Below are 133,637 nucleotides of genomic sequence, written 5' to 3'. Positions count from 1 at the left end.
GGAAATAATATATGATAGTTCGTTTTAATTATTAACGTTAGCTTAAAATGTTATAGTGTACATTTCATCAAATTAGATGTGTATCCATATGACTTAATTTAAGAAATTGTAGCTAATAAATTAATTAAATGTGATAAAGTATGTCTTTTTATTAAGTTACTAATTAAAGTTTAATACAATAAAACACTTACCAATCTTAGTTTCGTAGCTCCATGTTCTCGATTTTATGTAAATGTTTTTAAGCTATGTCATATTTATTTATTACTCACAAAACATGTTGAGTACGCAAATTACATATTCGGCAACAAAAGAAAGCTGATGTTTTTATAGGTAAATATTTGTAATACAAACGCTAAATAAAAAAAATAATCTCTCTATACAAATTTTACTCGTTTTGTACCTTATAACGCGTTTGTTCTTTTTGTCGTAGATGTACGAAAAATACGATATCACGACGAAACGTGACTTTTTTGACCCGATTATTATTCGACTTATTTGTGTTAGTTAATTGTAAAATTATCATTCTAATTTAATTGTAATTATAATCAAATTATTTTACCTATAGCTAATTTTTTAAGTAATTTTCACACACTATTTAAAAAAAAATAAGTTATTTATATTATTGTTTGTAACTCGGACATAAGCTATTCTGCTTGTGACACATACTGCTTAATGTATTGTTTTACGCCCGTGTTGCCTCATTAATTCATGTAAAAGAAATAATTCGTCGTACAATATCTAAATGAAATTCGTCACTTTTCGTTATTATTTGTCACAGAATTACGCTAACTGATTTATTGGCACCACCACCGCCAGCGGGTATAAATCGTACTACTAAGATATGATGGGATAAGCCAACTTACTGTTATTAATAGTATTTCTTTATTTTATTTTTTTTTTTTTTTTTTTTGTATTATAAAACCATTCGCCAATAAATCATTTTGACACTTTGTGATTTCGGTTAGTGACTATAACTTAAGGTTCATTTATTTTTTAAGGTGACTTCACTTTGGTTAGGTGAATACAAAATATATTTTAAGTTTTTAAAATATAATGAAAAATGTATGTATTGAATGTTATTGTATTTAGTGTACAACTTTCGCTCTTGGCAAAACAGTCTGTACAAAATTTAAGCATCCAATGCTGAATTTAGTGATGAAATGCCAATTGAATGGCGTAATTTTGAAATAATTATATGTATTATGAAGTAGACAATATTTGTGTAAGTAACTAAAAAATAATATTGATTTAACTAAACCTATTGATAATTAAAACATTCGTAAAACTTTCAATTCCGCTAATGTAATTCGAAATGTGGATATAACAATGTAATTAATTAATATACGATAAAATATACATAGATTTATTTAAATGTAGAGATTAAGCCAAAATACACTACCCAAAGATGGTTGTTAGTACATTATTTAAGTAATTATTGTCTATTTGAAATTCATTTATTTAATTTTATATTAGCTGTTTGTATAGATTTTTTTGTTATTAAGAGAAAAATTTTATACGAAATGTTTCTTGATCTATGTTTTGCTCAAAAATAATGCTTGTTTTGGAAATTTAAATAAATTATTGGAAGACTATACAGCTGTTTTATTGCTTTCCCTTCCTTACTCATTTTTTTTAAACAGAACTTAGTCTTGTTTTACTATTGTCTTTTATTATGTACCTAATTGATTACAAATAATTTATTTCCTGGCGAACTTCGTATCACCTTATTTTTTTCTGAAATATAATAATAACATAATATATCAAAATAAAATATAGCCTATCTTTTAAGTTGGATCAAACTGCACACGGTGTGCAAATTTGACTAGAATCAGTTAAGTAGTTTAGGAGTCCATTGAGGACAAACATTGTGACACGAGATTTATATATATTAAGATAAATTCTAAATTTTAAAATGATAAAAACTTAATACTCCCTAAATTGACTTTATCGTTATTAATTTTAATAATTAAAAGTATACACTTGACTAAAAAAACACATATAACGCCTACTCTACGTAATATAATGCTGTGTCAAAATCTTTCCTAATACCTCTCTACATTTTATATTTAAAAAATAATTATAATAATAATTAATATAATTAATCTTTATTTCGGGATTACCCCACATAGTGTTAGTAAGAATGTTTCTTTATAATCTTGTTATTTTGATAAAATTGATTTCACTTATTATCAAATGAACACCTCCAAAGTCAAGCTAGTAGTATAGTCAAGTTTATGTTATAGCTTGTGATAATTTTAATCGTAAAATCATAGTTTTCACTTGTTCGTTTTTTTGTTTTTCAAGATATCATCATATTTCTCCATTTTTTATATACAATTACGTCGGCAAACAAGCGTACGGTTCACCTGATGGTAAGCGATTACCGAAGCCTTTGCCTGCAAAACTATAAGCATCGCAAGCGCGTTGCCGACCCTATCTGCACAACACAATACTGCTTGAAAGCAGAAATATTTAACTGAGATCTTCTGTAAGTAGATGTATGTACTTCCCCAGACGGGCTGCTCCAGATTTTGGATAGTATATATCCTGCTATGCTCCACCTCAGTTAAAATTATCATCCTTAAAATTTATATTATAAAAATTATTAATGCTGTAAAAATCACACATACCTACATAAAGATAAATAACACGACATAAAATTACATAGAAGCTACTACACTACAAAGAAGCAGAGTGGTAATCGCAACGCAGTTGAGGCCACGCAAGTTATCTAAATAAATAACATTTCGTAAAGTAAAATAGAGGCCCAGGGATAATTTCGCCGCTCTAGAGTAAAGCATCTCAGATAGAAATGTGGGCGACCACACAGCTTCGAAATAACTGGAATTATAGGTAAATTATAGGTATTAAGTGTATACAAGTGCGGATATCCGACCGGCGGTTAAAGTCGAAAATAAATTCACAAAGGAAACTGTAAGCAAATGTAGAGATCATCTTGCGCGTATCGTCATCAACTTAGATATACAAATGTGTAATATAGGGGAGTGGCGTTAACTAGTTTTTTTTTTTATAAATATATAAATGAAGCTTAAACCTCTATTACTATATTTAATTGTCGTTCGATCCTAAGATAGGCTACTTTAACTATAAGATAACAACTTACTTGGTTGTTATAGGTAATTAACTTTATGTAGATATATGTTACAAAGGAGCGGAAAGCAGGGTAAATGTAAACTGCGACAACGGGCAAATCTAATCTAGGCGTAACTTACATAAGAATAAACTAAGTACAATAGTAAGTATTAATATTCATGAGTAAAAATAAAAACGAATAAATAGTATACTTTTATTCATTGCATTAAAAAAAATCTACAACCAATTATTTCTATGTCATTTATGTGTGAGAAATTTACTTACATAGTTTTTTCTTTCCTAAATAAAATATAAATTTTATTTCTTCTAAATTTCGAAAAGAAAATAAATCTCTCTTTAACGAAGTCACCAAAATCAGTTTAATATAAATGAACTAATTGGAAACAACAAAATCGGCTCAAGTTTACGTTCATTCAAGCAAAAATGTTATAAAGTCTTTCGTTCTGTCTACAAATAAACTTTAACAAAGATACGGTGTCAGTAACTTGGAGTTTTGCGCCTGTCTCCATACTTGTAGCAAACTTTTGCATCGTTGACAAAATCAAAGCAAAATACTGTATTGAGACTATTTTTCAACTAAGTTTAAAAGTATTATCTGTTGACTTTATGATAAAAGACATTTCGCTTAAAACAATTATAAAATTCAGTTAACCCTCAAACCGGAAAACCAAGAAACATTATTTTATTTGAAAAAAAAATGTTATCTAGTTTGTCATTTAAATAGGAAGGTGGATAATTATGTAATTATTTTATATATATATTTAGTTCATTGGTTACTAAATAGCATTGTCATAAACCTGCGTGGTTTTTAATGCTATTTATATTAAATATGTACAATATTGTTTATTTGATAAATAAATTTAAAAAAAAATTAGAAATACTATAAGGAAAATAAAAACATAAAATAGTGGGGATGAAAAATTCTATCAAAACAAATATCCACTCCGAGCGGCAATCGAAAACGCAACCGTCGTTATTTGGGCGCCGCCGACAGGCACAAGCACCATTACCTACACCAGAGAGGCCATCACACCAGAGCGGTTGTCATACGATTACGGACAGGGACACCTATAAATATTATTACGAAATAATAATAATAATAATAATAATAATAATCGTTTATTCACACTCACATACATCGATATACAGGTCATTGTTATAACTGGCTATGCTCAGAGTGACACAATGTTTCTGCCAAAAATCCCATTAATTCCCAATGATCTCCCCTTTGAATGTAAACATGTTCAGAGTTCCCTATTAAGGTGTGTTTTGACATGACAAAAACAAATCCCAAAGCTCCCAAAACTCTTAATTACCCTGGGGTAGATTTGAGAGTGGATTATTTTCCATCCACTTACTTTACCGCCCGATAAGCTCGATAAAAATATTGTTTACAAGTAAATATTATTTATAGGAAGAGACTCTGCCAAAGACTGCATATCCAAATATTTTACTTCCGACCACAACTTATTTTGCGTGAACGATATTTAACCAGGTGGAAAACATAATCCACACTAATATTACGAATTTTCTTCTGTCTGTCTGCCTGTTCTCTTTTCAAGTTGAAACCGCTCTACAAAAATTTGGCTCGGAGGGACTTTAATCTATAAGGATGGACGTAGCCTACTCTTGGTCGCGATAACCGACATCAACATAGGCGAAGCTACAGGCGGAAGCTAGTATGAAATAAAACATAATTGGATTTAAACGTTATATGTATATTATTGTTGCATCAAATATTATATTTACCGGTTGATGACGTTATGACGTTCTATTAATGTTCTACAAACAGCTGTTAGTTGCAATCTATTTCAAATATTTGTATTATAAGAACGATACGACACACATTGCACACAATAAATTTCAAAACATATTTGTCTCAATGTTATTCTGACTCCCAATTAACAATCACGCATAAAATGTCATCAAAAGAAGAGGAGCCTTTAAAAGCGGTAAAAAATATAAAAAAGAAAACTTTAAAAGAAAAGATAGTCTATATAAAAGAAAATATAACATTAGAACCTGTTTTAATCACTTATGTTATACCAGGAGTTTTGGCTAGACTGGCTACCCAAAACCTAAATTTAGACAAGGCCTGCCGCGTGAATTTAAAGTATGGAGACGCTGTGTGCAACGCACTCATAGCTAAAGAAGGCACAAAATACCAAAGAGAAGAACTAATGGTACAGCAACTTATAGCTTCTATGGAAGCATGGAAGAACATTATTTTAACCGCAATACCGAGTTTCTTGATTCTATTCATAGGAGCATGGAGTGATAGAACTCGAAAAAGAAAAATTTGTATCATACTACCTGTATTCGGAGATTTATTGATGTGCTTGAGTAATATTCTTAACGCTTATTATTTTTATGAAATACCAGTTCAAATAACAATGTTTCTTGAGGCATTCTTGCCAGCGATTACTGGTGGTTGGATAACGACATACATGGGTGCATTTAGTTATATAAGTGAGATGTCTTGTGAAGAAACAAGGACTTTCAGGGTTGGCATTGCTAACCTTTGCTTAACTGCTGGAGTCCCAATTGGAACGGCACTGAGTGGAATACTACTGAAACACATAGGGTATTATGGTGTCTTCTCCTTGAGTTCTCTACTATTCTGCTTTAGTATATGCCATGGGTATTTCTATATAAAAGATCCTGAGAAGCCGAAATTAGACGAAGAAAAGGTAAGTGGTAACCATTTAAATTAATAATTTATTTTTAAAGTTCTAATTTGTAAAATATGTTATAATTAAGAGTTTTCAATAAAACGTGCTTTTACTTGTGCTGACCAAAACGGAAGAGATATATTTAAATTAATATTACACAGAGTACAACAATGGTACAGACTAAAACAAAGACCACAGACTAATTATATCAATCAGCACAGATAACTTATAAATAGTAATTTGAGTACTCACAAATTAACAAAATGACGCTCGGAAGTGCTCTTGTGGCCTATTTAAATAAAGCTGTTTTTGATTTTAATTTTGATTTTGAATATTTAGATTACTATGCTCTATTTTTCCATAATGAAAATTACTCGAATGATTAATATTTTGAAATATTTACGTTAAAAGTTATTTCAGGAAAAACTAGGTTTATTTGCATCAGTAAAGTCATTTTTTAACATCCGACATGTTAAAGATACAGTCACTGTAGCATTTAAGAAAGGACCCAACAATCGGAGAGTGAAATCCATTTTGATATTGTCTTCCATTGCATTTATATACGGACCAAGTTATGGTATGTATAATCATCTTATTAGTATACTCACACGTAAAAGTCACCAAAAATTTACTCTAGGTACTATCAGCGGTCCACACGCACACACATATAAAACACAAGCATAAACCACGATCACTAAAAACAATGACGTATACATATATAGGTTATGACGAAGGTCGAACCCCCGACCGTCAACGCTACAGCCAGTGCGTGAACGAGTCGTCATAAAAATACGATAATTTTATTGTAAAAAGTATTACTAGAATAATCATATTTTGCGAACAGCACATTATGGTAAAACAGAGATTTTTTTTTAAATATTTTGAAGTATTAATAAACATATGAACACTAATTCGAAACAGTAGTAAAAAACGAATTTTCAAATATTACATCTCTCTTTTAAAGCATTTTGTTATTCAAAACATTTTTAACCATATTTTATTCCTACCCACACTCTAAATTTAATTTCAAACAAGACACGTCAATAAAAATTAAAAAAAAAATATTTTCAACCAGATACTCGTTTAGATCATAAAAATAAACGATGCAAATAAAAACTTCTTTGTGATTTTATTTTATTTTTTTAAATATTATAAATGTAAATGATATTAAAGAATTTATCCAGGTGAGTACACCGTACGCTATCTCTTCACTCGCAATCGTTTCAACTGGGATGCGCTTAAATACAGCTTCTATAATACATTCTACATATTAGTACATTTTCTCGGTAAGTACATTTAAACTTATTTTGATTATTATTTTTTATAAACATTAGTATAAATAATATTTTAATATTGAGCTACATTTAAGTTGTATTCTGAAAAAAGGTTATTATTTTTATAATACACTGAAACTCAAAATCGAATATCGTTTTTCGAAGTAGTATTATTCTTAGGGTCTTATATAAAGTTAATTCATCAAAAATATTTTTTCATATTTATTTGAAAAAATATCCCACTACAAACATATTGACTTTCGAATGTTGTAGAAAGTACAACTGTAAAAAAGTATACTTAATTAGTTTCAAAAATGACCTCCTAAATAAAATATATTTTTAGCAAAGACTTATGACAAAGAATCTTAAAAGGACTTGTTTAACAATATAATTATTTTAATCAAGTCTGTTTCAGCTGACTTTAAAAAGGCGCTCAAATGTATTTCTTGTTCATCAGAGCTTAATCCACCACGCTGCTCCAATTCGGGTTGGCGAATATATTCCCTACTATTAGTAACGATCGCTATCAGGTGTACATGATAAAAACCGGGATCGACGGCTTAACCTGCTCTCCAAAGCACGCTGGGGAAGTCAAGCCACAAGGACTGCACAAACACCTAAAACATGGCAAACATCTAAACCATGGCAAACATCTGTATGGCCAATAGATACTAATGTTTGTCGTGTGCGGGGATCGAACCCGCAAACGCCGGCGTAACAGCCACAAACCAGTGTTAAGAACTTTGCGCCAACTCGCGTTTAAAAAAATACACAGTTTTAAAATATATAATATTTATAAATATATTTAATCGTGTTAAATTTTTTGTCTACGTTTTCGAAAAATTCATTTAAAAATCGAAAATTAAAAAAAGTATGTGTGTACTTATCTATCTTCATTGGCTAGCTAACTTCACGTTGCTAACTTCTTCTTCGTTGACTACTGTCAGGGTGTCGTTTTTTTTTTGTGACGGTGTGCGCGCGCATCGTAAAAATTTACACTCATCATTTTTCCCTAACGCGCCAAATAAATATAACTTCAAATAAGATACTAAAATTTCAATTAAAAAAAAAGATGTGACTATTTGAAAATACAAAAGCAATTTTTTTTTGTGAACGTCACAATTTTTTTGTGTTGGATATAAAAAAAAATTCAAAGGGTAGAAAAACTTTAAACTGAACTTAAAACTTTTAGGCAAATCGAAAGGATTCGTTCTCCAAATTGGCCGATTTGGCATTGAATACCTCATATATATGTATAATTGTATATGTATCTAGTTACTATTCACATTCATTCACATAATTTCACATTCACATAATTCAGGTAATTTCACAAAGTTTACTTTGAAAACATTCCAGGTGCTTTAATATCGATAAGTTTGTTTAGTCGAAGATTAAAATGGCAAGACGCTACGCTGGGTCTCATATCGACTGTCAGCAAAATAATCGGCGGCTTAGCTACGGGATTAGCGAGGAACTCCTTGGAGATGTATCTAGGTAAGTAAATTGAGAATTTAATTAAAAACTAAATGTAGTATTTAGCACTTATACAAATTATAATATGTAAAGGTGATACAACTATAGTTGTAGAAGTTATACTTTTAAAGGTTTCAAGTGGACGGTTACTAGAAACAACAACCGTGTTTCATTAAGAATTTTAGTCTGCAGGTCATAATATAAAGGTGATTTTTATAGGAAATATCGCCCCTTGTAATACTATACGTATTGTATGTGTGTTGTAATACTATGTGTATGCATTATTTTACTAACATTTCTAATATTTTTTTTTTTAACTTGCTACTGTCCAGTTATCAGTGACGAAATTCTTTCAATCAAGCGATTAAAATGAATGATGTAAAAAGTATAAATTGTGATTATTGTATTTTTTTATGTAAATTTGAACGCTAATTTTATTGAATCTGTGTATGATTTTTTTATTTTTGCTTCAGCTGTAGCCATAGAAATATTCAACGCGACGTCATTCACAGCACTTAGAGCTATTTCATCAAAATTAGTTACAAGTGACGAATTAGGTAAGAAAATTATCTATAAAAATATATTTAATGCGATTTAGTGAGTCTTTAGCACTATTTAATTTTACTGGTCCGATCGTGGGTTCAATTCTTTTGCCAACTCAGGGTATATAATTATCTATAAATAATTAAAACTAGTGCCGCGGAGAGCACGTTAAGCCGTCGATCCCGGTTCTTATCTTGTACACGTGATAGCGATCGTTACTCATAGTAGGGAATATATCTGCCAACCCGCATTGGAGCAGCGCGGTGGATTAAGCTCTGATCCTTCTCCTACATGGGAAAAGAGGTCCATGCCCAGTAGTGGGATATTAGAAGCTGAAGCGAATTAAAACTACGCGTTGGCGCAACGGTTACAGCACTAGTTTGTGGCTGTTATTGCGCTGGCAGTTGCGGTTTCGATTTCCGCACATGAGAAACATTTGTATCTACCGTGGACTGTGTGTTTGTGCAGTCCTTGTGGGTCTCCCCATCGTGCCTCGGAGAACACGTTAAGTGTCGGTCCCGGTTGTTATCATATACACATGGTAGCGATCGTTACTCATAGTAGGGAATATATCCGCCAACTCGCATTAGAGCAGCGTAGTGGATTAAGCTCTGATCTTTCTCCTACATGGGAAAAGATGCCTATGTCCAGCACTGGGATATTACAGGCTGAAGCGAATCAAAACTAAATGCGGCTTAGCGAGCTATATTAGGGCCCATCAGAGTAATAACATACTTCCTTGGACGCTGTCATCGAAATCGATGAGGAGGACTATATTTAATTATCTATGCATGTATTTATAAACTAATATAATAAATGTATACATTAGTGGTCTATCCAAGGCACCCTTCCGGCATTCATGGATCTATTGTTACGAATTTTGGTATAAAATTTAAAAATAGGTAAGCAAAAGATACCCTATCATCGAACTGTAGTATTCGACATGTCGTAAAAATTCCAGAGAAGCGTTTAACAGTAGAACGATCAATATTATAACCGACTGGGGTAGTACCTCGACCTTAAAGAAGATCACAGCTAAATAATACTGTTTTCAAGCAGTATTGTGTTCCTGTTGGTGAGTAAAGTGACCAGAGCTCCTGGGGGGGGGGGGATTGAGGATTGGGTCGGCAACGCGCTTGCGATGCTTCTAGTGTTGCAGGCGTCTATAAGCTACGGTAATCTCTTACCATCAGGTGAGCCGTACGCTGGTTTGTCGACCTAGTTGTATAAAAAAAAATATTTTCGCTGTCTCCTATTAAACTCTAAAAACGAAGTGCTATGCATGCGTACTTGACTTGTCCAATAATTTTTTTTTATTATTTATTTTTTTATTTAACAGCTATATTAATAGTATTTTATTATATCCGTTAAACAGATGGGCTGCTAAATAGGCTTACCCATTTCATTTTCATGAAAACCTAAAAATAGCTTTAGTTGTAAACGTGACTTCATAATGTTTTTTATGTTCAAATTATATGGTGCAATAATTACCTGAAATTAAAGGCTATAAATAATAATGATAACATCATAATACAAAACTACTGTATATTTTTCTAAGGATTTTGTTAATTTCATATCATAATCAAATATTTAATTAGAAACTTGATAAATATTGATAACGCAGCAGACTCCGCTGGTGTTATTTATTACTTACGAGTATTTGTGTCTATTTTATAACATTACATTTACAAAGTATGACTGAAGTATGATTCAAGACATGTAACTAAATATTTTGTAAAATCAACTATTTTTTTTTTTATTTTTTTATAAATAATTTTTGTTATAACGAATATTAATCTATATATTAAATATTAATACGTGAAGCAAAAACTTTGTACCCCTTTTTACGAAAATCGCGTGGATGTAATAATATGAAATTTCGTACACTTATAGTTCATATTGAGAAGGAGCGCAGAATGCTTTTATATATTTTTAAAATTATGCATTAAATTAAAATAAAATCAATTAAAAAACCACTCATATTATTACGCTCTTTTATTGATTGTCAAAGTATGTAGTCAAATTATTTTTTTAAAAAATGTTCTTTATTTTTCGATTTTTTTTTTTATTTTAGTAATAAAATCATAAAAATTAAAAATAGCACGGTGTCGTCTCATGTGAAAGATTTTCATTGTAATATAAAACTTTGAATAGTTACGGGTTTCTGTAAAGAACTCACTATAGACGGCGCCACGGTTCGCTTAAACCGAATATAAAATGATCATATCAAAAATTTCAATCTAGCGGGTACATCGTTCCATAGCTTAATTGGCTAGAGCACCGACACGGTCAGTCGAAGATGCAGGTTCGATCCCCGCTGGAACGGTCGATTTTTGATATGATATTTATTAAAAAATGTTAAGAATTTCCTAATGTGTGGGTAACACAAAAATAAAATCATAAAAATATCTGTAAATATTCAATTATTATGGTAAAAGGACGAATCAGTATTTGGTACCTAAAATATTTAATAACATACTTTGGTTTAGAAAACTAAACTTTGATTAAAAAAAGTAAGTTGACTATAAAAATAAATTGAAAAATGAATTACTTACCGAGTTTGCAAATAGAATTGATTTTTAAGTTTTTAAGTTTGCAAATTTAATTAAGTTTCCTTTTAATATTGTTTAATATATGTTGACAAGCACTCGCCGATAAACTGTCACGCAGTTAAGTGGAAATGAAATTTTACAGTATTTAGTCAAATAAATAATAAATAAATAAATAAACACAAGGTGCGACAAAGCCAGCCCTGCAGTCACCAACTCGCCTGCCCAGCGTGGTGACTATGGGCAAAACACATGAGTTCACGTTGTTTTTGGCGTGAACTTGTGGAGGCCTATGTCCATCAGTGGGCTGTAGGGGCTGTAATGATGATGATGATGAAATAAACAAACGCTTCACACTCAACAGACCCAAGTAGGATTCTCTCCTGTGTCGGGAGTCCGGAAACACACAATGCACAAACGCCCAGGCCACGACAAACATCTATAGCCAATACAAATATCTGTGGTGAGCGGGGATCGAACCAGCAACCGCCAGCACGAATAAAAAATTTATTACTTATTATTTATTTTATTTTTTACACTACACCAGAGCAGTTGTTACTAGCCAGTGTGCTAGTTAACTATCCTAGCTAAATTACGTGTTCAGTATTCGCTTACGATGAATATTCGTACAGATCATACAGATGTTTTTCTTGTTCTGACCGTTTATATTTTTCTTATATGTTCCTGAAGCCCCGTACTCATAATTGGTCCTGCAAGGATCAGTCACCTATATTTTAAACTATATTTCTACACTTATTTATTTAGGAAAGATGATATCGATATTCAATTTAACGGAAGTCCTGACATCGATGGTTTTCGGACCTATTTACTCCTGGATCTACATGATGACACTGAAAATTGATGCGGGTGTCATTTATTACTGCAGTACAGTACTTACAATACCACCAGTTATTATTTTTACGTAAGTACATACTTTTTATAAGAAATTTGTTAATATGCCACTCGAATTTATTGTCCAGTATTTTATTACCCTCAGCGTCAAAACTACGTCATATTTTTAACTAAATAGCTCGAGCTGTGTGTTAGAGCTTGCTGGTCATCGTCATTAGCCAAGGTATCAGGGTATACGACAAGACCCGGTCTCCAACTTTAGCCATCCAGTCACTGCTTGATATCGATACCCTAAATTTACATTATTGCCATTGTTTTTGTCCCTAAATTACAATACAAATAAGACAAGTGTTTGAAACTCAAGTTAGTTTGATAAATCAAACAACAAAAGTAAGTATTCTACGTAAATATATCTACATTTCAATCCACCTTTGAGACAAATGGATGACAAAATTGACGAAAAAAATAATAAAGAGAAATAAACGCTGTTATTATTACCCTTTGTATTCGAAGCCCATGTGAGGTTTTAATTTAAAACAAAATTGCCAAGAGAAAATTAAAAAAAAAGTTTACTGAAAGCCATGTACCAACATCGACGCCGCTGATTTTCCATGTGTTCAATTTTTTTATTACTATTATGTATATTATTACAATTTTTTTTGTGTCTTTGGTACCCTTATTGTCATGAGTCGAAATGGTCAAATTCAAATATTTAATTTTTTTTAATGACTAAGTCTATTGATTGACACCAGAAGCAACGCAAGCGCTTTGCCAACCCTACCTTTGACCCTCCCAAGGAGCTCTGAAGCTCTGACAACCTTACTCACCACAGGAACGCACCGCTTCTCGAGAGCAATATAAAGTATAAGTAAAAGCTGAGGTACCAGAGGGGCTATAGTGTATAATCTAAGACGCCTTTGCCCGGTGGTTACACTTCGACAAGCTTACCTCTTTTGGATAGAAAGCTATACTATGACTAAATGAATACATGAGTTGCGGAAATAATTATGTATCTTCTCTCGAAACAAGGTAAATATTTAAAAAAAGATAAAAGTCAAAAGATACATAGATTTGAGAGATGAAAGTTTGCTTTACTTGCTGTCAGTTTGATTTTCTTCTTATTTTATGATCTTTAAGTTATTAAAATTGAAACATTCAGCATGATTCAGCCCATTAAAGCATTTTATTGTAAGTGGTGGTTACGGCATTAAGAATATAGTCACCCCCTCTCTTGCTTTGGGTGTCGTAAAAGGCAACTAAGGGATAACACACTTTCACTACCACCTTGGAACTTAGAAAGCCGACCGATGGCGGGATAACTATCCAATTACTGGCTTTGAAATACATAGGACGGAGACGGGCAGCAGCGTCTTTGGCGCGACAAAACTAGCCATGCGATCACCAACACGCCTTCCCAGCCTGGTGACTGTGGGCAAAACACATGAGTTCACTCCATTTTTGGTGCGAACTTGTGGAGGCCTATGTGCAGCAGTGGACTGTAATAGGCTAAAATAATGATGATGATGATGAGTTTCAAATATAAGGGTTAGAAAAGTCATTTTCTAACCCTTATATTTGAAACTCATAATATTTTTTTTATATGAATATCATTGCAATATGTAGAACATTTTTTTTATTATTTTATTATTCTTTCTTAAGAGTATATTTAAGAACGATCTTATGATTGTATTGGACCAATAGAAACATGAATAATCCTGTTGGAATCACTTTTATCCACATTATTTCAAGAACCTCTAAGTACTCTATATTTTAAAATTAACCGAAAATATATGAATATAGTAAAAATGATTTTCCTTTGTAGTTGGTTTTACATACAAGACAAAAAGGAAACCATCCGGGAGGGAGATGATGTCCACTATGAAAAAGGATCGACGGAACCAAAAAATAAAAGAAATCCAGACACTTTAGTTAATAGTGTTGATTTAAATGAAGGCTTGTGTTTTATTGAATAAAATATGTTTACATTATTGTTGTTTTATTACAAGTATTTTGTGTTTTTTTTAAACGTAGTGTAAAGTACAATTACTAAGTTAGGCACAGACGACCGTGTATATTATATATATTTAATTTAAGTAATCTATATTTATGTATTATTAGCTTACAAAGACAAATAGTTGTTTCTTTGAATTGGGAAAAAATAAAACTGAATACAAAAACATTCGTTTTTATATAACTTACAACAACAAAATTGAGGAAAACTTCGCGCATATTACCCACCTCAGTCATTTCTTAAACATGTAGATAAATAACTCATTACGAATCTTAATTATTATTTGTTACGAAAACTCAATTAAAAATCAGCTATTGTTAGAAAGTTATAAACGGTTAAAGCGAATTGAATTTAAAAACGTACAATTCCAACTTAAAATAGAGTCGTGAACACATTTAAAACAACGGAACTAAATAATCTTTCTCCATACAAATGGCATCGATTGTAACCACTTTGTTTCAAGTTTAATTGAAAGTTTACAACTGCAACATTAGTCGCGTAATTTTTTCCGAAAGTTTTGAATGAGTAAAAACAGTAAAAATTGATATATAGATTTAATTGACTTTTAATTTGATATTTAATTTTAATAATTTGAAACTGTATATAGAACTATATATAGAAATTTTTAATACTCTGGTTATCTTAACATAAATTTAAATGTGGAAAAGTTTCTTATAATATTTTATCAAAACTTAATACTATGAGATATAATTTTATATTTTTTTTAAATAATGTAAGTATAACAATGCATTAGCGCAGAAGTCACAGCAACATTACGTGACAAAGATTTATAAAGGACCATAGAAATATTTTAGTGTTTTGGGCATTTGTGATTGTGCGTTTTTGGACCCCTGGTACACGACGCACAATCTAGTAGTTGCGTATAGCATTAAAAGATATTAAACATTTTTCTGATTAATCCTCATTCCCACATAACAAATAAGTTTTAGAGTAATAATAATAATAGCCATGTGGTTCCCGGCAAACTAAAATAGGACCAACTTTTTCTTCCTGTCGTAAAAGGCGACTGAAGGCAATCAAAGCTGCATAACGCCTGCACACCCTTTTCGGAGAGCGTGAGTGCCTCTCCGAGTATCATAGCACTCAAATAATCACAAGGATTGAGGACGTAAAAAATGGAAAGCGCATAGGGCTGCTGCTTGGGGGACAGCAGGGCACGTCTGGGGCTGGCGCTGGATATGGCAGCATACGAACCGCCAGCTATCCCTGCCGACCGGTACTACCTCTTGACCGGTCGGCTAATCCGCCATCCTTCCGCTGAAATCATCCCTATCATAATATCAGTCAACGGTTTGACCCCGGTTAGCCTCACTTACCATCTGAAGCAACTGGGCATCCGGGATGATTTGCTCGCAGCCAGGATGCAAAAGGCGATGTTACAAAGTTCGTTTGTTCGCCGGTTTTTCAGCCTACAGCCCTAGCCTAACCGGCCGTTTGATCCCCCCCTTTTTTTACGTGGGGAAAATCCATTATGGATACCCTCCAGCGCAGGGGCGCCAGAGGGTTATGTCAGACGCCTACTGACTAAAAAACCACCACGTGTGAGCAGTCGTCCACCTGGGTGGGGCGAGATAGGGTCGCGCTAGCATTCGCCACCTCCGTTTGATCCCCCTACCGGGGCTTAATTCTCCACCCGCTTATATTTATGTATGTAAGTATATGTAAATTTATTATATGATGTTTATAAGTATGAATTATATTATGTGTATCTATTATATATTAAGCGGATGGATTGACATCCAGCATAATAATAAAAATTCTTTATTGTACACAAAGAACTAGCAAAATTTTTTTTTTTTTTATCACGACTTACTTTGTTTAGTACAATAAATAACCTTAATAACGCTACATATTATCTCAAAGCATTAAAAGAAACAGAGCAGTAGAGACAGTCTAGATACAGAAAAACTTAAGACGAACAAACGTTCTTATAAATGACAATTAACCTAAAGTTACTCGCCATTTATTATAAAACTAGCTTTCAGCTGCGGTTTCACTTACACAGATTTTTTTTTTATAAACAGTATCCTATTTTACTTCTAATACCTCCAAAAATATGTCTACAAAGTTTCATGATAATTAGTTAAGCTGTTTTCGCGTGAAAGCATAACAAACAAACTTACATTACTACACATTAATAATATTATAAGGGATAATGTATTATAATAATAATAATTTTAGATATACCTGCAATTGCATCAAAATAAAAATATATCCATATATAAAAATACAAAGATAAACAACGTAACAATAACATCATACGAAAAATTAAATATTCGTGTATTTTTTTAAAAAAATAACCGTGTGATATGAGCAATTTATTCTTTTCACTTATTTATTTTTGGACAAAGAATGATAGGAAATTGCACAATATTTACCAGAGGACAATATTTAAAGAGAATGTAAACAGTAGAAATTGTGTGTATGTGAAATAGAGGTCACGCGTTCTGTAATTTGCTATAAATAAAATATTATCGAGTAAAAAATTGATCCTGGGTTGCCTTACACCAGCACAGGACACCAGCGAGTATGTAAAAGTATCAGAGTTGCCCATGTTTTTAGTACAAATGTGTGGTACATCCCACTCTCGGAGATTAAAAGAGAACTATTTAAAAGCACTAAGATAAAGACAACGCCTATGTATTACTGAAATCAATTACGCTCGCTTAACTTTGGGAGTAAGCTATTGAATGCGTGAGGAGATAGTTACGAATACGTGTGATCGGGCGAGGCGGATGGAAGTTAAGAGGGACTAAAGTAAATATAAGTTAGTGATGAGACTTACGTTGGGAAACTAGACTACTGGGAGAGAGTTACGTTTGGTATGTTACTGTATGGGCAACTAAAGAAATTTTACTTCAGTCGTGTGGTCTAAAATACACACGTTTATATATATATATATATATATATCCACACCATCATCATATATATATATATTTGGGGTGATGTGAGGAACATGGTGTTGAGTTTCTCATCCCCCATCGAAAAGGGAGGATCCTCCGACCAGACGGTTATTGTGTCTGTCCAACGGTTTTTGTCGGGTTCTTGTATATATACTCAATCACTCTGATAACTTTGATAGCGCGATGTAGGATACGTCAGTTTTCTCTAGTTTTATGTATTGCAAGATAGATGTCGCATATATATATATATATATATATATATATATATATATATATATATATATATATATATATATAGGCTGTATTAGAGTAGGTGACAAACAATTTGAACAGTTATTATAAAACTATCCATTCAAAATTGTTGTTTAAATTATCAATAACACCCCACCCACCCCAAAATACACTTTCACTGATTTTCGAAATAAAGTTCTTATTTTATTATGTATTTTGGTTAGAAGAAAAATAGGGCTAGAGAAACACAGGTAGCAATAACTCGGTAATTTGATAATAAAAAATTTAGAATAATACCATTTAAGAAACTTCATGTAGTAGGCATGTTTTTTAAGCTATGGGTCACCTAGGTCTCCCTTCCTTTTTTTATACCACAGATGCTCAAACTTTATCACAAAAAATTCGAATAAACAATTTTTTATCTTTAAGTATTTGAAAAAAAGAAACAGTTGTGGCTAGAAATATTCTGCAATGCGCGATAGCAAGGCCAATTATTCAAGATTACTTCCAGAGAAAATCAATCTGTTATTATTGAATTTGCAGCCAGTGTCCAAAAGTTTGAACAAAGGTATAAAATACACGCTGTATATATACAGTCGAATTGAGTAACCTCCTCCTTTTTTGAATTCGGTTAAAAATAACAACACTTAAACTACTTTCACAGTTATTTATGTAATTAAAGAAATGATGTAATTATTTACATAGAATGTACGTGGTTATTGAAGCCCGTTGACCCCTTTACAATACAAGAACTATTTGTTAGTAACTGCATTATTTTATCAATAGACAAACATACAATAAAGTATTCAGAGTGCTATAATTCATAATTACACTTATGCCTTTATTTATTTAATATTTTATATCGCGGGTAAATAATCATTTAGTGTAAATAGTAATTAGTTGAGTGTTAAAATAATGATAAATTGTATTCATGTTGTGTTTCATTGTCACATTTCCCAGTCGTTCGACATTAATTTGGTAAGTACGTATATAAAAAATTAATTTTGAAATCAAAAACTGACTTATTTTTTATACTACGTTAAATTTAAGCTTCAATTAAAAGGGGATTATAATAATTGAAACAAGTATTATTATATTTTTTTTTCTGTTAGGGGTTCAGTAGTTTCGTAAGGACGGTGAATGCTCTATCTAGAAGTATATACAAATATTAAAAAGTGAATGTTTATTTACCTACATACATAACGATCCAATGCACATTACATTGGCTAAATAAATAATGTAATCTTAGTAATGTAACTCAGTAATTAACATATTTTAACTTATGTTTGTCTAAAAAATCTATTATCGTTTTTTTTTTCAGAAGGCCATATAATGCAAAGATTCTTTTTTATATCTCAGATTGATAATGAAAATATAATTTAGTTTATCAGAGTCAATCGAGCAATTGACTGGCAGTTATGTCTTCGGACACGAAAAATTCAATTCCAGAAGAACAGCCATTAGAAGAGAAGACTAAAAAGGAGTCGTTTGAAAAAAGAAATTTTTTAGAAAAACTATGGCTAATAAAATCCAATATTTCTGTGGAACCGATTCTGGCCGGTCTCATCATACCCTCAATGTTAGCAAAGCTTGCAATACAGAATCTCAATTTAGACAAAGCATGTCGTGTCAGACTAAATTATACGGATGAAATCTGTGACTCCTTAATTGTAAGAAAAGGAAACCTCACATTTTATGAGGGTGAAGTCCAAAAAGTCATATCTAACATTGAAACATGGAAGAGTATTGTTCAGACTGCATTACCGACAATATTGGTGATATTTATGGGTGCGTGGAGTGACAGAACTGGTAATCGAAAATTATGCATCCTTTTGCCGATATTTGGAGAGTTCCTGGTGTGTATCAGTAACATCCTCAGCACATACTTTTTCTATGAAATTTCGATCGAAGTTACCATGGTATTGGAAGCGCTCTGTCCTGCACTCACTGGAGGTTGGGTGATGGTTTACTTGGGGGTATTTAGTTATATAAGCGACATTACCGATGAAGAGTCCAGAACTTTCCGTGTCGGTCTAGTCAATTTGTGTATGACTGCCGGTATACCAATTGGTACAGCGCTAAGCGGAATTTTGCTTAATATATGGGGTTATTATGGCATATTTTTGCTATCAGGAACAATTTATTTGATTACTTTTACATATGGATGTATTTTCTTGAAGTCAAAAACGAAGCCAGGTATAGAACAATCTGGGAAGGTAAGTAAATACATTTGATTAATACTGTTATACAAGTAGAAATTTAGTTTAACCATACATCAAATAATTAAAAAAGGCCAAACTAGACACGCATTTTTAAACTGTACCAATTTAGTGCAAATACATCATATGTTGGGCATCTCAATTAAAAAAATATTAAAAATAATTATATATAAATAAGACCATTGCACTAATATTCAACATTATTCAATTTTGCGGGTTTCAAATTTTCTAAATCTTTATGTCATCGGTATATCTAAATATCTAAATACCTACTAAACATAATGACGCATCTCTTCGATGTTCTCGTCATACTGACTCAAAATCTGACAGCCATTTGGAGAAAATTCATTAACCTGGCAGTTTGAAATAAGAATTCTAACCTTTCGAACGGTCGTACTCATACATAGATAACCTTTTTTCTTTGTAGCATCTAATCTTCTCAATCAAATAGATCCCCATGATACTCGAGTAATTCCGTATTTAGTTTTCCTGCCTCCGCGACCATAAATATTATGCAACTATTATATTTCTAACTAGCTGTGCCCGCGACTAAACCCGCGTGGAATTAAAAAAAAAAATCAATTAGCAGTTAGAAAATAAAAGTAGCCTGTGTTAAGACCCGTCAAAATCTATCCAGCCGTTTCAGAGATTAACCGGAACAAACAGACAGACAGATAGACAGACCGACAGACAAAAATTGTAGAAAAAATATTTTGGTATGTGTACCGTGTATATATCCATATGCATTAAGTAAAAAGCGATTATTTTAATATTACAAAACAGACACTCCAATTTTATTTATTTTATATTATATGGATATATAGCTCTGGTGTGTTTTTGCACGAAAGTCTCTAATTTATAAAATTTTTGAAACCAAAAGAAACAAATCTGATAGACTAAATCATTATTCATGAATTTTTATCTGTATATTTTCCAAAGTGTACTCCTGTTAGATTTGTGGCTCAATTGTATATACTCTGTTTTCTTAGCGGAATTTCTTTTTCACTACCTTATAATATTATTATGGAAATGCAGACCAAAAGCCAATTTCTTTAGGTAGAGTTTGAATGAAATATATTGTTTAAAATTTCGAGCAGCTCAATCTCTGGTCTGGCTCCAGTTGTTATCATTAATGGCTATATCACTCGTGGTAGAAAAATTGTCCCCCAACCCATAGTAGAGCAGCATGACGAAACAAGCTACCAAGAAATTGTAAAAGTTTTTTGTCCAAAATAAAGAATTTATTTATTTCCCACTCCCCTTCAGTGTGAAAAACCTTGACTAACTATGGCGCCTTTGTAGGCTTATCAGTAACACAATATGAAGCATATTTGAAAGTCTAAAGAAACTAGTTTTTTTATTTTTGAATATCATATCAAAAATTGACCGCTCCAGCGGGATTCGAACCCGCGTCTCCGACTGACCGTGTCGGCGCTCTAGCCAATTAAGCTATGGAACGATGTACCCGCTAGAGCGAAATTTTTGATATGATGATTTTTATTTTCGGTTTAAGCGAACCGTGGCGCAATTTTTGATATGATATTCAAAAATGTTTAGAATTCCTAATGTGGGGGTAACACAAAAATAAAATCGTAGGTATTAGTTTTTTTATAATTATATTTTTAGGGATTTTTTAAAATTCTAGCTATATGGTTTGAAAGAGTGGTATGAGTATTATTATTATTATTTTGATAAAGATATTTATTGTAAATAGATATTGATTGCGTAGTTTTTATTTGTCTTTTGCAAGCATACTTGAGTTTTCATATCGCTTCTAGAAAAATAATATATTATTATAAAAAAAAAACAATGTATATGTGTAATATAAGAATTATAATAACATCTACTCTTACTCATCTACTACTACGCGCCTAAACGCGGACGGTCGCGGGTTCGATTCCCACTCAGAGTAGATATTTGTGTCTATACAAATATATATATTTCTGGTCTGGTTGTTAGTCCATGTGGATCTCCGCACCATGCCTTGGAAAACACGTTAAGCTGTCGGTCCCGATTGTTATTATGTACACCTGATAGCCATCGTTACTCATAGTAGGGAATATTTCCTACACTGGAGCAACGTGGTGGATTAATCACTGAACCTTTATGGGGAAAGGGGCCTATGCCCAGCAGTGGGATATTACAGATTGGAGCGTAGCGTATCTTAATAAAACCTTGGATATTATTTTTTAAATATTAACTTATTTTATTCTTCTTCTGTTAAAATAATAGGTTTAGATTCCACCGTAAAAACAATTTCAACAAGAAAGCCCAACATTGTATAAATGATAAAAGCTTTATCGATAGCTTTTGAAATTCGAACGAGAATATATTGAAATAAATAAATGTCGATCTACTTTAGCGTCAACTAAAATTGTATCTTAAGCTTTCAAACCACCAATCTGGAAAAAAAAAATAAGTACAGGCAACCTGCATTACATGGTAAACAGAACAAAAAAAAAATGTAATAACAAGATAACATTTATGAATTTCCTATTTCAGGGCAAGGTATTAACTTTTTCTGACCTCTTTACTTTAGTTAAAGAGACTGTAGCTGTTGCATTCAAGAAACGAGACGGAAATATGAGGAAGAAAATTATTTTATCGCTCTCTGTGGTTGCCATTATTTATGGACCAAATCATGGTAGGCTATATAAAATGTAGTTAAGTGAAATGAAAATATTTATTTTTCGCCATAAAGTGATTATATATACTTTCTCAAAAAAAAGCCGTGAAAACATTTTAAGATAAATTCAAGGTAGCAAACAGCAATCAAAATAAAAACTGCTACATCTTAACATTAAGTAAATTACAAACTTAGGTAAAGTACCAGTGCTATCTAGCAACTTTAACTTCGTCACAATATTTAGTGCACACTAAATTCTAGTGACATCACACATCAAGCTTTTGAATATTTTAGTTTTTCCTGATATTTATAATGTTAGTGTGTATAAGAATCATATGAATTCTAAGATATTTTATTAATTTTGCAATCTTCGTTCTTTCGTTTTTGAGTTATTCTTAAATAAATTCCTAGTATCCGATTAAAATATAAGTTGGTATATTTAGATAAATTTGGTGACAATACAGTATTAGGTTATCACCTGAGCAGATGATGGAGGTGGTGGAGTTGGACACCTCTATGACACATCTACTCTAGCAGCAAACATCTACTCTTATTATATCATCGGCTTTTATTAAGTATTACAATGAATTAACAGATGTCCTTACGAGTAGTGTAGACCGAGAGGAAATATGCCGGAGAAAAAGTTTTTTATAAGTATATCTCGTTTTCTTTGAGATTTTTTAAGAATGCAACTCCTTCTTTAAACTCTATACACGATTGTATAACAAAAAAGCTAATATTAACCTATAAGTCGTTTGCGACCATTCATTTTTAAACATCCTCTTCAAATATTGACAGATATATTACTTACCTACATAAACACAATTGTTACGATTAGTTTTTACATTCGCAAAATTTTTCACGACCTGATTAAAATATTATTCCTCTTTATTTCAACTTTAAAAAAAAAATAGCAACAACACATTTTGTTACATATATACCGAAGTAAAAGTTAAAGTGCGTAGTATATTTTTTTTGACGCTGACAAAAACTTACTTTTAAATTAATTGGTATTAATTATTTTGAATTATTATCATTTTAATTCGTAATTAAATTATAATTGATTTCTATTTTCCTATCGTTAGTAAGCTATACTATCAGTTTAGAAGACATTTTAATTTACATAAATACTTAACAATTACTTTAAGGTTCAATCAGTGTATCTATTTTATTTTCATTAATTAGCAAAAGCATTGCGTTGTTGTGTGAAGAAATTAATAGAAATTAATAGATGAATATTCACAATGAAACACAACACATACAAAGGGCCGCCGCAGCCTATCTTTACCTTAATTTGTACTTCTATAAAGCCAGGAACGCTAGTATTACTTTCGATTACATTCTAATTATTTATCTACAAAAAATTGCAAAACCTCATTACTAGTTTAAAAAAATTACCTTATAATATAAGCTTTCAATTACCAAAAGTGTGAATAGGCCGTTAAAAGTAAAGAAAAACTATTTGCGAAACCAAAACGTTGAAATCAAAAAATTCACTTTTAACTTCATAAAGAACTTAAAGTAAGAGAATATGTATCTTACTTTATATAACGTGGTTTAAACCCACGCGGGCGTTTTATTAAATATGCAGTGTTTACTAGAAAACTAAATCCAGTATATTTTACTTGCACGTGCTAGAGAAAAATGCACCTTAATACATTTTGTACAGATATATTTTTATGTGACAGGCGAGAGGATAATCACATACATGTTTGTGAGATATCGACTTAAATGGGACGCTTTGAAATACAGCATCTACTCCACTTACAGCATTATCACACATTCTATAGGTGAGTAAATGAATACACCACTGTTTGTTAAACAAAATTTTGAAGTATAAGCGAAATCTTATTTTTAGAAAGGATGCTAAAGAAAACCGGACATTTTTTTTTATCTCATCTAAAGAAGGCGCAAATAAATTTGTTAAAATAAAGACATAAATAATTGAAAATTATTTGTATACGAATACATTTTTAACTTAACCGTTATCATTTACAACCATCTGATAAACGATTATCTTTACTTTTAAATATAAAACTTGCCAATATCCAACTATCATTAAGACTGACTTAATACTACTAATGTGTATTCCAGGCGCGTTATTTTCTATTAGTGTGTTCAGCAAACATTGGGGCTTCCACGATTCTATGCTTTGCCTCATCTCCATAACGAGTAAGCTCATTGGTTCCGTGTACATCGCCTTCGTCAAATCAGACTTGGAAATGTTTATGGGTAAATATTTGTCTTTAATTAATACTTATTACTAGTTTCAATAAATGAGAGAACCTTACTAACTTTTTTTTTATAATGTTATCTTTCACAGGCCATTAGTAAAAGTATCTGACTATTTTGATTTTAGTCTTAAATTCATTTCATTAATAGAAATTCAAAATTCTGCAATATTCAATAAGTAGATCTTATTAAAAAAATTGGCAGTTCTTTGTTCTCTTTACATTATGAATATACTTTTTTATACGACTTGATGAGCAATCAAGCGTACTGCTTATTTGATGGTTGGTGGTTAACCGTAGCCAATAGACAGATGTAATACCAGAAGCATCGCAAGAGCGTTGCCAACCTAACCTCCGAAACCCTGAACCCCCCGAAGACGTGTCCCTTTTACTCGCCACAGGAACATAATACTACTTTAAAGCAGTATTATTAAGCTGTGATCTTCTTTAAAGTTGATGTACTTCCGCTGTCAGGCTGCTCCAGATTATGAGCAGGATACTCTACCGTGCCGTATACTCTACCGTGCCGTACCTCAAAAAAAAAATTACATCATACTAAAATATGTTTAATTTTCCAAAATATAAATTACTACATTTGATTCCTTTTATTTTAGATAGCAGTTGCAAATCATCTTGACGTAAACGACTGATTTGTCATAAGCTCGTCATTTAAAATTAATCTTTTTAATACAGTCTAAGATCCGAACTCGATATTACGATCTTCGCCTATCTGCTTAATGGATAAAAATTATTAAATATCTACTTTAGTATGTTAAAAATATTTACCAAAGGGTTGGCTAAAAAAACCTGGCCAGGCTGTAGACAACCCTATGTCATCGTATTATATTATATATTGTTTTATTTATTAAATATGTGGATGGAAGTGACTACTATATGTATCAATGTAAAGTGTGTAGTGTAATATACCTGTTTATTCTTGCCAATTCAGTAATTATGCCAGGAAAGTAAATAACAACGCAACGTTTGTATATTATACAGGTTTCATACTGTCGATTGGTATTAAATTTATTCTTTTAACTCATCGGTGCATATTAATTATAGCCTGGCCAGGAAACCTTTCAGTCAACCCTTTCGCAATTTATTATTTAAAAAAACTAAAATAAATATACAATTATTTTCATAAAATCATTTTTCATTCATTAGGTAAGCTAATAGGCGAAATTCGTCTCTTATTCGGATCTTCTACTAATATTTATTTTTTTTATTTTCAGTACCAATAATTGAAATCCTTAACGCAACGACTTTCACCTCCCTGAGGTCAATGGTCTCGAAGTTGGTCCTCCCCGAGGAAATGGGTAAATGCACTTAAATTTAACAAGTTTTAGAATCTATTTCGCTCTTAGGAACTTATACTTGAGATGAATTCATTATTAGAGCTTAGATACTCACCGTGACAACAGCTCTGGTGTAATATTCTAAGCAACTAATTAAGCTCGTAGCATTGATTCCCGCTCGGACCTATGTATGGCCATATAAGCCCCCCCCCATCGTCCCCCCAAGAGGACGTTAAGTCCTCCTCGGTTAGTTTTGGTCTCGGTTGTTAACGTATACTCAAATAGATAGATATCGTTACCTGTAGTAGGGAATGTTTGCCAACCTGCAGTAAAGTAATGTGGTGGAGTAACTCAGACTCTTCTCCTATAAAATAATGAGGCATATGCCCAGCAGTAGGATGCTACGGACTGAATCTATCAAAACTAAGATTATCTAATTCAGTATATTTGTTCTGCGTTCTGTACACACAAGGGGAATTATTTTTCAGGGGTGCGCTAAAATTCTTAAAATGGGTCTCAAGGCGATTCTTTGTTAAATTTCTCGCCTGCCAAGCCACTAAAGACAAATAAATAATTTAATCAAGGCAAAATCTGAAACCAAAATTTTCTATTTCGATGCTTTATAAAAATAGTCTTGACGACAGCAGTTGGAACTCATGACTTTGAAGACTACGCCTCAACTTTGATTATTGAAGAATACGCTTCAAAGGCCTCTTTCCCCATGTAGGAGAAGGATCAGAGCTTAATCCACCACGTTGCTCCAATGCGAGTTGGCGGATATATTCCCTACTATGAGTAACGATAGCTATCAGGTGTACATGATAACAACCGGGACCGACGGCTTAACGTGCTCTCCGAGCCACGGTGGGGAGACCCACAATGACTGCACAAACACCCAGACCACGGCTAACACCTGTATTGGCCAATACAAATGTTTGTCATGTGCGGGGATCGAACCCGCAACCGCCAGTGCAACAGGTACAATCCATGGCTGTAACCATTGCGCCAACGCGGCGTCAATATCTTTGAACTACTAAGTTTAACGCTCTTGAAATATTTATTCCAAATACCCACTTACCTAAAGTTTTTCGATCTATATAATTTTAAATTTTACTTAAATAAAATATTTTATATTTGTCAAATAAAAAGCAGTTTTAGTTATATTTCGTTTTCTTACATTAAATATTTTTATAGCTTGATATACTTACCGTATTAACTAACTGAAAAAATTATTACATTCAGGTCATAAAGAATAATTTAATTTTTATACATAATATAAATAAAATTGAAGTGACTGCCTGTGATTTCAAAATAACTGTGTTTTTTCAAGTGCATATAGAGTTTTACGCCTACGAAGATTCATACAAGTCAATCAAAAAGGCGTTGAATCTTAAACTCACATCGACCATTCATCACGAAAAATCGACACCACAGATCGACTTGCCTACGTTTACAGGCAAATATACGCAATGGCCTACGTTTTATGACTTATACGTAGAAAGCATTCACAATAACAATTTGATTACAAAAACTCAGAAGATGCAACACCTAAAGAGCAAATTACGAGGAGATGCTGAACGAATCATCCAACATCTAACTATCTCAGCGGACAACTACGACACAGCGTGGGAATTGTTGACACACAGATATAACAATCCACAATTGTTATTTACTAAACAAATCGAAATCTTTATTAATCAGCCAGCCGCTCAAAAACAATCAGCGTACGAGATTAGACGTATTTACGACACGTCAATGGAATGTATCTACGCTATTAAAAACCTGGGTATCGATACAAGTACCTGGGACCCATTACTAGTTCATATTATTACAAAAAAGCTGGATACAGTCACCTATAACGACTACAAGGAAGCCCGGAAAATGCCACGAGAATTACCTTCACTCTCGGAGCTAATGGACTTCTTAGAGAGCAAATTCATCGCTTTAGAACCAAGCGGCATAAGAGATAGAGAAATGTTGTCATCATTCAAAAAATATAATCAACAAAAATCAGTTAATAACAAGACTTACAAGCCTCAATTTCAAAAAGAACATCGGTATGGAAAATTAATAAATAAAGAATATCAAAGCGTTGCGACATACATGTCAAATTGCCCGATTTGTAACAAGAAACATCCCTTATACAAATGCGAGAAGTTTATCAAATTAACACCGGGCAAACGTTATCGAATTATCGAAGATTTTAACCTTTGTCATAATTGCTTGTACGCACATAACAAGAATTTATGTACGTCAATGAAAAAATGCAAACTATGTAAAAAGAGTCATAACACAATGTTACATGACGCCTATACTATAAACATTAATAAGCAGTCTACAAACTCGCTGACTGACATGTCTAGTGGGTCATCAACCCAACTGAATACTCCAACTCCGCAAAAATATCAAGTTTCCTCCTGTGTGCTGAATAAGAGGGGTGTTAATAAGAAACATGAGAAAAGTAATAAGAAACATGAAAAGAACAAAACCAAATTTTCTGTAAACGAGGACCTTCTACGAGCCTTATTAAAAAATCAAACAAGTGTCATAGAAGCGCAATATAACATTCTTCAGAGGAATGAAGAAATATTAAACAAGCAATTCGGAATACTACAGAAATGTCTAACGAATCTTTCTTTTGCTAGTAATCGAACTGAGAAGATAGCTAACAATGAATTACACATTTTGTCATCCTCAGTCTCAGCTATGATTATATCAAACCTACGACACTTGCAAGAAAGCGTTATAAACACTTTAACAAGCCTCGCAAACGGTCATTTAGACGATCATTTTGCTGCCTGAACCATTGGAAGAACAATTAAATATCATATACCGACATATACCGAATGACCTGACTTTGCCTGCCGATAAAAACGATTTTAAAGAACTTTATAAGTTAATGAAGGTTAACGGCGACATTGGTTCTTCTTATTTGATAATCGAAATCAAGATTCCTTTGGTAATTAAGGAAAATTTTGAACTGGATAGAGTAATAACCCTTCCTCAGCAGCATTATAACGTAGAATTTATCGCACCATACATTGCATTCAATCTACAAAAGGACTTACTACTCATCTTGACAGAATCAGATGTAGAAAATTGTGTCCACATACAGACAAACAAATTATTATGCGCTCTCGATAAGCCGATATACGAATTACAAATAACCAGCGGAATGTGTAACTTGAGTATACACAATACAACAATATGTAAAACAAAGGAGGCACCATGTCGCGTGCGCTGGGTCAAGTTACATAACAATAACATGTGGCTTTATTCCTGCTGTGGGAAATGCACAGTGCGCATATTTTGCATTGACACTGGAGTTGTATTGACAACACTGACCGGGAATGGCCTTTTACAAATCGGTCAAGGTTGTACAATAAAAGGTGACACCTTCTCTATATTCACTCAAAATAGTTACATGAGCCAAGTTAAGGTCCAAGAAAACATACCGATCCCAGCCGATTATTCAATATTAAATTCCATAATAAATACTTCGGATTTCCAACTGTTTACACCCGAGGATCATGAAGACTTGTGGCGCGGGATGAAGTCTCAGATCATTAACCTCAAGGAGCAGGAAAACGCATCACTCAGTATACACGATATACATCAGTACTCTGTCTTGTATATAATCTTAGGGTCTATCATTGTTGCGGGATGTCTGTACGGGACCATGCGATATCGCAGAAACAAAATTATACAGAGCAGTGCTGTGACAGACGTCTCCACGACCGCAGTTCCAGTTGCAGCAGATACGAACGAAGACCAGGAGGCCCCTGCTCCCCCGAGCGCGCGACCGCGATTCGTTCGACTGGACATACCAATTAAAGTGTAGTGCAGTGATGATTATTATATAAGTTATTTAAATCTATGTACTTAAATTTTAATTGTATTGTTATTGTAGATTTTAATATCAAAATTATCTTTCTTCTTTGAGTCGGCAGGATGTACGGGTCAACGCACATTGAGCAATATGATTGTTTTGCTAATTAGTAACCTCTTTAATTTAGCTGATTTATTACGAAATTGTTATTTTTCTTATGCTGATTTCTAATGAAATTGATATTTGTTTGCTACGAATGACGTCAAATGACGTCTGTACTTCTGCCTATATATACTCAAAATAATCTTAATAAATTTAGTGTTAGATCGACTTTCATTGGGTTTGGTTTCCCTCATAACCTTCCCTCACATGTCATCTCTCACTCAACCATAGACTGTACCATACAAAGTCCTTTCGATTGTTTTAAATTATTTATTTATTTGTTAAAGGATAACCAACAAGGGTTTTGATTGCATATTAAATAAATTAGTATTCCAGCTTTTGCGTAAATGCTAGATGGTAAAATAGGGGATTAGTTTGTATCACTGGAATCACTGAATTATCGTTATGTAATAATTAGGTAGTACTTTAACATATATTAGTAAATGAAATCAATTTCTACGTGAGTGAAGCCATGAGTATCAGCCAGTTCTCGAATAAAACTTAGATTTAAATGAAACATCTTTCGATTTTCAAAAATAATTAAACCAAAAAAAAATAAAAGAAAATGCAATAATGCAAGCACAGCTAAAACCCTCTCTGTGTAATTAAAAAATAATTTTTCATATTTTTAATATTGTTGTGCTTTGACCTCGCGATAAATGAACATTAGGTGCACGAAATGAGTTATTCTTTAATTTCCAGGGAAAATAAACTCGCTTTTCAGCCTGGTAGAGACGCTCGCTGCGCTCTTGTTTGACCCAACTTATTCTGCTATGTACGCCAGAACGATTCCAATTTTTACCGGTGCTGTTTATATCTTCAGCGCCATTATGACGCTCCCGCCTATAGCAGTTTTAGTGTAAGTTAAACATTACTTTAATATCTTTAATTCTGATGTTAATTATAACTCAAAAACTACCCAATTACATACCAGTCAAAATATAATAAGGCAGTATTATTTTTGAATTATATAAATGTAAAAAAAAAACAAAAAAAAACTTTATTGCTTAACAATTTTTAATAGTCTTAGTTTATACTCATTTTCTATTTATAATTAATCGTAATGAATAACAAAGAACTCCATAATATTTTATGTTTCTCAATAGACACACAATGGTATGGAAAGCCGTAGTTATAATAACATTTACTCCATTGTCACAAGATTTATAAATAAACAGAGCTAAAATTTTGCATTCCCAGGTGGTTCTTTGTACAGCACCGCCGTGAGACAAAACTTAGAAAACGAGAAGCGATGGACGAACAAATTGTATGTTTTGAAGGTGCAGAAATTTCAAAATGATATTTCAATTTAATAAACTTTTTGCTAAAACACAGACACAGTTTTTATTACTTTTCCATAGATGATAAAGATCATTTAGTTATACAATAAAGTGCTGCTAACGGCTGATAAACTCGCTACCTCACTGTCATCGTTTTTTCATATACAGGTGAGTTTTCCGTGACCATGGCATCTGTAACGTCACTAAAATAGTAGGAATTGTAAAACGGCGATTACCAACGTGACACTTATTAGCGAAACAAAATTTTTTTATACACACGCAGGCGACCAACAAGCGTACAGCTAGTAGAACCATTAGGCGGAGCTTACCATTAAATTTACCACTAAGTATTACATTGTTGATACCGGAATCGATGGACGTAATCTACAATATCAGTAGCATTGCAAACACCCGATCATCACAGGAACACTACACTACCTGAAAGCGATATAATTTAGCTGTGATCTTCTTTAAAATTGAGGTTTTTTCCTTAGTCAAACACTTCAAAATTTTACACACTTCCAAAATTAGCTATACACTATGGGCCCGGCCCCATGTCCACGGCACGGAGCCGTCGCCGTAAAACGGCACGGCGCTGGCACCGTAACACGGCACGACGTCGTCGCCATAATACGGCACGGCCGTGGCGTTTTACGGCGACGGCGTCGTGGCGTAACATTTCACGGCGTCGTGTCGTAGCACGGTGCCGTAGGAAGGTGCGCCGCGCGCAACTTGATAGTTGATATTTCGCAGTTTGTGTACAATTGATTCTCAACGCCAACGTCTTGATTCAAAACGCCATGTTAATAAACAGAGACCTAAACCCTCCTATACTTACACATACAACTTTGCGGGTCAGCTTTACTGCCGCAGTTGCTCTAGGACATTTAAAACTAAATGTGGATTAGCGAGCCATATTAGGGCCCATCAGAGAAATTAGTCATGACTCCCTGGGTCGCCGTCATCGAAATCGATGAGGAGGACTACTACTACTACAATTGATTCATGATAAGTACGTTTTATTTCTCACTTGATAGTTAAACCAAGCATCTCCATAGGATCAACAGGTTTTCTGAACGCATATTGTTTTTGTAAACGAGGTACTATCTTGGTGAGAAGTTCTCCAAAACTTAATATCGTCATTCTAAAATATTCAAAAAATTTCTCATGCCCACATTTTTAACGCTACATATTTTCTTTTGAAATAACCTCCGTCTTGGTTCACTGTATAAATATATGGATTTACCTAAAATTTCCTCTGTTTCTGTTTCTTTTTCATTCGACGTCTTAGCAACAACAGTAGAATTTTTTTTCGATCCATATCCAGACAAGCACGCCCGAGCACACAAACTGCAAAATATCAACTGTCAAGTTGCGCGTAGCGCACCGTTCTACGGCACCGTGCTACGGCACGACGCCGTCGCCGTAACACGACACGGCGCCGTACCGTGTTACGGCACCGGCACCGCGGACATGGGGCCAGGGCCTATCTGATGACATATATCTATTACAATGTATTAATATTACTTCTACCTTAAACTATTTGTGCTATTATTGGAAGAGCGGGTTTTCCTGACACAAGTAAACATCATATCTTTGAAGAAATTCGCTAGCTAATTATAATATTTAGTTAAAATTTACTGAAATAAAATTTTTTAACGAAGTTCTCTGTTTATTTTCGATATCGAAGAGGTAATACGTATTTTAGAGTTGAAGCAAAATAGCAAAAAGTATATTTTCCTATTCACGTTTACTAGGGGAGAGGAGACAGTTTTTTTAACTCCCTCTGAAAATTGTTGTTTAGTTTGGTCGACTATCACGAACATGTTTGCAATAATACGTCTCCTAAATAAAAAATGTTCCAGTATAAACAATGTTTAAAACGCAGCTAGGAATTGCTTCGAGCGTTTGCCATTAGATTTTGCGTTCATAGTTTCTAGAATTATGGATCCGTTAAAGATATTTGCGTTTCTATTACGAAATTAGTAATGTTAATATTATACACCCAAGTACATACATATATCATATCGATATCATCTAGATTGAGTGATATAATATATTCAAACTTTATTATCATATTTTTTCTTTATTTTTTATGTAAGAGTTATAATCTAAAGTTCGACCCCGACTTCGGCTTCAAAATCTTTTTGAGTTTACTTCTTAATAAATGATATCAGGTCCGTGGTGACGCTGAGACCTGAAAGTGACATTTTACCGCGAAACGTCTCATGCGAGGAAGAGTTTAGTTGTATTTTTAAATATCACAATAGTTAACTCCAATTGCGTCTCGGTCTTGATACACACACTTTTATCAAGTGTTATGTGTAAACAGTTTATTTGCAAAGTAATTACGACTAACAGCAACAACATCTCAGAGCTCATCATGAAAACATTACAATACAGGTGGTACATATTTACGTTTACGAACGTTTATATATCAACGCATAACGGTCCAGAATTAGTGAACACATATGCGTTATATAACATAACAATTTCATCAACATTTTTTAACCACAGGTAGGCTGTTGGTTTAGGGAATCAAATTTTTATTTTTCTTTTTTTCTTTTGTGTTAACTATAGTCCTCTAGTCTTGTGTTAGCGCATTAGTGCACGTGTCTGTCCTATATTTAAGTTTACTCGTATACCTATATGTGAAAACTTTTAATTGAACTTTATGTTATCCATGTTATTTAGCTTTAAGTTTCCTGTAAAATAAATAAATACTTATTCTAAAACTGTGTATCATTAAAAAACCGTCTTAGTTTGAATGGCTGAAAAAAGAAACTATAAATAGAGAAAAATGCTTTATAAAGAATTTTAATTGATACTTGTAAATTATTTATTAAATATTAACTATTGTTTCAAAGCAATAAACATTTGAGCGAGTTGAATTTAAAAACGTTCCATTCCAACTTGTAACAGAATCGTGAACCCATTTAAAACAACGGAAAACTAAATATCCATTCTCCATACAAATGCCATCGATATCAACCGCTTTGTTTGAAGTTTAATTGAAAACTTATAACTACAACATAACTTGTATTTTTTCATCGAAAAGTTTGAACAAATACAAGTACAAAACATGCGAATACTCCAAAAAGTAAAATGTTAATATCTTCATATTATTACATTCCTACAAAATTATTTTTATTTTCGCCTGCGTTTTCGTGTAAACATCGAATGAGATTACGTCTTTTTATGATCAATATTCGTAACTTCAAGAATGAATTATAATGAAACAACTTCTTCGGATTTTATCGCGGTTTATTAAGTTTTTTTGAATGCCCGACATTTCGGAGAGTTTACACCAACCATTGTCATCGGAGGACTCTAAAACCTGTTTCATTATAATGTACGAAACTCGCGTAAACATAAGAATTCAATAATGCTTGTTAAAAGTCCTTATTTTTATTGAAATGTAAATAACAAAATAATTTTTACGCTTTCTTTGGTTGCGACTATTTATGAACCAAATGATAGTTAGCTAAATGTAGCCAAGAACAGTGGCTCTTTCTCGCAAAATTTATAGAAATACAATATTTTTTTGTTAAAAAAGTTATTCGATATTAAAGTGAATAGATGACCCCTGGAGATAATGACACAGACACAGCACTCAAGCGAAATACCCGTGATTAATTTCAAAGAATGACAATTGAATGTGAATATTAATTAAAATTTAAATTAGCTGATCTAGCTTAATCTTTTATTTACATGGAGTGTATAACTATTGGAATTTCCATGAGCAAGAAAATAGTAAGTAATTTCGTCACCGTCTGCGGGCCAACTGCCTATTTTAACGACGAATTAAACGATTCTTCTATCGCACATTAAGTCGATAATTTGTAGACAATTGACGTGCCCCACGGTTTTATTTTAGTCTAGTCTATGCATATGTTTATAATTCCCACGACTGTATCTATTTTATTATTTTTTGGTTTTTAGTACATTTATCTTAAACATTGCAATGTATGTTTAACATAAAACCGTTTAACTTAAAAAGTTTTTTTACCTATTTTTATTTTTTATTGATTTAGTATATTTTTATGCATAATTTTTAAAAAATATTATCATTCTGCACTCCTCCTCTATATAAACTATAACTGTACGAAATTTCATAATCCTCGATATCGACTTAAATACAATTGATACAATATAATAAAAATTATATGTTTAATTTGAAAGTTTATTTTTTTTTTTTTAATTTTTATAACACCGGTTATAACGGCCTGGGTAGTCCTTTAACCATAAAATTCCCATAAACACCAAATTCTTATCAAGGTTGATGAACTCGCATTTATTTTATTTTCTCTGGCTTTGTCTATCTGTATTTATCTATACATATAATAAAATGGTAGGAAAGTCAAAACTGTACATTGAATATTTTTTTAAAAGAATACTTGGGGTGTGATGAAGATCAAAATATATATATATATACTATATTTTTGGCTTCGGTATCGATTGAAGAATCGATACCGAAGCCAAAAATATAGTTTTCAGAATTTTTATCTGTTTGTCTGTTTGTCTGTGTGTATGTCCGGGATAAACTCAAAAAGTACTGCATGGATTTACTTCAAATTCGGCACAAATATTATTAAAAAGTTGAGTCAGCATATAGGCTACATATTATCACGCTATCATCTACGGGGACCGAGCAGTGAACCTTTATTTCTTCAACGCATTCTGTAACAACGCGTAATCTAACGACGCATATTTGAATGTTGTTATTATGTTAATAATGACCATGCTATAAGCTAGCTTCACACTATAAATAAAGACATTCTGTAGTCTATTTAGTATCAGCAATGCATCCGTGCGAAGCCGGGGCGGGTCGCTAGTACTTACAATAAAACTTAAGATGACTCTAAGTATGATCTAAGTTCATACTCGTACTATGAGCTAGAACACGCAGTATTTACATAACAGATCTGAATTTATGCGTATTTGTTTTTAATAGTAGTTTCACTAGGTTTAATGCGTTAAAAATGTCACATTTCAAAACATTTTTGTGTTCCGATAACAGTATTTTATACTCACATATTGTTTTGTTTGACTTTTTTTATTATGTATTGAATAATACAACAACGAACTTATTTAAATCTTTATACGGTAAATCGACTTTCTACCTCTTATATCTTTAAACGTTTTTAATCTAGCCAAACTTAATAATTTTAATATCTTGATTAAGGCTGCCGTAGCCCGCCTACTAAAGTAGCTCAACTCAGCAGTGTTGTGTTTCTATGGTAAATAAGTTAGTTCCAAAAAAGGTAAAGCTGGCAATACCCTCATGATACTCCTTGTACTTCAAGGACAGGTTATAAGACACTAATAATGACTTACGATGACTTGTATATAAAACTTAAAAATAAACATAGTAAGCTACAACTATTGTAAGTAATTAATTTCTTGTGAATTCAGTGGAGAGGAGTGGAGCAGCGCAGTGGATTAAGTTCGAATATTTCTTCTAAATGGAGAATGGTCTATACCCAGCAGTGGGATGTAGTGGGATGTTACAGACTGAATCGAAACACGTTCAAGTAGAACCTCATTAGTATTCTTTGTGAATTTTCTATTATGTTAGAGAAATAATATAATATGTATCATCTATAATATAAAAATGAGTCGCTGAATGTGTTGCTAAGCGCAAAACTCGAGAACGGTTGGACCGATTTCGCTAATTCTTTTTTTAAAATATTCCTTGAAGTACGAGGATGGTTCTTACGGAGAGAAAAATTCTAAAAAAAAAATTTAATTTAAAAAGTCTAAAAACAACACTTTTCTATACTCCCATACAAAAGATTTGTGATAATACTTAAAAGTCAATTTGAACATTAATACCATACGATAAAGTTTGTGTTAGGCGATACGAAGTTCGCCGGGTCAGCTAGTATGTCATAAAAATATAAGCGCTCGAATGTTAATTCTCATTTAAGTTAAATTTAATTAAAAGAGAAACCAGAATGCGTAATCACGGAGTCGTCAGGACAAAATAAATAGTTGTTTTTTCTAGCAAACGAAAAAAACTGACTTACATTACATGACAAGTGATTCAACGTAAGTAGAAGAAAAAAATTAACAAACGCACTAGTCTGCACTGCGATTTCCGAGGATCCCTCACGATTTCTCTGAGATTCTATCATCAGATCCTGGTTTCCTTATCACGATACCACCCATAGTATTTCTCCTTTCCAACAATAAAATAATTATTAAAATCGGTTCATAAACGACGAAGTTATCCCCGAACATATATAAATCGAATCGGTCGAATTGAGTAACCTCCTCCTTTTTTGATGTCGGCTATTATTGCGTAACTACTTAAGTTATACCGGGCTGTGAATAGACTAGCCTAAAAAAAGTTTTCTTTTATTTCCAAATAAAATTTATAAATGGTAATTCTTTTATGTCGTTAGTATTGTCTATCGATGAAATTCTAAACACGATTACTTTCAAGTGACTAAGGTTTTGGTTCTTTCACTTAAATTTTACAATTTCTTTCATTTTCATTTCTTTTTCAACATAATCTATACAAAATAAAATAAAATTGGGGTGTCTGTTTGTAATATTAAAATAATCACTTTTTACTAAATGCAAATGAATGTATAATCTACACGATATATATACCAAAATTACATTGTTTATAATTTTTGTCAGTCTGCTGTGTGTCTGTCTGTCTGTCTGTTTGTTCTGGCTAATCTCTGAAAGGGCTGGACCGATTATGATGGGTCTTTCACTGGGAGATAGCTGATATACTAAGGAGTAACTTAGGCTACTTTTATTTTAGAAATGTATTTATTTTATAACTCAGCGAACTGAACAATAACTTTTTTGACAAATTCCACGCGAACAAAGTCGTGGGCACAGCTAGTAATATATATAACATAATAATATGTATTTATAAACATAAAAGTATATCGTTTTTAACTATAATGTTAAAATATTACATTTAATGAACATCAGTATTTTTTAAATGAATTTCTTTCTCTCAAAGCTGTGTAAGGAGATTGAATAATTTGTCTGAATTTATACTCGATCTAAAGTAAACATCACAACGTTTGAGAGTCCATTATTCGCAATTTACATGAAATTAATTACTTTTGAGGATTCTACTAGACATCTAATAAAATTCAATGAATAATAAGAGATGCTATGTCAATACTATAACCGCTTTATTGTCTAAAAGGAGACATTTCACTGAAAAATATCAAACAAACCGTATTCAGGACACACAATGACTAAGTGTTTTCTGTTAATTCTAAAGCCTGAAAGTAATTAGAAGGTTTACAAACTGAATAATTCAAACAACGGTTTAATGTCTATTTTGCGAACATCAAAGGAATCATTTTCTAAAGCAGGGCTAGAAAATTATGAAATGAAGTTACAATACAATTACAGCTAAAAATTCTCATCTCCAATGTTTCTATAAAACTATTTTAGGCTAGTAGTAATACTAACTAGTGGTAGTAATTTTGAATAATATGACTTATCTAATATATAAAATTCTCGTGTCGCGGTGTTCGTAGTTAAACTCCTCCGAAACGGCTTGACCGATTCTCGTGACATTTTGTGTGCATATTGGGTAGGTCTGAGAATCGAACAGCATCTAGTTTTCATACCCCTAAATTATAAGGGGGGGGTAGGGGGGATTAAAGTGCTTTATAACATATATGGCAAAACAACGTTTACGGGGTCAGCTAGTTTTTTCATATATATAACTAAGTCGGCAAACAAGCATATGGCTCACATGATGACTTCTGCAAAACCAGAAGCATCGCAAACGCGTTGCCGACCCTATCCCCAACACCCCTCAGGAGCTCTGGTCACCTTAGTCTAAAGTCTAAGTCTAATTACTACTGTGAAAAGAACGAGTAAACATCGATTCTTAATGAATATCTTTGAACTATAAAATGTATTTACTTTTACTAGTTCCTTTCTCTGATAAAATAAACCTCTTTCTAGACATGAACAATTTACAAATGCAAATGATATGTCTCCAGAAATTAAGCATTATAAAAACTAACCAGCGGAGCCAGTTCAGTTAGTTTCGGTTTTTAACCTGAAAATTCGGTTTTTGTTGACAAATAAACGGACAAAAAATATATTCATTTAAAAATGACAACAAATATGAAAAAAAATTAATATAATTTTATGATTAGACAAACTGATCAATCTTTCTTATAATACAAACACATTATTCGCTATTTTCTTTTAAAATTCTGCAACAATTTATACAATAAGAAATACAAAGAACTTCATAACTATGATTCACAATAAAACATCAACAATGTTATGAAACATAGTTACGATAGCATTTTTTACTCCATTGTCCCAAGGTTTATAAATATAGTTAAAACTTCCCGTTCCCAGGTGGCTCTTTACACAGCGTCGTGGAACAAAACTTAGGAAACGAGAAGCGATGGACGAACAAATAGTATGTTGTGAAACAGCGGAAAATTCACAATGATATGTCGTTTTAATAAACTTCATCACATAATAGAGACATTTTTTTTCCTCAACGTTACAAGCGAGCCAAAATTGTTAAAATTACAAAAGTAGTTAGGTGATCATGACGGACAAAAGTTTCAAAATGTAGACTAAAATAACATTATTGTCAGACAATTAGACTGTTAAATATGTAGTGTGTTTATGTTCAAGGTTATATAAAAAATCAAATCTAAGCCTTATGAAAAAAATATTCAAAGCTTAGTCTGTAGTTTCCCTTTTTCTGGTTACCTTCATAGCTGCAATTAGTTAACTTTAAAATATGAACTTGCTTAAGGACAATTAAATATTTATAGAAAAAAAGTTTTTATAGGTTACATTTTAAAATAAAACTTGGAGTTGATGTTGATGAAAAACACAAATTAAATAACTCAAAAAACTTGTACGACAAGTATTAATAGAAAAAAATATGTATAGAACTTTTAAGCCTTACCATAGATTATATTTCATTTACAACTTCAAAATACTTAAGATAAAAAATAAGGCTAAATAAAAAGACCTGTTACCATTTTTTAAACGAACCTAAGAAACTGAAGTTTCAGGTGATAGATACCACATGGATTATCTAGTGGTATACATTTCTGTTCAAAACGCGTAAGTAACGTTCTTTTTCATTATCTCCTATAAATTTATGTGCTGCGTTCTTTACCGTCACGCATTTTTTATTTCATCGACTTTCAAATCACAATTATTCTAAAGAAGTTTCGATTCAAAAGAATTAGCAAAATAGGTACCCAGTAAAAAGTTATGAGGACACACGAAAAATACACTCGAATTTCCCTCCTTCTTTTTCTTGAGGTCGGCTGAAAACTCGTAGTGAACTGCAACAATGAATTTAATAAAAAAATAACGTAAATTAACTTATATAATTACACATAGAAATAACCATTAAAGGTTACTGAGTGCTTGATATTTTCGTCTGCCATTGCGTTATCGCAATGTAACTCACGTTCAACAACTTTCCTCCAATTCTTTGGAACCAGATTATTGTCATTTCACAGATTTGATTCTTAATAGTTTTTATGTAGTAATACTGCCTTCAATTCTTAGACACATTTCTATATTTAGGATAACCGCAAAGGACTAGGCAGACGAAGGAAATTGGTTAAGTAAGTAATTGGACCCGATTATGCTACATAATCCACATAAACGACAAGACATTTTAGTCCTTAATTTCCATAGTATAAGATTGAAGTTTCTCTGATGACAAATGTCCATGTACCCTCAACCACATGGATTGGTAACATTCTTATGCCATTGACATAAAGGTTATTTTTACGTTTATTATTGCGTATTGCATTACTGTACTTTAAACATTGATGTCAGAATGTTTACATTTTTGATCACTCATGTATTAGCGATTGGTGTATCAACTAGAATCAAGAATGTGAATTCGGATTTATTTTTGAAGTGAATTAAGCGTTGTAAAGAGATAAACATTTTAAGTTATTTATTATTTATCAAGTGTGTTCAATTTCGTGAATATTTGGTATAAAAATAAAATTTTCCTCCAAAGTTCAAACTAAGCATAACATCGACTATAATATTAGCAAAATTATTGGATGGATCAAGCGTGTAATGAAAAATAAATGTGCTTTCACAAACAAAATCAAAAATTACAAACCTATCAAAACAGTTACAATTCGAAATTGTCTAAGAAAATTGAATAACTTAAAAAGGTAAACTTGAAATTAGAATTATTTTGAAAATCATTCGGTGAATTGTTTTGCTTCACAGAATTATAATAAATAATAATACATAGGTCCTTCTTAACGAAACGCGTTCCGACTCGCCTTATTTGAACTGGCTTCTTACCTGATTATAACTGGATTTAGACCTCAATACCTAATGTATGTATACAATAATATCTAAATATATATATATTTTATGTACTGAAAAGAAATTTTCTTTTGCCATTATTTAAGTTTGACATAAATCGTAATAGTTTAGAGAGTTACATTGATCTTTAATATTATAATACAGTCTGGTCAGAACCGACCATAATAGCCAACAAGTATATTGTAGTAATGTCTTATTTTGTAACTAGTAGCGAAATTTCAGTAGTTTTAAAAAATATGGCGTTGAATTTTTGTAATAACTTATTTAAATATATTAATAATTTTTTTCTCATTTTCACATCAGAAATGTTTTTGAGTGTTTCAATATTGGCAAATTGATTTTTTTTTATATAACTAGGTCGGTAAACAAACGTACGGCGCACCTGATGTTAAGCGATTGCCGTAGCCTATAGACGCCTGCAACACCAGAAGCATCGCAAGCGCGTCGCCGATCCTATCCCCTCAGAAGTTCTGATCACCTTACTCGCCAAAAGGTATACAATACTGCTTCACTTCAGCCTTGCTTGAAAACAGTATTATCTAGCTGTGGTCTGCTGTAAGGTCGAGGTACTAACCCAGTCAGGCTGCTCCACATTTCGAGCAGGAAGTTTCCTGCTGTGCCCTACCTCAGTTGATATGTATATAAATGTTAGGTATGTTTTTAAGTTTTTTAACCAACTTCCAAAAGAAAAAGAAAGAATTCGATTGTATTTTTTTTTTACTTCAGAACTTTTGACTGAGAGGACCGATTTCGATAATAAAAAAATTTAATCGAAAGGTAGTGCATGTCATTTGGTCCCATTTAAATTTATATTTCAGATCTAACAACTGCTTTTCGAGTTATATCTAATAATGCGTTTTTGCTTAACCATTTTTTCGTCGACCTACGTTGTATTATACCGCATAACTTTTTACTGGGTGGTACCGATTTTGATGATTTTTAATTTAACCGAAAGCTGATGTTTATCATTGATCACATTTAAATTTCATCGAGATTCGATTACCACTTTTTGAGTAACCTTTGATAACGCGTATTTATTTGACTATTTTTTCGTCTACTTGCGTTGTATTACTTGCCGATGTATTTGAAGTCGGTTTTTTTTGTTTGCGAGCAAACACAAATTTTGTATGTAAAATAAACGTGCAACATTAGGTGTTTTTATCTCAGATAAAAGGTAAATGATATTCTTATTAAAATGTTCCAAAATAGTTCAAATTAAGGTTTTAATAAGAAGTATCGACTTTTTGCTTATTTATTAATATTCACTTGAATAAGAACATGCTTTGAGTATAATTTTAAAATCAATCAAGACTACAAAAAAGAAAACAAAGTCCATGGTCATCAAATTTTTTGTTAGTCATGTTATTTTAATCAACTGTAATTAAGTTTTAAAAATAGTCACAAGTGATGTATTTTTTATATGTTATACGGTGTGTTCTTTCAAACGTGAATTGCAAAATGTTTGAACTATTGTGGTTTTTTTTTAAAACTCAAATAAGCAAATATTTTAAGTCATTTGATAACTGTGCGTGTTCCATACATACATATATAGAATATACATAATATCTACGAGAATACTAGAATTTTATCCATCATCAATTAGAAAATAATCTGAGGTGTGTTTTCTAGAGAAAAATTCCTTTCAGAAACTTAGAATACGGTTTTTAATATTTCATTCTGCACAGTTGTATGCTCGAGCAAGTCGAATGAGTCGTCAAGAGTCGAATATTTTGTAAGATGAAGTAGAATACAACTATCCCATATACGGCTTTTTTAATTATATTGTTAATATTTATATTAAATTATTTCCTTAATGGTAATTTTGGACTTCAAAAGTACAGGATACATTGTATGCTCATGTCCCTTTTAAATATAATATTAATAAGACTTATCTAATGCTACAATAGTAATTTTTCAAGTTAGCCAAAGTAAATTCTCTAGAGCTGCGTTAAAACGACACGCAATTGTGATAATTTATCGCATGCATTGCAATAAGCTAATTGCAACGGATACAAAGTTGCTAATAACCCCATATTACTGATGCTATCGAGCGCATAATACTCTTTTGTAATATTCGTAAAACCGTAGTGAAGCCAGTACTACAAGAGTTCGACGTTTGACAGAGGTTTTATTAATCCCAGAGGCCGTCGGTTCGATTCCCATTCGAAGCGGATATTAAATTCTGTTTATAAAAGTAACTGCTAACAATCGGTCTGCTTACAACTGAGCTACGATACAGCCGATATTTTTATAGCGTTGGTTGTAAATCTTCGTTAAAATAACGATATCATAGTGCCTCATCCTGGATATTAACTCAGGACTTAACTCAGCCGTGAGACGTTTATTTCTTGATTAAATTTTGGATAAATTCAGTTTAGTCACAGTCTGTAAGATGTGCATAGTCCGTTTAGAAACCGATGTGTAGAGACCGTTCTTTTACACATACATACATACGATAAAATAAATGATTTGTCCTTTTTTGAATTTTTTACAAATACTTTCTTCAGTTTTAAATGGCTTCTTTTAATATTTTTGCCCAAAGAATCGGCATAGCGATTCAACGGGGAAATGCTGCCAGCATTCTTGGCACAGTTCCGCGTGAACATGATTTATATTATAACTATCTGTAAATGTTTAGTTCTTACGTTGTGAATCGTAAATATGTGTAATATTGTAAAATTAAAAAATTAAAGCAAATTTAAAAAAAAGTAGCTTCTTTATATTCTAATAGAGAAGTTTTACTGAAGTCCAAGTATATGCAATTCCAGTTCACCTACATGATTATAATTTTAAATAATAACCAATTATATTCAGTCCAACGAAAATACTGAATATAATTATTTTAAGTGCTTTAACAGACCGTGTTGAATCTTCGTGCTCAATTTGGCGATAATAATAATACAGTTTAATAGAGTCATTTTTATAATGACTTAATTTACACATTTTTAACTTTATGTTGTCGTATTCTTATAATAGGCAAATCTTTTTATTTAGCCAAATGATTTTATATCAAATGCTAGTGTGCGTTATTATACAACACCAAAAACAGTTATATAACTAAAACCAAAAACATATCTACTCTTTTCAGATTGGACTCAAAACTTTTTTTATTTTATTTTTTTTTTTTTGTTTTTATAAAGTACTAGAATATATTCTGACTGATTAGTAAACTATCAAAATAGAATGGAAATGGTTATTAATATATTAAGTTTCAAGCAAAACCACTTATCACGCGAATAATTGATATTTACTGTTAAATATTTGGTATGTTACGGGATTCGGCACGGTATTGGGAAGGCCTATGTCCAGCAATGGACTGCGATAGGCTTTATTTTATAGATTAATTGAGGTAGGTCACAGCAGGAAATATCGTGTCCAAAATCTGGAGCAGCCCGACTGGGGAAGTACCTCGATCTTACAAAGAAGAACAACGCCCGCTAAATAACACTGTATTCAAGCAATGTCCTGTTCCATTGGTTAGTAACTTGACTAGAGCTCTCTTCCTTTCTTTCTTGCGATGCTTCTCTTTTGTTTTGGAGGCGTGTATAAGCTACGGTAACCGCTTACCATCAAGTGATCCGTACGCTTGTTTGCTGATCTAGTTGCTAGTTACGTCAATTTTTTATTCACTCTAACCAAAATACTGAATATAATTATTATAAGTGCTTTAACAGACCGTGTTGAATCTTCGTGCTCAATTTGGCGACAATAATAATACAGTTTAATAGAGTCATTTTTATAATGACCTGATTTACACATTTTTAACTTTACGTTGTCATATTCTTATAATAGACAAGTCTTTTTATTTAGACAAATGATTTTATATCAAATGCTAGTGTGCGTTATTATACAACACCAAAAACAGTTATATAACTAAAACCAAAAACACATCACTTTTTTCTCATTTGACTCAAAACGTGTGTATATATATATGCGTGTGTGTGTATAATGTATGTGTGTATATATATATATATATATATATATATAAAGTAATAGAATACATTCTGACTGATTATTAAAATATAATGGAAATGGTTATTAATATATTAAGTTTCAAGAAGAGCTAGTTATCGCGCGAAAAATTTATATTTACTGTTAAATATTTAAACACATGCTGACAGGCTTTATCCTGTAGGTTAATTGAGGTAGGGCGTTAAAAATGTCAAATGACAATAAACAAATTAATGGACCGAATCTTCAAAAGTGAACCTAGGACAACATAGATGTAAACGCAACAATGTCGTATCATATTATATCGATGAAATTGAAATGTTTCTTGTTATGCATTTATGAGTATAGAAGTTTCTATGTCGCATCTTCGTCGCGTTGCTTCTTATAGTTTTTTTTTTAATATATAGCTAGGTCGGAAATTGTTTGCGTACGGCTCACCTGGTGGTAAGCGATTACCGTAGCTTATAGACGTCTGCAACACCAAAAGCATCACAAACGCGTTGCCGATTCCATTCTTAATTCCCTCCAGGAGCTCTGGTCGCCTTATTCACCAACAGGAACACACAATTGCTTGAAAATAGTATTATTTAGCTGTGGTCTTCTGTAAAGTCGAGGTACTACCCCAGTCGGGCTGTTTCATATTTTGGGCAGGAAATTTCCTGCTGTGCCCTGCCACAGTTATTGTTGGTGACGTAAAAGCTAAGTGTTATATATGGAAATTTTTTGGTTCATTTGCTATAGTTAATACGTGGTGAGACGATAGTGGAGTAGATAGTGAAAGCAAATTCGGAAAAAATTACACTTTCATCTTTTTCAGAATATTCTTATAAACAACAACACAAGGATGTAAAACAAATAAGCACAAAGATAAATTTAAGAAATTATAATATAAATCTTATATCTATATAAAATTCTCGTGTCGCGGTGTTTGTAGTTAAACTCCTCCGAAACGGCTTGACCGATTCTCATGAAACTTTGTGTGCATATTGGGTAGGTCTGAGAATCGAACAACATCTATTTTTCATACCTCTAAGTTATAAGGGGGGAGGGGGGGGGGGAGAATAAGAGGGTTAATAACATATATGGCAAAACAATGTTTGCGGGGTTAGCTAGTAATATATATGGATATTATTGTGACGTAGTTTACTTCAAATTTAATTAATGAACACTAATTTAAGAAAACTAAATCAAAAGTTAAAAATTGCCTTCGCCGAAGTACTAATTAAATAAACGACAACAAAACGACCTGCAAAGAAATCAATGATCTGATTTCATTCATTATCTGCTAAGTGCTAGTTTCTTCAATAGAACAAGTCGATACCTCTGGGCTCAAAGGGCGTAAGCACCAAAACTCGATTTTACAGGAGAGCCAAAAAACTAAAAAAAAAAAATATTTTCGACATAACTTTCTCGATTATTGTCCTAAATAAACCATTCTAGGACCAAAAGTTTTTTTTTTTTTTTTTTGATGCAGAACTTTGTATAATTATATTTCAAATAAATTTAAAAGTAACAAAACTAGCTTGTCTATATGCCTCGGAAAATCGAATGATTGGGGCGTTTACGCCCGAAAAATCAATGGATATGTGATTAGTGATGGTTGTAACCGTATATAAGTGTATAATCTATGGTTGTAACGGTCAATTTTCTCACTATTTCTATCAGTTTGCAGACAGCTGCTTTGTTTTCTTCATTTAGGTAATCGATTTAAGTGCAATTTTTATGAACTTTATTAACTTTTGTATATAAGTATGTACTTTATTAACCTTTTTATAGATTTTATTACCTATTTATCGACTCAGATAACTAATTAATTATACAAATACCTAATTATTGATTTTATCTATACTTAATAGCCTAACCTATCTAAAACCTATTCCAAAACTCATTTATTATAAAAAAAATGATAAATAAAATTCACATGTTATTGAAAATATTGTTTAATAAACAAAGTCTGTGAGGCTAATAAAACAACTGCTACTATTAAAAATCTATCTTACAATGAGAAAAATAAGTGCATAACAAAATAAATTTCTGAATAGGATTCAGGGACAATGATAAATTCAATAATTTTTGCGTCACCTGCGTTACATATTATTTAAACAATTTTAGTCAATAATAGACTGTGGAACCAATAACATTACACATACATTTAATAAAATGACCAAAACTTAGGTACCTGCACTTACAAAACTAGAAATATTAAATTTTGTTAAAAATATTATCACACTATAACGTTTAACTTAAACATTAATGACCCTTAATCAAGAAATCACAATCACAAGCAAAGCTCTCGCAATCACATAATATATTGGTAGGTATGGTTGACCAATTAAGGGATAATTGTTAGACGTATGTGTCATTGTATTTTAGAGTACATAAATGTTTAAGGGTGTATCTGGTAAGTTGATTCTTTAGAAATGGTTATGTCCGGGCTTAAGCACCACGTAAGAATATTCGTATCATCTACGGTGTCGTTTACTCCCATCACGTTTATGATTATTAACAATGATTGCTGTTACGACACAAAAACTGAAAAAATATGTTTTATTTTCTACAAAAAATAGGGTCGTAAACGTCACTTTTTGGCAAATAGGAAGACTTTAAATATACAGATCGATAGAGGAGAAAAAAATAAGTAGGGCTGCATTAAAAAGTCAATTTCGCCAAAATGGCGGTTACGCCCTTTGAGCCCCGAGGTATCGAAGTATCCCTAATATAAATGAATGTTTGTCTCTATGTCCTTTATAGAGTCGTAAACTATACATTTTGTCATGATCTTCAGCAAAGTGCTGAAGATCATGACAAAATGGTTTCTGAGTTGGTACGACAAAAAAAAGCGCAGCGGTACAGCTAGTTATATTATAAATGTTAATGTAAGTTTGATCGTAACACTTTCACGCGAAAACTACTTAACCGATCATTATGAAACTTTGTACAAATATTCTTGGAGGTATTACAAATAGTATAGGATACTCTTTATTTAAAAAAGATTCAGTACGAGCAGAGTCGCGGGTAAAAGCTAGTACTATATAATTATATGAAAAATTACAAACACAATCAAATTATCACAACTATGGGCCTTATCAAATATAAATTATGTTTGATCTGAAATTCATTACGCGTATGATATAAATCTGTAGACGTATGATCGACGGTAAATTAAAATTTCAATAAAAAACTTATTTCACAATTAACAATTAATAAAACGCAGGTTGATCCATCCAATACAAAACAAAGACCAATTATCTGCGACTACGTTTTATCATTATCTTCGCTTAATTGATATCAAACAAATATATCGGACAAGTAAATAATAAAGGCAATTATTGTGTCTATCACATTGAAGTTTATTATGTTAAATTGAACACTGCAACCGTGAGTGGTATCCGCGTTTACGTCAATTCGAAATAAAATGGAATAAAGCAACACTTTATGAAGTAAATTAAATAATAATTAAAATGGCAGACAAGACAGTGACAAACAAAAAAAATGAAGAGAAACCTCTTAATAAAGAAATTGAACATAAAAAATATAAAGACAAAGGATTTACAGAAAAACTATGGCATATAAAGGACAACATAACAGTGGAACCATTGCTAGCTGGACTTATAATACCCAGCGTTATATCACGGTTTGCCATGGCAAATTTCAATTTAGACAAAGCCTGCAAAGTAAATCTAAGATTTAGTGACGAAATTTGCGAAGCATTAGCCAAAAGGACATCGAATAATAATTACTCATCATACGAGAAAGAAGTTCAGACTTTAATATCGTCAATAGATATTTGGAAGAGTATAATCCACACTGGTTTACCCTGTATTCTGATCATGTTTCTTGGTGCTTGGAGTGATAGAACAGGAAAAAGAAAACTCTGCATTATGTTACCAATATTTGGTGAAATAGCCACATCCGTTAATAATTTGGTTAACGTATATTTCTTCTACGAAATTCCTGTACAAGTGACTGTATTCTTAGAGACGTTTTTCACTGCTATTACGGGTGGTTGGGTGACTATGTTTCTTGGTGTATTTAGTTATATAAGTGATATCACTTCGGAAAGATCAAGAACCTTTAGAGTAGGCCTGGTCAACTTCTGTATGACTGCAGGACTGCCTATCGGAATAGCAGTGGGTGGTATCTTGGTACAGAGGATGGGATACTATGGTATATTTTCTATGACTACCGGCCTCTTTACGATTGTATTCCTCTATGGTTGCTTCGGCTTGAAGGAACCAGATGACTGGCTGAGAGATAGAGGACTACAGCCTGTGAGTATCATTATTTTTATATACTTCTTAAAAAAAATATTCCTTAAAAAAATGAAGTCATTAAAATTTTTGCTCACTCCAAAAATGCTATTAAAGTTCGATATCAAAAATACTTTAACTTACAAACAATGGTAATAACAACAATGCCTCTGTATTTTTTATGATCATCAATTTTTAGTAATAAGTATAAGTTAGATAAAAAGAGCTCTTGCCACCATCGAGGTTCCTGCTCTTATCGAGCCTACTGGAATTAGTCGCAATGATGGCAAGAGACTTGATGGATTGACGTTGGTTCCCTGGGAAAGGGGACGGGCGCTTTTGTGGGACGCAACCTGCCTTGACACACTTGCTCCATCCCATGTCAGGGAAACAGCCTTAAAAGTGGGAGCCGCAGCGGAAAAAGCTGAAACGACTAAACGGCACAAATATTCGTCACTAATTCCAAATTACATCTTTGTGCCGTTTGCAGTCGAAACACTTGGACCTTGGAGTAGTAGTGCTAAAAATTTTTGAAATGAGATAACTCCTCGCCTTATTGCCTCCTCTGGTGACAAGAGGGCTGGTGCATTTTTTGCTCAGAGAATCGGCATAGCGATTCAACGGGGAAATGCTGCCAGCATTCTTGGCACAATTCCACGCGGACATGATTTATACCAAAACTATCTGTAAATATTTAGTTCTTAAGTTGTGAATTGTAAATATGTAGGTATAATGTTTAATAAACTATTGTTCCCATTTATAGCAAAAAAAAATTTTTAGTTTCTCTGAGAAAAGTTAAATAGTGCTCTTGTATAATGCCGATCCAAACTAAATTTAATTAGCCTGTCAACTTCCATTGGTCTAGCTTTCATAGGTAAAGACTTTTTTTTTTATATGTAAAACAAGAACCGGAGCCACAACGCTTCTCCACTATGGGTTCGGTGTTGGCGGATTATTTAATTCTTACAATGAGTAGCGATCATTATGTAGTGTATATGGCAATTCAAATGTATCTATCTACCATATGGTATATAATGACAATAACTTCTATAAAATAATATATATTATTAAGAATTTTATTAAAAACTTTATTATAGAATAATATATATTATATAGAAGATCTAAGAATACATCAGACAGAACGACTTCGACTTATCAATCGTATGTTGGTTCAACGTCACAGTGCTAATTACCTTTAGGTTCTAGACAATGGATCTAAAAGCTAAACAAATATAATAAATTAATCTTTCACTTTGAAATCGTAAATCGTTTATTTGTAGTATGTTGTATACTACGTATAACTTATTAAATAATTACTTTATATTACTATTATATTCTTATCAAAGTAATAATATTATTAATGTAAAAACATATTTTTATATTTACGTTTGACCAATGACACAATTCTACCGAATTTAAAATCAATTGATGAAATTTGCCACCACTGTTCCAGCTTGGTTTTTATTTGGTTTTAATTAAAATAAATCAATACATATTTCTGTAGATAATACAATACGTATGGTATTTTGTAGGAAGCTATCTATTTGTCGAAACTATGAATCCGTTCATAAAAACTGTAGTATCTCTGTGCTAGGTGTTTTTTTTTTTTTTTTTACAGTAGTGGTGGCAAACAAGCATATGGCTCACCTGATACTAGCCATGCCTTTTAAGTTCTGTCGTTTTCATATTTCCCGACAATTTTGAATTTGGAAGTGTTCTATATTCGAATGTGTTTAAATTTTGAATCTCAAAACAATAAAAAGTACCATAAATTTCTAGTTGTGTTTTTCCGTCAAACGACAAAACTTAAAAAGCATACCTCGTACGTAGCTTCTAGACGCCTACATCAACAGAAGCTGCTTATCAACGTTATGGATGTACGGATGACCGCAAAATAACGAAAACTACTTGACGAAATAAGCTGTTTTTTATTATTATGTCAGAAAACTATTAATTAATAGTCCTATTGAATATGAAACCTGAAAATATCTTAAATTTTTACATTAAATATTTTTAGACGCTACCCTAAAATAATAGTACAATGAATCAGAGCCATCTGTGGTTATCCGCAAGAACCAAATCAAATAATCGAACTTATAATCGCTGTGCGGTAGATCATTAGTTCCTAAACGAGCCACTAGAGGACCTGGAGGTGTACACTCTTGAATTTTCCAAATCTCTTAATGTTTATAGCGTATAATACCGCATTTATATTAATTTGTACGTTGCCTCTACGAGGGTTCGTGAATTACGATATCAATGAGCAAAATAATTACCACCACGCCCTTACCTTTTACACCGTTGATTGCGAACGAGTGCTCAGCAAAGCGATTAATGATGTAGCTATGATTCAAAAGCGTTTGCGTTGATTGGATATGACCTCACAATATAGAAACCTTATAGAATATATAATTAACATACGCCTACGATAATGCTTATGACCTCAAAATACAATAAAATGAACGAATACCTCTTATACTCTTAATAATTTAAAATAAATAAATAAAGTAAAAATTAAGTTTTGATTATTGAATATATAATTAAAACAGAAGTTTTTAGCACCGTATTCTAGAATTGTTGTTTTCGATTCAGTTATGTATCTTATAAAATACTAGCCCGTTGATTTTAGTAGTTACTGCCCAACTTCTGCACGATGTTCAATTAGGGATAAGAACAATTGAAATCGTGAATATCGTCTTTATGTTAATAAAAATGCATGTTGCTAGGCGCATAACTCGAGAATGGCTCGACCAATTTGGCTATTTTTTTTGTATGTTCCTTAAGGTCCACGGAAGGTTTTAATACTAAAAAAATAAAAATAATTTAAAAAATCTATATAAATAAAAATCTAATAACTTTTGACAGAACGAAGTCTGTTCGGGCAGCTAGTTGATAATAAATACAAAGGCAAAACAATAAACAGTCAGAGACACTCCTCTTCCGATTTTCTCCGATTATTTATGGAGTAAGAACGGTGATTAGAAACGATGTAAGATACCTGCAGATACCTCATAAAGCCTAATTAAAATTTTATGGTTGTAACAATCATTTTTAAGTTAGTATACATACATGTCATGTAAACGTGTAACGACGGTAAAAATGTTGACACCGTTTCCTTATTTCGCTAACCCGATTGTTTCGGTATTTTTATGCACTGATATTTTAAATTCTAAGGACCAAAATAATTTGGAATTGGAGAAAATATTTTTTGTTTAGTGACAAATATTTGTTCATTTAGCCATTTCAACTTTTTCCTCCTGATAACTAAAGTATTAATTGTTGTTTATTATTCTTGTTATCAGCAATATGATTCTACAACTATTATCAATAACAATTTATACATCTAACTAGCTGTACCCTGGGCGCGTTGCTACACTTTTTTCTCTTTTCATTTTTGGTCGTACCAACTTAGAAACTTTTGTGGTCTCATGCACAGCGCTTTGCTGAAGATCATGACATGATCAAATGCTTTGTTTACGATTATATAAGGAACATTTATATAGATAAATGATTTTAGATTAACATGGTTATTTCTATTACTAAAACTATTCAAAAATGGGATGTTTACAATGTTTTTTATTTTCATTTTGGTCACCTACCATTGTTTACGCAGCAAACGTATGAGAAAGGAGGAAGTCCGGTATGGATATGGCTATAACCGTCAAAATCTACCCGCAAAATTTCAGTCTCGTGTACAACATTCGCAGATAATGTCGAAATATCGAGCTCCGCAAAGTGAAAATAAAAAACATTATAAATATTCCGTTTTTAAATAGTTTTAGTATATAGAAAAATCTCATGATTTATGATGAGAGTATCCTAGCCTCAATTGCAATCATAATCATAACGATTCCTTTGACCTTAACAAACTTTAATAATATTTCTTTCATCCTAATCCCGTCTGTGGTTCTAAATTTCTCTCTTTAATTCCACTTGATTCCCACTAATTTTTTTAACGACATTCCACTCTAATCCTCAGCTTTCCTTCCTTTTGCTTCTCACCTATTAAAAATATCTGCTCTGTCTAAAAGTCGTCATAAATACTCGTACTTCATTGTCATCACGTCATAACTTTTACTCTACGTATCCACTATTGATCCTGATTTGAGAATTTCTTTTGTCTCTTAATTCATCAGTAATCGTGTGTACCCTGTCTTTGATTCTTATCATCATGATTATTTAAGTTTTTCCTCTATACTACGAATATATTTTCCTCTATAATACGAAAACCATTAATATATAATTTCAAGCTCGTCACAATAACCTCACAGCTATATATTTTAATTTGTCGTGAATAAATAATTAAATTAATTTTGCAATTGTATTTATTTATTTATTTATTTATTTATTTATAAATAAATACAATTGCAAAATTATTAATTGCAATATTTATTAATAAGTTTTACGCTCTTATCAAGGTTAATGAATACAATAATAATTTTTATTTTTCCATAGTTATTTAATGTGATTTTGTAAAGCATCTCAAAATGTAAAATTCAATTTTGTGAAAGGATCAATCAACGAACAGAAAATAATTCAATTGTGAGTATTATAAAAAATTTGTGATGATAAAGGCCGGATAAAAATTACGTCAAGTCTCAACGACATCTTGTTACAAATTTCTGTTAGAAGATTAAAAATATGTTTACCTTTAACGATCTAGTGAAGTCAGAATTTTTCAACAAAATAAAATAAAGTGCGAAATGTAGTATACAATTTATGAGCAGAGTATCTTTCGATTTGGCGTAGGCTTTTAGTCATATACACTTTTGATGTTACATATAAGCAACTATTGTGATAAACAACATATTATCTACCTGACACTAACATCAGATATTATAGTCTACGGACACTTACAACTCTACCAATAAACGCTACAAGCGCGATGCTAACACTAATCTCTCCCTTTCTGTTATGATTAGGTAACGTAAGCTTCCTTTTATTAAGAATACGGCAGGCGAGACAGATGTTCTACGTCAATTATTTAAAAAATCTATTTATTGGCAGTGGACTGCCAATCATGAAACAACCTTCATTCGTCTGAAGCAATTAATATGTCGGATGCCCCAAAGGGAGCCAACGACTGGATGTCACAATTGTGGAAATGGACTCGGCCCAGCCACCCTTGAGGTGTGCCCGAGATGGGCGGCGCTGCGTTGCGATCTGACGACAGTCCTCGGAAGGGACTTGTCACTGCCGAGCGTCATCACCGCGATGCTCGACGACGACGAGTCCTGGAAGGCGATGGTCTCCTTCTGCGAGACAGTAATGTCCCAGAAGGAGAATGACGAGCGGATGAGAGAGGAAGCCGCCGACGAGGCCTCCGTCCGCAGGTGACGAACGGGTGTGCGTAGGAGGCGCTTCTTAATGCGCCTCCAGTAACGCCCTTGTGCCCGTGTCGGGCCGGGATGGGAACCCGGTCCTGCTAGACACGGCGTCATCGGGATTATTCAAAGGTGAGCCGGGCAGTACCCACAGAAGAGAAGTCTGGCCTTTTCGCCGAAACCAGCCTGTCGCTGGAGAGATCCCGTTGCCTGCAGATCCGGGACCCTACAATTAAAGCAGCTGAAGGCTCCCGCAGGGGTTTAGGTCGGTATTGCACCCCCAAGTGCTAAAGCCGACATACGGTCTAGGACTGCTTACCCGGGCAACCGTGATATCACCCATAAATGGGTTGCCCTGCGATACAAAAAAAATCCCTACTATGACTAACGATCGCTATCAGGTGTACATGATAACAACCGGGACCGACGGCTTAACATACTCTCCGAGGCACGGTGGGGAGACCCACAAGGACTGCACAAACACCTAGACCACGGCAAACACCTGTATGCCCAATACAAATGTTTGTCATGTGCGGGGATCGAACCCGCAACCGCCAGCGCAACAGGCACAATCCATAGTCCACGTCGCTCATCTATACATATAATAATAATCATGATATACCTTTTTAAAATTCTTGTATTGTGTCCTTCAATTTGTTATCCATATTGTAGTATTCGAGAAAAAAATTTTTTTTTTCATTAACTACAATGGCTTCGCGCAGCCGCCATGTTTGATTTTTTTTAATGTCACCTATCTAAGAACACTTGGGCATCTAAGAAGAACCTAACGATACCTCAATTATATAAATCCGTTCAGTGGTTCTGGAAATATGAGGTAGTAAAGAATATTACATACATACATACAAGATACGCGCGAAAAACATAACCCTTCCTTGGCAGTCGGGTAATAAAATGGTAGGAAAGACAAAACTGTACATTGAATATTTTTTTAAAAGAATACTTGGGGTATGATCTACAATCGATACCGAAGCCAAAAATATAGTTTTTAGAATGTTTGTCTGTTTGTCTGTTTGTCTGTATGTATGTCCGGGATAAACTCAAAAAGTACCGCATGGATTTACTTCAAATTTGGCACGAATATTATTAAGAAGTCGGGTCAACGTATAGGCCACATATTATCATGCTATCACCTACCGGTAACGAGCAGTGAACCTTTATTTCCTCAACGCATTCTGTAACTACGTGTAATCTAACGACGCATATTTGAATGTTGTTGTTATTATGTTAATAACCATGCTATATAAGCTAGCTTCACACTATAAACATCACACAATATAAGTTACTAAGCTAATTTTAAAGCAGCGCCATCTATGAGATTTTTCTGTAAATATGAAATGTAAAGAAGAAACGGGTAAATTAATGTTATTTTAAAAGGTATAATCGTAGGTATTTTTGGTGCTGTATAGCGTTCACGCAGACGGCAGTGAATCTGAAATAGAAGCACGTGAATAAATTTAACAATTTAAATTTGGGCAGAAAGTAGCCAATAATATAAATTTACTGATATCTAATCTTGTTAGGACAGATGTTACTTTAGTTATACTAAGCATAAATACTTGTCAAAACGAAAAGTCAACGACACCAAATAAAAGTCCTTTCACTAGCCCTCAAACAAACAGCTTAACTTAGAAACATATAAGCAGTATTATCATAATGAAGTGCATTGATATAATTGTATGAACTCCTATATGAAGTATTAGATAGCACTTCTAGTGTCTGAACTGCTAATGTATCTTTATCACTGATATTAGTGAGTTTTATTTATCCCTTTTTTCATCATTGGTGATATTTAGCCTTAATATATTAGCCTATAGATTGCGTCTAAATTTTTTTCTGTTAATCTTAGTATTTTTTTTTTCGTTCAAAATATTTTTTGTAGCCCGAACTACCAGTTCCATGTATAATTGAACCCAATATGTCAATGTTGATAAGAAAAGCGTATTTTTTATTTCATCAACAGTTGTTGCCATATATAATTGCAAAATATCACTATGAAATTAAAAATAAAGGAGACAATGAGTTCGTAATTGTAGCAGAAATTAAATATAGTAACGGCATGTCTAGTGTTTATCTTAGAAACTATTGAACACTCAAATAAAAATTAACAGAAATGTGTAAAAACAAAATACATTAAAATAACAGACATTGTAAACAGATAAGTAAGTAGCCTTATAGTATTTAACTCATCACATACGTAGATAGGTTCAGGGTCGGCAACGCGCTTGCGATGCTTCTGGTGTTGCAGGCGTCTATAAGCTACGATAATCGCTTACCATCAGGTGAGCCGTACGCTTGTTATATAAAAAAAAAAAAACAAAAGACGAAAATTGTTAAAACAACAAAAACTTCCAGTTAAAATATAATGTTTGTCATATAATAATAAACCAGCTAAAACTGTACTACAAAAAGTACGTGCACATAATTACATGTCATTAAAAACTGTCAAATTTAAAATTTAACACACGTGGAAAAAAAATTACAAACTACTATAAAATTAAAATTCCACTCTTTGTTTATGAATCGTTATCATAAATAGTTTTATCAATATAACAATCCGTCGATAATAACGCGACAACGTGCGATACACGTTAAAAAACAAAATAGGTCAAAATAAAACGATGTCAAGAAATCAATAATGCAAATTTTGGACATCGCATTATGCAGAGCTATTGGCGAATATAATAACAATTGGTAAAATGCAATCAGTGGTCGTGTTGGCAGTTATGCGGTTTTATTTAACACAATAATGCGCTTTGCAACGTACATAACGTTTTAAACGTAGTGGTGAAATTTCGAAGCAATCAACTAATTCTGTTGACATTAATTTACTAAATAGTATAACCTTCCTAATCTCTGTCATCCCCTACCAACGTGATTAGCGGACTTTATTGTGCTATATCTTAAATTCTTTCCTAATCTTGTTATTAAACTACCGATCAAGTGAGTCAGTCTGAAATTTCTGCAAAATCGATAATCAATTGTCGTTAAATGATATATTATATTAATAATTTTGAACAGAAAATTAAATGGAATTCATGAAAATAATTAACGATTCGATGATAACCGTTTTATATTTCCTGACCAGCAATATTATTTGTTCAAATTTAAATAATGTAACCAATTTAATTAAAAAAATAAATAAATCCATTTTCGCATTCGTTTACTCCCGTAAAAAATATTTAAAAATGCAAAAATAACTATGAATATAATAACAATTGGTAAAATCATAATAATTTTTGTCCGATCTGGTAATCTACGAGCTTGTGCTAATCTACGAATGAAACTGAAAATCAAAACCATCTATTAAATTCATGTTATACTTAATATTCGTATTTTTTGTAAATTCATTTAACATCTTTGACATCCCACTAATGCTGTGTAGCATTACATAATCTACTACTTATCTCAATATTTTATAAGATTACGAATTATCCAAGCAAAGCTAGGAGCAGAACTAGAAATTTATTATTGTAGACTGTTTATTATTTGTTCGTTGACCCCTTATAAGTATCCTCGACGTCGCGAGAATCGTTGAAATATATATCGACGTCTCTATCAAAGAGTTTATACTGACTAGCTTATCCGTCGAATCTATATTCTATCGTAAAGTTTGATAACTTAATTCTTCTAATATAACCTGTCAATTTTAAATTATATTAAATTTTAATACTTTACAAAAAACGTTATGGTGCTAAAAACATATGCAAAGGTTGTAGGTGTCATCATCATCATCATCATCATCATTCCAGCCTATTGTAGTCCACTGCTGGACATAAGCCTCCACAAGTTCGCGCCAAAAATGCGTGAACTCATGTGTTTTGCCTATAGTCACCACGCTGGGCAGGCGGGTTGGTGACCGCAGGGCTGGCTTTCTCGCACCGAAGACGCTGCTGCCCGTCTTCGGCCTGTGTGTTTCAAAGCCAGCAGTTGGATGGTTATCCCGCCATCGGTCGGCTTCTTAAATTCCAAGGTGGGAGTGGAACCTAATTATCCCTTAGTCGCCTCTTACGACACCCACGGGAAGAGAGGGGGTGGCTATATTCTTTGGTGCCGTAGCCACACAGCACAGTTGTAGGTATGGAAAGGTAAAATTGAATAAAAAAAAATTGAAAGGCAAAAATAAGAATATAACAAAATAATTAACGGGTGTTAAAATAAATATACATACCATGTACATATATTTATCATCCAAAATTTATAAACTCTAAGTATATAAAAGACTCCTATGGAAGGCTAGACATACACAATACAGCCTATTCTAGCGCATGCTATTTATGTGTCTCCCTGTATATCTCTCTGCCTATATTTTTAAGCAACTTGAAAAGGGTAGGGATTCTCAATTCGATTTAATCTTTTATGTCTTGCATCATAATTTTTTACTTAGTGTATATTTTAATATTGTTTTTTATAGAAAGGTGATGCTTGTCATATAGTGCAATTTAAATTTGATCAAGAATTGAATAAACTAACAATGTGTTTAATTGACTGTTTTACCGATTACCTACGTCATATTACTTGTTGATTAAAATTTAAGTCGGTCTTTTTTTTGTTTGTGTGCACACACATCTATATAACAAACGTTTCTATTAGTTCAAGAATTATATTCAAATCAATTTATTGTATTACGAATTCCATACATTATATGAATTATCAAAGAGTTAGACAAATATAAGACTTGACATTAGATACTGTAGGGTCCTTCTGTGCTGGTAGTCCTCATTGTTATTATAGACACCTAATAGCTATCGTTATTTATAGTAAGGAATATATCGTCCAACAAACAGTGAACAGCGTAGTGGCTCAACGTTCAACCCTACTCCTGGGGCTCCTCCCTCCACATGGGGCAAAAGACCTATTCCCAAAGGCTAGTGGGAGGTTACAGGCTTGATTAAGATTAAAATTACATAGATTGGGTTAAGATACCAGGCTTTTTAAGGCTACTGCTGTTTATAAATTTCCGATATTGTGTAATCTTACCAGTTGGATAAGAATATTAATATTGATAATAATTTATTAACATATTAGGTATAGGAAGAATTGTTGGTAATGATGATGCAGCTTTTTTTATTCTACAAATCCGAATTGACAGGATAAGAAATGACTTCACTTTATTTTGACCTCATTAAAAAACTGAACTTTATAACTTCTTACGTGCGTACATAAGTGTACACACACACTTTTTAATATATATTTTCTTTTTATTGAAATCATAATAAATAGAAAGAAAATTAAAAAAGAATGTAATAAAACGTACTACGAATATCGAATAAAAATTAACACGATAAGACGCCTTCACAATATGCAAATTTAATATAATGTTTGCAAAGCAAAACTCATTACGAATAAAACAAAGCTGTACACAGATTCTAAGAAAAGTGTGAGTGAAGTGAATCATTAATACCACAAAAACCTTTTTACAAATCCCACTTAGCGGGGTACAACCTCACGAAAAAAAATAAACCAACAACATCCCGTCTCATTCGATTTACATATTTCAGATTGAACGAAGCGACAACAAGGGAGTATCGTTTTTCGATGTGACGCACGTTCTTGATACTGTCAACGTCGCGTTCCGTAAACGACCCTCAAACAGACGGTCAAAAGTGATCCTGACTCTTCTGACCGTGTTCATACTGTTCGGCCCTTCCATGTGTGAGTAATACGTGATAGGATTGATAAATATTCCGTAAAGACCAAGATTTAAATAAAGAACATTACTGTTATCATGGATTCAATAAATTTCTTAATGCTAATACATCACGTTCGTGTATTGTTTATTGTTCTTTATCTGAATGTGACGAAGGTACACGAAATACATGGTGACTTGATCACGTGTATCATACTTGTATCACATTGAAATTTTTTCTTTTCAAAGTTCGGGTAATTATTTTTAAAATAATAGCCAATGAGGTTTACTTTCATATTATGCGAAATGGATATTGGGAATAATGCGAATGTTCAATCTTATCAGACATTAACAGTTGATTTTGAATAAATATTGAAAAAGATTGACTTAAAACTGACTGCGTACTTTTTGTTACTAGCTATAGCCATAAAGATGTTTAAAATAATATACACAAAAAAGAACTAACCTTCTGTTTGTTTGTTCGGTAGTTATTCACTAGTATATAATGTATATTTCGGCAAGTCATATTCATCTATATATAGTTGAGTCTTGAATTGTTGGTGATACAAGTAACAATTAGTAAGAGATTTTTCCAAGTTAACTAACGAACAAAACAATCGAAGCCAATTTTTTTTCATATAAACAAAGACAGCCCTGCATGGCTCGTAGTATATCACATACATATGTATGAGTGGCACATATATACATTTATATATGTCATATTTTTAAAAACTTAAAACTGAAGGTTATTATTTCTTTGACTGTTCTGTCTTGATTTTTTGTTCTTTTTGTGATATTTTCGTCAGTTTGTACTCAAAATTTTCAATATTTTTTTGAATATAAATCATAAATTTTATAGTCTTGTGTTATTTGTAAAACAGGTTCTATAATACTCTACAGCGTACACCTTTATATGTGAAAGTAAGGGATTATTATGAGGTATTGACACGACTTGTAATTGTTTCTATTGTTTTCAGCGGAGCACTCCATATTCTACTTGTTCACGAGAAACCGCCTGAATTGGGACATGGTCAAGTACAGTCTCTTTACGAGCTATTCTATCATACTGCATTCATTTGGTAAATACAATATTAATTTATCATACACTTATCTATAGCTGTCTTAAAAGATTAAAATAAAAGTTTGCAGTGACCCTGTTTTCTACTTCAGGAGTTTATGAGATTATATATATACATATATATGAAGGAGCGCCGAGCGAATTCTCAGGATAGTTCGGACTCTCTTCATCATGGTTATTCTTAGCGGGTGCTCTCTCAGAATCATCCATCATGGATGTTGTTTACAAAGGTTTTAAAACAAATAATTATACCACCACGAAATATTATCGAACTAATTTTAATTGGCCAAATAATTTAAGAAATTGAATTTGAAAAGATTACAAAGAAACAAACTAATTTGGAGCTGATGGGTTTGCGAGTACATGTCACACGTCCGCTGTCAATCCAAAAAGTGACCAGCGATCGAACTGACATCTGACTGACAACTCCATCCGTTGTTTACCTGCTTAAAAATACAATGATCGTAATAAAGCACATAATTCGTTATTAACGTAAATAATTTCACATGGCAACAGTATAATTCAAATCAAAATTTAATTATTTCCTTTAAAATATATCACGCGCCGTTATATATATATATAGACTTTTTCACACGATCATTTTATGAAACTTGATTGATGCAATCTCTCTGCGAGCTGTCGGGTAGTTCTAAAGTGCGAAAGTTGAATCATAAATGTGGTATACACATTTATGATTCAACGTTTGCGTTGAATAGCTAAATAGCCATAGGTCCGCCCATTGTGGTTCACAACCTGCAACTGTCTTTAAATATGTTTAATGTTTACAATGTAGTTGTGGTATACAGTAAAGTATAAATAAATAAATAAATAAATAAATAAATAAATAAATAAATAAATAAATAAATAAATAAATAAATGAATGACTAAATAAATATACAAAGAGATTCGAAATTATTGCAATATAATTAGCAATAATAATAGGTACAACTTTAGCACCTCATTGTAAATATAACAAACTTCAACGTGAGTGAAGTCACGCCCAAATCGCTAGTGTATTATAAATTTACTAACCTGCATTTTTGTTTAATTTATCACAGACTACATAACAAACGCATAATATAAACTTTCAATTCATGCAGTCAATTTTTTCAAAAGCAAATTTTTGAAATCATTTGATTTTAACACTTTGTTATTGTTCATTATAATTCCCGAATATGTCGGTAAAATTGCAAGCCTCATGGTCAAGGGTCCACTAAAATTTCAATGTAACTATTCCGTTTTAAACATTAATCATGGCGTACAATTAATAATAAATAATATTGCGAAGAAAAGAAGGCGTAATAAACAAACTTAAGAGAGTTTCTTCAAAATTCTTTATTGAATTTAACGGAAAAAATACGATTAGAAATAAGGGACAGCTAAGAATTCTTAGCTGTCCAAACTTTGTATAAAAGTTATTTGTAACTTTTTTAAGTTGATTCTGGATACGTTTCTTAAAACAATACAAATATTAACTTTTTTTTACAAAAGTTCCTGTCTGGAATTTAAATTAATTGTACGACAGTAAAACTGATTTTTATTAATTTATTATATTTACTTACTCATGTTTATATTGGGAACAAAATAATGAGATTATATTTTTAAAGATGTATTTAATTTTATACTCACACCTAATATTTTCGTAAAAAAATGTTTAACGTAAATTAATGCCAATTAGCTTCAAATTTGTTTATTAATCAACAGATTAGTAGTCTCGCAAGATTTAATTTCTTTTTTTAGAAATTATAATATAATAATAATAAAAAAAGGTTATAGTAGTAAGTAACAATATTTACTTATAATCTATGTTAGTTATTGTTAGTAAGATGATAATAAAATAAACAGTCTGTAAATCTCCACGACTGGAGGAAGAGTACTAATTAAGAAGGATTACTGGACAGGAATAGTGTGGTTATAGATAACTCAAAATGATCTTCTTTCCTTACGATAATAGCCGAACGCCAAGAAACTTTTCAAAAACAAATTTGGCACCTGAAAATGTAGCAGTGCCAGCTAATTTTATTTCGTTTGAAACTTACCTAATTTACACACTAAGCCCTCATATCATAGTTTACATCAACAGAGTTCAATTAAGTAATTCAAACGAATGATAAAGTGAAATAAAGTTAAACACGTAAAATATATATTGTCCGATTAAATTTTTGATCAAAGCTGGAATAATCGCGATTTCACGCCTCGCCTAACGTAAACAATGTTATGTGAAGTCAGAAGTGACGTTCAGTAAAGTACGCTGCACACTACTTTATTTTGTAGGTTTTATAAACTCTAATAATACATTGGAAGTTCGTCGTTGCTTTCCTTGTGATATGTTATACTTACATTTGCAGCACCTTGAGAACCTGCGTGACATTTAATAGCCTATGTGACTTCTAGATGACGTGGTATTCTTATTTTTAGTTTTTAAGTTCCAGTTGGAACTGCCCGGAAGCACATAGTATTTGGGGCGGTGTAGATTGGAGAGCAGATTTCATCAACAAGGCTCGCTCTTTCGGAGACATATATTCAAAGTGCCCTGCAGTAGCTGGTGGTCGTTGCCGGTGTTAAGCCTATTAACCATCGAGACGCCTTTGAATATATGCTTTTTTCCGCTATGATGAAGTATATCTCGTTCATCGTCACAGTATCAGGGCTTTGCCATTTCCACCGCCTTTAGAGCTTCTTCTCGAAAAATGAATTCATCAAGACGAGCCCCTTCACTCGAACTCATGACTTTTGCCCTTGGTCACCACACACACACGCACCAAAGACGCTGATGCCTATCTTCGGCCTGGAAATACTTAAAATAAATAAAAAATTACGCAACTTTACACATTGCAAAATATATAATGCTGTGTGGCTACGGCACTAAAGAATTTAGCCACCCCCTCTCTTCCCGTGGGTGTCGTAAGAGGCGACTAAGGGATAACAAGGTTCCACAACCATCTTGGAACTTAAGAAGCCGACCGATGGCGGGATAACCATCCAACTGCTGGCTTTGAAATACACTGGCCGAAGACGGGCAGCAGCGTCTTTGGTGCGACAAAGCCAGTACTGCGGTCACCAACCCGTCTGCCCAGCGTGGTGACTATGGGCAAAACACATGAGTTCACGTTATTTTTGACGTAAACTTGTGGAGGCCTATGTCCAGCAGTGGACTGTATAGGCTGTAATGATGATGATGATGATGATGAAAATATATAATTTTTATTATTATTACAGGTGCAATGTTCTCCATTACTATCTTGAGTCGAAGACTCCAGATCGACGACTCCCTATTGTGTCTCATCTCAGTGGCCAGCAAATTGATTGGCTCTCTTTGGACTGCTTTCGTCAAAACAGATATTGAAATGTATTTAAGTAAGAAGTCAATATATTATTATAAGCATCACAGCTAATGCTGTGTGGCTACGGCATTAAAGAATATAGCCACCCCCCCTTTCTTTCCGTGGCTGTCGTAAGGGATAACACAGTTCCACTACCACCTTAGAAGTTATAAAGCTGACCGATGGCGAGATAACTATCCAACTGCTGTCTTTGAAATACACAGGCGCGACAAAGCCAGCCCTGCAGTCACCGTCCCGCCTGCCCAGCGTGGTGACTATGGGCAACACACATGAGTTCACGCCATTTTTGGCGCAAACTTGTGGAAGCCTATGTCCAGTAGTGGGCTGCAATAGGCTGAAATGATGATGAAAGATCACAGCTAAATAATAATGCTCTCAAGTAGCGTTGTGTTCTTGTTGTGAGTAAGATGGTTAGAGCTCTGCGGGGGCAGGTCAAATATAAGGTCGTTAAAGCTCTAGAAATGCTCCTCGTATTACTTATATGGACTGAATACTGGTTTGTCACCTTTGTCATAAAAAAAATTAACATTGTTGCTAAAAAGTAAATTAAATTTGACCTTGAAATGAGAATTTTCATTTTTGCTTATAAAATCATTTACATTTTTTTTCCAGTTCCAGTGGCTGAGCTGCTAAATGGTACTACGTTTACATCTTTACGGTCAATTATTTCTAAATTGGTCGACAAACAGGAAAATGGTATGTGGCACGCGATGTTATGTCAGTCATATCCTATGCTATAAATATTTTTAACACTAACACAAAATCGTCTGTTCCTAAGGCCTCCAGATATATACTATAACTAGCTTTTACCCCCACCTTCGTCCGCATTGATTTTTTTAAATAAAAAGTATCCTATGTTACTTCTTATTCCTCCAAAAATATGTGTACAAAGTTTCATGATGATCGGTTAAGTAGTTTTCGCGTGAAAGCTTAACAAACAAACTCACACTCACATTTATGATATTATTAATTAATTAAATTAATGCACATGTATAATCCACATATACATCACACCGATAGTCAAAAGCATATGGCAGATTATTGTCAAATGCGATAACATATCCAGTCAGTTAGAAAGTCGAAAATAATAAAAATGTATTTATGATAAGAACGATGCATGATTTTACAGATTATCGTGTGTAAGTTTGCGCGGATATATTAAAAAAAGCTTGTATTTATACTTAGACGTATCCATCTTGGACCATCATAAATCATATTTAGACGTACTTATCTTTTAGTGTGCATATAAAAAGCGCCCCTGTGAAAAATATTGCAGAATCACCGTCAATACCTACATAAGAATTTACTATTTGTATATCTATACTAATATTATGAAGAGGAAAGATTTGATTGTTTGTTTGTGTGCATTGAATAGGCTCCGAAAATACTGAACCGATTTGAAAAATTCTTTCACCGTTGGGAAGCTACACTATCCGCGGGTGACATAGGCTATATTATATTTGGTAAATACCCGTGCGAAGCCGGGGCGGGATAGTAGTTTATAAATAATAAAATCTAATTACAACTATTTTCCATTCCAATATTATTTAAATTTAAAAAAAATATTGAATTAACATAAAATAAAAATTGAAATTTAGATATAAGTGTTACTAAATATCGCAATAAAAAGTTATCGTTCGAGAATCCCTTAACTACCTTGAACTTTTTTTAAAAACCTGGGGACTAGGTCGTCCTTATATTATATCTATAATCCTTGAATATCCGGTAATTCTCAATATAACAGTGCTCTTTCAAATGTTTGTTTAAATAAATATTTAAAGCGTATATTTGAATTTGCTAAAACAGATTTCAGGCCACTAACGTAGTTAATATAGCCTATAATTGAATTGTTTCAACCCATTAATGGAATTATTAATGAATTTCGTGGAAGAATTTGATATGCTGCTTTAAAACAAATTATTGCATTGATTTATGTCTGCTGATGTATAAGAATATACCCAAAGGCAAGCTACAAGTTACTTGAAAGTGTAACAAATAGGTTTTTTAAAAAAAATTAATTTGTTCCTTTTACGCTATTACTCACCGGAATAGAGCAAAAAGCAAAATAGTAAATCAAATCAAACACACACACACATCCACACACAAATTAACATGCAAACACATTAATAAAAAAATTCACAACATATTAAAATCTTGTATATAAAATTCTCGTGTCACAACATTAGTTACCAAAATCCTCCGAAACTGGTGGACCGGTTTTTATAAAATTTATTTTTGTGCATATTGGGTAGATCTGAGAATCGGCTAACATCTATTTTTCATACCCCTAAATTATAGGGGGGGGGTAATAGGGGGTTTATAACATATATAGCAAAACAACGTTTGCGAGGTCAGCGAATACTATATAAATATTTAAACGTAATCGGTATTGATATTTTACTGAGATGACACATATGTATTTTAAATCAATTTAATTTCAGCAAAGGTAAACTCTCTTTTTTCACTAACTGAGACTTTGGCATCGCTGCTCTTCCATCCCCTCTACTCCTGGATCTACATGAACACGCTATACGTGCTGCCCGGTGCTGTATTCATTACCAGTGCAATATTAATTATACCAGCTTCGCTTATTCTAGGGTAAGCTAATTAACGACGACAATATCTACTTCTAGTTACATCTACTCTTAGTTACATTTTTGGAATTTTTTTTTTTTGAAAACTATACCTATATAACTATACTAATAGTACATTTAAACTATTAAAGTATATTTATCGTACTGTCAATAATTATATAAAATACTAACTGTGCTCGCGACTTTGTCCACGTGGAACAGAGGCGCGCGCAATACTTGATCGTTATTTTGCTGCGATATATAAAAATAACAATAAAAAATTATATTGGAATATTGAATTGACATGTTCAACGTTCTTTAAATTAACGTAACTTTTTTTATTTATGAACCGATTGACATGAAATAAACACTAAATGTTAAGCTAAGCATGCCAAAATATATTAGTAAAAACCACATCTAAATCAGATAAAACGTTTCTGAGATTAGCATGCACAAACGCACAGACAAAACTTCTAACAATTATTTTTTTTAGATGCTATTTGCATATATCTTAAATGTACAAACAGCGTTACATTACAACCCGTTACATTTTTATTATATGTATTGATTAAAGAATTTTCCAATATATTTTCATGATAATGAAACGTGTTTCCCAATATTTATACATATATACTTAAGCATATACTTAAGCACATTAATCTATTTCCAGGACATTTTACATTCAATACAGAATAGGTTTACGAAAATTGAGGAAAAAAGCGCTAGAAGCAGAAGACAAAAAGGAGACGGAAGCAAAACCTCCAATACCTGAAAACTCAACGGAAAATGATTCAACGCACTTATAGCTTTAAGTTATGTGAAATGAGTATGACTGAAAAGTATTAAATGAATGGCACTTGTTTTTAACCGAATTCAAAAAAGGAGATTCTCTTTTTTTGTGCTTTCAAATTCGTATTTCATTGTATATTTTTTCGACTAACTACATCATATTATTACGGCCGGGTGTACGGAAAAATTCTTTTGAGTCTATGTTTAAACCCTCAAACATAAAACTGATATGTAAAATATTGTTGTGTGATTAATAAATAAATAAATAATTACTTGTCGATATGAATTGAAGTAAGTGACGACCTGTTGGTGCAACAGTCACAGCACTGGTATGTGGCTGTTGCACTGGCGATTGCGGGTTCGATCCCCGCGTATGACAAAACATTTGTTTTGGCCATACAAATGTTAACCGTGGTCTGGGTGTTTATGCAGTCCTTATGGGTCTCCCCACCGTGCCTCGGAGAGCACCTTAAGCCGTCGGTCCCAGTTGTTATCATATACACCAGATAGCGATCATTACTCATAGTAGGGAATATATCCGCTAACCCGATGGAAATGCATGGGGAAAAAGGCCTATGCGCAGATGTGGGGCATAACAGGCTGAAGCGATAAATTGAAGTCAGTTTGTTTTCGTTTGCGAGCAAACACAAATTCTAATAAAATATTTATTTATTTATTTTATTTACGCTTCAGCCTGTAATATCCCACTACTTTTATTTATTTACCCCTTATTGTACACCACAATATGCAAATACAAAATAATAATAATACAGACAACTAAAGAATGTGTAGTACAAGAGGCGGTCTTATGGCTAGTTAGCCATTTCCTCCAGACAATCCGAAATAGGATTGAGTACTATTTTTTTGAAGATCGGGTGGGTGGGGGAGTTATATTATAAATATAATTAAAAGTATACATATTTATATCAAATAAAAATAATTGTGACCTCGTTCTCAATTTGTTTCTTCGATATAATATTATTCTATCATAAAATAATCAATCATATCGTGTTGATAGTAAATTAAAATTTAGGACAGTATAATTTAGTCGGACTACTTAATGAAATATGTTATTCTTCATCCTTTTATTCTAAATATTTTACTATGTAAGCTTGTCATCGTTGGAACTCATTATCACTGTCTATTAAGAGTGCGCCTAAGAGAAGTATCTAATTAGAGACATTTGAAAAACTCACTAAAAAATGTATTTATCGCCTTAATGTATGTCAAGCAATTTTAGTATCAGTACTTTATGCTATGATGTTTTGTCTTTCATTTAAAATCTATCAAGTAATTTATGGATATATATGTATTGTGTATATTTGTATATATGTATATATGTATGTATATGAGTATGATATGTACATGTGTATGTTTATTTGTATCTATTCCTGTTACATAACATTTTTGTTTGATGTATTATCAAATCAAGACGACATATTGGATAGAACAAATTATCAAAAATTAATTATGTATACAACATTTCTTCCCGTTTCTTGTTTAATGAATAAACGCATAGAAAATTATTATTAATATTTAAGAAGCAGTGTTTTTATTACAAACGAGTTACGTTATAAAATCTGAATATTTCTCTTAATATTATCTATTAGACATTTTAACCGTTCTGAATTAGTTATAAACTTAACTAAACCATTTTATAAAATAAGTCTATTTTCAAACTTTATAAATGAGTAAATGAAATTTGTAAATAAAGTTATATAGAAATTTATATTGTTTTAATTTGTATTATTCTCAAAATAATTGTAAAAATAATTTTAAAAATAAAATAAAATACTTCCATGTGTTTTTTTTATAGTTTCTTTATTTAAGACTGGTTCTTTTTTACTTATTTAGTTTCAGCGAACATATTTGAAACGGATAAGAGTATTACTTTGGATGCCCCATTACTCCTGACCAACGTTAGGTTTTGTGTTTTATAAGACAAACTTTGTTCCTTACGATAAAAGTTTGGCTTTAGAAACAAAAGTAACGCAAGCCGGTCGCTAATATGTTTTAAAAGTAGCCATTTGTCCAGAAATAGTTTTTTACTTATGAAATGATGTATGAAATTATAATTCGGGCTAGATTTTTGGACGAATATTTGTGATAAAAAAATCATTCTTAATCACAAATTTTAAAATTTTATTGTCTGGTGGTACTTAAGATTTACAAATTATATGATAACACAAAAAATACACAGGCTATCTACATCTTCAAAACTCTCACTAATCTTACTCATTAGTATTTTTTTTGAATGACCTGAGTTGCTATAACTAAATAACCTTAATTGTAAAAAACTATCAAATCATTATTGATGGCTTAAAAGTTTATTTTCGGTAAGATATAAGAAGTTGGTAATTAACTAGTTGGAAAGTCCACAATAATTAAATTATTCATATCAGTGTAATCCTATTTTGGCCATAATCATACCTCAATAATGTTGTTTAATGCTATTGTACCATAACGCTGCTAGATTGCCTAACAAAATAAGAAAAAAAATAAAAAAAATAAAAAAAATAAAAAAAAAATATCCGTATTTATTATTAGGAATTAAAAATATTATAATTTTATATCGAACAAAGTTTTTTTTTTATAACTAGGTCGACAAAGAAGCGTACAGCTCATCTGATGATAAGCGATTACCGTAGCTTATAGATATTTGTACCATATACATTGTAAGGGCGTTGCCAACCCTATCACCGATTCCATCCCTGGTCACCTTATCCATCAACAGTAACACAATACTGCTTGAAAACAGTAATACTTAGCTGTGATCTTCTGTAAGGTTGAGGTACTAGCCCAGTCGGGCTTTTGCTTTTGAGCAGGACATTTCTTGCTGTGCCCTACATTAGTTGAAGGAGTGGTAATGAACATCAATAATTAATGACGTGAATGAAATAAAAGTAGATGGAGTAGTTAAAAGTCAAAATAATTCTAGAAAGTAATAAGTAAATGAACCTGGAAATAATATTTACATACTACCTGTTTTTTAAACTGCTGCAATACTGGGTATTCAACATTTCATACTAAATTACGTATTATACAATCAAAAAATATATATTAATTTAAATTCATAGTTTATATAGTTTCACAGGAAAGCTGTACGAAGATGAGAAAAATCCCTCACCATTACTAACCTACATACATATTAGCACTTCTATTTTGCATACAATTATTTTTTGGTAAATAAACGGCAAACTATCAATTCAGTTTTCCTACTTATAAAGCCTACCTATAATGTACTAAAATATACCTACATATAAAGATTAACGAATCTTATCAGACAATTTTATTATTTCATTATTCTTAATCGTAACGTGCACCAGTGGTGATATTAATCTAAATGTATTATTGTTTTATTTTATAGAAATGATTTGTCAACAAAATTAACTAATACTCTTAAATCATTCCGTCAGTATTAGTGAAATAAAATCTACCATGGCGACTCAAACAAAGAAAAATAATTCTGAAAATGAAATAAAAATGGAAGAATACTCCGAAACAGATCCCCTACGGCAGCTAAATGAGTCTAAAGAACAAAATGAAGAAATAAAGAGAACATTTAAAGAAAACTGTTCTTATGTCTTGAAGAACATTACAGTGGAGCCGACGATATTTCTTTTTCTACTTTCAATAATTATAGGACTAATAACAACCCAAAACTTACAATTGGAAAAGGCGTGTCGTGTAAATTTAAATTTTACGACTGCAATTTGTGATGCCCTTAAAGCACAGACTTTGGGAGAACAAAATGTATACGAAAGAGATGTACAGCGTCTTGTAGCTGCGGCTATGACTTGGAAGACATACATCACAGCTACGATACCCTGCTTGCTAGCCCTTTTTGTGGGATCGTGGTCTGATAAAACTGGCCATAGGAAATTTTTCATAATCACTGCAATTACAGGTCAAATACTTATAAGTGTCAACGGCATTGTTAACACGTATTTCTTTTACGAACTCAGTTTGGAGGTAGTCGTTTTTAGTGAAGCTATACTCGATGCTCTATCCGGTTCTTGGTGTATTCCTCTTTTAGTTATATTTGCGTATATAAGTGCAATCACCACAAATGAAAATAGAACATTTCGAATGGGACTTATAAACTTTAGTGTAACTGTAGGTTTCCCTATTGGAATGGGTCTCAGTGGGATTCTATTGAAAATTCTTGGCTATTACGGATGTTTTGGAATAGTTTCTAGTTTACATTTTATTAATCTCGTATATACTGTCTTTATTCTTAAAGATCCAGAACGTACACATGAACAAAAGTTGGTAAGTTCAAAAATTACTTATAACGTTAATTCCAATAATAAATATATATCCGTCAACCCATGTTGGAGCAGCGTAGTTGATTAAGCTCTGACCCTTCTTCTACATGGAAAAATAAGCCCATGCCCAGTAGTGAGATATTACAGGCGGAGGCGTAATATTGTTAATTATTGATAATATTATTTTAGGAAAATTAGCAAAACAAAAACTTTCAGTTAGACTTAGGCATATATTCTAAATATTCCATTCTGGTATAGTGATGACTAAAGTACAGTGTATGCCAAAGTTAAATTTTCACTAAGCAGATATTTTTATTTCAACAAATGTTTGTTTCTGATCTGGAGAATTTCCCTTGTAGATCTTCCCATTTTGCCCATGTAGCACGTATATTCATTGGTTCTGGTTGAATAAACGTAATATTAAGCACTTATGCTTCTTGCATATATGTAAATCAGAAGATAAACTTCTGACGATTCAGCTCACCCAACGACTAAAATTGTACTTGTTGTAAAATTTTGCCCTTATCAAATGCATGCGCATAATACCATCGCATGTAAATTATCAAATTATCAATTAATATTTAAGCGGTTTATAGCCCCACATATAAAAGGTATATCAAGATAAGCCTAAATAAAAATTAGATCTAATACAACAGCTACATAGCAATAGTCAACTACAGATAATAATTTTACGTACATTTGGGTAGAAACACAAAATCGTGCAATATTTTTTTATTAAATAATACGAATTAGTATTTGAAGGAACTATATTAACATCTGTGTCATCCACTACAAGTTTAAATAATGTATTTAAGAAAAAGTGAATAAAAAAGCATTTTATTGATAATTGAGAATTTTAACAAGATAAGGCATAGTAGAAAATATCTTATTTAAATTTTAGAGCAACCCGGCTGTACAAGTACCTCAACTTTCCTCTACTTTCTCAGTCGGTTCAGTTTTAAAAGGAACTATTTGTTCAGAACAATTAAAAATAACCGCTTTTTACTAAATGCATATAGACATGGCTATTTTGGTATATACACGGTAAATACGAGTATACCAAAATAACATTTTTTACAATTTTTGTCTGTCTATATGTCTGTCTGTCTGTTTGTTCCGGCTAATCTCTGAAGCGGCTGGACCAATTTTGACGGGACTTTCACTGGCATATAGTTGATGTAATAAGGAGTAGCTTAGGATACTTTTATCTTAGAAATTTATTTATTTTATAACTGCGAACTGAAGAATAACTTTTTTGTAAAATTCCACGCGACGTAGGCACAGCTGGTATATTAATAAGTAACTTACTTTTATTTATCAGAAAATTCACAATACCGAAATGATAATTTAGGTTAAGTTTTTTTTCGTCGAAATAAAGATCTTCAGTCAACGAATTTTTACCATATCATGAGCAAAATCATACAAGGATGCTAAAAATTCTACATAGACCATCATCTTCCTCGGTGATCTTTATTGCTAACTTTTTATGTAAATGTAATTTCAAAAATCCAACGAGCAATTATAATGTGTATATTGTACATAATATGTTATTTTTTGGGAGTGAAATTATGAATGCATTTCGAATCTGGCTAGCTGGACCGACGATCTACGTAGAGGGTTGGCAAAGACTGGATTAGAATAATAGAAAACCAGAATGTTTACTGCGAGTTTGGAGATACCTATGTCCACCTGTGAACTAAAGTAAGCTGAACCAAATTAAATTTAATGAAATGCTAGACAGATATGTAAAGATTAACGATTTTTATCAGATATACAATGGTAATAATATTATTTCATCATTCTTAATCGTAACTTACACACGAGTAGTACTCGAAACCTAAATATATTATTGAGTTATTTAATAAAAATGATTTATAAACAAAATTAACATATTAACATAGTACTTTATATTATTGAGTCAGAATTAGTGAAATCAAATTTACCATGGCGACTCAAAACCTAAATAATAATTCTGAAAATGGAATAAAACTGGAAGAATACTCCGAAACAGATCCACTACGGCAGCAAAACGAACCTAGAGAAAGACAAAATGAAGAAATCAAGAAAACATTTAAGGAAAGCTGTTGTTATGTCATGAAGAACGTTACAGTGGAGCCGACGATGTTTCTTTTTATATTCGCAGTAATTACAGGAACATTGACAACCCAAAATTTAAATTTGGAGAAGGCGTGTCGTGTAAATTTAAATTTTACAACTGAAATTTGTGATGCTCTGAAAGCACAGACTTTAGGAGAACAAAATGTATACGAAAGAGATGTACAGCATCTTGTAGCCGCCGCTATGGCTTGGAGGACATACATCACAGCTACGATACCCTGTTTGTTAGCCCTTTTTATAGGATCATGGTCTGACAAAACTGGACACAGGAAAATTTTCATGATCACTGCAATTACAGGTCAAATACTTGTAAATGTCAACGGTATTATTAACACGTATTTCTTTTACGAACTCAGTTTGGAAGTAATCGTTTTTAGTGAAGCTATACTCGATGCTCTATCCGGTTCGTGGTGTGTTATTTTCCTATCTATATTTTCCTACATAAGTGCAATTACCACAAATGAAAATAGAACATTTCGTATGGGACTTATAAATTTCAGTCTAACAGTAGGTTTTCCTATTGGAATGGGTCTCAGTGGAACGCTATTGAAAAGTTTTGGCTACTACGGATGTTATGGATTAGTTACTTGTTTACACTTTATTAATCTCATGTATATTTTCTTTAAACTAAAAGATCCAGAACGTACACCTGAACAAAAATTGGTAAGTTCAAAACTCTACTTATAAATAACTACTAATACGAATATAAATAAAAATATTCCATGAATCGTTTGTTTTACGTTAACCGGCGAAGTATATAGTTTTTTTTTTTTTTTTTTTTTTAATATTTAGACTAGCCCTTGACTGCGATCTCACCTGATGGCAAGTGAAGATGCAGCCTAAGGTGGTGCGCGCTTGCCTAGAAGATGCCTATTCACTCTTGAGTCTAAAGTTTATATATTTTGTTCCGGTGTAGTGAGGAAATAGTTCTATCTATGACAAGATTCAATTTACATTTTCTTCTTCTAGTCTATTCACCAGAGATACAGACTTATTTATTTTGGCCAGCATTGGAAAATTTAAAATTCAGTTCAGTCGAATACTAAAATCGTAAACGTGGTAAATAGTCGAGCACATGCAGATTCACGATGCATGATTGCGTCGTATGTAATTTATCAGCTTATCAAACTATTAATAATTCTATATAGTTTGCGTAAACATAATACTTTTATTATTTGTTTGAATCAAAATATAGGTTTTCCTCAACCTAACTCGTGATTACTTTGCTGTCAAATATGAACCGCAAAATATATTTTAAAGTATTTAGGTACGACGGCATGTAAGCCAGTTTACCAAAATCCACCCTAATCTCTTCTCTTATATATGACAACCCTGGCAGACACAGATCCGATGGTTTGTAGAAGACCTGAACCCAGGCCATCCCAGCTTAGAGGCTATGCTGCTGTCAGCGAAAAAAGTCCGTTAACTGATCACTATGCCAGATTGGAAGAAAATAAACCACATACCAGATGATGTCAACGGCTCGACAATATGTCAGTCGGAGATCTGTCCATTTTGTGAGCGTGCGTGACTTCGCTTGCCTGTATAGGTATCACAGTCATATATCATGCCGAAATTGATTTACTATTTCCAAGAAGGGTGTCAAAACATATCCATCTCACTATCGGAGCCGATTGCGATTATATTATATTCAGCACCTTGCTTACCTAAAAAATTTCCAGATAAAAAGTGACCGACAATACGGGTTCCGTAATGGTGGCAGGATTTTCTTGTGTACCTGTGGGACGTGTGGGTAACCACCATTGAAAATATGGGGGAAGCTATACCAATCAGCCAATACAACGTAAAGGCCTCTGATAAGGTCTGGCATAAAGACATTTTAGCGAAGTGATCATCTTGCGGTATCCACAAGGGATTATGCACTTTTCTTGATAGGTGCAGCATAACTACTATTCCACTAAATAAAAATTAAAATACTTTTTCAGCGCTTAAAACTCAGAAAACATTTCGAAAATTGAATTTTTTTTTTATGTCGAGGACCTTTAAATATTTTTGTATTTGCACTGCACATAGTTACTCATTTTGACTAGCTCATCGGCCTACCTTTCAGTGAGCCTACTTTCTGCTCCAAGGGTTGTGAGCTTGATTCCCGTCCCGAGTCTATGCCTACCATAACTATTCATTTGTATATGTATTATTTATAAGTATATTTATCAAAAAAATGTGGCTCCATCAGTCTACTGTTACCTATAACACAAGCATTAATCGCTTATCTTAAGAAAAGACGACCGTGTATGTACGTTTAAGATATTAGGACTTGGACTTACCGGGATGACTGAACATGGGAACTTTTTGAACATCGCCGATTGAATTTAAAAAAAAAAGGTTTTCACAGTGTCGGTTTCTTTACTGATGTAATTACTACCGATTTCTTCTTTTAAAAGCACAGTAATTTTTTCGTGTTTATTATTTATTATTATTAAATAAGAATTAGATGCGTTGATAAGGGGCTCACAATAAAAGTTTTCTCACAAAATATGGAACTTGAAAAATAATCGGACTGGAACCAGGGCCTTCTGGTTTCGGGACCACCCGATTTCCCACCTGAGCTATACCTTGTAGATGGTGGCAAAATTTACCTTCGTATTCAAATGATATTGTAGCAATTTTTCATTATCTGAAAACAAGGATAAAATGACATTTTCTAAAAATGAATGCTAGCTAGATCGATTTATTGCCCCCAAAACCAACAACCGTTTCCGAGATTCAGATTACATAACAAGAATTGCTTGTTTTAAGTATTACATATTTAAAGATATCTAGTTCGACTATTTAACTAACTCTTTTATCCGATAAGTCTTTTAAGATTTCAACAGATGCACAAATAATAACTAATGAGGAACGTGCATCGATAATTATAAATAAAAAAAAATAAAATAATGAGTAAGTATGTATCGACGCAATTTTTCAAATTGTAGTCAAAAATATTATCATTTCGTTACCTTCGTATGCGAGGATAAAAAAGATTAAATAATAATTCTTATCGACTATCGGTATGATAAATTAATAACCCAATTGTAGCTCTGACGTAATGATAGTTAGATCACTACAAAATTTAAATTGTTTTCCTTAAAATACCATATACTAATAATATAATATTTACGTTTTGAAATTCACATATAGCTGTTGACTTATTAAAGCCTATATGTACTATATGGATGTAAATTTGTTAACTATGAAAGAATTATAGGAATCAATTTAGTGAATTCACAAATTAAAGATCAAAAAAGCAATCAAATAAATCTTCACTCCTTATAACAGTAAAAGTATAGTAGAGATATATAAAAAGATTATAATTGAACAATGAAAATTAATCATATTACAATCATCTAATAAGACACTGGGTAATTAATAAATAAATATACTAAATTGTAACCGCCTATAAACGTATTGGCAAAATACTCTTTACCATATTAGAGAAGGAGGTAAATAATTTTCATATTACGAAGTGTAACATAACGTAACGATATCGTAACGATTCTACCATATTGTTATAGTAACAACTGGAACAAACTGCTGTACGTGTACTCCAAGGTACAGTGGGAAGGCTTACAAGAACAAACAATCGGACAATCCAGATGCTTTTATTCTGCCTCTTTACTGTCCGAGACCAGAATGGTCATAACTGCTTTTAAATTAATTAAAATGTAGAATACATTTTTTGAGTATAGGATTTTAAATACGTATTCGCGAAAATAACCCAACCATGCGTATTATTGTTTAATATTACGGTTCAGCTTGTAATATCCCACAGCTGGGCATAGGCCTCTTTCCACGTGTAGGAGAAGAAGGATCAGAGCTTAATCCACCGCGCTGCTCCAGTACGGGTTGGCGGATTCCAATGCGGGTTATTTGTTTAAAATACTACGAAGAATTCTTTGGCCACTTGAATGGCAAACAAGCATACGGTCAGCGTGATGGTAAGCGGTTAAGATTAAATAGCTGAAGAGAAGCATCGCTAGCGCATTGCCGAGCCCACCTCAACTATCAATATAGCGCGCTTCAGGATCTTTGGCAACTTTACTCACATCATGAACACAATACTATTTGAAACCAGTATTATGTTGCAGCGATCTTCAGAATAATTTAATATTCTTAAAAATGCACTTTTTCATAATAGGTAACGATGTTTGTGCAGTCCTTGTGGGTCTCCCCACCGTGCCTCGGAGAGCACGTTAAGCCGTCGGTTCCGGTTGCTATCATGTACACCTGATAGCGATCGTTACTCATAGTAGGGAATATATCCGCCAACCCGCATTGGAGCAGCGTAGTGGATTAAGCTCTGATCCTTCTCCTACATGGGGAAAGAGGACTATGTCCAGTAGTGGGATATTACAGGCTGAATCGTATAATAGGTAACGAATTATATCTAATAGTATATGTTTTAACTTATATTACTTTTTCAGCACGATGGCAAAGGTTTTATATACAACTTTAGACTGTTTTTCGATTTTAAAAACATCAAAGACACCTTTAGAGTGATGTTTAAGAAGGACGCAAACAACAGTAGATGGAGAGTGTCTATATTGGTTCTAGTTGTATGTTTATTGTTTGGACCTATTCATGGTAAGCATTTTATTTATTAAACTAAATATATTAATGAGTTTAAACATAATAATCAGGATCTGGTAGTTACAGGAAGGGTTTAAGGAATTATTTTGGCTTTACCTGTACAAGTATCGTACAACCTACTTTTACTTTGGAGCGAAATAAACCTTTTAATTAAAACTACAAGCTGGTTACCGATCTCTTTTAGATTTAAAATTAACTCCTTCAATAACTTCACTTTTAGTTATTAAGTACTAACATTAGTTATTAAGCTTTCATCTTTTATTTTTACTAACAATTATGGACCTCTTTGTTGTCTGAGTAATAAACATTTTTATTTTTATTTTTTATTTATTTTTAATAACTATATTTAAGGCTTCCTCAAGAGTTGTAGGCGATTTGAGCCTAACAATACGCATCATATTGTCAGGAATGTTGTATAAAATACATTCAGAGCCGTTGTAAACAACAAATTTAGCGCGTTTACATTTTAACATTAATGAAAAACGAACATCTTGAATTCTGTTACAAAATTCTAAAAAGCTTTCTCTTAGTAAATATAGCCAATTTATACGCGAGCGAAACTTAGATTTGAATGAACCAGACAATTTTTCAAAGACAGTTAAATGCAAGCACAGAGAAAAGCTAGATATTTTATTTAATTGTATTTAATTAATTCAATGAAAATTACATTATTTAAAACAAAAATTATTAACTCTCCATCATTACACTATTCTGTGTCAGTTTCAAACAATTAGAACAGAGATTAGATCGTATAATTTCATACAGACTTATCTAACTAATAAATTGTTACATGAGCAAGGTTCGATTGTAAATAAAATTTTATTAAAATTAACGAAAAATACAGGAGGAATTTAAGGACATTGAACTGGCGAAGAGTTCCACTCACCAACTACTTGTTACTCTCCCATACACGATAATTTTCGCTCTACACACCTCAAAAGAATATTTATTCAGTTCGTCGCATTTTCTCTACTTTTGTAGAATTAAACATCTACTATTTCTAGACATATTTCGACGTGGTATAAATGTGTTAAATAAGGATTTTTACAAGAAAATCCTAGCGACAGGGCCACTTTTGGATTGGAGCATACTAAGCCTTTTAATTAAAACTACTTAAATAATAATTATTCTCAGGAATTTCACTGAGTTCTATTAAATAAAATAAATAAAAAAGACCTTTTGTCGGTTTATTATAAATCTTAATCCCAATACATTGTGGCTCATATTTATACATAAAAATTAATTTAGTAATTTTAATAGTTGTAAAATAACTTGTTACAGGCGAGGTTTCTGTAATGTACATATCTACAAGATACAGATTCAACTGGGACGAAGTAAATTTTAGTTTATTTCAAGCGTATAATATGGTTACTCACACTATTGGTAAGAAGCGTTGTCATACTATTTATAAGTAACAATTTAAAATATAGTCACTAGTGTGTTATTTTATGTATGTTACTTCAGAACTTTTTACTGAGTCGGACCAATTTTAATGAATTCTTTTTTCAATCGAAAGTTGATGTTTGTCATGTGGTCCCATTTAAATATAAAAGAGATTTGACGATTACTTTTCGAGTTATATCTAATAATGCGTTTTTATTTGACTATTTTTGAAGTGAAAACTTCTTTAGCGGTATTGTACACTTTTTTTGTGATGGATTAAAAACGTTAAACTCGCGGCAAGACACGTGACCTGATCGAAAATTTGTAAGATAAAGGGCGCGTTCACTAAAGGCCCACAACGCCATCGACCACAAGCGCTGTAATTGCTGTGCCACTGACGTAAAAAATGACACACATGAGTTCACGTTATTTTTGACGTAAACTTGTGGAGGCCTATGTCCAGCAGTGGACTGTATAGGCTGTAATAATAATATTGACGTAAAAAAAGCAGCTTTCGTCGACCTACGTTATATTATAACCTCATAACTTATTACTGTGTTTATACTTTTTGGAAGTTTTTGATAACAGATGTAGCAACATCTATTATTTAGTTCGAAAGTTAAAAAAGTATTTATGAGTAAATTCACACACGGCAGAAGTGAAATTTCTGAAAAGTAACCCACATGAGATTTGTAATGAATTCTATCTAATTCTATCACTGACTTAATTCTATACATTGGTGTGTTTGTTCCTTTATAGTGACGCATATTCGTTTCACCGAGTTGCAAATCACTACGATTTCACAGAAGTATTACTTCAAAATTACAAAGAATTGTATCAATATTATCTTATCAAATGTGACATCAGTTCATTATAACGTTTCTTATCGTTTCAGGAACAATATTTTCCATTACGGTGTTCAGTAAATATTTGGGATGGCACGACTCAGTTCTGGGTATTATATCTACAATAAGCAAAATTGCAGCCTCATTTATATACTGCTTCGCGCCGAACGCAAAGATTTTCTTTATTGGTTTGTATTTAAAGAAAAAAAAAAATTTTTCATGAACATTTTACCATACTCTATTTTTACTAGTCCAACCAGGCCAAATATATTGCCCACACATACACATGCTTATGATGACGTAAATTGAGCGTTTGAATTTGCATGTAATTTAATTTATATATATTTCACATTTTTTAATCTATTACTATATTACTAGAGACTGTTAAATGTGATGTAATTATTGATTTATTTACTTGCAAATTTAATAACTTGTTAACGAAAGATATTGTTCATCAATAACCCGAACAATATTTATTTTAGCTTTAGTGAAATTTACAAAGCAGAATGACAAAGACTAACGGCGTTAATAGACTGATACGATAGATACGAGTTAATTTCATTCGTCAATTTATTAATTTAGACCGATATTATATTAAGTTTTTATTAGATTATTATTATTGCTAAAAACTATTGAAGTAAACCTTTTTGCTGATTGATTCAGCTAAATCATTTATAAAACATTTTTTGTTGAATCCAGATTTTTTTATCTATACTAATATTATAAAGAGGAAAGATTTGATTGTTTGTTTGCAGTGAATAGACTCTAAACTTCTGAACCGATTTGAAACATTCTTTCACTGTTGGAAAGCTACACTATTCTCGGGTGACATAGGCTGTATTATATTTTCAAACAAAAAAATAAAGGGATTTTTTTTTGTAAATACCCGTGCGAAGCCGGGACGGAATGTTAGTCTATTATAAAAGTACAAAGTAGACAACTATTTATAAGATTCCACTTGAAAAACTGTTATAAAAATAATTTTAGGTATGACATCTACGTAGGCGATATCGCTAAAAATATGTACGGTTATCATTTATGAAACAGCACGCTGGTGGAATTACACATGATTTTTTTTTATAACCCAGGGTTTTAAAAAGATTATTTTATCAATTGATATTTAACTCGGTTATTTTATCAACACTAATTTGATAAGGCGAAAAAATAATTTATTTCTTTGATTGTTATTGTTATAAAAAGTAAAAAATAAGTAAAATTGAATTTGAATTACTTACGTTTCGCTTCATACTAACTACTGCTAGGCATATGTCTCTTTCCCCATGTAGGAGAAGTATCAGAGCTTAATCCACCACGCTGCTCTAATGCCGGTTATCGGATATATTGCCTACTATGAGTAACGATCGCTATCGGGTGTACATGATAACAACCGGAACCGATGGCTTAACGTGCTCTCCAAGGCACGGTGGGGAGACCCACAAGGAAGGCACAAACACCCAGACTACGGCAGACATCTGTATGGCCAATACAAATGTTTGTCATGTGCGGGGATCGAATCCGCAACCACCAGGGCAAACAGCCACAAACCAGTGCTGTGACCGTTGCGCCAACGCGTCGTCACTTACGTTTACGAAACTTTTTTTTTAATAAAGGATGACATAAACAAATCCAGAAAGATTCTTGACGCTAGTGAAAACAAATATAATTTAAATAATATTAATAATTAACATGTAATACCACAAAATATACTTATATATGTGAATCGAATGAGGAAATAAACATCTGTGATAATTTAAACAAACATCACAGAACAATGACGTTACAAAAATAAAAGTGTTGTCAATTAGTTACTTAAAAGATATAAATGTTTGCGCAAGGATCTAAAACATTTCTGAATTACAATCACGTATTTAGAAAATAAAATTAGTTTAAGCCGTAAAATATCACTATTGCACTGTCTTTTAATGAATTAAGTAGTTGTAATGTTACTCTAAAAATATTAAATTAATTAAATTATGTGGAACGTTCTTACTCTATCTCATCACGAATACAATTTAAGCAAAGCATACATACGTAGTTTATTCCAAACTTATTCCATTCGAATCATAATATAAATATAAAGGCTTCAGATTGCACTAATTGTAAGATCTAAAACTCCTATCGTCAACAGAAAGGTACTCTGTATACAATATTCAAGTTAACCCGTTATTAATAGAAACTTATTCTAGCTAGGATTATTTTTTAACTAACTTCAAAAAAGGAGGAGGATACTCAATTATATTAATGTAGTAATTATATAAATATAGTTATAAAAATATATTTATATGTTTTTTATGTACGTTCGGGGATAACTTCGTCGTTTATGAACGGATTTTGTCTCGATCTAATATACCATCTTGTGTGTTCCGCCATATTGGATTTAGTAATATATAAATGCTTCAAAATCTAGTTCCAGGATTCCACCTTAACAAACATACACAGATACATAATTACATGCGTTCTAAGTCAAACAAAAGCTTTGAAAAATGAAGTACAAATCAAAAGATATTATAATTATATGATAAAAATTATCAAGTTTTATAATAAGTTAATATTAAAGTGAACTTGTCTGTGAAGTCAATATACTATAAATATATTAATTTTAACTATATAATTTAAAAAAATATTGTTTACATAAATTTCATTATATTTCTAGCGCCCGTGGTTGATATATTAAATGGAACGTCCCTTCTGGCTCTGAGATCGACAGCCTCCAAATTAGTGTCACCTGATGAATTTGGTAAGTAATGTTTCAGATAAAATATTAATACTCCACTTCTAATAATTTATATAGTCTCTTATTACTCAAGAGATTAATTATTTACAATACTGATCTTGCCTCGTAGAGCATAATGCGGAATTCATATTTGTATGGGAATCTACTAATCGATTTTTCGAATATCCTACAGATTTAGTTCTGTTAAACATATGAAATAGTTGTAAATACTATTGTGTTTAGAATGGGGCTCGTAAAATATTACAATAGTAGATATATGAATTTTAGCAAAGAGAATTTAACATAAGATGTTTACGCATTAAAATATTCTGAACCTACGACGTAAATGGGTGTTTCACAGGGATCATTTTTCGTTCAAATTTTTTTTCTTATATATATATTAATGACTTGTGTAATAAACGGTATTTGTAACATTGTATTACTAGGATATTTATTTTGTGTAAAAGAATTTAACGGATAAAAATATTTTCAATGTAAAAACTTTTTTGTAATGTCTTGCGGCAAAAAAAAATTAAGAATCCATAGACTTTGACCCTGTTCTAGTAGTGTTATTATAGCTTTTGGTATTGAGTAAGTATTTATTGTTAAAAATACTTTTACAATTGTGCGATAGCACGTGATAGTATGTGATAACATGTAGATGAAACTAACTCAGGCTCTAATTTGTAGCAAGTTGTATAGCTGGCAATAAAATTAACTGGTATTGGAGATAATAACAACTAATGTAGTATAAGAGCTTAACGTAAGTAATGGCGTTTTATTGCATCACGTGCATTTATCTTTAATATCACCTTGTTGATAGTATTAAATAAAGAGATGTTTAAAGGTTATCTTAGAAACTACAAAACTAGAATAATATTATTTAATTATGCAGATGATCATACTTAAGATTTTAAGCATACGTAAAATAAGTTTTACTATAATTAGCAAGGTTACAAAACGAGAATAATATTATTTAATTATGCAGATGATCATATTTAAGATTTTAAGCATACGTAAAATAACTTTTACTATAATTAGCAAGGTATATTTAACTCCTCAGAAGACACGTAGGTAACTCTACTTGTATTTAATCAAGTTTTTTTTTGTAGTTACTTCTTAACCTACTCCAGTAAAATACTTTTTGAGTTTGTTAAATATTTACAAAGCCACGCGCGAATTACGCGTTCCACTTTAAGCATTCTAGTTTCAGCGGTAGTATTGAGTCCATCGAACTCCTCAGTTAATATACGGAACCACTTAGTTATAAGTGTGTTCTCAAATGCTATGTAAATCAACTCCAGAATACAATCTCTTATGTCAACATTTTAAGAATAAATACATGTATGTGTATTTTTAGTTTAAATTAATTTAATCAAGATGGACAGAAAAAGAACAACGGCGTAATAATTAAATATACAAGATAAAACTCTCGTTTTCTTTTTAACCACCTTCAAAAAAGAAAGAAGTTCTCAATTAGAATGTTTTTTTTTATATATGTTACCTCAAGACTTTTAACTGGGTGGACTCATTTTGATGATTTTATTTGTAAATCAAAAGGTGATGCGGATCATGTGGTCCAGTTTAAAATAAATTGAGATACATGCGCTGCTTTTGTATAACTTAATTAGCCCGGGCGCTGAAATTCAAAATACGCCGTTACAATGTACAAAATTTGATTGAATAATATAGAGCCTTACCGTTGTTTTTTTACGTTAAATATTTCTTATATTAACATCCGTTCTACTTAATGTAGATATATTGAAAAAATGAGTGCTCCTATCTGACCCAATGGTCATATCAAACATAATTAACTTGGCGAGTGTCAGGCTATTAAAAACGGTAAAGTTTCCAAAATATTTTAAAAGACAACAAATATATACTTATAACAAAAAAAAAAGCCTACAGTGTTGGGCCATGTCCTAGCTTTTCTTAGTCTTGTCTGAAGCACATTATCATAAAACGCACGCCGATAGGAAACAAATTTTGCTGTACAAAAAAGGTACGGGCAACTAAGAGCCCGCGGATGTTTTATGAAAATTAGGAACAGTTTGAGTTTTGAATTTTTGACACACATCTGTGATTTGACTGTTGCCTATATCTACTTTTAAATTTCAATCGTCATCTATATTGGTCTTAAGATACAAAACGTGTTTTAATTTTGAATGAATTGAAAACAGCACAAACTAATAAAAATAATCTTGTTATTAGCCCTAAAGAGCTAAATTCGATAATAGATTTGAAGGTTGAGTTAATTCTTGATATTTTATATAATAATTAGATTACTTTATTTGTAATTATTATCTATATTTACAATTCACAATTTAAGAACTAAATATTTACAGATAGTTATGGTAAAAATCATATCTGCGTGGAATGGTGCCAAGAATGCTGGATTATTATTAGTATTAGTATATTATTATTATTAGTTTTCTGTTTAACTTGAAAATAAAGACGACACAAAATTACATTTAAAAAAGCTTACTGCTAGATGACATCCACGGCTTAGTTATTTTGTAGTTGTGTCATGTGAGATAATAACGAAACGGACAGATAATAATACTTACTGAAAACATATTACAAATGGCGCGCTGAAATGTGACCAGTTGTACATTTAGAGTCCAGCTCTTAAAAAAAGTTAACACTGAATTTGAATATGTTTCCAAATAAGCACCCGTCCCTGCCCCTGCCGTAACGTGATATGAACTTTTTACTAAATTAAGCAATAAAAGAAGGTTTCTCTAAAGTGTGTAAGGACTTTCAATTATCTTGGTTTTAATCTACCCAATTCTGACTCATCGGTCATTTTACGTAAATAAAAATAACTACATAATATAATTATTAAAAAAAGATTAGATCAGGTAACATATGAGTGAGGTACCCGAGCACGTCCCTTCATGAATATTATTAAACTTCACAAAATATTTGGAATTGTTTGAAATAGCATATTTGTACCCTTGAGTGGGCATAATATGCAAGAGTAGTTTTGGGTAAACTTATTTGTGAATGAAGAAGGCAAATTTTATACAGGTAAAATTACGAGTATATAAAGAAAAAATATGAATTCTAAATTACAAAAAAGAGTTAATAATAAAAAACTTAATCATTGGTATTTAATATTTGATTTTCCTATTATATAATATATATTCTTATTATATCAGGCATCATATAAATGTAATTGTATACATATTACGATGTCTGCTTATTCTTTGTAAATTACATGTTAAAATATTCCAACCTTAAGAAAACAATTTCATTATTTTAAGGTGCTCATGCAGAGATTCTGTTTTTATTCTTAAGGACCTCTAGAAGAAAAGATATTAGAACTATAATATTTATTATTTCAGGGAAAATAAACTCAATATTTGCGTTAGCTGAAAACATCACGCCGTTACTATATGTACCGTTGTATACAAAAGTGTATGTGGCTACAATGGAGACTTTACCAGGAGCTTTGTTCCTAGTTGGATCCTCCATGACTCTACCAGCTCTTGCCGTTTTCATGTAAGTTGCTTTATCATAATATGTCAAGTTTTTACTTGATATTTATAAAAAAATAACAAGTGTATACTATATACTACATAAGTAATTATTTTACGTTGTTTCTAAAGAACCTATAAATATTATGTAAAAGTAGTAATTGTCTATTTTTTAACCGACATCAAAAAAGGAGGAAGTTACTCAATTCGACCGTATATATATATTTTTTTCTTTTTTGATACGGATTTTGATAATTATTTTTTATTGGAGAGGAGATATCATAAGTGTGGTACCATGATAAGGATACCATGCATGATCTGATGATGGGATCTCAAAGAATCCGAGGGAAACCCTCGAAAATCCGCATAACTTTTTACTCTGTGCACTGATTTTGATGATTTTTAATTTAATCAAAAGCTGATGTCTATCATGTGGTCACATTTAAATTTCATCAGGATCTGATTACAACTTTTGGAGTAATCTTTGATAATGCGTATTTACTTGACTATTTTTTCTTCTACCTACGTTGTATTACCTGTCGATGTAATTGTTGTCGTTTTTTTTTTCATTTGCCAGCAAACACAATTATAATTATATATAGACTGATATTCATTCTGTAATTATGAAGTAATGGCATTAAAATATATACAAATATACCCCTCATATATATACGCTTCAGGCTTCAGCCTGTAATATGCCACTACTGGGCATTGGCCTCTTAATTAATTTAATCCACCACGCTGCTCCAATGCGGGTTGGCGGATATATTCCCTACTATGAGTAACGATCGCTATCAGGTGTACATGATAACAACCGCGACCGACGGCTTAACGTGCTCTCCGAAGCACGGTGGGGAGACCCACAGGGACTGCACAAACACCCAGACCACGGCAAACACCTGTATGGCCAATACAAATGTTTGTCATGTGCGTGGATCAAACCCAAAACCACCAACGCAACAGGCACAATCCATAGCTATGACCGCTGCGCTAACACGGCCTCATATATATAAAAATAACATAAAAATAATACCCCTCTGGTAAACTTGCCCATGTGCCGTCTAGGTGCGTAAGGCCGACGGTTGCGAGCTTGATTCCCACTCGGAGTGGGTATTTGTATTTGCACAAATATAACGTCTGGTCTGAGTGTCTGTGTCTGTCCTTTCCGTGAAACAGAGAGCACGTTGAGATGACGGTCCCAGTTGTTATCATAAGCGCCTGATAGCGATCGTTACGAGACAGTATTTTTATTGTACAATAGAATGCTTAGACTACCTACAAAACTATTTGAAGAAATATACGTATACAGAGGTCTATACATGTTGTTTTTTTTTTTAATATAAACACAATGTATATAGTCATGACGTTTTTAAATACCCGGTACGAGGTTTATTTCAAAAACAACCCAGACAAAGTATTTTAGTTAATAATATTATTCAGTAATTTTTAAATAAACCTTTTTCATAATATTAATTTATAATATTTCAGATGGCTGTTTGTGGAGCACAGAAAGATCCAAAGGAAACAAACCAAACTAAATGTCGAGTTAGCAGCTAAAGAACAGTAGAAATTTAATATTATATAAATACCCAAAATGATTACAGAGATCCCACCGACGTGGAACAAATTACTTCAAAAGAATCGTGAAAGTGTAGACGAGACCAAGCCTTCACGTCTTGCTTTAACCCAATTAATGAATAAGTAAAATCGTTTTGATAATTTACGACACCTATTTTATATCATTATTAAATATTTAAACAAAAAGCAATCTTTTATTTCAACCCAGTTTTAAACAGAAGAAGTGTATTTATGGTATTTTATTATAATTGATTTTTAATTTGAGTGATAGAAATAATTTACACAAATATAATGAAAAAACCTTAAAAAATTAAGTCAACAAAAACTTACAATTATTACATTTCTGTATAAAGAATTAAATTCTACAATGTATCTCTGTAATTTGCGTCAACATCTGTTTGATTAAAATCGATCGGTCGGTTTTTGATATGATATTCAAAAATGTTTAGAATTCCTAATGTGTGGGTAACACAAAAATAAAATCGTACACATTAAAATCGATGAACTATTATACTGATTCAAACAACGCAAAAGAAACCGAAAAGTAATTTACAAAAATATATATTAAAATCACAATTTTAAATTTAAAAATGTGATATTAATTATTATTTACTTTAAGTTGAGTCTGAGGGCGATAAGAGTAAAAAAAATTACACCTGTAAAAAAGATTTTCAGACATAAAAATGATTCTTTAATATGTTTTTTTTTGTGTTTTTAATTCATTACATTAAATCATTTCTCCTAAATACTTATAAAAGTAGAAATTATTATAAAGAGTGAAGAAAATATAGATTTCGTCTTTTTGACCCTTGTAAAAAAGTATATTACCTAAATGTAACGATCGATTTCGTTCATTTACAAAAAAAGGTATGAGGAAATATACGTTTATAAGATAGATATAACTAGATAGAAACTGAGGTAGGGCACAGCAGGAATTTCCTGCTCAAAATCTGGAGCAGCCCGACTGGGGTAGTACCTCGACCTTACAGAAGATCACAGCTAAATAATAATGTTTTCAAGCAGTATTGTGTTCGTGTTGGTGAGTAAGGTGACCAGAGCTCCTGGGCTCCATTGGGGATTGGGTCGGCAACGCGCTTGCGATGTTTCTGGTGTTGCAGGCGTCTATAAGCTACGGTAATCTCTTACCATCAGGTGAACCGTACGCTTGTTTGCCGACCTAGTGACATAAAAAAAAGATATACGTTTTAATTAATAATCGATAATTTAGATATACGTTTATAAGATATAAATCAATGATAATTATTCGATTAATAAAAATTAACTCATTAATGATTAATAATTATATCTGGTTGTCATGCAACCTTCTGTAAATCCGTCCATATTCATCGTATCACAAACATTAGACAACATTCACAAAAATTTAGAATCATATTCTAAATTTTTATATATTCTATTGGATTCCGAATCAAGAATTAAAAAAAATAATCTTAAAAAATTAAACGTGTCAATTTCACGGGCATAAATCCGAATAAAGATATACTGAATCATTTAGTTTTAGTTATTTTATTAATATTTCTTTACATAAGCTTAAACGGTTAATATCGATAATAATTTCTTTAAATCGAATCATTTTTTTTAAAGACATTTCATCAATATTTAAACAAAACCTCAATTCTAGCCAGTTAGGAGCTACTATGTCACAGTTCCAGACAGCGACAGTCATCCAGAGGCGGTAAAGTTATAGAACCTCTATTATTCGGATGTTATTAAAAATTATCCCAAACATAAAAAATATTTAAATCTTATTCAACATTAAATTATTTTGTTACATTTGCTTTTGTAATAGATAATATAGAATCGATATTAGAGTGTATTTTGTTAAGAAAAAATCCCAAAAAATATTTTATTTTATTTTATTTATTTATTCCATCATCTTACATCTAACATTACACGAATGAGACTACTTTACGATCATCTCTATTATCTATGTCTATTATTAAAACAGTCGTAGTTTTCCTGTTTCCTTGATTAGTGTCAGATGGAGCAATAATTATATTCCTTACTACCAAAGCATAGAAAGATGGGATCTAATTACCAATAAAATTATTCATTTTTATATTAGGAAATTTAATTGTTGTGTGGTTACGGAAGTAAAGAATATAGCCACACCCTGTTGTCCCGTAATAGGTGACTAAGGGATAACACAGTTCCACTACCACCTTGGAACTTATAAAGCCGACCGATGGCGGGATAACCATCCCTGCCGACTGCCCCCCTTGCTGGCTTTTTTATATCATACCAGAAGTCTATCACCTAATAATAATTAAAGATTAATGTCCCTATCGAAAAAAGATATGTTATCATTTAATGTTTTATTAGTATTTTATGATATTTATACTATACTTTAAAATCCTTTTTAATATAGTTATAGTTGTATTGAAAATAGTATTAATCAAGTATTCACATATACAGTCCATTCATATTTTTTTAATTTATAAAATTAATTTTAAAAAACTGTATGAATAAAAGTGTCAAATTTAAAATGACTTTCGAAAAAGTAAACGAAAATCCTGTAAAGGAAAACGTCAGTGATGAATTCAAAGAAACTGATCCATTGAAAGAAAATACAGGAGAACAGAATGAAGAAAAAAAGCGAACTATCAAAGAAACCTGCTGCTATGCAATTAAAAACATGACAGTCGAACCGACAATGCTCCTATTTGTATCCGCGACGGTTTTAAGCTTACTTGTGTCTCAGAATCTTATTTTGGAAAAAGCGTGTCGTGTTAATTTAAATTACACAAATGATGTTTGTGATGCTCTTAAACAGCAAACTATGGGACAACAAAATGTATATGAAAGAGATGTTCAAAAGCTAGTAGCTGTGGCTCTGGCAAGGAAAACCCTAATAGCGGCATCGATACCCTGTATAATGGCACTGTTTGTTGGTTCATGGTCTGATAAAACAGGGCGTAGAAAAATTTTTCTACTAACGCCCCTTACGGGTCAATTTCTTATAGCTGTTAATGGACTTATAAATACATATTTTTTTAAACAGCTTCCATTGGAGGCGCTTGTGTACCCGGAAGCAGTATTTGAAGGCCTGTGTGGCTCATGGTGTATTGCTCTTCTGACAATGTACTCGTATATAAGTGACATAACAACTAACGAGAACAGAACTTTTAGAATGGGACTCACACATTTCTCTTTGACTGTAGGCTTTCCTCTCGGTACAGGTGTCAGTGGAATATTATTGAAAAGTATTAGTTACTATGGATGTTACATCGTAGTTGCTAGTGTGAATATAATTAATCTTTCGTACACTACTTTTATATTACAAGATCCGAAACGTTCACCAGAGCAGATGATGGTAAGTTTTATACTTTTATCTAATATAATAATGTATAAAGAAACAATAAATATATATAATAAAAAGGCATGATAATTCATAAAATAATTGGTAATTATTACCTACAATAAAATAAATGAAAAGGTAAATTTGTGAGTTACTCAACAGGTTTGCAAGGGCTAATAATCACCGGAACTATTAAACCGATTTGAAAATTCTTTCACTTATTACATTAATGCCTTTTCTCCTTCTTTTAACCAAATTTCAAATTCACAGTATTAACGAATAGTCGAAATTTTGATGTTATGCTATCAATATGGGACCATATTATATTCTATTCCCAAGAAATAGTTCATTATTAGAACGATATACATAAATATCAAATTATATTAATATTGTAAAAGAGTAATAATTAATTAAACGTCAGTTAATCCACGACATTGCAATTGGTTAAATGAAAATCGTCATTGTTTTATCGCTAGATTACCTTCAAACACGATGACGATCAAGTATTTGTAATCCCGTCTAATATCATTTATCAGTTAAATACACAATTTATTTATTAACCTCAAGACTAAGCGTTATTATTATTAAGTAATGTTAAATACCTACAACATACACACACGGTCATCTGTTCCTTAAGTACGCAACTTAATGCTTGTGTTATAGGTAACAGTCGACTGGTATAGCTACATGTTTTTTTTTTCGATAAACATACATATAAATTATAAATAATACATATATAAATAAATATAAATATATAACACCCAGACTCGGAGTGGGAATCGCACCCACAACCCCCGGAGCAGAAAGCCGGGTCACTACAAACTGTGCCAACAGGCTTGTCAAAGTAGTAAAATCATGCGGTTTTACAAGGAATGTTATGTACATTTTTAGTATTAATCTCATGTAACGATATACTCTACATCTACACAGTCAATAAATATATCATCTCCTTTGCCCTAAGGTTGCCTGGAAGAGATTGCTCTTAAGCAATAAGGCCGCCTTTTGTACATTTTTTTTCTACAAATTATTGCAAATGTTGCTTGCTTATATTATTTGTTTAGTGTACAATAAAGTGTAAAATAAATAAATAATAAATAACGAAGCAATACTGTAACAGGTTAGATTGTTTCCATTGATTCAGCCTGTAACATACCACTTTTGCATACAGGTCTCTTTCTCCACATGTAAGAGAAGGGTCGAAATCTTACTCCATCACGCTGCTTCACTGCGAGTTATCGGATATATTTCCTACTGGGAATAACGACCGCTGTTAAGTGTCATCATAACAACCGGGATCCACAGCTGAACGATATCTTCAAGGCACAGTGAAAGGAACAAAGACCCAGACCGGAAAATTCTTTTAAACACATATAAATGTCCTGCCCGAGTGGGGATTTTGGGAAAAACAACATACACAACAAACACATATAAATAACAGACTTAACTGTAAGACTCAGGTGACTGACACGACACAAAGGAACACACGTTGGTAGTTTTAAAAATCATAAATATGTAATAATCAATTTTATAATTTTTATTAAAGCGTTAGGCATGTAGGTTGCATATTTACGTTAAAATATTGATTCTAATATCGCAGTTAAATGAAAGGACACCAGTTTAATAACCCGTTGTACATATATTTTAAACTAAAAACCGTTACTAGGTCCTCTTTGAAATTGTTATTAGGGTAGGACACAGCAGAAAAATCTTGCTTATAATTTAGAACAAGCCGACAGGGAAGCACCTTAACCTTATAGAATATGATAGCTAAACAACACTGCTTTTTAGAAGTTAGTCCACAACGTTCTGACAATGCTACTGTTGTAAAAAATATTTTTAGGAGAAACAAACTTATTTATTTAAAAAAAAGACAGAAAACCGAACACTTAACTTATATTTATTACTAATTTTTACAAATACAACAATTATCACGAAATTAACCTTAACCACTAACTTAATCGAAAATAATGACCGAGAATTACAATTTAAAATAACCAAGCAAACAACCGTCACTTTGAATATAAAAATGATCAACGCACTCGTCATGAAATAACGACCTATCGTTCCGAAAGCCGAGAAGCAAAAGAGCCCTCTGAACGGGTAGGGACTGCTTTTATTGACGTTGTTGCATGACGTTACAATACGTATTAGAGGGTAGAGAACTATTTTTATTAACACTGTTGCACGACGTCACGAAACGTATTAAAATAATCAAGATTATGCTAACAATATATATTATAATGTTACATAGGGATTTTATTTATCTCATCAAAAGCTAAAAATTAAGCAATATTATTATTATTATTATTATTTTAATATACTTGTATAATTTAATACCTTATTTTCTTTTATAATATTAAAATTAGAGATCGAATACCGTACAATACTATTTTTTTTTAATTATTACTTATATTATACATGTTTTTTTACTCCCTAAAACCGAAACTGACGATATTGTCATCTTTGCGGAGACGTTGGATAAGCTAGTCCAAATGTTGGGCGGCCTAAACTAGTCCTCCCGACGACTCGGTCTCGTTCTGAACTTGGACAAAACGAAAGTTATGTTTCACAACCAAGTCGTGCGGAAACCGGTATCGGTCAATGGTACCCGTCTAAAAGTTGTTCAGGATTTTTTTTTTTTTTTTTATTTACAAGTCATATACATCCACGGGCTTATGAACCCATGTCCTTTTTTACTCTAAATACATGCAAATTTTTATTTTTATTTTTTTTTTTATTTCAAGGTAGGCCGTGAGTCCACCGACCGGTTCTTAATCTAATGTATGGTCAACTTTTTTTTTTTTTTTTTGTATTATTATTATTTCCTTATAATACTATACTTATATCTAGCTAAATCTTATATTATTTACATGTGTAATAATCGTTTTCTTAGAAATATATTTTTTAATATTGTCTATATTACTACCAACTTACTCATCCCAAGCAAAGCAACCTATTCGAATTTTATTTTGACATCTCGAGAATACTCTCAACGACGGCGGTGTCTCTATTATGAATCGCCATCTTGAGACTATGCTCGAGGATGTCTTTTTCCGTAGCCTCCGCCGCCCTCCCGACGAAACGACAGATCGCGTCATCTCTGTAGTCGGTGTAGTAGACACAGGCCTTGGTGTGTCTAGTCACCGCGACTATCGCGTGCGAAACGCTGTCATGTATTCGCAGCCTCCCACTCCTCGTCTGGATGACGATGACACTCTCACTCGTCTGGCCCTGCGCCTCGTGGATAGTCAAGACACGCGACCCCTCCCCTTTCCCGTATCCCCGGTCCACCAGTAATTTCTTCTCTTCCTGCGTGAAGACCAGGTATAGGGTCCAGTTCTGTCTTGCAGAGATTTGCGCGCCCGTGAAGCTTTCCACGCGCAGGGAACGGATTATTGGGCTTGAGCTATAAATATCTTTGTAGACCTCGCTGATGGCGAAGGCGACATCCTTGGGGTTTCGGTGCGTACAAGACAGCTCCCACGATATGCCTGTTATCAGGGTTGGTCTGCTGTACCGCATCTTGAACAGGTTTTCCCTGTCGATGTACGGCAGCTGGTTAATATCTCCGATGAGGACCACCTTCTTGGCCCCTGATAGTCGGGCTGCCATCACTATGGCCCCGAAGTGATTCATGAGGGCTTCATCTACCGTAAGATGGCTGATTTTTGCGCTCCCTCGAAAACCATTGACCAGTACGGAGGCCATAGTGCGCACCTTAGATTTGGCTTTAACGCCATAGCGGTGTGCCAGCTTCTCCTTAAGTTCTTTGGCAGCCTCGACTGTGGTCGTGATGACGACTTCCTCGTCCTCATCGAATTCCCCGACTATGCGAGTTGTCTTGCCACATCCTGGAACCCCATTTATCCATTCCAGTGATGGTAGCCCCCAGACCACGGAAGAATCATCGGCGTCACGGTCCCCCGTGATGGTTTGAGCCATCCGGAGTATCCGATCATCCAGCATTACTCTCGTGCATCTGGCCACTACCACCACCGGGTCCCCTGGTGGTGTATTGAAGATCTGAGGCTCTTGTTCCTGCCCCTCAGACTCGACCGCGCTCACGAAGCCTGCTGTGATGTTATATGCAGCCATATACCTCCCCGACATATTTCCTTTGAGTATCTGTCGAGTGTCGTTGTTGTAAATGGCTGCTTCGGCTTCTTCGAGTTCCACCTCCAGTAACTTTAGGTTGTTGTACTGTTAGGTCTGCATGATCTTATTGCATGTGGCCAGGTTCACCTCTCGGTTTGCCTTTGTTATGGCCAAGAACTCGGTAAGGGCATTTTGCGCGTGTTCAGACGGTGTGGACGCTGGTCGAAGTTTTGGTGGTGTTACTTGCCCCATATCGGCCCTTGTTCGAAGAGTTGGTGGCGCCTCCGGGTGCTTCGAACTTTCGTCCTCGGTGAACCTTTTCAACGCCTTAATTTGCCGCTTTCTTGTATCGACCTGATTGGGGGACAAGTGGGGCGGTTTTTTGCCTCGTTTTGGGGAGATCGTCGATTGGATAAACTTCGCCATCGACATCAGGCTCGGTTTCGGTGTGGCTTTTGTCCGATTGCTTAACTCAGCCTTTTGGGCCTCGACCTGTTTCTGTAGTTGTTCAGGATTATATTTACCTAGGTCATATCATCCAACTAGGCCGCAACAATTTCGAGAAGGAGGCCAATAGGAGAATTCGGTTGAGTTGGGCGGCGTTTGGCAGGCTTCATCGAGTCCTACAGCTGGCGATGATGAATTGGTCACCGTCGCCAAAAAGAAGCCAAAGAAGAAAATATGTAAATCTCCTGTGTCGGACGCCGCCACTGCTGCTACAGTCGTACTGTGATAGCACCGGAAGAAACAAGTAAAAAGCCTAAAAGCTCAGGTTAGTGGCTCCCCGAAGGCCCGTAGTGCTTATAACACTGGAGCCGTAGGCGGAAAAAAAGGGGGTCACTTACAGCTATATTTTACAACGTGCTACAGGTACAGTCAATTTGGCTGACTTGGGCATTAACCGGGGCCAGGTTGTTGGAGCTGCCAAAGTGCCAGACTGCAGAAGTGGCACAGTGTCTAGCGAAGGAGTTGGGTAGGGGCCTCGGGATCATGGGCGAGGGTCGTCCAGCCCATGAAACTCGCGAGTCTTCACGTTTCTATACTGGTCGTCTAAACGGAGTCACGTTTGACTGCGAGATGATAGCGGAGGAGGTAGCCAAAGCAACTGGATGCGTCGCCGAGTCTGTTAGGGCTAGCGAGATTGTTGTCGGTCCGGGAGAAATAGGATCTATAGTGCTGCGTTGCCCGATCCCCAGCCGTGAAGGCTCTGGCCAAAGCTGACAGGCTCCTTTTCAGCTGGATCTCTGCCAGAGTCAGAGTCTTAGAGCAGTTCTCATTGCGCTGTTTCAAGTACTTGGAGGTCGGACAAACCCGCCTGACTTTTCCGTTTGCGGTTGACCGAAGCAGGCTGTGCTTCCAGTTCGGGAAAGAGAGACACATTGCTGGCACCTGTAACGGTACGCTGTATTGTGGAGTCTGCACCAGCGCTGGCAAACCGGCGGCGTACAAAAGGGGGAGGGGCGAGATTCTCGTCTCAATAATAGTAAAAACTGTATAACTCAAACGACTCCAGTAACCGTCAAGCTGTGGAGTAGGCTGCGGCCATGTCACTGCAATCTATTTCCTCTCTATTCCAAGGAAATAGAGTGTTCTCGGCACCCGTGGGCGCTTTTAAAACAAAGTTGGCCGTAGCACGTGTGGCCAACCGTCGGGGCATCGTGGTTGAATGCAAACGCGATCCCTTGGTACTACGACTATGAAGGCACCACTGGGTTTTAGTGGGTGGTCTGTGTGCATTCTAACCGTGGCGAGAGCCCCATTCTCCCGTCACCTTCGGGCGGTGGGGCCAGTGCGTAAATGCATTTCCCAGTGTTAAACAAAAGACTTCGTTAGTCTTCACTTCGAAGATACCACAATGCTTGAAGACAAAAATCTTCGATCAATGCATCCTGCCTGTTACATACGTAGCTAAGAGGTGGATACTAACAAAGGGACTTTTGGAAAGTTTAAAGTCACTCAAAGTGCAATGGAACGAGATATGATAATGTAAAATATATTGATAATATTTCTTTAAAAAACAACATTGGTTTTATTACAGCTGAAATATTTGTTAAGTTCACGATGACTAGGATTATTTTGATATAGGTTTTTTTCCATTTGATTCTTACAACATCATTGGTTTTATATCAGCTGAAAAATTCGTTAAGTTTGCGATGACTAGTTTTTTTTATATAAGTTTTTTTTTCATTTGATTTTTACACTCTGCCGTAAACAGTACTTTACCGCAGTACGTAAGATAACCTTTTTTCGTTAATTGTTTCTTCTCGTAAAAAACGGTTTATTATTTATTAACAAAAAATTACTCAATTCAAGTCCCAACCTCAATCAAGTCACCAAAAAAATTAATATATTATAGTTAGAAGAGAAGCTGCTAGTACCACTGATTGAGAATGTAGAATTTGCAGAGTAGAACTGGCAAGAAACTCCGCAGTTAAAAAAACCGTTTTTAGTATAATAACGTCTAACTACAATCATAATTTAGCATTGAATGAAAGTAATAGTTAGTTTTTAATGGTTTTATTTTCCGGGTGGAACTGAAAATTATATTTTCAGAAATATATACATATATATATATATATATATATATACACTACCGTCCAAAAGTTTGGAAGCAACAAGATAAAATCAAATAAAATAAAAGTAAGCCATCTTAAATTTTTTTTATTGATACAGAATTAAAAAAATAGACAAAACACACTTCTACAACAATGAAATTAAATAAGTAATATAAAAATTAAATTAAATTTTAGCTTCATCGAAGTGTCCACCCCTCTCTTTAATTACCTTCTCGCATATTCTAGGCATCCTACTAATTAATTTCATAAAATACTGTTCATCTAACTTCTTCCATTCGCTCTGTAATAGTTGCCACAAATGTTCTGAGCTCGTAGGAGATTGATTTTTCACCCTTCTATCTAGTTCATCCCAAACAAGTTCAATGGGAGAAAGGTCAGGTGATTGAGACGGCCACTGCATGATTTTCACATCTTTTTTCTTCCTTAAAAAGTTCTGGCACAGTTTGGACGAATGTTTCGGGTCGTTATCTTGCTGAAAAACGAACCCAGGACCAATAAGATTCAGTCCACCGGGTATGGCGAAATCCTTAAGAATTTTCAAATAGCGTTCCTTGTTTAGTTTTTCGGTTATCCTCACAAGACTTCCGGGTTTATTGTTGCCGAAACACCCCCAAACCATGACATTACCACCACCATGTTTGATAGTAGGCACTGTACAAGCTTCTGAAGCTCTCTCTCCTTTAGATCGGCGCACAAAAACACGTCTATTGGACCCGAAAATCTGAAACTTCGATTCGTCACTCCAAAGAACTTTTTTCCATTGGTTTATTGTCCAGTTTTTATGTTCCTTTGCCCATTCTAGTCTGTTTTTCTTATGCCGAATTGTTAGTTTTGGTTTTTTAACTGCAACACAACCTCTTAGCCCCGCAGACAGTAGTCGTCTTTTAACTGTTGTTATTGACACGGGTGTTCCTCGCGTTTCATTCAGAGATGCGGTAATTTGTGGTGCAGTTAAGCGACGATTCCGTTTAGAAAGAACTCTGATGAAGTTATCCTCTTGACTTGTAGTGGATTTGGGCCTACCAGACCTTTTTCTATCTTCATTTTTGCCAGTTTCTTTTTTTCTAGCGAGGGTGTAGTGGACACCTTTACAAGAAATTCCGAGTTTTTTTGCGATTTGGCGTTCACTGTAGCCTTCCTCACGCAGAGTACAAATAGCGCTTCGCTGTTCAAGTGTGATTTGCTTGCGTTTTGCCATTTTCAATAAAAAAAAAAGACGGTCAAGGAAGTAGTCGAAATCTTTTGAATACAGACGATGTTAATATCACAACCTTCGCGTTCTAATGCTCAAGTGTGACTAAATAAGGTCCAAAAAAGATATAAACTACAAAATATTTTCAATAAAACCGCATCAATGCATGAAAGAAAGTCCCCGGCGGATGAAGTAATAAAACACGTGTTTCGTCAAAATCCAGGAATTTGTTAAAACTCAAGGAATATGCACTAGTAGTCCTTTTGTTTTGTGTTAAAAAATCACAAAAGGTCATAAAACTTTATTTTATTGCTATTATTTACCGCAGGGAGTCGGCAATCTTTTGTTTTGTTTGAAATCAGGTGTGCTTCCAAACTTTTGGACGGTAGTGTATATATATATATATATATATATATATATATATATCGTCACGATATATTAATCTTTAGAAAGGAGGTTTTTTGGAGTAGTGAAAAATGAAATATATAAACATGAATACATATTTATAATTTCACATTTTTTTTTTTGCAGCATGATGGAAAAGGTTTACTATACTTCCTTCGAACGTTCTTTGATTTTAATAATGTCAAAGAAACCTTTACGACTGTGTTTAAAAAAAGCGCAAATAACAGAAGAGTTAAAATATCCACGATGCTTTTTGTTACCAGTACAATATTTGGACCTATGTATGGTAAGTTATTACTATCCTACGAAGTATGTTGAAGAATATTGTTATATGTGTCTATTCTAAATTTTGACCTTTAAAGTAATAGGAAGAAAGTATAAAAAAAATTATTAGTTTGTCTTACGTTTTAGTTTATGATTTAATTTTTAACCGACTTTAAAAAAGGATGAGGTTACTCAATCCGGCTGTATATATATTTTTTAATGTATAACTTCGTCGTTTATGAACCGATTTTGATAATTATTTTTTTGTTGGAAAGGAGATATCGCATGCATGATACCGCACCATGATAAGAAAACCAGGATCTGATGATGAAATCCCAGAGAAATCGTTTGTTAATTTTTTTCGTTTACTTACGTTTATTTACTTGTAATTGAAGTGTAATGTCGATGTAATTGAAGTCGGTTTTTTTCATTTGCTAGCACAATTATTATTATATACGACAGATGAAAAATTTTCTAATGTACTCAACTGTCTATATATAAACTACAAGACAATGAGCATCATTAAGGACTAAAATTAATTTTATGCCTTTTGTATGTTAAAGTATGCAACCTTCAATGAACTTATTGACTTACTTAATACCCTTGTAATAGAATACCTCACTAAGCTTACTGAATGGATTTTAAAACATTTTGCCGGAGAAGATGTTGAATAATTTGAATAGTACGAGTAAAAAAGTTTGGGAACTCCTGATCAAGGCTATTACTTACAGAGTGCTTGGTCTAGAATAAAATATATGTGCATAGATCCTTCCGGTTTACGCTTGATTTTTTAACAGATGTATGTGTAACAGAAATTTAATCAGTTTTCGTGTTTTTAATCGGTATAATAAAAGTTTATTAATATTTGTCAATTTTTTTTTATAGAGTTAAATAACGAAATTAAATACACATAAAGAAAAATACATTGCGTACGTGGTTGTTGTCATGTACACCTGATAGCGATCGTTACTCATAGTAGGGAATATATCCGCCAACCCGCATTAAAGCAGCGTGGTGGATTAAGCTCGGATCCTTCTCCTACGAGGGGAAAGAGGCCTATGCCCAGTAGTGGGATATTACAGGCTGAAGCGTAACGTGCTACAGTTATTCCATAAATTTGTAACGGATATCTTTGTGCTTAGCCCACTTTAAAAAAATTAAGTAAAGAGCATTTATATAAATAAAAGTACCCAATTTATTATTAAAATTACTATTTTGTTTACAGGTGAACTTTCTATAATGTACATTTCCACAAGATACAGATTTAACTGGGACGAACTACAATTCAGTATCTTTCAATCTTACAATATGGTTGCTCACACAATTGGTAAGTGTAAAACAGTTTTCATCTTGTGACATTTTATCAAAATACCAATATGTAACCTTATCAAACCTTATCAAATAGTTTCTGTATTTCCTCGAATGGATTACTAATTTATCCATTGGTCGAAGTAACTGCCAACTTCTAAATCTAACATGCATATGTTAGATTTATTATTTTCTTTGAGGTTATTCTACAATTCTTAAAAAGTGGAATTTAGTTTCATTTTACATGTTTTTCCAATCCAAACAAAAACAGTAATTCCTCCCTTTTTTCATACGAGTAGACCGGCAAACAAGCACACGGCCCTCCTGACAGTTACCACAGCCTATAAACGCCTGTAACACCCGCAACATCACAAGCACGTTGCCGATCTAACCCCTGATCCTCCCCAGGAGTCCTGGCTTCTTTCCTCACAACAGCTACACATCACTATTTGAGAGCAGTATTACTATGCTGTAATCTTCTGCAAGTTCAGCAAGTTCTGCAAGTTCTTCAGTAGAAGATTCGACGAATTCCAACCACCGGAGCAGGCTGGGTTTCGAAATGGCTACAGCACCGTGGACCACATCCATACTGTTCGGCAGATTATTCAAAAGACGGAAGAATATAATCAACCGCTGTGTATGGCATTTGTGTACTACGAGAAAGCCTTCGAATCTGTCGAGACCTGGGCTGTCCTGGACTCTCTGCAGAGATGTCATATCGACTGGCGATATATCGATGTACTGAAATCTATGTACGACGCGGCGACGATGACCGTTCATGTCAATGACCAAAGAACAAGACCTATTTCCCTCCGGCGCGGGGTAAGACAGGGGGATGTAATATCACCGAAACTGTTTACCACTGCGCTAGAGGATGTTTTTAAGACCTTAGATTGGGGGGAACGAGGCATCAACGTCAACGGTGAATTCATCTCTCACCTTCGTTTCGCCGACGATATTGTCATCTTTGCGGAGACGCTGGATGAGTTAGGCCAAATGCTGGCCGGCCTAAACGAGTCCTCCCGACGTGTCGGTCTCTGTATGAACTTGGATAAGACGAAAGTCATGTTTAACAACCAAGTCATACCGATACCGGTTTCGGTCGATGGTACCCTTCTCGAAGTTGTTCAGGATTATATTTACCTAGGCCATACTATCCAACTGGGCCGCAACACCTTCGAGAGGGAGGCCGACAGGAGGATTCGGTTGGGCTGGGCGGCGTTTGCAGGCTTCGTCGAGTCTTCACTTCGAAGATTCCGCAATGCTTGAAAACAAAAGTCTTCGAACAATGCGTCCTGCCTGTGTTAACATACGCAGCCGAGACGTGGACACTGACGAAGGGACTGGTCCACAAGTTTAGGGTCGCTCAACGTGCAATGGAACGGGCTATGCTTGGGGTTTCTCTTAAAGATAGGATTAGAAATGAGACTATCCGCGAGAGAACGAAAGTAACCGACGTAGCCTACAGAATTAGCAAATTGAAGTGGCAGTGGGCTGGTCATTTGTGTCGCAGGACCGATGGCCGTTGGAGTAGACGGGTCCTAGAGTGGAGACCGCGTCTTGGCAAACGCAGTGTGGGACGTCCTCCGGCCCGTTGGACCGACGATATACGTAAGATTGCCGGTGTCGGCTGGATGAGGATTGCGGAAGACCGGGATGTCTGGCGCGGACTTGGGGAGGCCTATGTCCAGCAGTGGACTGCGATAGGCTGAAGTGAATCTTCTGCAAGGTTGGGGCACTTTCCCAGACGGGTTGCTCCAGATTTTGAGCATGATATATCCTGCTGTGCCCTATTTCAGTAAAAAGACAGCCACCACAATCACGTCTTTATGTATGTTCTGCACGAATGATAGCTGTTCCCGTGACCAATGATTATGTCTGGATGAGGCACAATGTTAGTATATTGACGCAAAGAATTTCACATGAATGATTTTGACGAGTTTTAGAACACGTTTGTCTCAGTAGCTATACCGTTGAATCTTTCAAGTTTTTCAAAAGAAGCCAAATGATTCAAATGTGATGAAAATTTTACGTGGATAAGCGATGGCGTATATAAATATAATATCTAACATGGATGTTATGTTGAGTAAGACAACTTTTTTTTTATAAGAAAGACCGTACCACATTTATCAACTTTGTTTGTAGTGACAACGACCTTACAAAATTATTAATTAATAATTAAGTCCATTATCAGATCAATATAATGTGGTCGACAGGGATCTAACTTTGGATATAGGAAAAGCAGAAAGCTGATAATATAACTCGGCTAACCACCTTCCCTATTCATTGACTACATCAAAATTAATCAAAATCAAAATCAAAAATAACAAGAGCACTTTCGAATCGTCATTTTACGAATTAAAACTTTAAAAACAAATTATTATTTTTGGAAAAGTGAAGCTACCACCGATTCGGAATGTAGATTCTGCAGAGAAGAATCGGCAAGAAACTCTGCAGTTACTCTTTTGAAAATAATATATAAACTGTGTTTTAGTACAAAATTCAAAACATATTGCATGAAATACAGCGTCACTAAGTTCACACATCTTTATCAACTATGTAATCCTGCACCGAGTAATAAGCTTTATCTATAAAAATTTTTATAATAAAAACTTTAAATTTATGTTAAGACAATTCCAAAATTGTTTGTGGTGTTTTATTATACATGCGAATACCATGACCCAGAAAAGAAACGTTTACTTTGCGCAGTCGGAAACTTGGAGTTACAATTTTGTTATTCCTTCTCGTGTTTACAATGCGATTATTATTATTTATTTCAAAACAATGAATATTTTGGTGGATATACATAATATTGTTATAAATATACTGCGACGCAATCGTTAATATGTCCACCTTTTGGAAAACATCCTGTAGGGAGACTCGAGCTCCAAGATCGTAAATGCCGCGAATAGCCCTTTTTTGCGAGATAAATATAGTCTCAATATTTGCAGCATTACCCCACAGTAACAGTAACAGTCATACTAATCATATTATTGAACCAATGAAATTATGACTAAATTTATATGATAGTTATTGTTGTAGGAACAATCTTTTCTATCACTGTGTTCAGTAAAATATTGAAATGGCAGGATTCCGTTATGGGACTTTTGTCAACATTTAGCAAAATAGCTGGCTCTTTTGTATACTGCTTCGCTCCCAATGAAAAAATCTTCTTTATAGGTATTGTATTAATTTTTAATATAATGAATTTTATTAGAATTTATGCATGATATTTAATATTTATTTCGATTTTAGCTCCTATATTTGACATGTTAAATGGAACAGCACTTTTGGCTCTCAGGTCACATTCCTCAAAGTTGGTCTCACCAGAAGAGTTTGGTAAGTGATTTCAATCTCACTTACTTTTTAATTTTCGAAAAAACATGATCTAAGTGCACAAATCCTCTTTGCGATTAAAATACGACGAATACGTACATTTAAAAAAATATGTATGTATGTATATATATATATATATATATATATATATATATATATATATATATATATATATAATTGTAATGAGTTCTAAAAATAATAATTTATAAAAATTAAAAATAAATCGTTTATTATTAAAATCCGCATAGTTTAAAGTATTTGCATTTAAAATACGTTGTGTATTTCTTTATATGATGCTTCATAATCATCTTATTTTTGAGTTGAATGTTTAAATTTTTTTAAACTTTAATAAATACCATTTAGATACGATAAATAGCAGTAGACAGCAGGGATAGACTATAGTAATGAAAAATTATTTACACTATTTGAATTATTTTCAGGAAAAATGAACTCCATATTTGCTTTGGTTGAGAACTTTACACCACTTCTGTATACAACACTATACACGAAAGTTTACGTAGCGACGATGGAAGTATTACCGGGAGCCGTATTCCTTATAGGATCCTCCCTTACATTGCCTGCTGTCGTTTTATTTGTGTAAGTCGTACGCAAAAATATTATGTTTAATTCTATAAATTCAAATTCTACATACTTGTCATTCTTTACATATGATTTTCAGTTGGCTGTATTGGGAGTATAAAGTTATGCAAAACAAACAGAAGAAAGTTTACTGTATCGAATTAGCTAATCAAGATGAGTTCACTACACGAAAGGATAACATTGACACCCACGATGGCAATTAAATTACAATAAATGCAACAGTCTATACTGTCTTGTAATTACCTGAGAATGATAATGTAAATATTTATTAAACATTTTGTACAAAAATAAATCTATTATTTCAAAAACAATATCTTAAAATAAATAGTCTTGATAGCATTAAAGAGAATTCTTATCAATAGCGTTTAATGATATTGCAAATATTTAATTTAACTGTGTTATAAATAATAGTTGTACAAATAAAGTAATGCAGTTAATTTTACCATTTAGTTTAGTTTTCAGAGGTTGCTAGTACATCAAAAAACACAACTCGCAATGCTAATGAATATAAATTTTGTATAAGTTGAAATCTATTTCATAAATTTTTAATAGTATTATACAAAATGTCTAAAATGGAAACAACTAAATCGATTGTCCAAAACAACCAAGAAATTGAAGAAGAAGAAAACAAAGATGAAGCTACTGAAGAATCTCCGTTAAAATGTGAAAATAACAGCAATACTGAAAAGGAACATAAGAGTATAAACATATCGTTTAAAGAAAGACTTAAAATTATTAAAAATAACATAACGGTTGAACCAATAATGATTTGTTACATTATGCCGAGTGTTTTAGCATCATTAGCTACTCAAAACCTAAATTTAGAAAAGGTTTGCCTTGTAAATCTAAATTATAGTGTTGAAATTTGTGACGCCTTAAAATCAAGACAAACGGAAAACTATACAAAATATGAAGAAAACGTTCAAACCTATACAGCTGAAATCCAAGCTTGGAAAAACGTAGTTCAAACAGCAATTCCAGTCTTAATAATATTGTTTGTTGGAGCGTGGAGCGATAAAACTGGTTGTAGAAAGGCCTGTATCCTGATTCCAATTGTAGGAGAATTCCTTTCTTGCATCGGTTTCATCATTAACACCTACTTTTTCCTAGAACTTCCAGCTGAAGTAACTGCTTTGACGGAAAGTATTTTTCCAGCTATTACCGGTGGTTGGTTTACAAACTTTATAGGAGTATTTAGTTATATGGGTGATATTACTACTGTTGAGGATAGAACGTATAGATTGGGCATTGTAAACTTATTAATGTCACTTGGATACCCAATAGGTAGTGCACTAAGCGGAATTTTGCTTACTTGGATAGGCTACTACGGAATCTTTTCTTTCTCAGCTAGTCTATATTTATTTAGTCTTGTTTATGGCTGTCTCTACTTAGAAGACCCAAAAAGGAAGAATATTGAAAAAGTGAGTAAATATTTGGATTTATAGCATTTTTCGTATAAAACTTTATACCTATAAATTTATTTCCATTTCAAATTACATTTTACCTATACTTTCATTATGTTTGCACTTTAAAAATATTTTTAACTTTAACCAAAAGCATGTATTAGTTATTATATTTTTGTCATAATTACTATGTCCAAACATTTTCTTAAATATTTTCAGAAACATACTGGATGTTTTGGTTTTATAAGAGAGTTTTTTGATTTTGCTCTCGTGATTGAAACTTTTCGAGTAGCCTTTCAGAAAGGCACTGGTAACAGACGTCTGCGAGTTTGCCTCCTTCTTATAGTAGTATGCGTTGTCTTCGGACCTTTACAAGGCAAGTTTTATTATCAACTCTTTTAAGTAATGTATGTTTTTTTCGCTTGATATGTGGTGAATAATTAACTATTATTTTTTTCAGGAGAATTCTCTGTTTTATATCTATTTACCAGATTTAGATTCAACTGGGACGAAGTTAAATATAGTATTTGGTCAACGTATAGTATCGTCACTAATTTGATTGGTAAGTACTACAATGAAAGAAACTGTAACGCTATAAAAAGTTAAAAATCCAATGTATTCTATGTACGATTTTATTTTTGTGTTACCCACACATTAGGTATTCTAAACATTTTTGAATATAATATCAAAAATTGACCATTCCAGCAGCAGCATAGCTTAATTGGCTAAAGCGCCGACACGGTCAGACGGAGACGCACGTTCGATCCCCGCTGGAACGGTCAATTTTTGATATGATATTCAAAAATGTTCCAATGTATTCTTTATGTATACATATTTTTAATACTAGGCCGTAAGGCTTTGGTAAGCCTTTTGTAATACCAAAATTTTTTGATATTAAATCCTTCGTTCGGTTAATTCGACTCTTCTTTATAATATTCGTGTTTTTGTTTTGTTTTTGTTCAGGTACTGCTTTTTCGATAAGCCTATTTAGCAAGCATCTTAAATTAGACGACACATTACTGGGAATAATATCATGTATGAGCAAAATTATCGCATCGTTCGCCTACGCCTTCGCTAGAAATGATTTGGAAATATACATGGGTAAGTTTAGATGTACATAACTACTACATTAAATAACTATTTTAAAATTTTTATACATAATATTTATAGTCATATTATATTAATATTTATTATATAATTTAATTATTATATAATATAAATAATGATAAAAAATAGTCTAATGTATTCCTAAAAATATATACACCCATTAGATGCAATAATAACTCGAATCGAAACTAAGTTGAGCACAGTTGACTTAAGTAATGGAACGAAACTTAGAACGGTAACTATAGTTGGTAACTGTGCAGGTCGCTATGCAGTTCAGTTATATTGAAGTAATTAACTAACTTATTAGTTAACTTTGCGGTCAGTTAACGAGTTGGTAAAAAGTTTAAAAAAATGTTTTTTAAAAGTAAAAAGTTCTCACAAGCAAAGTGAGTAACTTCTGCTTAATGGATTGTAAACATCAATAATTCGTTTGTAGGTTGTTTTCCTATTTATATATTTTTTTTTTATATAAATAGGAAATTATTATTTATAAAATTTTTTTTTGAAACCTCTTTTATTAAGAAAAGCCGATACGTGTTAAGCATTTACCCACGCTTTGCATACGAAATTTTATCCATGTAGCAGTTATCATCAATTTATCTGAAATTAATACGAATTTATTATTGTTTACTTCGCACAGTTTCGAAAGATGATGGTACTTTTGAGCAAAGACCTCTGCTCCTCGTTCAAGAAAGGTAGGAATTTTCCACCATGCTTCGCTAATGCGAGTTGGCGGGTTATTTTCTTATCAGAAGTAACGATCACTGATAACAACCGGCACCAACTACTTGAAGTGCTCTTTGTGGTTTGCTGGACTTATTCATTTAGACTTAGACATTCGCTCAGACTAGTGGAAATTTTTTGTTCAAACACAAATATTATTTTGACTGGGCGTGAATCGAAGCTGTGACCACTGACTTCTCGTACCATTATACCAAGGCCGTTTTTAACATTATTTACTTTACTCGTGTAAATATTAATACGTAGATAAATGAATAAATATTCCGTAAAACAGGCCGGTAATAATAAAGTTACCTGAGTTGAAATTATGAATATATATAATAACATAGTAGGAGTAATTTTAACAGAAAAATAAATATTATACCAGGTTTCTATATTTTACGTAGTATACTATGTTGGACCTAAAGTGTCTCAATTTTTATAAAATATTGTACCAGAGGTCTTGAGGAGGGTAAGAGTGGGTCAGAGTTGGCAACACGCTTGCGATACTTCTGCTGTTGCAGGCTTCTTTAGGCTACGGTAGCCGCTTACTGGTGGACCGTACACTTTTTTGCCACTCTTGTCATATTGTAAACTAGCTGCTGCCCGCGAAGTCGTCTGCGTGAACGCTATACAGCAGCAAAAATACCTACGATTATATCTTTTAAAATAACATTCATTTACCCGTTTCTTTTTACATTTCATATCTACAGAAAAATCTCATAGATGGTGCTGCTTTAAAATTAGCTTTGTTACTTATATTGCGTGATTTTTATAGTGTGAAGCTAGCTTATATAGCAGAGTTATTAACATAATAACAACAACACTCAAATATGCGTCGTTAGATTACACGTTGTTACAGAATGCGTTGAGGAAATAAAGGTTCACTGCTCGTTCTCGGTAGGTGATAGCATGATAATATTTAGCCTATATGTTGACCCGACTTCTTAATAATATTCGTGCCAAATTTGAAGTAAATCCATGCGGTACTTTTTGAGTTTATCCCGGAAATACATACAGACAAACAGACAAATAGACAAAAGTTTTAAAAAGTAATTTTTGGCTTCGGTATCGATTTTAGATCACACCCCAAGTATTTTTTTTTTAAATATTCAATGTACAGTTTTGACTTTCTTACCATTTTATTATATGTATAGATAAGAATTCGTGTAATTCCGATTAAACAAGCTCAGTTATTTTATTTTACGCTTTAAATAGAAAATTTATAAACGCCGATTTTAATTTATTAAATGACTTCATTAAATTTTAAACGAAAATAACCCATGATTTCTGTAGCATAACAAAAGTAAGATATCAAAGTATATGTATACACATATAAAAATACACTAAGTAGGTCGATGGCTATTAGATTGTTATGTGATAAGATACGCTATCAGCTTGCGACACAGATAGCAAATAGCGAACCCTTATAAAAAAATAAAAGATTATTTAATTAATCCTTATATTAATTACTATCTCCAAAAATAATGTCATGGATATTTATTTATTATTTATTTATTTATTTATACTTTATTGTACATTACAACTACATTTTAAGCAATTTGGTAAATGACTGTTGATATGGGCCACTCTTTAGATCTATTTGCTATTGCAATGGAGACTGCTAAATAAGACATGAATTCCATGCTTAAAAAGAGGTTAAAGCAGTGTTAAAGTTTGTCACGTCACTTCAGTCTATGGCAGTCCACTGCTGGACATAGGCCTCCCCAAGTTCGCGCCAGACATCCCGGTTTTCCGCAAACTTCATCCAGCCTACACCGGCAATCTTACGTAGATCGTCGGTCCAACGGGCCGGAGGACGTCCCACACTGCGTTTGCCAAGACGCGGCCTCCACTCCAGGACCCGTCTACTCCAACGGCCATCGGTCCTGCGACACAGATGACCAGCCCACTGCCACTTCAATTTGCTAATTCTGTGAGCTATGTCGGTTACTTTTGTTTTCTCGCGGATAGTCTCATTTCCAATCCTATCTTTGAGAGAAACCCCAAGCATAGCCCGTTCCATTGCACGTTGAGCGACTTTAAATTTGTGGAGCAGTCCCTTTGTCAGTGTCCACGTCTCGACTCCGTATGTTAACACAGGCAGAACGCATTGATCCAACACTTTTGTCTTCAAGCGTTGCGGAATCTTCGATGTGAAGACTCGACGAAGCCTACCAAACGCCGCCCAGCCCAACCGAATCCTCATGTCGGCCTCCTTCTCGAAGTTGTTGCGACCTAGTTGGATAGTATAGCCTAAGTAAATATAATCCTGAACAACTTCGAGAAGGGTACCATCGACCGATACCGGTCTCGGTATGACTTGGTTGTTAAACATAACTTTCGTTTTGTCCAAGTTCATACAGAAACCGACACGCTGGGAGGACTCGTTTAGGCCGGCCAGCATGTAGCCTAACTCATCCAACATCTCCGCAAAGATGACAATATCGTCGGTGAAACGAAGGTGAGAGATGAATTCACCGTTGACGTTAATGCCTCGTTCTCCCCAACCTAAGGTCTTAAAGACATCCTCCAGCGCAGTGGTAAACAGTTTCGGTGATATTACATCCTCCTGTCTTACCCCACACCGCAGGGAAATAGGTCCTGTTCTCTGGTCCTGGACATATGAACGGTCATCGTCGTAAAGTTTGTAGATAACATTAAATAATTATATATAAAACTTGCTGTACCCGCGACTTCGGTGGCGTTAAATTAAAAAAAAAATATTGTTTAATTCGCAGAGTTACAGAATAAATAAATTTCCAAAATAAAAGTAGCCTAAGTTACTTCTTATTACATCAGCTATCTACCAATAAATAAAAAGCGGTTACTTTAATATTACAAACAGACACTAATTTTATTTATTTGTACAAATTATAAAATTACTATTTATACCTTACAAAATTAATATTTTAAGAGAAAATTATTTACAATTAATTTAAAATAACGTAAACAAACTCTTCAATAAAACTCGAGAAATGCGTATCTAAAGATTTCTTTAATCCTTAACGACGTAAATACTCTTTAAACTCGAATTAGGTACATGTAAGAAAAACAGCCCATATGCAATACAATGAGATATCATAACGTACGGATTAACATCAAAATTTCCATGTGAAGGAAGTTACGTACAACAGCAAGTAATTACCTAACTAAAGCGAATACCTCGCGAATACAAACAAAATATATATTTACTTATAATCCGAATATATATAGGAATTTACATATTGAGGGTCCTGGTCTTTAAGTTTCATAATAGAAATAGAAATAAATATTTATATAAAACCCTTTATTTACTTAGTTATACATGAAATAGGGGCCTCTCTTTATTTTCGTAGTACGGAAACAAAATTTGCTAATAAAAATGCGACTCTATGATTCGTTAAATAAAGGCTCACTCATAGTTTTATATCGAGCCGTATTTTATAACTCGTAAACCTCATATTATGGCTTCAGAAACAAACGCAAGTTAATATCGTAATATAACTAACGTAAGCCATACAAAAATTTCTTATCTAAATACACTATCGATTATTGATATATCGTTATAAGTAATGCTTAGCTATTCGCTTATTGAACAATTATTGCGAATACTAATGCTTTACTCCTTTAAAGAAAATTCTAAAATCTATTTTTTTTTTATTATTATATTATATGTTGCAAAAAATATTATGAATTTTTGTGTATTGTATTTTTGATATTTTAATTATAAGATACTGTTTCTGTTTTAACTGTATTTCTTTTCTATTGTTTTTTCACTAAATGTAATGTTTCTTTTCAGCGCCACTTTTGGAAATTCTTAACGGAACGTCATTCATTGCTATGCGTTCAATAGCAACAAAGCTTGTCAGCGGTGAAGAATTTGGTATGTATTTAAAAGTTTTTAATTTATAAATATTCTCAACAAGCAAGATTTTATACAAATCGAATAATAGGAAAGCTGCTTAAAACTAGCGAAGCGAACAGAATACCTAAACCATTTTAATATTCATTGACTATTCACTAGTCCTCTACAAACCTGTTCAGTGTTATAGAAAATAATATAACGAAGTTAAGCGACCCAAACTTTATTCCAACAATCGGTGTCTAGTTAATGTGTAGTGATACTAGATGTAGTGGAGAGAATTTAAAATTGATTTTAATTAATTATTATTTAATTTATTGAATTTTGATTTTTATACATGGTAACTTTTATTTTTAATAAATAAATAATATATAACCTAATAATATACCCTTTTTTCTAATATATCGATCACATACATCTTTAGCCACACAACAAAAACTGAGAAAGTTTGACCGGGAAGTCTCAATGCATCCACCATATAGCCCCGATCTTGCGATCAGATTTGTTTCAGATTTGTTTTGGTCTCTTCAAAATTAGTTTGGTAGTGTAAAGTTAACATCAAGAGAGGACTCTCAACTGTCAAAACTACTTATCGCGATTTTTTAATGAGAAGTCATAACATTTCTAAAGCAACAGGATGCTGTCACTAAGAGATTATTATTATTATTATTATTATTAATTATGTAACATAATGCTCCCTTCTATGACCATACCAATGATCAACCGGGTATTTAACGTCAATCTGCGTCAATGCTCAACGTTACTGTTTCACACGATTTCACTTCCCATATTTTTTCATACCACGAGCCTTATAGCTTTTTTTAATAAATAAACTCAAAAAAAATTAGAACCATAGTATTTTCTAACCTGATATGACTTTACATTAACCTACTTAAACCTCGTGATAGAAACCCAAATAATGTTAACCATATATTTTCACGTAACTATAGAGTACTATACGCCCCTCGTCAATGTTGTCTTAATGACTCTTCGCGATGTTGAGTAACATGCACTGTTACTCAACATCATTACTCAATATCATTTACTATGTATATTACTTTTTAGATGATGTCGCTAATAATTATATAGTTATTAAATTTAGTTTAGCCTTTTCCAACTTTATTAAACTTGTCTCTTAAACTATGTTTCGATAGACGTTCATGTTCAATTGGCCTTCTATCTAGGTATAAATAATTACAAATAAACGCCTCACACTCAACTACTATAATTTTCATCTATGTCAGGAGTCCGGAAACACACAATACACAAGCACAAACACCCAGACCACGGAAAATGTCTGTATGACCAATGCAAATGTATGGCATGTGCGGGGATGGTAACACGTTGTCGTCGGTATATTTATTCTATATCAACAAAACTAGAGTCTATAATTTTTTTTATTAGTATCTTTAATTCGAAAGGTACATAAAGCTATAATATAATACAATAACAATACGTCAAAATTTTGTGCAGCGTATATCGTATAGTTATGTAATATTATCGCTTACAAAGTACACTACATTATTTTAAATTACATAAAATAATAAAACATATAATTATAATACAGTAAAAGAAAATTATTTATTTAGGAATTATTTAGATTAAGATGCACCGGAATATGTATGGTCGTACGAACAATCACGCGTACGCCGTCTGTGTACACCTTATCATTCACAATATAAACACGTGTTCACACACACAGAATACTATTAATCAATCGATAATATATTTTGTTTACAAAGTTTGGTAGCCGTTGCTACATTTCATGATATAGTTTATATTAACTTTTTAATAACCTAATTTCTCAATATTTTTTTTTATTATATTATTTTATTTATAAGCAAACACAACATGCAAAGTTTTCTTTACATTTATCTTCTTCTTTAGTCGAGCAAAAGTTATAGTGATTGGTCATTTTGGGATCCCTAATATAACAATAGTATAATGGTATTATTCAATAGAATACGCCATGTGTTGTGCTGTGATCATGGCGTATGCAAGTTCATTTAAATAAATGTTTTACTGAATTAGGATACAACTGAGGTAGAGCACAGCAAGAGATATCCTACTCAAAATCTAGAAAAGCCCGACTGGGGAAGTACCTCGACCTTACAGTAAATCACAGCTAAACTATACTGCTCTCAATCAATGTTGTGTTCCTATGGTGAGTAAGGTCGCCAGAGCTCCTGAGGGGGTTTGAAGGTAGAGTTGACAACGCACTTGCAACGCTTGTAGTGTTGCAAGCTTATGGCTTAGGCTATGCGGTAATCGCTTACCATCAGGTGAGCCGTGAGTCGCTTGTTTGCCGACCAAATTTTATAAAAAAATTTATGTATTAACAAGGATAGTAAAAGCATCAAAAAACTTAGAAATTGGTCCTGTTAAAAGAATTAAAATTCACTTGAACGAAAACACAATCAAACACTGTATTTCAATTTTGTGTTTTACGAAAATTTATGTAATCCAAAACTATTTAAACCACATTGTTACCACATCCTGATGTATACAATATCGTAAACGTTCAGTATTTTACAGGTAAGGTGAATTCACTTTTCGGTTTGGCGGAAGCTATGACACCATTAATATACGGTCCCCTATATTCAAGAGTCTATATCGCTACTTTGAGCATATTACCCGGCGCTGTGTTCCTCCTCGGCGCACTACTTACCTTTCCAGCTGTAATTATCTTCGGGTAAGATAACTTAAAATGTCATGTCCAAATTCACTCACAACAAACAACACCTGACCGGTAAGACTTAAAATGAAATATCATTAACAACAAAAGTCAATAAGGAAATCAAACAAAAAGAGAAATTAAAATAATCGTTTACTCGCAAACGATAAAATCCATTTCAACTATATGGACTCGACGAGTAATACAACTTGCCAAGACGTAGACACTGATGAAGGGACTAGTCAAAAAGTTTCAAGTCGTTAACCGTGCAATGAAACGGGCTATACTTGTGGCCTCTCTCAAAGATAGGATCAGAAATGAGACTATCCGCAAGAAAACGAAAATAACCCTGCCTACATAAATAGCAAGTTAAAAGGGTAGTTGACTGACCTGTCGCAAGACCTATGGCCACTAGAGCAGAGGTATCCAGGAGTGGAGACCACGTATTGGCAAACGCAGTGTGGGAAATCCTCCAGCTCACTAGACCGATGATCTACATAAGATTCTTCTGAAACCTTGATATCTCACGCGAACTTGAGAAGACCTAGTACGACTAGGTCCAGCAGTGGACTATGATAGGCTGAAGTGACTGACTTGAATAAATAGTATAATTTTTTTTAATTCCATTTAAAAAAAAATATAGGACCTGTTTTTAAAAAAAATGTAATGTAGGTAAAATAAAATGAAAATAAAATAAAAAATTAATTATTGTTTCAGGTGGCTGTACTTCGAGCATAAAAAAGATAGAATGCTTAAAGAAAAAAGCACAAATGACAGTGAAAAATGCTGAAAATACTAGTTATATTATAATTAGTTTTTGAAAAAAAATCATATATTTAAATATATTATGTAAATAGAAGTAATAATTAGCCACTGTGTGTGGCATTTGTAAACTACGAGAAAGCGTTTGACTCTATCGAGACCTGGACTGTCCTAGATTATCTTCAAAGATGTCATATCGACTAGCGATATATTGAGATATATATGTACGATACAGCGACAATGATCGTCCATATCCAATACCAGCATACAAGACCCATTTTCCTTCGTCGCGGGGTAAGACAGGGAGATGTGATGTCAACAAAACTCTTTACCACTGCGCTGGAGGACGTCTTGAGGGCCTTGAAATGGGGAGACAAAACATCAACACCAACGGAGAATACATCCCTCACCTTCGTTTTGCCGATATCGTCATTATTGCAGAGACGTTGGAGGAGCTAGACTATTTAGTCGGCCTAGTGTAGTAGTGGCGACCTAAATGTATCCTTCCGACGAGGTGATCTCGATATGAACTTGCATAAAATGAAAGTTACAAACAAGTTATACCGAGACCGCTCGATGGCACTTTTCTCGAAGTTGTTCAGGATTATGTCTACCTAGGCCACACAATTCAAAGAAGGTGAAACAACTTCGAGAAGTAAACCGATAGGAGGATTCGGCTGGACTGGACGACGTTTGCCAGCTTTCACCAAGTCTTCACTTCGAAAATTCCGCAATGCTTGAAGACAAAAGTCTTCAAACAATGCGTCCAGCCTGTTTTGACATACAGTACAGAAACGTAAACGCTGAAGAAGTGATTAGTCCACAAGTTCAAAGTCATTCAACGTGCAATAGAAAGGGCTATGCTTCGGGTCTCTCACAAATATTGGATCAGAAATGAGACTACCAGTGAGAAAATAAAAGTAACCGACATAACCTGTAAAATAAGCAACTTAAAGTGCCAGTGGACTTGTCATCTCTGTAGTAGGACAGATGGCTGTTGGAGCAAACGTGTCCTGGAGCGGAGACCGAGTGTTGACAAGTGTGCCATGCTCTCCGGCTCACTGGACTGATGTTCTACGTAAGATCGCCGGTGCGGACTGGGTGATGACTACGGAGAACCGGGAAATTTGGCGCAAACTTGGGGAGGCTTACGTCTAGCAGTGGACTGCGATAAGCTGAAGCGAGCGAGCTTGCGAGAAGTTATAAAATAGTCGACTTAAATTTTTACTAAGTATAATTAAATATTATATTATTATTAATATAGGTTATTATAAAGTAAGTGTAATTAAAATAGGTTATTACAAAATAATTGATTTGTGTAAATCTTTTCCAAAGAAATCTCAGTTTTTAAATTTTATAACGAATAAAGCTGAACAATATACCATATTTTATTTTCATTTTCAAATTCTACACATTTCATGCTCTGAGTTAATATATTTTATTGTCTTTGAACATTATTCACCCTGCTTTTTGCTCCAGGTGCTATGATAACGATTCCCGCCACGTTCCCCGATTTGGGTGCAATAAATAATATGTATTTACTACAAAAAAAAATCTAAATCAACCAGATGTTACCTAAAACAGAAGTACTAATTTGGCTTAGGACTAGACGAACGTCTATGTATGTTGTTGTGTATATGTAAATAATATTTATTTCTTATTGATTTTAGTTCTGAAAATTAAAATTGCGTTTCAAAGCGGAAATGATGCTAGAACTATTGCTATTAATGCTCGCTGACACGATTTGCACAGTAATTATCAGATAACAAATATTTTAATAAGGTTCACAATCTTTACAATGGTATAATTTTCATTTTATGTTAATGTTTCTATTATCATAATCTTAAAACTCATTTCTTACCTCACCTCCAAGCGAATGAAATCTGTACAAGAGTAATTTTAGAAGTATTTTGTTAATATATCATAATAAAGACTACTTAACCGATTATCATGAAACTTTTTACACATATTCTTGGAGGTAATAGAAGTAACATGGGATACTTTTTGGTATAATCATTCAGTGCGAGCTAAGACGCGGGTAAAAGCTAGTATGTATATGAGTGTGAGTGTGTGTGTGTGTGTGTGTGTGTGTGAGTGAGTGTGTGCACATGTGTTTTTAATGTGTATATGTGTATGTGTATGTATATATGTATTTACGGTCGAGTTGAGTTGCCTCCTCCTCCTTTCTTTTTTTTTTGTAGTCGGTTACTCATAAATTTTTATCAGCCACAATCTTGTATCAACTTCGCCTCTGGTTGTAGGGGATGTTATTTTGGTATATGTGTGATGTGCATCTTTACGCATTTGGTTGGGGGCGGTTGTTTTGATGTTGCAAGCGGACATTCCATAATTTAAATATTCTAAGGGAAACCTGTTATTGGCTATTTTCTATAGCATATACCTAGCTGTAAGATACATTGTTTAAAGCTGTTGGTTTTCTAAATAAATAAAATAAATAAATAAAAAAAAAATATTTTATTGTGTTAATGAGTAACTGAGGTAGGCCACAGCAGGAAATTTCGTGCTAAAAATCTGTAACAGCCCGACTGGGAAAATACCTTGACCATACAGAAGATCACAGCTAAATAGTACTGCTTTAAAGCAGTTTTGTATTTCTACGGTGAGTAAGGTGACCAGAGTTACTGGTGGAGATTGTCGGTAGAGTTGGCAACACGCTAGAGATGCTTTTGGTGTTGCAGTCGTCTATAGGTTATGGTGAGCCGAACATTTGTTTGCCGAACTCGCATTCGCCCTGTAACATTCCACTGTTGGGCATAGGCCTCTTTCTCCAAATAAGAGAAGGATCCGCCAACCCGCAGTGGAGCAGCGTGAGTTAAGCTACAATCCTTCTCCTATTTGACGACCTAATTGTGTTAAAATAAATAAATAACAAAAGAACATTACGCATTAAGTACGAGAACAGTTGTTATTAGTGTTCATGACATCACGCATACACCTGTATGTAACAACATATTTTTATATCAATTATCTCGTATGTAAACTTAGAAAATAAATAATCTCGAACATTATTTACCCATCTACACTCACGCTAACTCACACAAAGAAACCTGTTCAAATAGAGGTTACTTAATTGAGTAAAATGTAATAGCGTTGTAAAAAGGTGACTACCTAACACTATAATATTTAAAGAAAAGTTTTTAATGTAAATAAAGTCTCAACTAGAGCGATTGTTAAGAATTGTTTAAAGCTTGAGTCAATAATTGGTTATGACATTTTGAGCTAACTTCAAAAAAGAAGGATGTCCACAATTCGGGTTTATTATTTTTTTATAATAATAATAATAATATAATCTTTATTGTACACCAAAATATAAACAAATAGTAGTGACTAAAAAAAGATGTACAAAGGCGATCTTATTGCTGAAGAGCGATTTCTTCCAGATAACCTTTGGGCACAGGACACGATATAGTAGTGAAGGATAGGAAGTGTACAATATTCTTAAGGATGAATAAAAATAGTGTATGATAGATTCAATAATTAATACAAATACACATATACAAATATCCATACATAAATAATCAAGATAGTATAATATACGTGTATAAATGTAAAATATATATTTTTTATGTGTTTTTTTACCTCGTAACTTTATACTAGGTTTTATTTTAAGGCTGGAAGATGTTTGTTATACGGTCCCATTTAAATTTGAGCGAGATGTAATAAGTACTATTAGAGTTATGACTATGTTATGTGTGCTTAATAGACAACTTTTTTTTTTGTTGTTTACATATGTTGATCATCACATCATTATTACTTCAGCCTATCGCAGTCCACTGCTAGATAATGGTTGCACCAAAAATGGCGTGAACTAATGTTTGTTGCCCATAGTCTGTATGTTGTGCCCATGTATCATCTGTGTAGTAGCTGGCTTTGTCGCACCGAAGACGCTGTTATCCCTTAGTCGCCTGTTACGATACCCACGGGAAGAGAGGGGCTGGCTATATTCTTTGATGCCATAACCACGCAGCAGCCGTAAATGGTATTATTACTTAATTACTTAATATGACGTAACATGAAATTCGAAAGTCCAATTTGACCATACGAATATCTTGCGAATAAATCAATAACGGGCTTAATTACAAATCCATGCGTTTTATTTTACCGCGTCAGTAATTACTGTTGCTTGTACAAATATTTAAAGAAACGCTTAATTACTTCGTCTGATTATTGAGTTAATTATATTGACATTTGAATACGATCGGGTGTGCCGATAAATGCTATACACAGTTGTGTTACGTACTAGCTGTGTATTTTTCATTCATAATTATACATTTTTAAAGAAAAATAATGACTAATAAAGATATATAGATCAAATTCATATGATAGTTTCCAAAATAGTCATCATCAAATTCAAATGTTTTAAACGATTTTTTAGATTCTTCTTTACCAAGATATTTCGTTTTTTGTCCTACATCAATAGAAACTATCAAAATAAAATTCAACAAGCTCTTGCCATTCTTATTTCAACTGTGTTAAATACTAAATCAATCAATACATATAATAAAAAATGTAACGGATCGCTGTCTGTACATGGAAGATATATGAGAAAAAATATTATTCGAAACTTTATCAACCCAAATAGCACCGAAAACAATGTTTGTTAAAAATTTTGTCTTTTTGTCTCATTGTCTGTGTGTTTGTGTACGCTAATCTCAGAAACGGCTTATTTGATTTAGATGTGATTTTCATTCATATATTATGATAAGCTTCACTTAACATTTAGTGTTTGTTTCATGTCAATCGGTTCATAAATAAAAATGTTATGCCAATGTAAAGAATCACGTTGAACATGTAAATACCCAAAACGCGGACGCAGTCGCAGGCACGGCTAGTATTTAATAAAAATGCTTTTATAATACGTCAGATAATATTATCATATCAGTGATATTATCAAAGCTAATTGTAATATGTACTATGTTTAGCTAATAGTAGTGGTAGTAATTATAGGTATATCAGTAATAATATTGTCAAAACTAAAATAAGTTAATTTAGCCTTTTGTGTGAACTTTGAGTAAAGAGAGGCTTATTGATATATCTGCTAATAATGTATGTCGTAAAATACAGCATAATTCATCTTACGATATACGCAATACTTAATTACGTACTCTCACAAACTGTGCGTGTGGCTTATTCGCAATTTATTCTGAAGATACATATTATTAGTAGCAATAGTTATGGATCCAGCATGTCAATACTTATTTATACAATTTTATTTACTGTTGTATGCTTTTAACTCACTAGACGCAAAAATATAATCCAGAAGGTAAAGGGCGAGGACTAGTCCCCGCTGGTCCAATGTTCGAGGTGCCTCGCCTACGGCCATAGCCATAAATTTTGCACGGAGGCGGCGGACTGCAACTGTGGTGTCCCGCACCTCAAGGCTGAATGCGAACTACTTCTATTTAAAAACGGAAGGTAGAACTAGTGTTTTACACTAACTAGTGTATATTTGTAACAATAACTAACGCGAAGAAGCAACTTACAAAGAAATAATTAAAACCGAGTAAGTGTATGTCGAAACCGTACACGGAACACACTATCTGCAACAACTTTTTTTTGTATTATCTGTAAGAAATGGCTAAATAACCATAAGTCCGCCCATTGTACTTCACTGTCTATAACAATCTTAAAAATATTTTTAATGTGTAAAATTAAGTTGTGCTGTACAATAAAGTATAAATAAATAAATAAATAGCTTTCACATTCATTATTTAAAGATTAAAATATTGCTTAAGATCCAGCAAAAATAACATAAAATATTTCTTTAAAACTCGAAACCAAATAGGTAATCTCTTATAACGCTTCAGCCTATAATATCGCTCTGCTGGATAGTAGGCCATGGTATATATGGTATATATGGCCTCTTTCCCTTGTTATATTTAGATATAGCACCAAAATTCATAATAATTGATATACACACAGAACACATTTAAAATAATAGAAATCACGCTTGTCAATATGTGTACGAAATAGTATAAATACAAAACTCAACAATGGTATATAAGTATTATGTCATATAACTTAACGCTAATTTCCTGCAGAATCAACGTTTTGAACAAACGTGATTGCAAGTAGTTTTCAGTGGATGTCTCATGTTGCAATCTGAATTATACACTAAAAGACATCCAAAGGATTTGCATCTGAGTTTCTAAGTGTGAAACTCTAGACGCTCATTAACGCGTCTGCTACTGGCAGCTAAGGATTCATAATCTTAGGATTATGAAATACTAGACTTGGCTTTTGGTTCTCGTTACGTAGATTTTAATCCAAATCCTTTTTTATTTTTTATATTGACCTTTTTACGATTGTTGCAATTTTTCGCACTAAATCAAAATTAATTTTGATAACATGTAATACACAGTCAAACGTCAAACGTAATCCCTTTTTCAAATAAATATTATATCCATTTTGGACAACCACGCCGGTGAAATAGTTCGTGTATGCGATTCATTACTGGCAGCCACGAATTCAATTCCCAATTGGGGTGGATGGTGCTAATTTTTACTGGTCTGGGTTTCTCTCCTTGTGAATCTCCCCGCCATGACTTGGGGAGCATAAAAGCTGTTAGTCCTGGTTGTTAACATAGACATCTGATAGCGGGCGTTACTAATAGCCATCTTCGTTTTGTGATAAGTAATAAACAAAAAACAACATAGTATTGCTCTTATAAATGTCCCAAGTATACGTTATTGAAGACTCTGTTCGTAAATGATGAAAACGGAAGCCTATTCTAATATTTCGTTAGCTGCAAATTCTATTACATGTGTTCCTTCAAAAAATGCTTACAGTTCATTTTGAAGCTAAAAGTAACACGAAACAATTTTCCTTTCAAAGTGTAACGAGCTCACACCGGGCGCCGACACACGACACCGACCTGACATTATTTTAAGTTATTAATTTCTAAGCGTCATCATCATCGCTCCCCTTTTAATTACGTTTAGTGAATAAGCGAAAATTACCTATTGTTTTATTACGAAAGCTCTTTATTTACGGCGAGGTGCGTCCTAATGAGGTTTTTGAAATTAAAAGCTGGTTTTGAAAATAATTAATGAGTTGGTTGAGTGATGCGAGATGTTGAATAACGGTGACGTTAATTCAGCGCTGCAGCATTACACCGCTTGGATACATCAGCAAGGCTAAATGCCGATTACACGATTAAGGAATAGAACTGAGACGATCCCGATAGAAAAAGCGAATGTATCCTGAAAATATGTTCTCTGGAATATTTATTTAATTCTTAAAAATTAAAATTCATTATATTATACATATCATAAAATCGAATTTTATTCGTTTAAACAGTCGTTGTTTTTGATACATGTCATTGAAAATTCAGATGGCATCTATTTTAAAAGTGTGTAGTATTATATAAATTTGTATCATACATTTTAGGATATATTTATGTTTCATACAAGATCTTATTTGAAGCAGCATAACAGCCTTCTATGTCTTATTCGTACCACGTGACATTGGCGAAATAGTCTTTGTTTAATCGACTCAACTTGTTAAAATCATAAAAAAGAGAAATTAAATGTTAAACGGTATTAATTGTTGTGTTTTCATGCAAACGAAATAAAACCGACTTCAATTACATTGACAAGTGATATAACGTATTAAGACGAAAATTTTTCCATTATTAGAGATACTTCGAGAAGTGCTCGTAAGATTTCGATCGATTACATAGGAATACATGATGAGTATCAGCTTTCGATTGAAATAATAATCATCAAAATCGATACACCCAGCAAAAGTTATGAGCTTAAAGCCGAAATGAGAACCTCCTTTTTTTGAAATCGGTTAGCAAAAACAAAATTGACATTTTCTAAAATGTAGTTTCAACGTCATTACAGTTGTATGACAACAATGAATAGGTTTATGAAAGACTAGCGGCCACCCGCGACTTCGTACGAGTGGAGTTGGTTATTTTGCACAATATTTTTAATTATATTCGAAAAATCTCAATAATAAGATAAAAAGACTCCACACCACTCAGATAATACATTTGAAATTAAAAAAAACATAGGACTTTCATACAAACTTCAAACCCGGGTTTTACCCACTTAGGGGTAGAGTTTCGTAAAATTCGTTCTCGGCGAATGTATACCACCCTATAAGAAACCTACTTGCCAAATTTCAAGTTTGTAGGTGTTATAGTTTCTGAGATTTCGTGTTTAATTTCGTGTATTTCGCTTTCATATATAAATAGATTTTATATTTCAAATCTTCATCATTGTGTTCTATTTAATTAATTATTAAGTTCTTAATCTGACTCTAAAGAGCTTGAAAATTGCACTTCAAATATTATTACGTTATTATAACGGATTTAAATTATGTAGGAGTGTTATTAAATTATGTTATTCCCGCTTTATTGACTCTAACAAAATTATTTCTCTAAGTTGCCCACTTTCAATTAACTAAATATTTTACGTTGGAAGAAATGCAGGAAGGATTAAATTAATTATTGTAATTTAAATTTATTTTCACGAGCTTATTTTATTGCTTAATTCAGACTCAATTATTAAAAAAAAATCTCAATATTGGCAGTTTTTCCTTGTGAGTCTCCCCACCATGCCTCGAAGAGTACGAAAAACAGTCGATCCCGGTTATTATCATAGATACTTGATAGGGATTGTTACTCTTAGTAGGCAATTGGGGATGTCTGAGCTATGATTTAGTTAATAACCTCAAGCAAAGCTATAAAACATTTATAAGTGTTATTTAACTCTTAATGAGTTAGAAATTGCGATAACATTAGGCAATTAAAACTTTTTTATTGCGATTACTTAAGTATATAAATTATATTGCAGTCTAAATTAGTTTGGAGTTTCATATAAATTTACTATCGAAGATTAAAATCTCTGTTTATAGACATAAATGCGGTAAAGTTTCATTGTTTTTTTTATTTTTTTATTTTATTATTTTATTTTTTATAATAAAAACTGAATTCTCGTCCTAGCTATTTCACTCTAAAATAATAAAACCACATTATAAATTAATTATTTAACTAAGCTTAAAGTAGTACTACAAAAAATAAATGCTTTTGTTTAGGGAAAATTTCTATATAAAAGGGGAAAGGGTTAGAGCTAACGCATTATTCGCCTGTTCGTATTCTTATAAATCCGAAAGATCTCCTAGAAAGATATCCTAGAATATTGTATAGACATCAAAGCAACCAACTGACAAATCAATGAAAATGAGCAAATGTTATCTATACAAATAAATAAAATTGTAGTGTCTGCTTGTAATATTGTAATAACCCCTTTTAACTATATAGATGTATACGGTACATATACCATAATAACATTATTTATAATTTTTGTCTGTCTGTCTGTCTGTTTGTTCCGGCCAATCTCTGAAACCGCTGGACCGATTTTGACGGGACTTTCACTAGCAGATAGCTGATGTAATAAGGAGTAGATAAGGCCACTTTTATTTTAGATTTTTTATTTTATTTTATTACTGCGAAATTAACAATAATGATTTTGTTAAATTCCACGCGGACAATTTCGCGGACACAGCTAATAAAAAAATAAAGTCAAACGCAAAATTCAATTATGTATATCGGGCAACTTTGTGACAAATGTACCAGACAGCTACATTGAAACAATATAACGAATTCTCATCAACTCATAATTTTTCATAGTGTAAAAATGCTGTGTCCAGAATATATATATTAATTTCCTAAATGATATCATAGAAAAGCATTCTCATACATTATACTACGAAACATTCATGAACTTTAAGGTTCAAAGGGTGGGTACTAATCCTTTCTTTTATTAAAGTATTCTTTTCACCCTTAGGACGTACAATTAAGAAGGTTTGTTGGTGGCAAGGAGAAATTAAACAAAATAATATTATAAAAGCAATAAATAAATTGTATACTATCTAGTAGAAAAAGTAACAACTTTGTATCACCAAATGTTTTATTCAATTCTGCGTCGTTTTTTTTCATATTTTTTATACAAATCTTTTCATGGCAATAGTTTAAAAAAGCATTTACCAATTTGATGCAGTCGTTAGGAAGTTATGCGCTTACAGACATTTTGGTAATCCATTTTAATTTATATCTTGAGACAAGTCTTATACGTTTATCTGTATGCATAAACTTTGAATCAAGCATACATCAATCACTCTTTAGCTTTAAAAAGTATCTCAAGGCTCATTATTTGTCACTAAATCTATCATGATTGTCTTTTCATCTTTGGATGATTTGCATGCCTGTATTATCCCACTGCTGGGCATAGGCCTCTTTCCCCCTGTAGGAGACGGATCAGAGCTTGATCCGCCACGCTGCTCCAATGCGGATTGGCGGATATGTTTTCTACTATGAGTAACGATTGCTATCAGGTGTACATGACAACAACTGGGACCGAACGATGGAGAGACCCACAAGAACTGCACAATATAAATTAGATAATATAAATGTGTATGTATATGAAGGTATATACGTATTATACTAATTAATGTATGAAAAAATTTATACTTCCCAAATTATTCTATGCCTTGTCCTATACCCAAAGGTTGTCTGGAAGAAATCGCTCTTCTAGCGACAAGGTCGCCTTTATACATCTCCCTTTAACTGTACTATTTTTGTTTGTATCTTTTAATGGCGTACAATAAAGAATATTATTATAATTATACATATTTCCAGTAAAAAAATGCTCTGTACCTCATTTTATTACACTCATTTCTTACTATTGCGGCTTAGAAGGAAGATAAAACTTTGTGATGTTAAAAGCAATTCCGCAAAACATCGGTCGAATTTGTAATTGAAAGGGCCATTATTTAGATTTAGGCAAATCAGCGCGCGCAAAACATTGCTTTTCACTTACACTCACACCCGTTTGTCTTAGAGTTTTTGGAAGTATTATTAGGACGTTGTCGTAGTCGAATTATCCGCTATAATTATATTATATAAGTTTTTATTATACTTGCAAAATATGAAAGTATGTATGTATATATGTTTATCAGGGTGGAATCTTGCAACTCAATTTTGGAGCGTATATCCTCAACCGATTGAGCTCAATTTTTTTATACACGTTTACTTTGGATGATAGTGCGTGGTAAGGTGTGTGATGTCAATCTAAATTCAACATGGTGGAATATCCAAGATGGCCGACTTCTTATTTTTAATGCACTCATATAATATGGGTATTAAATAAATCAAAAAGCAGCTATCAGATCGCAATCAAATTTAGATGGGACTACAAGACAAATATCGTCTTTCCATTAAAACAAATATCATCAAAATTCGCATACCCAGAAAAAATATAAATATATTAAAACACAGTATAAGGTCGACGTAAAAAGAGTCAAGCAAAATAAGTATTATTATAACTTGAAAAGTACCTGTTAAATTTCAATTAAATTTAAATAGGGTTACATGACACTCATCACCTTTCGATTAAGAAAAGAATCATCGAAATCAGTCTAACCTGTAAGAAGTTCTGAGGTAACATACATTTAAAAAAAATACAGTCGATTTGAGAACCTCCTCCTTTTTTGGATGTCGTTTAAAAACATAAATAATTACATTTTTTGCCTTCTCAATTCGACTGAAGAAGGAAGAGATTCTTCATCCGACTGCATTTTTTATGCGTACCTCATAACTTTTTACTGTGTTTAGTAGTGATTGCAATAAGTCTATTTTTGTCAGAACTGGTGCTTGTCATGCGTTCCTATTTAAATTTGATCGATATCTGACGAGTATTTTTTGAGATCCTGAATAATGCATTTTAATTGACAATTTTTTCGACTAACTTCATTGTACTACTTGTCAATTTATTTGTAATCGGTTTTATTGATAGCAAAAATAATTATTATATTTATTATTTTATTTTAATTTATAGCATGAGATATTACAGTATTACCAATGAATAATATACTTTACTGTTGAAGTAATTATTTTCCATACTCCATGCGAGAATTAATTAACTCACATTCCACATTATTACTGATTAACGACGTCTTTGAAATTAATTCCGTTTGAGTTGGAATAGAGTTTATTATAAGTGAATTCGCTGAGAAGTAGCCGGGCCCTATCTGTTTTATTAAGACGTCTAGATTGTATGAGAACTAGAAACCGACGACATTTCTCATCAAAATGTTTTATTGTAATGAAGAAGAGCGTATTTGTTTAAGAGAATTTAAGCTTGATATGAGATGAATTTGTTGAAAAGTATATACTGAAAATTATTATCGTAAAAAAAATATGTAGATGTGTTATTATGTACTTTTAACAAAATTATTATCGTAAAAAAAATATGTAGATGTGTTATTATGTACTTTTTTAATACGAACATGTAAAGTTTTATTTTATTACTAACTATAGTCCTCGAGTTCGTTCGCATGGAAAATTAATAATTGTAAATTGATACTTTTCCTTATGAAATGCACAATTTTCGATCGGATCAAAATCGGACTACATTATATTAGTAATAAAAATATTGTACCAAATTTCTTTATTAGACTATACAGAGGCTCCCTTAATTCCACCAATAATTAAAAATCAATAAACTTTGTTTCTTTAATCTAATAACAAAAATTCCAGTATTTTATCATCATTCATCATTCCAGCCTATTGCAGTCCACTGCTGGACATAGGTCAAGTTCGCGCCAAAAATTCGTGAACTCATGTTTGTTGCCCATAGTCACCACGCTGGGCAGGCGGGTTGGTGATCGCAGGGCTGGCTTTGTCGCACCTAAGACGCTGCTGCCCGTCTTTGGCCTGTGTATTTTAAAGCCAGCGGTTAGATGGTTATCCCACCATCGGTCGGCTTCTTAAGCTCCAAGGTGGTAGTGGAACCTTGTTATCCCTCAGTCGCCTCTTACAACACTCACGGGAAGAGAGGGAGTGGCTATATTATTTGGTGCCGTAGCCACACAGCACACAGCATTCCAGTATTGTATTTATAATATTAAACAAGATATTTTTCATTCAAACATTTACAACATTTTTACTCCACTAAGAGATTTAGGAAGGAAGTCTTTACCATTTTTTTTTCATTGTGTTGTTTTTATTACCAGGTTAAATATCAAATTTCATTAATTTCAATAAAAAAATTATAGAGTTCTACAAAAACTTGCGTATCTACTTAAGTTTTTTAGAGAATGAATTTTGAAAAATCTTTTCTTTAATGACTCTTACAGTATAAAATACTGACCCTCTAAATTTCAAACTATTCATAAGTTGTTTTGGCTGGACCTTAATACATTAGTGCAGTCATTGCTTTTTATATACAAATATTAACTATATTTCGATATCTGTTAATAAAATATGTAGATAATAATTTAAATTAAAATAGAGCACATAGCACATAATATATACAATTATTACTATAAAAATAAGTTAAATTACATTAAACTAAAAAACCTTATATATATATATATATATATATATATAATAACTAAAAAATATTATTAAAAGGAGTCCCTTTAGGCAGGGTTCAGGAGGTCAAAAGTCGCTAGGACCCCACGGACCAAGGGTCTCGACACCGAATGGGACAAAATCATATTCGGAGCCTAGACCCCTGTATTTGCCGAATGATATAACGAATAATGATATAATGAACTATATTTTAATTGAGCACATGTAGCCGAAGCGCTAAACCATACATACCTACTGAAACGTAGCACAAAATATTCCATTCAATATTTCATAAGTGTTCCAACATCGAAGTGCTAAAAAGTTAATTTCAACAGACAATAACGTCTGCACAATAAAAATCTCATTATATGTGTAAAGTGGACAAGCGCTAAAGCATATTTCCGCATCTTATTAAGAACTTCCAGTCGGACGCCTCTTCATCCGTTTCCTCGATAATCCCATTAAAACAGGCAATAATTTATACACATGTTTTATTATTTCAAAAATTCTTTTATTCAAGTCTGTACACAAATGTAAATTGTTTACAAATATATATTTTTCAACATAGCAATGAAATGGATTTCAGACTTTAGCAGTTAGATTTGTAAAGGTTGCCTTTGAATCTGTTTGTTAGCCTTTAATTCTGAAGAAGGAAATAATAAGGTCGGGGAAACGGTCTTCGTATTTTCTAGTAAAAAGGTGCAATAAAATCCTCTTTTGTTGTATTGTTTGTAACTGGCTGATTTGGATACCATGAAAAGGTGACATTTTAAAATTGAAATAGAAAAATAAAAAATATATAATCGAATTGAAGAGTTTTCCACCACTTTTCATTTGATTTTCTGTCCACCAAAATAGGTGAATACAACGAAGAAATTCGGTACATCCATTTTGATTTTTTACTGTAGAAAGCAAATAATGCGACTCAAGCCACGAAAAAAATTTATGTCGTTTTGGACGTAATGCAGTGTCAGTAAGAGTAGAACAAAATTGTTTTAAACGCTTTCACTCAGGAAATTTTGATGTCAAAGATGCATTTCACTCTAGTCGCCCAGTTACGAATAAACGTAAAGACGTTTTTGAAAATGTGGAGCTAGATCGACATTTAAGTAGTATATATAACTGCTGTATATATAAAGCTGGATATATGAGTGCCACTTGAACTCACTGAAAGAAACCTATTAGACCGTATACTCATTTACGATTCTCTCTTAAGACGTAATATTATCGAACTATTTTTGAAAAGAGTTATCACTGATGACGAAAAGTGGATTATCTATCCACTATAATCATATAAAATAAATAATAATATCTATAAGAACCTACGATAAATATCGTAGTCAAAGTTCGGTCAAGCTTCACAGACTATCGCTAAATCCGGGTTGACACGCAATAAGGTGATGTTGGGTGTATGGTGGGATTGGAAAGGCATCATTCATTATGAGCTTTTTAGCCACCGGGCAAAACCATCGATTTAAATTTCTAGCTGATGAGAGTGAAGACTGAACTGAGATTTAAAAAAAGAAATTAAGAACAAGCGGCCAGAATTGATTAACAGAAAAGCTATGGCCTTTCATCACGACAACAACGACCGACTACATAAGTCTTTAGCCACTATATAGTCCCAATCTTGCACCCTCAGATTTCCATCTGTTACGGTGTAAAGTTACCATCAAGAGAAGACTATTAAAACTAATTGTCACGGTTTTCCAATGAGAAAGTCCCAAACTTTCTACAGCAACGGAATCCTGTCACTACCTACGAAATAGCGGCAAACTATCGAACAAAATGCTACATATATATATTATAAAATATTTAAATAAATTTTGATCTGATGAAAAATTAATTTTACCTTGAATTTCTATATAAAGTATCTGATCTTATATATACGTAGACAGTTATTAATACAGTCGATAATTTTGTTTGCTCGTAAACGTAAATAACCGACTTAAATTACATAGACAAGTAATACAACGTAAATTGACAAAAAAAAAAAACAAACTCACTAGTCGTCACTACGATTCTCGAGGATTTCCCTCGATTTCTCTAGGATCATCATCAAATCCTGGTTTTCTTATCATAGTACATATTGGATGGATATTTCCTTTCCATCAAAAAAAGAATTATCGAAATCGGTTTATAAGCGACGAAATTATCCCCCAACATACATTATATATATATATATATATATATATATATATATATATATATATATCGTCGATATATATGGTCGAATTGAGTAACCTCCTCTTTTTTGATGTCGGTTTAAAAACGGAGTTAAGACGCGTTATATTCAGGTTGGCAGCACTGTCGGGCAATTCAAGATGGCGAGTAGACGACGCGTCGTCCGATTTAGAAGATATTTGTAAAAATTATCAAAACAAAGATTTACAATTACACTGTATTTCTTTAATCGCACTCTCTGTTCGCCCACATGATGTTTGACGATATAAAATATTCGACTATTTATTGAGGTCCTTCAAACGGGAGGTCCTGTAGATGTTATGGATAACTTTCCACGTAAAAGAAAATCCTGGCCCATTTTAAATTTTACACTGTCTTAATATACGGCCTACTTAGGTAAGGTAGTTACATAATCCGTCCAATGAGAGTATAAGCACGGCTATAATTCACAATTAAAGGAGGTGTTCTATAACAGTACCACCTTGTGTGTAAAAATATGGACGTATCAAAAGGTAGCAGAATAAAACAATAATAATGCTTAAATATCAGATACAATATATCTGCACCATTCCATAAGACCCATTCAATCAGCCACGCTTAATCAAAAAAGAAAAAGTATTGAAATTTCTTTACAGAGATCAGAATTTTAATTAAAACTTAAATGAAATAGACTTGTTTGACAGTCGACACTTTGTGAACCTGTTATATCGTTTGTCAAAGAATACACTGCTGTTGAAAAATTTAATCGTTCTCTTTATTTAATTTTTTTATTATGACGATGAGTTGGTGCTGCGATTATAGCACGGTCTGTTGCGCTGACAATAGCGCGTTCGATCTCCGCACATGGCACACATTTGTACAGGCCATTCTGGTGTTTGTCGTGTACTGGGCTAGTACTTGTGTTTTTGTTTCCG

At 32.9% G+C, this 133,637-nt stretch overlaps 6 protein-coding genes across 6 annotated transcripts; all 6 read left to right on the top strand.

The window, feature by feature from the left end:
- Nucleotides 1–5,004: 5,004 nt before the first annotated feature.
- On the top strand, nt 5,005–14,464 carry LOC123654686 (proton-coupled folate transporter-like). The gene is made up of 7 exons (XM_045590577.1): nt 5,005–5,804; nt 6,207–6,363; nt 6,971–7,072; nt 8,417–8,554; nt 9,007–9,090; nt 12,391–12,547; nt 14,300–14,464. The coding sequence occupies exons 1-7, from the start codon at nt 5,034–5,036 to the stop codon at nt 14,448–14,450; spliced, it is 1,560 nt and encodes a 519-aa protein (XP_045446533.1). The 5' UTR covers nt 5,005–5,033; the 3' UTR covers nt 14,451–14,464.
- Nucleotides 14,465–19,061: 4,597 nt separating this feature from the next.
- LOC123654420 (proton-coupled folate transporter-like) lies at nt 19,062–31,339 on the top strand. Its single transcript, XM_045590327.1, has 7 exons — nt 19,062–19,859; nt 22,365–22,506; nt 24,177–24,278; nt 24,583–24,720; nt 25,952–26,035; nt 30,708–30,864; nt 31,206–31,339. The coding sequence occupies exons 1-7, from the start codon at nt 19,062–19,064 to the stop codon at nt 31,303–31,305; spliced, it is 1,521 nt and encodes a 506-aa protein (XP_045446283.1). The 3' UTR covers nt 31,306–31,339.
- A 9,787-nt stretch (nt 31,340–41,126) lies between these two features.
- On the top strand, nt 41,127–68,671 carry LOC123654419 (proton-coupled folate transporter-like). The gene is made up of 8 exons (XM_045590326.1): nt 41,127–41,191; nt 48,786–49,842; nt 60,665–60,818; nt 61,770–61,871; nt 65,090–65,227; nt 65,827–65,910; nt 67,656–67,812; nt 68,458–68,671. The coding sequence occupies exons 2-8, from the start codon at nt 49,033–49,035 to the stop codon at nt 68,591–68,593; spliced, it is 1,581 nt and encodes a 526-aa protein (XP_045446282.1). The 5' UTR covers nt 41,127–41,191; nt 48,786–49,032; the 3' UTR covers nt 68,594–68,671.
- A 3,994-nt stretch (nt 68,672–72,665) lies between these two features.
- LOC123654703 (solute carrier family 46 member 3-like) lies at nt 72,666–89,739 on the top strand. Its single transcript, XM_045590590.1, has 7 exons — nt 72,666–72,848; nt 79,390–79,549; nt 80,837–80,938; nt 81,834–81,971; nt 84,437–84,520; nt 87,844–88,000; nt 89,464–89,739. The coding sequence occupies exons 1-7, from the start codon at nt 72,666–72,668 to the stop codon at nt 89,540–89,542; spliced, it is 903 nt and encodes a 300-aa protein (XP_045446546.1). The 3' UTR covers nt 89,543–89,739.
- A 2,317-nt stretch (nt 89,740–92,056) lies between these two features.
- LOC123654770 (solute carrier family 46 member 3-like) lies at nt 92,057–106,848 on the top strand. The gene is made up of 7 exons (XM_045590655.1): nt 92,057–92,884; nt 101,264–101,423; nt 102,627–102,728; nt 105,752–105,889; nt 105,965–106,048; nt 106,486–106,642; nt 106,725–106,848. The coding sequence occupies exons 1-7, from the start codon at nt 92,057–92,059 to the stop codon at nt 106,846–106,848; spliced, it is 1,593 nt and encodes a 530-aa protein (XP_045446611.1).
- A 519-nt stretch (nt 106,849–107,367) lies between these two features.
- On the top strand, nt 107,368–117,183 carry LOC123654769. Its single transcript, XM_045590654.1, has 7 exons — nt 107,368–108,066; nt 108,268–108,424; nt 108,509–108,610; nt 109,012–109,149; nt 113,657–113,740; nt 116,255–116,411; nt 117,111–117,183. Exons 1-7 carry the CDS (start codon nt 107,410–107,412, stop codon nt 117,181–117,183), a joined length of 1,368 nt encoding a protein of 455 aa, XP_045446610.1. The 5' UTR covers nt 107,368–107,409.
- Nucleotides 117,184–133,637: the final 16,454 nt, after the last annotated feature.

This window comes from Melitaea cinxia, chromosome 6, assembly GCF_905220565.1.
Source record: "Melitaea cinxia chromosome 6, ilMelCinx1.1, whole genome shotgun sequence".
Classification (NCBI taxonomy): domain Eukaryota; kingdom Metazoa; phylum Arthropoda; class Insecta; order Lepidoptera; family Nymphalidae; genus Melitaea; species Melitaea cinxia.
The sequence above is the reverse complement of the archived record's forward strand: the minus strand, read 5'-3'. Positions and strand labels throughout refer to the sequence as shown.

What these genes read in the sequence shown, in the direction of transcription:
- LOC123654420 (XM_045590327.1), top strand. Translation starts at nt 19,062, where the DNA reads ATGTCTTCGGACACGAAAAATTCAATTCCAGAAGAACAGCCATTAGAA. An exon ending in TATTTATGGACCAAATCATG is followed by an intron (nt 22,507 to 24,176) that starts GTAGGCTATATA and finishes TTTATGTGACAG; the next exon opens with GCGAGAGGATAATCACATAC. An exon ending in CCGCCTATAGCAGTTTTAGT is followed by an intron (nt 30,865 to 31,205) that starts GTAAGTTAAACA and finishes TTGCATTCCCAG; the next exon opens with GTGGTTCTTTGTACAGCACC.
- LOC123654686 (XM_045590577.1), top strand. Translation starts at nt 5,034, where the DNA reads ATGTCATCAAAAGAAGAGGAGCCTTTAAAAGCGGTAAAAAATATAAAA. An exon ending in CATATTAGTACATTTTCTCG is followed by an intron (nt 7,073 to 8,416) that starts GTAAGTACATTT and finishes AAAACATTCCAG; the next exon opens with GTGCTTTAATATCGATAAGT. An exon ending in AGTTACAAGTGACGAATTAG is followed by an intron (nt 9,091 to 12,390) that starts GTAAGAAAATTA and finishes TTATTTATTTAG; the next exon opens with GAAAGATGATATCGATATTC.
- LOC123654703 (XM_045590590.1), top strand. Translation starts at nt 72,666, where the DNA reads ATGGGACTTATAAACTTTAGTGTAACTGTAGGTTTCCCTATTGGAATG. An exon ending in AGTGTCACCTGATGAATTTG is followed by an intron (nt 84,521 to 87,843) that starts GTAAGTAATGTT and finishes TTATTATTTCAG; the next exon opens with GGAAAATAAACTCAATATTT. An exon ending in CCAGCTCTTGCCGTTTTCAT is followed by an intron (nt 88,001 to 89,463) that starts GTAAGTTGCTTT and finishes ATAATATTTCAG; the next exon opens with ATGGCTGTTTGTGGAGCACA.
- LOC123654770 (XM_045590655.1), top strand. Translation starts at nt 92,057, where the DNA reads ATGACTTTCGAAAAAGTAAACGAAAATCCTGTAAAGGAAAACGTCAGT. An exon ending in TATGGTTGCTCACACAATTG is followed by an intron (nt 102,729 to 105,751) that starts GTAAGTGTAAAA and finishes TTATTGTTGTAG; the next exon opens with GAACAATCTTTTCTATCACT. An exon ending in GGTCTCACCAGAAGAGTTTG is followed by an intron (nt 106,049 to 106,485) that starts GTAAGTGATTTC and finishes AATTATTTTCAG; the next exon opens with GAAAAATGAACTCCATATTT.
- LOC123654419 (XM_045590326.1), top strand. Translation starts at nt 49,033, where the DNA reads ATGGCAGACAAGACAGTGACAAACAAAAAAAATGAAGAGAAACCTCTT. An exon ending in ACTGTTCGGCCCTTCCATGT is followed by an intron (nt 60,819 to 61,769) that starts GTGAGTAATACG and finishes TATTGTTTTCAG; the next exon opens with CGGAGCACTCCATATTCTAC. An exon ending in TATCATACTGCATTCATTTG is followed by an intron (nt 61,872 to 65,089) that starts GTAAATACAATA and finishes TTATTATTACAG; the next exon opens with GTGCAATGTTCTCCATTACT.
- LOC123654769 (XM_045590654.1), top strand. Translation starts at nt 107,410, where the DNA reads ATGATTTGTTACATTATGCCGAGTGTTTTAGCATCATTAGCTACTCAA. An exon ending in AAAGGAAGAATATTGAAAAA is followed by an intron (nt 108,067 to 108,267) that starts GTGAGTAAATAT and finishes AAATATTTTCAG; the next exon opens with AAACATACTGGATGTTTTGG. An exon ending in TGTCTTCGGACCTTTACAAG is followed by an intron (nt 108,425 to 108,508) that starts GCAAGTTTTATT and finishes TATTTTTTTCAG; the next exon opens with GAGAATTCTCTGTTTTATAT.